General features: G+C 40.3%; 2 protein-coding genes across 2 annotated transcripts; both read left to right on the top strand.

Moving 5' to 3' along the window:
• Positions 1-16,320: 16,320 nt before the first annotated feature.
• On the top strand, positions 16,321-80,978 carry LOC148185965 (ferric reductase 1). The gene is made up of 17 exons (XM_088072333.1): positions 16,321-16,386; positions 17,621-17,681; positions 18,863-19,090; positions 19,587-19,723; positions 30,392-30,489; positions 34,851-35,028; positions 59,302-59,499; positions 62,601-62,702; positions 62,871-63,015; positions 66,178-66,285; positions 70,622-70,734; positions 72,331-72,417; positions 78,350-78,441; positions 79,427-79,485; positions 79,622-79,765; positions 80,380-80,399; positions 80,480-80,978. The coding sequence occupies exons 1-17, from the start codon at positions 16,321-16,323 to the stop codon at positions 80,567-80,569; spliced, it is 1,926 nt and encodes a 641-aa protein (XP_087928459.1). The 3' UTR covers positions 80,570-80,978.
• Positions 52,079-55,891, top strand: LOC121966430 (zinc finger BED domain-containing protein 4-like). The gene is made up of 2 exons (XM_042516523.2): positions 52,079-53,656; positions 53,973-55,891. The coding sequence occupies exons 1-2, from the start codon at positions 52,332-52,334 to the stop codon at positions 54,454-54,456; spliced, it is 1,809 nt and encodes a 602-aa protein (XP_042372457.2). The 5' UTR covers positions 52,079-52,331; the 3' UTR covers positions 54,457-55,891.
• Positions 80,979-101,501: the final 20,523 nt, after the last annotated feature.

Here is a 101,501-nt window from a genome sequence, read left to right as displayed (position 1 = left end):
ACAGAATTACTATCATCATAGTAAAGAACCTTGTCTCTTAAATGTCTCATGTAAATTAAAAGTGCCTATACAGTAATGTAAAAATACTCTTACAAGTCAGAGTCCTACATTTAAAATCCAACATATTACTTCTATACTGTTACCTATTCAAAATATGCCTAAAATATAAACAGTAAGTAGTCTTTCCACAGAAAAAAATGGGCCCTGTTTGTGATATTAAGTACTTTATAATATTATTAGATTATTAGTAATGATGCAACAATGCATACATAACAGCTGCTGCCCGATATGGATAGTAATGTGGTTCCCAACTTAAGAGTACCCTCCAAATGGCCACAAGATAAATCTGAGGGGTTGAGAGATGATTAATGGAGTAGGAAAGAAAACAAAACAACTTCCTTGCCACAACACAACACCTCAAACACCCGCATTTCCTGCAGTCTTTGAAAACTCTCTGTCCGGGTTTGGCATAAATCAGGTGACCTTTTTAAACTTGTCTTGAGCTACGTGCGGAAGCCAGAAGTAACGAACATTTAGAGTCAGTTCGATCTTCGGTGTTGAAATTGCCATCTCTAGTGACAGCTAAGCAAATAATAATTATGAACAGATAAACACAGAAGGAAAGAATACAAGGAGAAGAAAAAGCAAGCGAGGTTTAGCCCCTCTTCAAGGATAAGCAGCCTACGGGGTATGTTGACTGTAGTTTTTGTTTGTTAAAAGGTTTTCAATAGCTATGAGTTTAATATTAGAGATATATTTGCCCGTTTTATTTTGAGCAATATACCATGTAAGGTGAGTGTATATAATTTTAAACTGCAGATAAAAACGTTTTACAAGTGAGTAATCACTTGAAGGCAAGCTAAAAGTTATACTGTCTTATAGGACATGTAAACATACAATTTTATTAATTAGGGCCCGAGCACCAAACAGTGCTAAGGCCCTCTTGGAATGCAAGGAATTATTAGGGCCTGAGCACTGAATTGTGCGAGGACGTTCATGAAACTGAAGGAATTATTATTAATATTATTATTATTTGGTTATCGCCACAAAGGCCCTCTTAAAACAGAAGGAATTATTATTAATAGGGCCTGAGCACCAAACTGTGCGTGTTATGGTCACAATTTTCCGATCTTCCACCACCGCCACCCACAACATTACACAGAGCAGCCCCTAGACTGTGTTCCACCTAGAGTTATGAAAATTGGTAGGTTTATGCAGCATATCACAAGACAAACAAAAAAGTCAGTTGGAGCCATACTCAGCCCAACCCAACAGGAAGTCTGCCATTTTAAATTGAAAAGTAATTTGTTTGCAATTTTCTGATGTTTTCCAAATCCAACTAGTTGTACTGTTTTCATTGGATTGACTTCAAAATTTATAAATCCCATCTTCAGGTGGGGGCAAGTTTAGTTTGTGACCCATTTTTGATTTCATTTAACGGTGTGGAAGTTATGGGGCCACGAAATTTCCATGTGTTGTGGCCAAAGAGGAAGTAGTTTTTGTGTCAGTTGTACATGATCCAGTCTGCATGAAACTTCACGTTTGATGACAGTCCTGCCCTGACCACATCTATATTACGATTTTAAGTGATCGTGAGAGCACCACCTACTGGCGCATAAAAGAAAAAGGTTTACACTAAGAGGTCCAGCTCCTAGCAAATTGACTTGATTGATCTCGAAATTGTGTTAAAAGTCATTATGATGTTGGTGATGATGCGAAATGAATATTGTGCATTTTCATTGAATGGCGTTCTTGTGACGCCATGGCGAATTTCGATGTTGCGACATGACATCAAAAACTGTCATAACTTGACTCCAGATGGTCAGACCTGAACAAAATTTAACACATTTGATGAGAGAACATTCCTTGAAGTCACCTGCATTGCAATTTTGAATCACAATCATAGCGCTACCTAGTGGTCACAGGAAGTTACTTTATTTACACTTTAATGTTTCCCCAAGAGCAGGTTAACCCCAGCGACCTCATATTCACTCATAATACTGCAAAGACTTTCATGATACAGTAAAAAAAAAACTTTTTGTGATTTCATCACACGCTGTTGCCATGGTAACACACTACTCGCCATAAAACAGATAGCACTTTTTGAGGGGCAAGGCATGCACGAAAACGCACCGAAAGTTTTTATTTACATCCAAAATCCTAAATTGTGATATCTGATATGATTTTTTTGCATTCATGTGCCAAAATGGCTCTTGAGCACCCCCTAGAAAATTTCAACGAAGCAGCCCCTGTGGACTGTTTATCCTAGAGCTACGAAACTTAGGAAATGTGTGTACAAGACCAAGACCTACAAAAAAGCCTCTTGGAGCCATGCCCTACACCCAACAGGAAGTCAGCATTTTAATTTTAATTTTCATATTTTTTATAATTCTAGCCTCTGTAGAACCATCTCGTTCTACAGATTTTATCTGAACGACTTTACATCCGGACCATAGTATTCCCTAAAGTTGGTGATGTTACTTTGTGTGCCGTTTTTGATTTCATCAAACGCTGTTGAAGTTCTGTCGTGTTCTTCGCCATAAAACAGGAAGTTGTGTTTGAGGGTTTAAAGATGCTTAAAATCTCACGAAACGCTGCATACACATCAATTGACCTGTAATGTGTTATTTGATATGATGTGCTCTGTAGTGCCACCTATTAATTTTCAATGAAGTAGCTCCCGCAAACCCTTTAACCTCGAGCTACGAAACTTGGAAAACATGTGAAAGCCCAAGCCCACCTACAAAAAAGCCTCTTGGAGCCATGTCCTAAATTGTATTTAAAATTTTAGGCATTTTTTTGTCATTTCTGCTCGAGCCAGATTGATTGTTCAATGTACCTATATTATCACTTGATATAAGCTTTATACAGACAAAATGGAGCAAATCAGCCTCAGCTTGTATTTTTTACCATATGCGCTGACAGGAAAACCGTTCACAGACCATATAATGCAGGAACTGATGTTGGGGTCTTTTAGAAATAGTTGTATTACATTCTTTGTCCAGCAGATAGAGCTCTTACTCCATTGCTGGCCCTAATCTCAGCACTGTAAAAGGAGCAGAGTAGAGCAAATACAGTCCTTTTTCACACCTCTGGATGCTACAGGTTTGAATTTACCACACACACACACACACAGAAAGAGAGAGAGAGTCAGAGAGAGACAGAGTCAGAGTGCGGTCCTATTTCATATTTATATTACATATGTTACATGTTATATTACTCTCAGCACTCAAGGACATGTGACAGAGAGCATTGCAGAGCAGTGGACGGTGGTGCAGTCAATCAGAGGTTTTTTTACGGTAAGCAACATTGAAATACATACTGTTATGTTTAAAACCAATGGCCTCTTCTTTCTGCAATCGAACAAGATGATCTAAGGTTCCAGGGTACAGGAGAGAAGCACTACCAATCAGCTGACTTTATTGTATTTAGTAATTATCCAGACCCTCTTTGCAGCATTATATTTAAGCAGTAACGAAAGACACATTTAGGGACTTATTTAGATTATCAGGAAATAGGAGAAATATACTGTCATTTTTCCCATGTTTGTTGCTTTGAGTTAGCCCACAACAGCATTGTAAGTGGCAGATCAAAATGCGCACACACACCTGCTGAAGTGACTTAGGTCATCTCCAGCCATAGCACTACATGGAGGAAGTACTAATTCACTGCTGCGCTCAGTGTTGCACTTTCTCAGAGAGACGCGGCCAAATCAGTCAGCGTCCAGCATGTAGCCCCGACGTGCATGGAGGTGCGAGGGCCCGTTCATAGCTACTTGCAGCTTTAATTATTATTATAATTATTATTTTTCTCTCAAATGTATTGCCTTTTTAAGGGCTTTAACAAAAAAGTCATGAAACTTTGCAGACTTATCAGGTCTGGTGAAAAATTTGATATTTTAATGGTCTCGTGCATGGGTGGGAGGAAATGTATCAGTTCCGCCCCCTACTGATTTTCAATGAAGCAGCCCCCGCAGCACATTTTACCTAGAGCTGTGCAACACCCCAGTACCTACAAAAAAAGTCTCTTGGGGCCATAACGTAAAACCAACAGGAAGTCAGCCATTTTGATTTGAAGTTGTAATTTTGGTGTAATTTCACGTTTGATAGGAGTGCCACCCTGAGCACATCTATATGACAATTTTAAGTGATAATGAGAGCGCCACCTATTGGCACAAGAAAGGCAAAGTTTTACAGTAACATGTCCAGCTCCTAGCAGGTTGACTTGATTGATCTCAAAATGGTCTCAAAAAATCTTTAAGACATTGATGATGCTTGAAAATGAATTTTGAGAGTTTTCGTTTAAAAGTGTAACCGAAGTTGGGTGGACAATTTCGATGTTTCGACATGACATCAAAAACTGTTGGAACTTCGCCCCAGATAGTCAGATCTTTACAAAATTTCACAGATTTGATAAGAGTCCAGGCCTGAAGACATGTGCAGTGCAATTTTGAATCTTACTCATAGCCCCACTTATTGGTAGCAGGAAGTTACTTTTTTTACTCTTTGATTTTTCCCCTGTAGCAGGTTAACTTAATTGACCTCATATCCAATTAGAATATTGTAAAGACCTTCATGATGCACAGAAATGACACTTTTGGGTTTTCATCAAACGCTGCTGCCAAAGTTACGCATTATTCGCCATAAAACTGGAAGCACTTTTTGAGAGGCAAGGCATGCACCAAAACTCACCAAACTTAGTACACACATCAGAAGTCCTAAAATGTGATATTTGATATGATTTTTTTTTTTTGCACTGATGTGCCAAAATGGCTCTGTCGCACCCCCTACAGATTTCAACAATGCAGCCCCTGCAGTATTTTTCACCTAGAGCTATAAAACTTGTGTAACAGCCCAAGACCTACAAAAAAGCCTCTGGGAACCATACCCTTAACCCAACGGGAAGATGGCCATTTTGAATTGAATGTGCAATTTTGGTGTATTTTTGGCCATATTCAGGGCTTGCAATTTTTGGATCTCCTACAGATTTCATCCGATTGAATTTAAAAATCCTCTCAGAAGGCCATCAAAAGTTATTACATTTGTGAGTTTTCGTCACATCGTGTGGTTGTTATTGGGCCAATCATTTCCATGTCTCATCATTAACCAGGACGTAGTTTATAGCTCTGACGGACATAGCCCAATCTTCACCAAACTTCACGTTTGATGACTGTCTTGCCCTGAACACATTTACATGTCAACCAATGCCAATACTTTTAGCGCCCCCTACCAGCAATATGAAATGTCATGGAAATCACATGCTTTCTCCCTTTACGGAATGCTCCTACAGATTTTATTTGATTGACTTCAAATCTGGTGACAAAACCTGTAAGACCTTAATGATGCCTCCCTCTGAAGTATAGGTTTTCCATTAACGCTGTTGCCATGGAGAGCCAGTGGTAGCCGCCAAAAAGGAAGTTGTTGTAACTTTAGTTTACATTGACTGATTGGCCCCAGATTTCACAGATGTGGTCAGGCTGCAGCCCTTAACACATCAACATGTCCTTTAATATGACAATCACTGTGCCACCTACTGGCAACAGGAAGTACGCCTCATACCACAACTATCCTTTGGTTTTCATGAAATTCACAGGTTTTGGTCTACAAATAATGTACACCAAGATGACGTAGATTTTGTGTGTCCAAAGGAAGTAATTTACCATGTGAAATATCTCACTCAAGGGTCCAAAGCATCCCAAGACCTATAAAAAAGCCTCTTGGACTCATACGTAAGCGTGAGTTTGAATCACACGTTGCCATGGCAATGCAGTATACACTGCACTTCCAGTATACACTGGAAGTTATTGTACCATCAATTTGAATCAACTGACTGGGCCAAAATTACACAGGTGTGATCAGGGTGCAGCCCTGAAAACATTAACATGTCAAATTACATGTCATACATTAATGTCATACTCACTGCGCCACTGACTGGAAGTGAACCCTGCGAGACAATTATCTTTTGATTTACATGAAATGAAATGGTTTGGTTAAGAGTGCACCAAGATGAAGCAGAAATTTGGTGTGCATTCGTCCCACCTAGTGGTCACAGTAAAAGTAACGCCTTGTACTTCATGTACGGCCCACAAATACTGCCATTTGTTAGACAATTAGTTGAGTTCAAATAATGTTAGCTTCCATGTTAATGCCAAAAAAAAAATCAGCCGGACACAGCAGGGAATTGAACCCCATCCCAGTAAACCAGGAGTAACATTACCAGTGCCGGCTACATGGAAGGCAAAGCAAAACCTGCATTAGCAACAGTATCTGAGAGGCAGCATTTCGGACTGTTGTATCATTGTAGTATGTTGTGGATGTCATCTGTTGAAAATTGTTCGATAAGTCCACTTGTTAAGAAGTGATATGGCACATAAATGTTGGTTACATATAGTTTTTAAAAATGCTGTTGTAATGCAGGAAAAGAAACCTTTTTTGTGTATTTTTCAGTGCAACAACTATGACAAATCATAACTGTGAGAAATCATGCGATAATATATAATACATGTCATGTTTATTATTTGTTAGACTGAACATATATGACAAAACAGAACTCAAGACAAACATGCAGTTATATGAAAGAATGTATTTTTGTTTGGTTATATATTGGTTATATAAAGAAAACATATTACAGAATACAGAAGAACTGCTCAAGAACAAGACATATGCAAATGTCATCATAGAATAACACAACATCTGTAAGTGTGCAGTTGTTTGTGTATGCCAGTTTAGAACATTCTACTTGTAAAAGAATATAGCACCCCCTCATGGTCACTAAAATATGTTGGCAGCACTACTGATTCATCATAATGTGTTGTTTTAACATAAACATGATCAATTAATGTGCCTTTTTTGGTAGTGGGTTGTTTTACTGCCTAAACATACCCCATATCTATTATGTTTTGTGCTGATTTTTGATGATCTACAGATGTCATCACTGAAATCTCCTATGACAGCAATAGTGTGACTTTGTTGATGTAGCCAATCAAGTAACTTGTAAAAAATTTCTTTAAACAAAGTCAAAGGATAAAAATCACTGCTATGATTATGTTGTGCATCACAGACTCGTATACTAAACATTCTATATTGATGTCAGGTACAGAAAGAATATTGTACATCAGACTGTCCGCACTATAAATGCCATTTAACAAACCATCCATTACATCAACATTTTTACACAACATGACACAAGCATTTTGTCCCAATAATAGCTGTTCTGCCAAACAAGTGTCATAAGTTTTGTTCTGCACATCTTCACGGTATGGAAGGAACAACTGCATGATACTTTAATAAAATGGTTCTTTATTTTTTGTCTCAGAAAAATGCTCGTAACAAACAACAAAAATGTGACAAAACCATAATTATTGTTTAGCAATCCTGCTCTTGCATTTTTCATTCTTACTCAAAACACAGTATTGTGAGGCAAATGTTGCCATACACATGTCATTAAATACATTATCATTTGGCCTGTTCTTATACCCGTCAACAAAACTGGTCATCCACGTCTTCTGTTGTAAGAACATTTGATGTTGCCTTTTGCCTCAACACATTTAAAGTCAAACTCATTTTAACCATTGTCCCCTGTTGGTACAAATACAACTTTCCGCGAACACTCTTTCAGATGCATATTCGCAAACCTGAAAACAGCCTCTTGAGCACTGACATTCCTGTTATGCAAATAAACAGTACCTAGATTTTTCAGAGCCTCTTTTGCACTAGCAACTCCATGTTTTGCTGCTTCTCTTTGGGCATTGCCCAACAACAATCCCATCTCCCTTTCTGCCTTTGAAATATAAGAAATTATGTTTTTTACACATGCATATGCATCAACCACATACTGGATGTATTTGCATTCCAACATTTTAATAATGGCTTGCTATTCTGATTTACCTAAACTTCATTAACCTGCCTTTTCAACACAACATAGGTATTTTTACCAAAAGATTTATATGCAGCCTCAAATGTTGCTTGATTTATACCTAAGCTCTCAAACAAATGTTCAACACTATCGTAGCTAATTTTGTCATTGGAAAGAGCCTTTTTAATTGTTTGCATAATCTTGGTTGCTTGTGTAGAATCTTTGTGACTATGATTTGCACATACACATTGTGGTAAATTATCTGAATTATGTACCTCAGACTTGCAATTTGTTTTGGTGTCTTCATTTTTGTTGCGACATATAAATATCCTAGTGGATGCTGGCCTGGGAAAATTGAAACGACAAATAGTGTTCTTCTTTTTACAAGTTTTTGAATGTTGCTTTGAATGCTGCTGTACTGATGTGACCATTTCCAATAATGTGTCATCATCTCATGGTAGTTCACGTTACATATTTATCTATAAAATGAACTACTTCCTCATCCATGTTCCTATCATTTAGTGGAGCTTTTTCTATCCAAAAGAGACAATGAACATGAGGTGAACCACGCTGCTAGAATCCAACTTGATAGAAGTAATCTTTTATTTTACTAATTGGAGGTGATGGGGATATTAGTACTTCCCTCAAAAAATAATGCCAGCGAAAATCAAACATTCGCGTTGCAGTGACAGGGTTGCAACGCAACAATTCACACCTCTCTGCCCACTGTAAGTCTTCAAGTGTTTGTGTCTACCTTCTTGTTTTAAAATACAAGAAAGAAGGTTTTGCCGACACATATCAGCAGAAGAAAAAGAACAAAATCAGGTAGGAACACCAAACTGCTGAACACAAGCCAACAGGTACGCTGTGCTCCAAAAAAATGGGGTACCTCTAATTGATTTAGGGAAACGATACCCATCATCAAACTCCAACAACTTTTTTAAAGACTCTTCATTCTGCAACAGATCATCACTTACCTTTCGTGATGCACCACCCCCTTTTCCTTTTCGCAATGCTATTGATACATTTGACACAACCTGTTCTAGCTCTGACATGTACTGAGCAAAAAATATATATTCTACATGTCATGCAAAGCGCCCATCAGCATGTAGAACCCTATTATTGAAATAACATGACAATGCCAAGCAATACAGTCTGTTCTCATGGTATGTAAAACACTGGAAAACATTTGGTTTCATTTGCCTTATCAGAAAGCATCTTAACAGGATTATTACCCTCAGTTGGTGCCACATTCAATATATCATCAAAATATTGATCTAATGATTCCTGACCAATGTCAACAGGCATAAGGCATGTATCCTGGAACATACAATGCTGCTGTCTATCATGCAAAAGTTCATCTTCACCTACATCTGTAGATACTTTTGTGCTTTCTACATTACTTTCACTTTAATTTTATAAAAATTATTTTTCTTGTTCCCTGCAAAAGTCATTTAGCCAAGCTTCACTGAACTCTACATCTTTGTAATGCACATTTGTCCTTTTTAAATAATGCAATGCTTGCCTTATGTGTGTTGTGTCAACATACTGATATTCATAATGCCCCTTATATGTGAGCTCACGCTTAAGTTTTACAAGCAGTAAAGATCCTTCCATATTAGAATGGGGCAGCAAATTGTTAGTCTGCACAATATTAGCTGGAACACATGTCACCGGTCCATGTACTCCATTTTGCCGACCTTTAGGTAAAGCTAACATTTTCATAATTGGTATATGTAAGACAATTAAATGCTGTTCTAAGCTATTCAAACATGCCAATTTGTTGGAATAGAATCAACTGCTATATTGTTTTGAGCACTTTCAGGTGGCATTTTACCTTTATTACTTTTATAATGACACGTATAACAAATCCACAACTGACCTTTGGCTGTATTTAACCAATGATAAGGTTTTACACACTCTTTACAACACTTATCTAAATAAAATTCACCTATACATTTATCTGCAACTGAAGCTATTGCTTTACTCTTCTCATAATAATCTCTTTTAGAATTTAAAACCTGGTGTCTAAACAACATCTTTGGCAGATACAACACACAAAACCAGGTCCAATTTTTACTTTCTCCAAAAACTGTTCCATGACAACTTCAAACTGCCTAGATTTTTCTTTTTGCTGTTGCATCCTCAATTGGTTTCTTGCTTTAGCACACCATAATACTTCTTTGTACTCATAGCTTTAACATTCTGCCTGTGCAGTAGATTGTCACAGTATTTACTAATACTCAGGGCTTTGATATTCTGCCTGTGTGATTTATTGTCACGGGATTTACTAATACTCAGGGCTTTGACATTTTGCCTATGCGAGTTATTGTCACAGTATTTACTAATACTCACAGCTTTAACATTCAGTCTGTGTAATTTATTTTCATGCTATTTACTAATAATCATGACTTTTACTTTCTGCCTGTGCATAAAATTTTTTGTGGTATTTCCCTATATTCATGTTCTTACATTTCTCTCTATGCAACACATTGTCCCTATATTTTCCAACAGTGTTTTTCTTCACATTCTCCCTATATAACATATCATTCTGATACTTTCCTGGATTTATTGTTTATACTGTCTCTCAAAGCAACACATTGTCCTGATATTTTGTTTTCTTTTGACATGTCTGTTCCCTTCTCAAATATTTAGAAAAACAGTACTTACTATTTGAACTACAGCTGTTTGCAGAAGTCTGTGTTTGTACTTTGGAATGCCTTCTAGTCATGTGTTGTATCTGTGAGAAGTTATCAGCTCTGCACAAATTAAAACAAACATGCTTATTAGTTGATTTCACACAAACTACTGGTTCAACATGATTATTGTCATAATGTTTTAAGTAAATTCCCTCATTAAACAACATTGTAGTCTTACAACTGTATTTAAACCAACTATCATTATTGTATGTAAATATATCCACTCCGAAAAAGATTTGCTGTTGTTTAAAATTCTTTTTCTGTGGCACAAATATTAACAAAGGAAGAAACCTCAGGAAGAGCGGTAGAGGTTGATGAGGGATCCCTCTACCAGGACGGACAGACATGCAATAGATGTGGTAAATAACAAATGAAATACAATCATGGCAAAAAGGAAAGAGAAAGAGAGAGGGGAGGAGAGGGGGAGAGAGGCACAGCAATAATGGAAACAGACGCATGTCATATTACAATAACAATAGGTGTGAAATTATTAAATACACTCTATGATGATGTTGAGGGTGATGATAAGAGTCTCATGCGTATATTGATAGGGAGGTGTCCAAAGGCAAGATCATGGCATCGGTGCAACCAGGACCAGACCACGATCAGGGCGAGCAGGGGGTACAGTGTCAGTGCAGCCACAGTACGAGCACAACCAAAGGCAGGGTCAGCACAGCTATCACCACGATCAGGTACAGGCAAGGTTACGGCCAGGATCCAGGAAAACTAGGAAACAGGGGAGCAGGAATGCTCCGGAGAGGCAACAGGATTAGTGTAATGCAGTTCAACAAACCAAGCCACAGGTAGTGACCACATGGGTATCATAGATGTAAGGCTAAGCTAAACTACTGAGGCCAAGCTTAGCAGTAAGGGTAATGCAGTAAACAGACATGCATGATTTTCAGATGGCGGGATTAAAAGAAGGGAAAGGAGCTCAGCATATCATAGGAAGTTCCCCGGCAGGTTTAAACCTATGTCAGCCTAACTATGGGCTGTTCCAGACAACCTGAGCCAGCCCTAATTATAAGCTTTATCAAAGAGGAAGGTCTTAAGTCTACCCTTAAAAGCTGAAATGGTGTCTGCCTGGTTGGATGGTTCCATAGGAGAGGAGCATGGTAGCTGAAGGCCCTGGTTCCTATCCTACTTTTGGAAACTTTGGGAACCACAAGTAATCTTGCATTTTCAGAGCGCAGTGATCTTGAGGGTTGGTAAGGAACTATGAGCTGTGACAGATAGGATGGAGCCTGACCATTTACAGCTTTGTAAGTAAGGAGGAGGATTTTAAATTCAATCCTGGATTTCACAGGGAGCCAGTGCAAAGAAGCTAAAACAGGAGAAATATGATCCCTTTTCTTGGTTCCCATTAGAACAGGAGCAGCAGCATTCTGCACCAGTTGGAGAGACCTAAGAGGTTTGTTGGGGCAACCAAATAATAGGGAGTTACAGTAATCCAGCCTAGAGGTGACAAATGCATGTACTAATTTTTCAGCATTTCTTTGGGACAGGATATGTCTAAATTTTGCAATGTTACACAAGTGAAAGAAAGCCGTCCTTGAAGTTTGTTTTATATGGGAGGCACAAGATAAACCTTGATCAGATAAAACTCCAACATTCCTTACAGTTGTGCTAGAGGCCAAGGTAATGCCATCTAGAGAAATTACATCATTAGAAAAGGAGCCTCTGAGGGGCCAAGAAAAATAACTTCAGTTTTGTCTGAATTCAACATCAGGAAATTACGGCTCATCCAAGCCTTTAATGTCTTTAAGACATGTTTGAAGTCTAGATAGCTGGTCAGTTTCATCTGGTTTCATAGATAGATATAATTGCGTATTGTCAGCATAACAATAGAAAATTTTAGTATTTTCTAATTATGTTGCCAAGAGGAAGCATATATAAAGTAAAAAGGACTGGTCCAAGCACCGAACCTTGTGGCACTCCAAAGCAGACCTTAGTATGTGTGGAGGATTGATCATTGATGTGAACAAATTGGGAACGTTCTGATAAGTATGACTTAAACCAGGCTAGTGCTGTTCCTTTAAGGTCAATTAACTGTTCCAGTCTGTGTAGTAAGATTTGATGGTCAGTGGTGTCAAATGCTGCACTGAGATCTAATAGGATTAAAACAGAGACCAAATCTGTATCACAAGAAATCAATAAGTTGTTATTTATTTTTTTTCTAGTACCGTCTCTGTACTATGATGAACTGTGAAGCCTAACTGAAAATCCTCGAATAAACTATTATCTTGGAGAAAGTCACAGAGTTGATGAGCAACCACTCTCTCAAGGACCTTAGAAATAAAGGGGAGATTAGATGTCGGTCTATAGTTAGCTAAAATCTCTTCTTCCTTCTTTAGAAGGGGTTTAATGACAGCTACTTTCAACAACTGTGGTACATAGCCTGTTAATAAAGATGCATTGATTACATCTAATAAAGAGTTGTCTAATAAGGGCAAAACTTCCTTGAGTAGCATAGTTGGGATGGTGTCTAGCAGGCATGTTGATGGCTAAGATGCAGAAATCAAAGTGGAGAGTCGGCGAAGGTCAATGGGGGAGAAACGGTCCAAGTAAATTTCAGGCCTTGCTGCCATATCCAGGCTACCTTTTGTCCGGGGTCAGGTCAGTTAAGGGCAAGAGGTGATGGATTTTATCTCGAATAGTTCTAATTTTATCATTAAAGAAACTCATAAATTCGTCACTGCTTAGGGCCAGAGGAATACACGGTTCAACAGAGCTGTGACTCTGAGTCAGCCTGGCTACAATGTTGAAAAGAAACCTGGGATTGTTTTTGTTTTCCTCAAGTAATGATGAGTAATAATTTGCCCTGGCATGGTGGAGGGCCTTCTCCACCTTTTAAGACTATCCAGACAGAGTAAACAGGACCTCTTCCAGGTTTCTTCCAAATTTTTGCGATGTTTGTTTCAGTTTATGTATCTGGAGGTTAAACCATGGAGCTAATTTTCTTTGTTTCATTATTTTCTTTTGAAGGGTGCAACAGAGTCGAGAGCTGATCGCGGTGAGCCAGTAGCATTATCAACGAGACAGTCAGTTTGAGAATGACTTAAGTTAGTAAGAGTATTCTCAGTCACTGTGAGACATGGTAATGAGGTTAATGCAGAAGTAATCAATTTCTTAAATTTAGCCACTGCTGAATCAGATAGACATCTAGAATAGTAACTCGAGTAATAAAAAATGAAAGTCATTAAATAATGGTCTTACAGAGCGGGAATCTCAGGAAAGATTACTATATCTTCAATATTGATGCCGTATGCAAGGACAAGATCAAGGGTGTGGTTGTAGCAGTGGGTGGGTTATGTACACACTGACTGAAACCAACTGAATCCAAAAGCGTGGAGAAAGCAGAACTAAGGCTATCACTATTAATATCCATGTGAATGTTAAAATCCCCTATGATAATAATTTTGTCTGATTTAAGCACTAAACTTGATTCTAGCTCAGAGAATTCAGATAGAAATTCGGAGTATGGGCGCGGTACACTATAACAAATAGAATTGGCTGTAGACTTTTCCAGGATGGGTGAGAAAGACTAAGTAAAATGCTTTCAAATGAACTATAGTTTAACTTAGCCTGAGTGTAATTGCTAAGCTTGAATCAAAAATAGCAGCGACTCCCCCTTCTCGGCCAGTATCCCGCACAACATGCCTATTTATATGACCAGGAGGAGTGGATTCATTCAGGCTAACGTACTCATCAGGACAAAGCCAGGTCTCAGTGAGGCAGAGTAAATCAATATGGTTATCCAATATTAAATCAGTGACTAAAAGAGCCTTGGTTGATAGGGGTCTAACGTTAAAGAGTCCGCACTTAACTTTTGTTTATTTTAGCTTTAAACAAATTAAGTGGTCAGGGGACAGACACCGTTTTTGTAATGTTTACATTATGGGTGTATGGTTGTGCTAGAAGCTCAGAGAAGCATGTAAGACTGCGACTCTGCACCCTGGTCCCAACTCTGGGATGTCATTGCTTTGGGCCTCTAATAAACTCAGCCAGATTCCTGGAGAGGAGAGCGGCTCCATCCAAAGTGGGATGGATGCTGTCCCGCCGGATAAGACCAGGTTTACCCCAAGAAGATTGCCAATTATTAACAAAGCCCACATCATTTGCTGGACACCACTTCGACAACCAGCAGTTGAGTGATGACATGCAGCTAAACATGTCATCACTGGTCACATTGGGGAGGGGTCCAGAGAAGATTATAGTGTCCGACATCGTCTTTGCATATTCACACACTGACTCTATGTTAATTTTAGTGACCTCCGATTGGCGAAACCTTGTCTCATTGCCGCCAACGTGAATAACAATCTTACTGAATTTACGCTTAGCCTTAGCCAGCAGCTTCAAATTTGACTCGACATCGCCCGCTCTGGCCCCAGGGATACATTTGACTATGGCCGCTGGTGTCACTAACTGACACAGTGAGCAGGAGAGAGCAGCAGAAGAGGGAGAAGAGCAGGGAGAAGCCATCGCTAATCAGAGCTAAAGCTAAAGTAGCTAACGGGCTAACAGTGAGTGAGCGGCTGTGTGATTAAACAGAATACAGAGACCGCCGAGAGGAGAAGACAGCTGTGGGTGACTGAGTAAAACTTATGTGAGTTTTCCGTCACAGACAGATCAAAAGCAGTCAAAGTAAGGAGCAAGTTAGAAGATTAGCTGGGAATCGTTTGTGGGAGCAGCGCAGAGACATTATCAGAAGCACAGATAAAGATGCACCAGAAGTCAGGTATCATGCTGACCTGCAGTACATCAGCACGTCCACCAGTTCCAGTAAGCCTCTTAACAAAACTATACTTTGATTTACATGACATTTACATGGTTTTGTGTCAAATTATGTAGACCAAGATGACTTACATTTTCTGTGGTCTCTGGCTCCACCTAGTGGCCACAGGAAGTATTACCCCACACAAAATATCTAACTGAAGGATTGAAACTCTGTCTGCTTGGTCGGACTTTCACTGAAATGAAAGACCATGTGACTTCAAGAGCTTTTCAATTGCTGACTTTTTTCATCATACCATATGGGTGTGGCTATGTTTTCAACTTTGATGTTTCGCCATGAAACAGGAAGTGGTAGTGACTCAGTCAGATATTGTCCAATCTGCTCCAGAGTCCTGAAGCATGATGAGAGTCCCGACCTGACCTTTGACAGCAAAAGTTATTCAAATCATGAGTTTTCATCACACCGTGCGATCTGTTTTAGGCATCTTATTTGCATGTTCTGCTATTTTTAGTATGTATTTTTACGATTATGCATCCTCCATGGTTAGTTCCAGACTCTATGTCTACCTCAAATAAAAGCTACCCATATATTGTGATGTGTGCCTTAGTGCCTGCAAGTTGATCATAGATACCTGAGATGGACCAGTGCCAGCAAATGTAGTAACACAAACACATTCCTCACTTCTCAGAAGAACCTTAGTTCCTGACATGTTAGAATTTGATCCCAACCAGTTACGTCATGACAGCTGCATAAATACCAATGTCTTTTCTTTGTTCGTTGTCAAATGGCCACTTGCATGTTTCCTTCGTTCCTGTGTCGACCCGAGTGCTCGTAATAAATGTTTCCTGATTGAAGCTTCAACCGTGTCTCTATTCCTCAATTCCACCACAGAATATCATTCTATCAGCTATGAACTAGAAAGTAAAAAGGAAGTGGTATGTAACTCTGCTGTGAACGGTCCAATCTGCCCCAAATTTCACTTTTGATAGGAGTCCTGCCCTGAACACATCTATATAACAATTTTAAGCGATAATGAGAGTGCCACCTATTGGCACAGGAAAGGCAAAGTTTTACACTAGGACGTCCAGCTCCTATCAGGTTGATTCGATTGATCATAAAATGGTTTCAAAAAATCCTTCATATGTTTCTGTTTGAAAATGAATATTGTGAGTTTTCGTTGAAAGGCGTTGCCGTAGTCAGGTGGACAATTTCGATGTTTCGACATGACATCAAAAACTGTTGTAACTTCGCCCAAGATGGTCAGATCTTAACAGAATTTCACAGATTTCAAAAGAATCTACGCCTGAAGAAATCTGCAGTGCAATTTTGAATCATAGTCATAGCACCACCTATTGGTAGCAGGAAGTTACTTTTTTTACTCTTTGATTTTTCCCCTGTAGCAGGTTAACTCAATTAACCTCATATTCACTTAGAATACTGTAAAGACCTTCATGATGCAAAGAAATTAAACTTTTGAGTTTTCATCAAATGCTGTTGCCAAAGTTACGCATTAATCGCCTTAAAACTGGAAGAACTGTATGAGGGGCAAAGCATGCACCAAAATTCACCAAACATGGCACACACATCAGAAGCTGTAAAATGTGGTATCTGATATGATTTTTTTTTCCCACTGATGTGCCAAAATGGCTCTGTAGCGCCCCCTATAGATTTCAACGAAGCAGCCCTTGTGGTACATTTCACCTAGAGCTACAAAACTTGGGAGGCATGTGTAACAGCCCAAGACCTACAAAAAAGCCTCTTGGACCCATACATTAAACCCAACAGGAAGTCGGCCATTTTGAATTTGAATGTGCAATTTTGACATATTTTTAACCAGGAAGTAGTTTATAATTCTTAAACATCACACTGATCATTCAAACATTTCAGCAGCTCAAGAGTCAGAGGCAAAAGAAAAAAAAGTGACTGATTGCTAAATAAGGGTCAAATATATTTTAAAATACAAAATATATAAAATCTATACACACACATACATTATATCACACACACACACACACACACACACACACACACACACATATACTGTATATGTATAGTACTTTTATAAATTAAAATCTATAATCACATAGTATAAATATGAGTGATGTGGATATGACATATATGGTTATGCTGGCATATTTTAGACTTACCATGGTAAAGAAGCAGGTTGCTGTTTATTGCTTGTATATATAAACTTGTATCTTATTTATCTTTGTCTTTCTACTGACTTGTACTTTCTGCAATCAGTTAATTTCATTAATATCTAATAAACTCAGAAACATAAATAGCACATCAAGCATGTGGTATATATTCTTCTTTTGTGGTGTCCTCTCAGATAGTCTCCACCATGCTTTGCTATGCTGCACAGGGATTATCCAGGCGTGTAGAGAAAGGGGGTAAGCATGCACATTTTCTCCACTGACACGCAGATGAGGAAAATAATGTTGAGAAATACCAGCAGAAGTAGTCTTACAGTCAGGGCTGGCTCTTGGCATAGGCGATATAGGCGGTCACCTATGGCGCCATCTGCTGGAGGGGCACAGTCACACCGCCAGTCCCCCTTGGCCTTGAGGGAAAATAATAATAAAATAATAATTCTCTATGCCCACTGGCGCCCTCACTTCAGTGTTTTCTGTCTAGAAAAATATAAAAATATATATATTATATAAAAAATATATATATTGACATTACAAATAAATAAACAGTGACATGTTCTTAAATTATGTGTGAGCATGTGATGTGTCGTTATTGGGTGCGGATGTGTCGTTATAGGGTTAGGGCGCCTAGGGCACCAAATTGGGTAGAGCCAGCCCTGCTTACAGTCACCACAGATTACAACTACAAAAAATATGTGAGGTTATCATTTTCAAAACCTGCATTAGAACCACTGGGAAGCCTTGTATATGGTTTAATAGAAATAAGGAACAGGGAAAGGCTTGCAGAAGACAGGGAGCTGACACTCAGGATGAGGGTGCTGTCTTAGTGCAGGGAGTCTCCAGGCTCCATTGAATCCTGTGTAGCTCTTTTGCTGAAAGAGGGATGGAGAAAAGGACAGGAGAGTTAGACATACTTTTATCAGCCTGATTGGGAAACCACTTTAGGAGATGTGTGTTCGTTCCCCAACTTCAGTCATGAAACTTCATCATAGGAAATTACTCACTTGGAAATTAGCTTTTGCTGTGCTAACCTCAGCATTTGTCTGTAGTGTTGTTCTTCTGTGTTTGTTCTAGTGCACTAGCCAGGTCTAGTCATTGCCCAGCAACAGCAGTGACTGACACATATACAGCTCTCTCTCTCAGATTCACACTCTCACTCTCACTTACACAGACACACACAAATACACACACACATACTTTCAAATCTCTAACCATCAGTTTTTCTCTGTTACTAGGTGCAGTTACTCGGTTGCGATAAACAAAGAAGATGTACATCTGTGTACCTGTGGTCTCCTCCCATTAGCCTCTATGTCCCTCCTACCTTACCCCCTCCCCTCAGTCATTGTTCCTCACACAGATTTCACCTGAACTCTCAACTGAATAGTAGCATTGAATTACTCATGGTCTGTGTTTTTCACTAGCTGCATTCATGAATAGAGTGGTAACTGATCATTTCAGTGCAAAGGACCATGTTGTGTTGCTGCTGTTGTGTATTTTTCCTCTGGTTCAGTGTTATAGCTCAGGTCAAGTTATGGACAGCTGTGAAGACATGAAACCCCACCACTTTGGGCTGAACCCACAGACTGGAACAGCGCCTTTCAGTATCACAATGGACCACAGCAGCTACAGAATTGGAGAGGAGGTGAAAGGTAAGCGTCAAACTTTTCTGAACCTGATGTTAATGACGCTATTATATATTAATTTTTAATTATGTTATTTATCAGGTTGATGACATTCACAACTCAAAGCAGTTGGGGACAATTGACCATCCAACCAAACGACTAAAAAACATATTTTATCTTAAGCAGACATGATTTTTTTTATCCCTCCATACATATAGTTTTGAATGTATTTGTCCAGCTGCACTGTTGGTAAGACAAAACTACATTCTGTATGAATGGCTCTGAGAACTTGTGATGGACATTTTTTACAACATGCTTTGACATTTAATTGACAAAAAATAATCAGATATTTAAAGGGATACTGACTCAAATATTTTAGACCAATCAATCCTTATCTAAAGACATACACTGAAAATTAATGAACATGTTATTTGCTAAATGTCATTGTATGTAAATTATATCTGAATTCATTATCAGTAGCACTTTCCTGGTTGTGAACACTGAGCCTTTTTTCCCCTTCCAGTTCAGCTCCAGGCACCCGCTTCCACACCATTCATTGGTTTCCTGTTACAGGCTAGAGAGGTGGGGGGTTGGTCTCCTGTGGGCTCCTTCACCCTAACAGCAGGAGCTGCTCAGCTCCTCACATGCAGCCAGAGACATGTGAGTTTTTTTCCCTGTTCACCAGACTATTGTGAAAAAAATGTAGATCATGTAACACAATATATAAAGAGAAAACTCCCACACATTCTCTCGCCTGGAATACCCATGACATCTTGATCTGTTTGACCTTCATCAGGTAACTGATAAACATCCTAAATTGTTACATTTTTCAGCAGCTAGCAAGACTATTTGGGAGTTTTCTCACTTGTATTCAATTATTGTTTGACTTTGTAAAACACAGAACACAATACACAGGACTGCACGTTGTCAAGGTTCGATGTTCTATCTCACACAGACTCCTCCCTAAACTGGACTCTTTGAGTAATACCCTTTTTAATCATTGGCATGCTAACAAAGCATGGAAGTAGCCAGCCCATCAGTGTGTGAAATCCTTTTCCTCTTCAGCAACAGTGGGAAGCACACCACTTTAAGGGCATCATCAGTGCCTCGGCGCAGACTATACAGTGCCAGACATGCCTGTGAGGCATGCCTGGTACTGCCCAAGTTTAGACACCAGTCAGCTGGTTGGTCAGAGAGCTTGGGTTGGTGTATGCACTTTTGCGTGAGCAAAAAACAATTATGTCAATCCAGCCATAATATACCAGCAATACAATACAAAGGCCAATATGCCATAGTGCAAACAGCAGTACCAACAAATGCTAATATGGGAAAATCATAACGCAACTGGAGTGCAAACCAGTGCAAATCTGTGACCTGCTCTCACAGAATCAGTCCCCAAAACTATGTGGTAGTTTTCAAGTGTGATACGTTGTGGGTTATATTATATCACAATTATGTTTCACATGTCATTACATCCTCCCATTTATGTTCTATATATGTACACATTTGAAGAGTTATACTCATGCATAAAGAGACGCAGCTACACTTTGTGTCAACTGTAAGGTTAGGATAAACAACTCATGACAAAGTTAGGCAACTATGTGGAATAACAAGATGCACTGCCAAAATTAGGGGTCTGGTAATTTCCAGGAAAGCAGTCTAGAGGGAAGTCTAAATTGGTATAAGTTCATTATTCTGTGAGATAGGAGGGGGGTTTCCGGCAAACTAGTAGTAAGATAGGCAGAAGGCTGGATGTAGACTGTTACCCAGGATTTCCACTGCTTGCATGTGCATTGAGTTATGGCTCCGCTGTGATTTTGCTCTGTGCTTCCTCATCTGTCAATTTTCACGGGTTGCGGTTTGAGTCCGGCATGGCGCATTATATCAGTACAGAAGAAGAAATGACTCCATTCACTCCCATAGCTCCTAATAGGTTGTTCCAGGATATTTCCTTTCTATGGTTGTCCCTTTAAAAAGGAGGTGTGGTGTCATAAATAATTTTGTCGTTTTTTATCTCCATAATTATCTTGTCTTGATCTGTGTTGTTGGTAGTGACTTCTGAAAACCTCTGACCTGTTGACTCAAGGCCTGGATGCGCTCATATACATTTAGCTTACTTAAAGGGCAACTTACGCCGTAGTAGGATGAGTTGGTGTTAAAAGTGATGTGCATGTTATGTGACATTAACATAAATTTGTAATACATGTCGGTAAAATATAGTGCATGACAGAGAAAACAGTTAAGAGAATTAAGACTCCATGTAGTAAAAAATACATGTATGCATGAAGACAAGTGAAATACAGCTGTAAAAAAGAAGAGGAAAACAAGGGCCTACATATAACCAAGTGAAAAAGTAAAAAAGGAAAGCGTGAAGAAGTTGTAAATAGAATACTCTGTGTTGGTGGTTTTTTGACCTTGCCCCCTCCCCTCCCATCCCCTGTGTGTACCATAGACCATAAACCTTTGACCTTTGGCCACGCCTATTGTATGACATCCCTTCCCCCAGCACATCTGCCAAGACGACGACTTGGTAAGAGGTCTGCTCTCGAGCTCCGCTAAAATCGTTCGTAAAGCCAAATTTCAAAGACTTTACTAAAAAGATAATCAAATTGGACGTTGTCAGACCATCATGCCTAAACCTGAAAACAAGAGAAAATAACGGTCAACGCAAGCCAAAATTTGTACAACTACGCCAGCACCTCGGCTAACAATGATGCTCCCATGGAGGCCAGCAACTTTGCGCTCTCCCCACTTCCCGACACTCCACTGCAATCCCCAGCTACAAAGAAAGGAAAGCCCTCCGCATACAATGAGGACAGCCTAGTTGCCCGGTTGTCGTCCATCATCAACTCCAGAGCAGACTCACTGGAGAAAAAGGTAACTATTGAAATGGAAGGGCTGAAGAAAACCATTAACTTTATCTCAGAAGAGTTAAAGTCAAGGTTGTGGACATTTGTCAGAAAACCATCATGAATGAGAACGTCAAAGTGGCAGAGGGGATTGATGTTGTGCATAGGCTCAGGAAAAAAGATCACAACAAGAGAACGCCACGGAACATAATCATCAGGTTTTTGTCTCCAACCCATAAGAGATATGCTCTGGAAATCTGCCTAGCAGTCAACGTTCCTGAGAGAGAACAAGATGCGCTCATGGAGGATCTCACTGCTGCAGACCAGGAGAGACGACAGCTTCTCTGGCCGCAGGTGCAAGAGCCCGCGCTCAAGGTAAAACGACCTACTTCATCGCTGGACGTGCCTTTGCCAATGGTGCAGAGATTTTCCCGCTGCCAGCAACCTGAACGTCCAGTCTTCAAACAACAGGATAACAGCACTGCTACTGCCCTGATGCATATGAAGGATTCAACTTCACAGTTTAGTTGTCAGCTTTTCATTAACTGGTTAAGTCATCTTGTTCACAGTACTTGTTCTTGGCTAGACATTTAATTTCAATTTAAAGTTAGTGGAGCCAGAGCTTAAAATGCTCTTTTGCAAACAATAAGATTTAATCTAATCGATTTATAGTGTTCCTTATTGTTCTCTTTTGAGAAATTGTTCTTTTTATGTCACTTTCATTTCTCTCTTTTAATGCCGGTTTAAGAAATAAATGTGATTTTTACTTTATTCAGGAGTCACATAGCACTAAAGAAGACTTGGCCTTTTGGAAAAGTCAATGGGGTAAGGAGATATGGGGGGCACACGGTTCAGAGAAAATGGCTGGTGTTCTAATTCTAAAAGACAAATTTCCTGGTGAAATTCTCAGTCACTATACTGATCCAATGGAACATTTCATTATTATTATTCTGGCAATCTCCCAAAATGTGATAATTCTAACTAATTTATATGGCTTCAACTCTCATTCAGACAACAGTAATCTTTTTGAGTTATGGGATGAAAAGGTAACATTTTGGCTTGAGAAATATCCAGAGGCTTACCTAATTTTTGGTGGTGATTTTAATGTTGTATATGATAATATAGACAAACACCCTCCTTATAATTTAAACACTTCTAATGGTTACTTAAAAGATTTCATGGACAAATTCTGCATTATAGACATCTTCAGAGAAAAATTCCCTAACGCAAAATTATTTACTTGGAATAACAGCTCTAATAATAATAGCTCTAATGAGAATGTCTCATATTGACTACTGGCTGGTTTCAAATAAGGGTTATCATGCGAACATGAAGGTTAATACCCGAGCAGTTCCCTTCTCAGATCATAAAATTATTACGTTAAATATATCACTCTCTCCGAGTGACAGTACACTGTAAAAAGTAACCTATAGCATTTACCCAATAAATCTGAGGTAACAATTTGCATCAACTTTTTTTGGGTAGATTTAATTCCATATATTGAGTATAAAATAACTGAAATAAAAAGCTATGAAATACTTAAATAAATTGGGTTAAATTTACCTCACATTTATGTATATATTCAACAGCTACTTACTCAATAAAATTGGGCAAAATTATCTCTTAATTGCTAGTAGGTAATACCTGATAATTACTAATAAAAGTTAATTAATATTAGTTAGTAACCAGTACTTATTCAGATAAGGTAAGATTTACCCCCCAAAAAAGACTTTCAGATGGTTATCATCTCAATTTTTTTAATCCATAGACTCATCACACAAACAACATAGAGTAAAGTTCAAGTAATGAACCTGTTTCATACAGTAACTCACTAAACTAACAGCTTGATGGGGTGAGGGATGTCCAATCACATAAAGATTTTCTTGTATCCAAACTCTTATTTGTGTCTCTTCAGCTTTACACAACAGTGACTGACCAAATCTGCAGTCCAGGTGCATTTATACAACAAATAACTGAACCGCCTTGTTTACATGCAGCAATGATCCACCAAATGATCAAAAAACACAGAATAAAGTGCAATAATAACAGCTTCACACATTTCAAGGAATGAACCCGATTTTTAACTCACTAAGCTAACAGCTTAAAATGTTGTTTCTGGATAATTGACTAATGCACACACGCAAACTCTACAAGGTTGTTCCTGCCCCTTTTGTTATAATGGAGCTATACTGCCATCTAGTGGTCTTAGTTATTAGTAAGCTCGTAACCAACTTTGTAGTTATATCGTATTTTGAATTCATTGTATAATGTTAAAAGTAATCCTATATCTAAGTAATCACAAGTTTCTTAGGATCCATGGTACAATGTTATGTTATGTGTGGTCACATATTTCACAAGATTGAGCAAAGGATCTTCAGAATCATGTGTTACGTTATAAATTACTTTTGGGTCTCCTAACATGCGTTGGAAGTTACTGTGATGAGACTATAGAAGTGAGGAGATACGTGAATTTATACACCACGGGTTAGATCGCGTAATTCGTCATAAAGTTCAGAGACATAAATGTCTCCTAAATTACATTAGGTCTTTTAGAAACTTATACCAGATGCGCGATCGTTCGGTGCAAAAGTTCGCTAACTCCGCCTTCCATCCGGACCCCCAAATCGAAAGATAAAAACTGAGTGACTCTCTCTAAAGTCAGCTCAGAGCTCTCTCTCTCTCTCTCTAAGCTCACTCTTCTCAAGGCTTCTCCTTTTCTCTTTTCTGAAGTTTTTCTTCGCTCCTTTTTACCGTGGTGCGTCTCGTGCATCCGCGCTCGCAACTGTTCTTTTCTTCAATTTTATAAGCGGAGCCGCAACAGCTCACCAGAGCTTTGCTGAACTTTAACTTTTGAAGCCATTTTCTTTTAAATCTCTTTGACGCTTTTCTTTATACCAGTTTTTGGTCAGTAAAGACACTTTTGGTAATTCGTTTTTAAGTAAAATCAAATTAATAATTTAAAGTGACTCCCTCAGACCAGTGGGATTACTTTGATTATTTCTGCGAGTTTTAATTGAGAAGGACACTCCGCGATTCGCCATCAACTCTGCCACGGTTCTAGAAGCAACACCTGCTGCCCAAACTATCAGCATCCGTTGCCTGCCCTTAAGGACTTTGTTCGAAGACTTTTACCGGTTCACTGAGGCGAACACCGAGGCCAGTTAAAGACCGCCGCACACCGACTCCATCTGCCCGGCCGCCGCCGCCTTTCAGCGGGTCACCTCGTCTGGAAAACGTGCCGCAGCTCTCCCCTGGAGTGACGCGATGACCTGGACCTCCCCGGAGAAGTCTAATCAAGTCGACAAAAGTAGGCAGAATAACATTTTCTTGTGATCAGAGTTGATGTCGTATAGCGAAGCTTTAATGCCGAATTTCTAAATTCTACGTCACCGTTCAATGCGCATCCACGTTTTAGACGGTCACGTATTTCCTCCACTATCATCCATAATTAATTATTTACATCACCTGAACATACATCACGTAGGTTCCCTTTTATGTGTTCACTGTCCTTTTATATTTCATATTATTTCATCTATTTACTCTTCATTTTATTAGTAAAATAAATAAATTATCCTCATTTATCGCCAAGTCGTTGTCTGTGGATATTATTTCATGAGAGAAACAAGATCAATGTATACAGAATAAACGGTACAGACTATGAGATTGATTAAAGTAATGACATAGTCTTAACACTGTCACAATTTAAGATTTAATTTTCTCCTGAATGGAGAATGGTGCCCCTTTTACTTTAACGAGTGCAAAATCCAAATTTTAACGTAGTTATTAATAACCGCTACAGAATAAAAAAAAATATAAAGAGAAGCAGTATTACATGATGCTTGTCATTCTTTTAACAACGCAGCTTGCAGAAAAATGGAAAAGAAATTTGAGAGTTTGCTGAAAAAAATGTATTGCAATCCCTCCCATCCCGGCAGTTGGGATTTTGAGTGGAGAGTGGATCGTCTTCACAGGGCCGTGCAGGATGAAATGGGGAGTAATGTCAAAGTAGATGGAGTGAAAAAATTCTATCACAGCAAGATACATATACCTTACATAAACCTGCCAGGATACAAAAAAAGACAAAAACAGGTAGCGAAGTGATCAAGGCGTTTGCCTCAGTGTTAACAGACAGCAAAGAGCCTGAGAAGGTACAAACTGATGCAGGTAGAATTTTTCAACAAAAATTTTAAGGTGCTAATGCAGAAACATGGTATTGTTCACTTTGCCACCGGCAGTGATCTGAAAGCTTCCATGGTTGAGAGGTTTAAACTGTACGCTAAAGACTAGAATGTGGTGATACTCTACAGCTAAAAATACACATTGTTACATAGCTGTATTACAGGATCTGTTAAAAAGTTATAATGACAGCTATCATCACAGCATAAAAAATGAAACAGACAGAAGTCACTCCTGAAAACTCCCCGCAGGTATTTCAAAACTTGTATGGGACATTTCTCCTTCGTTGCAAAAACAGGTTGAAGACAAGTTGTTAGATTATCCAAACTCAGAGGGGTATTAGATAAAAAATATGAGCAAAGTTACACGGACAAGTTGTTTACAGTGTCAGAGTGTATACTACGTCAGCCCCCCGTGTACAAAATAAAAGATTATGATGGAGAGCTCATTGATGGGACCTTTTATGAAGCCGAATTACAAAAAAAAAAGGTTGGTAAAGAAAAATCTTACCAAGTGGAAAAGATTCTTGCCAAGCATAATAAACGTGGTAAAATGTATGTCCTGGTGCATTGGAAATATTGGCCAGAGAAATTCAATAGTTTGGTGGAGGTCAGTCAGCTGACTAATGTATAAAGGCAGCCCACATCTTTTGATACAAATCACAAAGAGCCATGGACGCAAAGTCTGAAGAAGGATTTTATGTGATTCTGTCTTCCAACGCCAGTCTCGGCGTGTATACAGGAAACACCATTTCCGACTTCCGAGTGGCTTTAGCCCAGCATCTTCACTTAGAGGGTCTCTGGCATGTAGCTTTAACAGAGATTTCATACGCTCACACTTTTTATAATGTTAGAGCTAAGGAGGCAATTTTTGAATGGATAGACACTTGGGAGCACAGAGTTCCAGAGTTTGATGAACACATAGCCTAAAAATGTACCTATTACGACAGCAAATTAACCATCCACAGGGAAAGATTTGACGAAGGCTATTACGATGATAAAGAAATCATTTTGAGACAAATAAATGTGTTGCTTAAAAGGATGAACTCTGAAGTCACTCTTAGGTATGTCCCCTTAAAACGTGTTTCAGTGGATGGGTAGCGGTCCCTTTCAAGTGCTTTTTTTCCCCCCAGTGGCATACATTTTAGGTTAAAACGCTGGTGAATGGTTCACGTGCAGTCCCGGCCCCAAAAACTCTCCTCATCCGTCTGATATAAAAGCCGGGAAGTACCAGTTCCTCTGTTTATGCTATCTGGTGCCGCCGCAAGTGGTTGGAGATTCATACGCTCCGCTTCTACGAATGGTTCAAATAGAGGGGAAATTTGGCAACATAGTCATTAAAACCTTTAACCCGGCTTTCTACTTACCGGTGGCACAGGCACATATTGAAAACGCTGGTGTAGAAATAAAGACGGATCAAAACCAGTCGGTAAATTTCACCTACGGAAAAATGGTTTTGACATTACATTTTAAGCCTCTTAAAACACTGAAGCTTGCCGAAAATAATTAAAGGATGGTGCAAGCAGAACCTCACCCCGATCTATATCAATTTGTAATTTATTATGAAAATCAAGTGGGGAATGGGATGCCTGGGTTCCATGGGGCTCCTATGATGTATAGCAAGGGACTGGGATCCATATTTTCAAAATTATTTCACTTTGTTACACCGATGCTTACAAAAGGTTTTGCGATTGCTAAGCCTCATCTGAAAAACGCTGCGCAAAATAATGCGTCGGCCGGAGTCAACAGAGTCATCAGGCGAGTGACTCAAAAATAGGCTCCAGTCACAGAAGATCAAGATGGTGTGGGTCTAATGCTTCTAGCTCGAAGACTCAGAAAAAGACCCCCAGGGCATCGTGTAGGGGGTCATGAAAAGCACAAGACCAAAGAGGATGAATTGAGCACCCTGCAACCCCTACCTCGCTACCTGCTTACTATATTAACAAACACTCACCCTCGACACTGGTTGGCTATCACTCTGGAAGAAGGGGGAAAGGCTACCTTCTTTGACTCTTTTGGATTTAGCCCTATTCTTTTTTTCCTGGAAAATCATCGCAGGATAAAGAACATTTTTTATCATAACCATCAACTTCGACATGAACTATCCACCGTATGTGGGCAACACTACGCAGTGTTGCCCACATACGGTGTATTACTTATGTATTACTTACGGTGTATTACTTATGTCAGAGAGCCTGTGGGTTATCCTACAGAGATGTCATATCTCGCTACTCAGACAACGTGATAAAAAATGATGTGATGGTGTCAGTTTGTTGAATCAGCGTTGTACTTCACCTCCCTGCACGAGTCTTGTGACCAACTGTCATGTTCATTACATCTGTTTAAAGATTGTCATAGACTGGAATAGACTGTCATAGGCAGTCATAGAATGCGAGATGTAGAAAAAAAAAAAGCCAAAACCATGTATCTGTTTAATCATGTTTTATTGAATTTAATAAAATCATACAGAATAAAAAAACATCACCCGACGTTACGTTACGAGTCTTTTTAATAATAATACAATGCTTCAGTCATGCAATATTATGGGGAAAACCCTAGCCATGGCACACTGGACATCTTTCTTTTCTTTTTCTTTTTTCTATGTTGTTTCTGTGAGGAGGGAAGCTCAACCTCATCCTGAGCATTAGTCCTTGGTATTTTAATTTTCTAAATTGTTCGCGAGCATGTGGGTTAGAAAAAGAGGTCTCTGGAATATTCAATTCAGATAGAGTTTCAAGAAACGGGGTCCAGTCTCTGGGTGAGGGGGTGTTGGATTTCTTATAGGAACTGGGTACTTGTACTTTTTCATCTTTTCATGAGGACTGAGACCTTGCTCCTCTAATATTTTTTTCATCTTCAAATCTAAATCGCGATTGGCAGTTTATCTGATGTTGTTGTTGCTGGTCTTTGCTGAGGCAGTTTGAGTCAGACGGTTTAACTGCTGAGGTGAAACCAAAAACATTTTCTGCGCTGTCTTGAGAGCCATCTTCTGTCGAGGTTAATCTGATTTTCTGACCACTTCTTGGGCGTGGCGTGAGCTAAAACTTTAAGAAAGGGGACATTTTTCTTCATGCGTGTGTTTGTCATGATGATTAGGATTTGAGCAGATACACAGCAGGCCACTCACCAGGTAGTATCCCTGTTCTCAGTCTGAACCAGTCTGGACATTGAGGAGACAAGTCCATCAATAAAGAAGAGTGCAGTTTCCTAATAGTGTCCTCAAAAATTTCTAAAAACCAGTTTTTATCTAGAGGGAAACATTTGTTGTGCTAGAATATTCATTAGCATTTTATTTCGCAGATATTTTGACAGCACCAGGTTGTTACAATTCAGACTAATGGTGCAACTAAACTCGCAAAGGTCGGTAAATTGCTGGATTTTGAGTTTTCTGCTATTGAAATGCCATATACATCTTAACAGTGGGTCAAGTGTGTGTTTGTCTTACTCCTTCTTTAGACAGAGCTAAAAAAAAAAAAAAAAAGCTCAAGTGATTGTGCTCGTGAAGGCCAAAAGCAGCTTGCTGCTGATTGTGGCTTTGATTTTCAGCATGGAGATGGTTCATCCTAATTGCCGAAAGTGGGCTTAAACCTGCATATTAACGCTTGCGGCTATATTTATTATTACTACTATTGATATAATAATAGTTAGTAATATTGTTGAATGATATAAATTCCATTATTGGATTAATTATTGATGCATTAATGTGCACATCACTGTAATATTGCAGCTGTACTTTATGTACTGCTGGGTTGTTAACGTCTATAATGATAATTCAGTTTGTTTACATTTTGTGTTGACAATCTGATTCTTATGACTAGTGACTTGAGTTGTCACATAATTGTAGTGAATAAAAAGTACAATATTTACCTCCTGAAATGTAGAGGAGTAGAAGTCCTGAGCAGAAGCCCTCTAAATTGGGCTTAAGTAGTACAGGTTGTGAGTACATTTATAAGTTACATTAAAGTGTTTTCTTTTTCAGCTTTGGTCAAAAAATGCTTAATGATAACAGGTCGGATGTTCTTCTCTACTCAATACCAATACTAACTAACACCTACTAATATTCTTAACATCACAATTAAATAATGCTTTTTAGGCAGGCCTACATATTTCAATTTTTTATTGATTATGACTTGTACTGCTGTACTACATGATCAGTTAAGAACCATTCCCAGGACAGGCTCCCAAATGTCCTCAAACCCTATAACACTCCTGCTGAACTCCCACTACAAGCTGCATACTTTTTTTAAACCCTCCTTTTCTGTGTCTTTGTCTCTCACTCCCTCTTACTGTGTATGTGCTTTCAGAACTCAGCTGTATCCCACAGATCGGAATCTGTTAAGACCTCCATTCAGGTTACATGGAAATTGGAAGCATCAGGAGAAACAAAACCCATTCATTTCCGGTAAGATTGAATTAAGCAATTTTGTTAATGTTTTTTTCCCATTTTTTGGCAAGGAACCTATTTTAAACAAGTACACTGCATGTGACCTGCGAACTTGACAGCATCACACAGATTAAATTCAAACAATTTACTTTTCACATGAAGTCACAATATGACTTTCATTAGTTTGAGGACACGCTTACTGTATATTGTCTAGTCCTGCTGCTGTCTTCGTGGTCACACACGGTATGCACCCTCCCATTTACCTCTGCTTTAGCTGTTTATCTTGTTAACTACAGATGGCTTCAAAACAGGCGAAGAAATTGTTAAGCTTACCTGCTAAAGACATTTTACAAGGATGGGGTTGGGCTGTTATATTCCTTAGACCTTGCTACATGCTTCTGGGATTGACTTCCTGGAACTGTAGATGGCAGATGTGCCAGTCACTGAGATTATAAATGTTTTATGTCAAATTAAGTCAATTTTAAGTCACAGTTTGCATCAGAGGGCTTTACAGCATACGACATCCCTCATGTGGACTAAATGGTAGAAACCTCAGGAAGAGCGACTGAGGAGGGATCCCTCTTCCAGGATGGATAGACGTGCAATGGATGTCGTAAATAACATTTAAATTACAGTATTGTCATAAGAGAAAGAAAAAGAGAGAGAGAGAGAGGGAGGAAGAGAGAGGTGGAGAGATGAACAGAAATAATGGTAACAATAGCCTAACATATAACAATATTGATAGACATAATATTAATAAATGCAATTTATGATAGCATGTGATGTTACATGCAAATATCCTAGGTGTTGATGACAGTCCAATGTGTATATTAATAGTGGAGGCATGACTAATAATAATGGCAGTAGAAGCTGGCGTCAAACAGGATCACGGCATTGGCACAACCAAGGCCCACGATACAGGTGCAGCAACAAACAGGATCACAGCAACAGCACAGTCATGACCACGATCCAGGTACAGCATCAGTGCAGCCACAGAACAAGCACGGCCACAGACATCACCATGATCCAGATCGCAGCCAAGATCTGGGAAAACTACGAAACAAGGGAGCACAAATGCTCCGCGGAAGAAGCCGAGTAAGTGTAATGCAGTTAAAAGACATGAGCATGTTCAGATGGAGGGAGCAGATGTGCTTTAAATGTTTAAAAATATAGTCAAGGTGCAACTAAATACAGATACGCTTCAATTTTATACCTTATTGAGAGCTGTTGCCTTTTGGGAGTGTTTGTTCAGTATTCACACAGTGTTAGTGTTTAAAATGTTCCTTACATTTATATTGAAAGTACTTCAACAAAGTTGCCAGTGGGCAAAATTTAACATCCATCCCCAGCAAAGGGATAATGTATGTTATTGACACTTATTAGTAGTCTGTGACATAGCTGTAGGCTCATGTTTTATATGCTCTGGCAGGTAGCTCTGATTGGTTGTAAGTCTATATACTTGAATCGAGAGGGATTCTGGACTGCTTGAAATAAAACATAAAAATATTTAAGGGGTGGGCGGCATGGTGGCGTTGTGGTTAGCACTGTTGCCTCACAGCAAGAGGGTCACTGATCGAAACCCGGTTGGAACGGGGCCCTTCTGTGTGGAGTTTGAATGTTCTCCCCATTTCTGCGTGGGTTCTCTCCGGTTACAGAAAATGACTGAATGAATAATTACCCTTGTCAAATTGGTCACCAGGAGGGGTTTATGCTAGACTGCTGTTTATAGACTATAGTCTAGCATTAAATACAATAGTCCCCTCCGGGAAACTCAGCGATCTCAGCTTGCACTCCTCCCTGTGCAAGTGGGTGACTGGCAGATCACAGATGCAAGTCAAGTCAAGTCAGTTTTATTTATAGAGTCCATTATCACAAATCATGGTTTGCCTCAGAAGGCTTTACAGTGTACGACATCCCTCTGCCCTTAGACCCTCACATCACCCAAGGAAAAACTCCTGAAAAAGAACCCCTGTAACGGGGGGGAAAAAAAGGAAGAAACCTCAGGAAGAGCGATAGAGGATGATGAGGGATCCCTCTTCCAGGACGGACAGACGTGCAATAGATGTCATGAATAACAAATGAAACACAATCATGGCAAAAAGGAAAAAGAAAGAGAGAGGGGAGGAGAGGAGGAGAGAGGGGGAGAGAGGCACAGCAAGAATAGAATAATAGAAACAGATGCATGTCATATTACAATAACGATAGGTGTGAAATTATTAATTGCACTCTATGATGATGTTGGGGGTGATGATAAGAGTCTCATGCATATGTTGATAGGGAGGTGTCCAAAGGCAAGATCACAGCATCGGCGCAACCAGGACCAGACCACGATCAGGGCGAGCGGGGGACACAGTATCAGTACAGCCACAGCACGAGCACAACCAAAGGCAGGGTCATAGCATCAGCACTGCTATCACCACGGTCAGGCACAGTCAAGGTTAATGCTGGGATCCGGGAAAACTAGGAGACAAGGGACCAGGAATGCTCCTGAGAGGCAACAGGATTAGCGTAGTGCAGTTCAACAGACCCGGGCTCCATAATCACGAGCCCCAGGTAATGAGAGTACCACATGATGTGGTACACAGATGTAAGGCTCCCCGGGAGGTTGAACCTATGTCAGCCTAACTATGGGCTGGTCCAGGCAACCTGAGCCAGCCCTAATTATAAGCTTTATCAAAGAGGAAGGTGTTAAGTCTACCCTTAAAAGTTGAAACGGTGTCTGCCTCCCTGACCGAAACTGGAAGATGGTTCCATAGGAGAGGAACGTGGTAACTGAAGGCTCTGGTTCCTGTCCTACTTTTGGAAACTTTGGGAACCACAAGTAACCCTGCATTTTCAGAGCGCAGTGATCTTGAGGGTTGGTGAGGAACTATGAGCTGCAACAGATAGATGGAGCCTGACCATTTAGAGCTTTGTGAGTAAGGAGGAGGATTTTAAATTCAATTCTGGATTTCAAAGGGAGCCAGTTCAAAGAAGCTAAAACAGGAGAAATATGATCCCTTTTCTTGCTTCCCGTTAGAACACAAGCAGCTGCGTTCTGCACCAGTTGGAGAGACCTAAGAGATTTGTTGGGGCAACCAAATAATAGGGAGTTACAGTAATCCAGCCTAGAGGTGACAAATGCATGTATTAATTTTTCAGCATCTGTTTGGGACAGGATATGTCTAATTTTTGCGATATTACGCAAGTGAAAGAAAGCCGTCCTTGAAGTTGTTTTATATGGGAGGCAAAAGATAAATCTTGATCAAATAAAACTCTGAGGTTCCGTACAGTAGTGCTAAAGGCCAAGGTAATATCATCTAGAGAAATTACATTGCTGGAAAAGAAGCTTCTGAGGTGTTTGGGGCCAAGAACAATAACTTCAGTTTTGTCTGAATTCAACATCAGGAAATTACGGCTCATCCAGGCTTTTACATCCTTAAGACATGTTTGAAGTCTAGATAGCTGGTCAGTTTCATCTGGTTTCATAGATAGATATAATTGCGTATCGTCAGCATAACAATGGAAATTTATAGTGTTTTCTAATTATGTTGCCTAGAGGAAGCATATATAAAGTAAAAAGGATTGGTCCAAGCACAGAACCCTGTGGCACTCCAAAGCAAACCTTAGTATGTGCGGAGGGTTGATTGTTAATGTGAACAAATGGGGAACGATCTGATAAGTATGACTTAAAATAGGCTAGTGCCATTCCTTGAAGGCCAATTAAGTTTTCCAGCCTGTGCAGTTAGATTTGATGGTCAATGGTGTCAAATGTGGCACTGAGATCTAATAAGATTAAAACAGAGACCAGAACTGTGTCAGAAGCGATAAATAAGTCGTTATTAATTTTTGCAAGTGCCGTCTCTGTACTATGATGAACTCTGAAGCCTGACTGAAAGTCCTCGAATAAACTATTATATTGGAGAAAGTCACAGAGTTGATGAGCAACCACTCTCTCAAGGATTTTAGAAATAAAGGGGAGATTAGATATCGGTCTATAGTTAGCTAAAACCTCAGGATCGAGAGTGGGCTTCTTTACAATTCTACAATTCTACAATTTCATTTAGCAGACGCTTTTATCCAAAGCGACGTACAACACAAGCAAGAATTTAGACTTAAGAATTTAGAGAGGTTTAATGACAGCTACTTTAAAGGATTGTGGTACATAGCCTGTTAATAAAGACGCATTGATTATATCTAATAAAGAGTTGTCTAACAGGGGCAAAACTTCCTTAAGTAGCTTAGTGAGTCCAAAAACATAGTGTGTTGTCAACCTTATTGCCCAGTTTTAAAGACTTTTTAGAAAAGTAATCAAAAAGTTATCACCTGTATCTGTTAACCCTCTTAACACTGATAATCCCTACCTTTAATGATGAAAACTGATTTGGGTGTCTCTGCAGTGCATCCTTCGTACAGAATTACAGGACATTCTGGGTTAATATTACAAGTCCTGTGATGACGCTCATGAATGACAGTGCTGATGGATCTACAAGTCTTCCCATTACACCAACCACAACCAGTCCCACCACTACACCAACAATGACCACGATCGCAACACATCAGTCTGCAACACCTGTTGTAAGTAATACTACTGATGAGTAACAGGGTGTGAAACTGGCCATCTAATTACCAGTTTCACTGGATCCTCTTTTCAGTCTCGGCATATCCAAACAATTTTTTGCCCATGAAATGATATACCCTCATTGGGAATTCATTCCGCTTTACTACATTCTTAGAAACCACACTTATAAACACATATAATGCTTGATGATGCACTATATCAGCAGTCATAAAACATTATAGATATGACTTACTAGAATGACTAACAATAAGTTATATAAGTGGCAAGGGTCTTATGGAGGCTCTTGACTTGTAATAAACTAGAGATTGAATGCTGGGGCTTCTAAAGTATTATAAATATCTTATTCACACATCAACTATTAATTGTAGTACAGACTCATAGTGTGATATAGCACACTATGATAATGATAACTCATGATACAGCATGGACATGCTGTATCATAAGTTATCATTGTATGTGTTAAATAAAGTGTACATATTGAAGCATTTATAATAATTTATGGTTCATTGTAATGTTTCATTGTAGGTGTTAAGAAAAGTTTTCTAAGAATACCGTAAATGCCGTATCATAACTGATTAATGCTTACCATACCCTAGAATGCTTTGAAAATGCATTTAAAAGACTGAAGTCTGACAATGTGTCAGAGAGTTTTTAGCCAAGTAGTTAGATGTCACAAAGACTGGGGATCTTGCAGTGTCAGAGGTGGACAGAAGGACAGGTGTTGCAGCCTTTGAAAACTGCTGTGAGTAGCTATGTGCGGTAGCTAGCTAGCTAGCTAGCCACTGTCTCCAACTCCAAACAGGCTATCTGCAAGCTAAGTTAGCCACTTTAATGTTTGCTATTAGCCTAACCATATGATTTAGCTGAATATTGTTTGGTTCAAAAATACATGATTGATATATGAATTTTGAAGCTAGCAATCTTAAGTTGAATCAAATGGTTAACTTTCAGGATAATAGTAAAAAAATCCAGTAGCTAAAGTTAGCTTGCAGGAGGCCTCTGCAGTGGTTAGCTTGCTAACATACAGCATACAGCATACAGCATACTCATCAGGGTTTTCAGAGCTGTATCTCTGTCCACTTCTTTCTTCTGCAGTGTTTAGTGGTACAAATGGGGGGCCTTGTCAAAAAGGCACTCTTTATCAGTGCTGAAATCCACTTTGTCCCCCCTTTCTACAAGAGAACTGGGACTTTTTTTTCCGTAATGAGGGCACATTCCATCTGCTCCTGCCCTACTGTGCTGTGATGGGCTAGTAGTCTTTAGTACTGTGCTATGATTGGGTAGTAGGCCAGTGCTACTGTGCTGTTGGCTAGTACTTGTTACCTCTGGTTTTCCTCTTTGCTAAGCTGAACACTTTAAATTTGCATATTTAGCTACATTTCTCTGGGACTGTGGAAAAAGAGAACAATGTGGAGCTAATGGCGCTTTTCCACTATATGGTACCGGCTCTACTCTTTTTTTGGTTTTCCATTAGGAAAAAGTACCTGGTACCTAGTACCTGGTACTCCCTTTTCGTACCTGCTCTCCTGGGGTTCCAAAAAACAGCCAACCGGGTACTATGAGGTGACGTGGACACACTGCAGACCACTGATTGGTCAGAGAGGAACATCAGTGCGTCATTGTATCATCAATGTGTGGCATGCATGGAATACACTCAACAGCGCAAGTCCCCTGCCTGCTATTTTAAACAGCAAAGCTATTTTAGCAGTTAAGCTTTTTTTCAACACAAAAAATGCCAACAAGGAGGATCATGCCGTGGTAGCTTGAGAAGGCACAGACGTTTCTCACCCTGCTTGCAAATGAGCATGTACCGCAGGAGCTAGATGGATCTACGTGCAATAAAAAAGTGTACCAGCAACTATCAGAGCAGATGGCAGTGCACAGCTACAACAGGACCTCCAAGCAGTGCCATGAAAAGCTTACAAAAATGAAAAGCGATTACCCGTCTGTGAAAGACCACAACGGCTGGAGTGGGTCGAACAGGAGGACATGGCGGTGGTTTGACTTGATGGACTATTTATGGCAAATAGTGGGAAGGAGAGCAGCTTGGACTCTGCTACTGCTTTGTTTCACGCCATGAGGGACGATGGTAAGTTCTCTTGTTTAATGCTCCGTGTTTTCTTTAGCTGGCTTGTGTAAAACAAAAGCCGACATAAAGCAGATAACATTAGCTAGTGCTGTTGTTGAGTTGTGTGCTATTGTTTTTGTTCAGTTTTTCTAGAGTTCTTGCTGTTTCGTATTGGGTTGCAGTAAATCGTGTAACAAGCTTGTAATGAGCCAAATCTTTTAACGTTATTGCTATTTTTATAAATAATAAATACTCTATATATTAACATCAACATCCTGTATGTTCATCTCATTCTCTTGTTAATGTTCAAAATATATTCTGTATATCCTAGGTTTTAATGTTACATTTTTCCTCTATTGTAAATTTTGTAAATACATTTTTTAATTATTACTTGGGATTTCTTAATTGTGCATGTGTTTAAATGTTTGACTGCCATGCATCCCAGAAACACCATGTAAAATACTTGGTGTTATCTGTAATTTGATAAACAACTTGGCCATAAAGCTGATTCTGATTTCTGTTCAAGGTGACGGGGGGGGGGGGTGGTTCCCCTGGCGAGGACGTCCCATAAGCAGCATCGACACCAGCACCATCTGAGGCACCTGCACCAGCATACTCCAGCCCTACGACACCGCAGCGTGTAGTCGCAGGTAGGCATGGCAAAAGAAGTACACACAACTCACAAGCATCTTCAACCAAATTGAAACCTATAACCTTAATTTACAAGCAGGCAATAATACTCATGGACCAGAAACCAATGAGATGGCATTACTGCCGTATTTTAACAAAACACAACCTTTTTACCTTCGAGAATTTTATGAATTTTAGCACTCTCAAATTGTTTTTTAAATGTCTAAATAATCATGTGGCACTACTCTCCGAATTGGCCACCAGGCGTCAGAGCTCTCATAGAGCGACCACACGAGCCTCTATAGTGGTGACTGTCTTGTCCCAAGATACAAGACTTGTTTCTATCAGTCTGCTCTCTCGGTAAAGGGAGCAACAATGTGGAACTTTTTACCCACAAACCTAAAACTAGAGACCAACAGTAATACATTCAACAAAGGACTCAAACAGTGGCTAAAATCAAAACAGTGCTCACAAGACTAGTTTTAACTGGTCGACTACCTGTTTATGTTGCCTTTGCTCTGTATTTTATGTATGTATGTATTTTGTAAACTGCCTTTCTTTCACAGTTGTAATGTTACTGTACACTGCATTTTTCCCTTTTCACTTTCTTTCTTTCTCTTCCTTTCCACCATCTCTATTATTTCAAAAGCCTCCCATGGACACATGTTGCGAATTAGCACATGTGCCAAAACGCTCACTTAATAGATCTCCAATGTAGTTGTGATATCCACATCAAATAAACAGAAATAATAATAACTTATGGTGTACTAGTACAAAGCAAAAATACAATCTCAAACTAGTGATCAGTAGATGTATCAGTAGCTATATTATTACAGCAACAGAAAAAGAGAAAAGGCTTAAATTCTTCTAGCCTGTAGTCTGTGATTCTTTTTTTTTAATATCTTTCTTTTTAATTTTTGATTTGATTTACGTTGACAGCAATACAAGCTCATCAGACAAGTAACACAAACCAAAAGCACATAAATACATGTAGAAGACAAGAAAATAAATGAATAAAATAAAATTAAAAAAAAAAAAAGACAGAATGTGTGTGTGTGTGTGTGTGTGTGGGGGGGGTCTTATCTTAATTTACACCAACACTTATTATTGATGGCCACTTGCACCCAAAAATATACTCAGGGGGGTCCATTCTTTAACAAATTCATCTAAGGTGCCTTGCACCACATGAGGTAGTCTTTCATAAGGAACAATTGATAGCAGTTTGTCATACCACATTGCTAACGTAGGTGGGAGCTCATCAAGCCAGACATGTTGAATAGACAGACGTGCAGCATACAACATAGTATTCAACAATTTACTAGTTTGACCAGGCAAGGACAGAAGATCAATACCAAGAATACACTGTTTAGGATCTATTACCATTGTAATGCCAAGGAACTTCTCTATCTCTGTTTGGACATTAGACCAGAATATTTTAATCTATGGACATGACCACATTAAATGAAAATAAGTGCCTCGTTGTTTTTTACACTTCTTGCATGCTACAGAACATGAGTCATCATATTTACTACGTATTTCAGGAGTCACATGCAGTTTGTTAATTATCTTATATTGTACTTCATGACTTCGTGATTTGTCTGATCTAGTAATTTTCTTGGCATTGTTTAACATCTTACGCCAGGTCTGATCATCTAGGTGAGCACCAAAGTCTTTTTCCCAACTGTTTTTTATTTTAATTATAGTCCCATCATTCGTAAGCAACTGATCGTATATGTAAGTAATCACTTTCTTATTAATTGTTGTTGCTTTCATGATGAGTCTGTCAAGAATATTCAGCTTACTACCACTTTTGTAATATGAAATTGAGTTTAAGTAACTCCTCATTTGTAAATAACGATAGAATTGGGTTTGAGAAAGCTTAAACTCTTCTTGCAGTTGCTGAAAAGACTTTAGTGCACCACCTATATACACATCACTAATTTTTGTAATACCAGCGGTCTTCCAGTCTCTGAATCCCACATCTACACAAGAATTTTCAAAATCAGGGTTATTCACAATAGGTGCTAAGAATGAATATTGATTTAAACAGAAATATTTACGTATGCTAGTCAAAGACTTGCATATAATTGTAGCTATAAAATTATCTTTCATCCTAATTTGCAACTTCCTAGAACATACAAAGGGAAGGTCTGCTATTGATACGTTATCTAGTCCTATACTTTCCAGATCTTTAAAGGAAACCTGACTATCTTTTACCCAGTCTGTGACAAATCTCAATTGTGAAGCCCAATTATAATAAATCAGATTGGGTAAAGCTAAGCCACCATTTTTTATGGGAGACTGAAGCTTTTGCAGCTTTAACCTAGGACGCTTATTTTTCCAAACAAATCTACGAATTGCACCATGTATTGATTTAAACAATTTTAACGGAATATAGGTAGGTAGCATCTGGATTGGATACAATAATCGTGGCAAAACATTCATTTTAATAATTGCAATTCAGCCTAGTAAGGACACTGGTAAGTTCACCCATCTTTCAAGGTCGGATTTGATTTTAGTAACTACAGGTAAAAAATTTAATTTAGTTATATCAAAGAGATTGGGCGGAAAAAAAATCCCAAGATATTTAAATCCGTTATGGGTCACCTTAAAAGGCAAATATTCTGAATCACTGCAGGTCTTCCCAAGAGGTAAGGCCAGGGACTTATAGTTTATTTTATATCCAGAAAAAGTGCTAAATTGATCTATAATCTTAATTAAAGCTGATATAGATTTAGATGATTCCTTCATAAATAAAAGTACATCATCAGCATATAATGAAATTGTATGTGTTCTGATATTAGTTTGAATACCCATCACCTGATCACTTACTCTTACAGTCTCAGCTAAAGGCTCTATAATCAGAGCAAAAAGTAAGGGAGACAGTGGACAGCCTTGTTTTGTGCCTCTCTCTAAGGAAAACATCTGGGAGGACAAACCATTAACAGATACAGCAGCTTGTGGCGATGCATAGAGCAATTTGACCCAATCAATAAAAATACTACTAAAAGAAAATTCATTGAGTGTTCTAAATAAATAATTCCATTCTACTCGATCATAAGCTTTTTCAGCATCTAGTGTAACTCTAACTGCATTGTTCATATTAAGTCTTGAATACTGCATAATGCCCAATAATCGTCTGATATTTGTATGTGAGTGACGATTTCTAACAAAACCAGTTTGGTCTGTGTCCACTAATTTGGGCAGTGCTAAGTTAAGTCTTGTTGCCAAAATATTGGCCAATATTTTAGAGTCTATATTTTGAATTGATAAAGGTCTATATGAAGAAGGGTTATCCGGGTCTTTCTGTTCTTTCGGTATTACCTTAATAGTGGCAAAATGCATTGTCTTAGGTAGTTTCCTAACCTGAAAGGAATACTGAAACATATTTGTTAAAACAGGAACAAAAATAGATTTAAAGGTCTTATATACTTCAGAAGGGAAGCCATCTGGGCCACAAGCTTTTCCATTTTTTAAATTAATAATATTTTTTTCAACCTCTTCAGATGTAATTTCAGCATCAAGCATCTTCCTATCAACATTGCTAACTTTAGGTAACTTAAGTTTTTGAAAGAAAGTATTCATCCCCTCCTCTTCTCCTGAATTTTCTGATTTATATAATGTGCAGAAAAAGTCTTTGAGCACATTTGAAATCTCAGAGGATGTATATACTAATTTACCATTTTTATCCTTCAATTTTGTAATTATATTACTAGGTTTTTTGTTATTAATTAGATTAGCTAAATAATGTCCTGGTTTATTTCCATATTCATACCTCTTATGCTTCTGTAAAAATAAGGCTCTTTCTGACTTTTGAGATTGCAATGTATTAAATGCAGATCGATAAATTAATACTTTGTCCCAGCTTTCCTTAGACAGTGTCAGCTTATGCTCCAATTCTGCATCCTGTAGCTTTATTTCTAATCTCCTCTGTTCTTCCACAACTTTCTTCTTTCTGGCAGAGCAGTATGATATCATCAGGCCCCTCAAATAGGCTTTTGTTGTCTCCCATAGATTTGATGGATCTGTTTCCCCATTATCATTCACTTCTAAAAATTCCAAAAGTTTCCTTTTTGTCATAGAGCAAAATTCAGGGTCCGACAATATTGACCTATTGCACTGCCAGGATTGTCGATATTTATGTGATTTACTTATAGAGATCTCTATTATAATTGGGGCATGATCCGATATATGAATGCTCCCAATACTGCTACTAAGTACAAGCTCTGTAGATACTTTAGATACCAAGAAGAAATCTATTCTAGTATATGTTTTATGTGGATTAGAGAAAAAAGTATAATCTTTATCAAAAGGGTGCATTAACCTCCATATATCTACAACATCTACCTCATCCAGCATTTGCTGTGAAGCTCGTCTAGGATTCCTTTTCGTTGTGTTCAAGCTTGGGTTCCTATCTAATATATTGTCCATTACACAGTTCCAATCACCACCCACAATCATAATTGGACATCTATATTTAAGCAATAAATCAGTCATAGTAGTAAAGATGGATACATTTATATCAGGAGCAGCATACACATTAAGGATAGTAATTTTTTCACCATACAAGAAACCATAAATCAACACATAGCAACCACTTAAATCAGTCTCAAAGTGATCAATAATGAGTGGTAGTTTTTTATGGATTAATATAGACACTCCTCTACTTTTACTATTGAAAGAAGAAAAATACATTTGTCCTACCCAGTCTTTCTTAAGTTTTTTTTATGTTCTTCATCAGTTAGGTGGGTCTCTTGTAATATTACAATAGAAACATTTTCTTTCCTGAAAGAGGATAATAGCCTACTTCGCTTAACTGGATTTTTACAGCCCTTGATATTAAGGGAGCAAATTTTAATTGAGGATTGAGGCATTATCATGGCAACCAGAGTGTGGAATATTCCTCAGTCCACACTGAATGAAAAAAGAACAAAAACACAAGAAGCACAAAAAACTAACAAACACACAAGAAACAAAAATTGACCATATATCAATCTCATACTGATATAAGCCATCATCTTACCCTATCTAGACTGGGTATGTCTGCCCTTCAAGTATCATCTAGGTTCCACTACATTTAGCACTCATATTTATTAACCAAACAAAATGGAGGAGAGAGAATAAAATACAAAAAAAAACCCAAAAAAAAACACAGAGAGCACAACTGAAAGAGGAAGAAAAGCAGATAGTTCTACTTTCCCCTAGCTATATTCACAAATTATGGACTCCTGGTGCCAGGAGTCTATCAGCTTTGTAGCCTAATGAAGGAGATTCTTCACTGTTCGCTTCCAGTTCATTGAGAAAATCCTGAGCCTCAGCGGGAGATTTGAAACTCTTTTTGGAGCCCCTATGCTTAACAAAAAGCGTAGCAGGATAGTGCATTTCATACCTTATGCCAGCGGCCTGCAGTCTCTGTTTCACTGGAGCGAAGAGTTTACGTTTCTTCTGAACGGCTGCGCTGAAGTCAGAATAAATAGAAACCCTTTTGCCCTTGAAAAAGAGTTCTCCTCGTTCCCGGGCACAGTGCATCACTTTTATTTTCTGTTGATAATTCCCAAACCTCACGATGATGGGTCTTATCCTCGATGGGTCCCGTGTAGAGATGCGGTGCGCCCTTTCAATTTGCAGTGGGGATTCCCCCTGTATATCCCGGCCCAGGATCTCCGGCAAAAGGCGACGAATAAACGCCACAGTGTTCTTCTCTTCTTCACCCTCCATCACGCCATAAATCAGCAGATTGGACTGTCGACTTTTATTTTCCAGATAGTCCACCTTCATTTCCAACATCTCCACTGTTTTAAGCAGCCCCATGATCTTCTTATCAGCGTCTACCACATTATCCTACGTCGCACTCACTCTGATTTGAACTTCAGCAATTTGTTCATTTAGTGCGTGCATTGAGGAGCGTATTTGAGCCATTTGTTCGTCAATATTCGTCAATCTGAGCAAGAGTTCATTTTTACTTCCATTCACTGCTTCCCATAAAGTTTGTAGAGTAATATTACCCTCAGCCATTATTCCGCGAGGCAGTCAGCAGGTGCAATCACTCAGTAAGATTGACGTAGATTTTTCAGGTCGCTGTATCAGGCTCAAAAGTAAGTTTCTAGTAATATTGTGACATCAACAGAAAGTCCACTGGCAAAGTCACATTTAAATTTGAACTTGATGCGTTCAGCATATAGTACTACCAATGTAGAAGTTAAATTGGCAGACTGACCCTGCGCTGTCTGCTCGTGCACGTCCGACCCGTCGGTCGCCATTTTGCTTGCGTCTGTGATTCTAATCTCTGCACCAGAATTAAGAAAGTGAATTGTCTCAAGCCCTGAATTGAAATTTTTAAGAATTGTTTTTTCTTCATTACTCCAGGCAAAAGGAAACGGGGGACAGGACAATATCATAGTCCTGCAGGAGATACAGGCGGCGGACGTACAACAGCAGGAACTAAACTGGGTGCAGCAAGAGCACCAATTCCAGATGGTCCTTACTGATGCCATCCAGGCGAGGGATCAGGAGGCAGCCCTCAGGAGGGAGGAAATCCAGCAACCGCCACATTCAACCAGGCGTTCCTGGGAACATTGGACCAGCATTTTCAGGTGTGCTGACATGACCCGGTTCCTCCACCCCTGGACTGACCCCAATTCCTCCACCCCTGGATTGACCCCACACTGCATGAAAAGCCAGATTTTCGGGCCCATAAATGCCCACGAATGTCTGCGAATGCGAATGGGGGGGGGGGCAACCCGCTACACAGCGGTGAGGGCTCTAATTAGCAAATGGATGACACTCGCATCTGACCTGGCTGGTCCCCCATAGACAACCACTGGATGAAACCAGTAACAGTAAACTCCTCACTTATTGGTCACCTTTGGGATATATGTATGGTGGTTTGCCCGCCCCCTTATATATTACTATAATAATAAGAATTATTATTTTTATTACTATTATTTTATTAATAGCAGTAGCGGTAGTATTAGTATATTATCGTTATTATTTATTTCTTTATTATTATTATTGTTATACAGTTACTGAAGACTACACCTGTCACAATATCAGTTGAGAAAAAAAACACATTTGCCAGGAACATATTGAAAATAGTAAAGCTTTATCTTAAAAAACAACAACAACAACAAAAACAACAAAAAGTAACACAGCAGAGCTGTTCTTATTACATGAGATTATAAAATATTAGGCTATCTTCTTCTATCTGCTGCTTCAGGGTTGTACATAGTCAGTGCCGATCTGTCTGAGGGTGGCCCAACACGCAACACCAAACACCCATTTTTCTTTGGTCAAGACAGCTCTCCTCACTTCCAGCAGCTGAAAACACAAGAAGTATAATAAGTACTGCTCGTGGGTGTGAACACAACACGGATGTTATGGCTGATAGACATTTCTGATCCTATTCAGCACAGTGCATTCAGCTTTTTTCTTTAAATCTTACCCTTGCATTGCCTGTCGTTTCCCTCAGTTTTGGAGAGGTTGCACAGTTTCCCATAAAACACAAAAAAACAACATCAAAGTCACTATGGTGAAAAAATATATCCAGGCTTGAGCAGCAGGCTTGTCAATGTGGCACATTACACATTTATATTCTTGAATTTTAACATTTAATTTACTCAGAGTCACTCACCTAATATCTCCTCACTGGTCGTTGTCCTGCCTGTCCTCCTCCCGCTGCAACGCCTCTTCAACCAGAGCTGCCAACTCACACGCAATAAGGGTGAGACACACATGTCCACCCCCTTTCACATGCTCTCATGCCACACCCCCTATTTCTCACTCCATCAAATACAAAACAAGAAAAAAACTTGTAGGAACTCGTGAAGAGGGCCGGTCAAGTCACCAGCAATATCGTTTGGACTTCTTTCAGAATTTTTCAGAATGAGAGTTCTTAAGGCAGATCTGCCTATCAAATCTACAACTAGTAGGGTTGGGATCCGAAGCTCGGTTCCAAATTAGAACCAAGTAGCCTACTTAATGCCAGGTATCGGTTCCTAAATGTGACATAAAAATTAATTAATGCAAACAAAGGCTATATATATATGCAAGGCTGTGGCTCGTTTGGCTACATTTCTGGACCGTTTCTCATCTGTCAGCAAGACCTGTTACTTCATACATCAACACCACAATGAGCTGGAGAGCCAGCGTGCATGACTAGCATGTCACAGCCGTATAGTCTATGGTCACAGCCATACTGCAAACCCTCCCAAATTCACGGGAGACTTCTGTTTCATGTCCTCCCAGCGTGACATTTCTCCTGTACTACTGCCGATTTAGAGCCCTGGGCCATACGCGTGGTCTCCATAGGGAACCAGGGGTCATGTCTGACCCAATAGGCTATAAGACAGAGGGAAATTTGACCGCTCCAAAAACTCACTTTTTGTCCTGTGTTTTACTGAACATCTGACATGCAGCAGCTGGTTAGAGAGTTAATACTAAAAAATGCACAGGAATAGTTTTGTTTTTATGAAACGTGCCTGAATACAGACTGTGCGCCGTGTGTGCGCATTTGGATACTAGAGCGACTCAGGCCGCACATTGCTGTCCGAACCAAAGTAACTGAGCCCAAGAAATTCATTTTACTATGTTCAACCACTGACAAAAACAGATGGCACTAATGAAAACAATATGCCTTACCCATTTTGCTGATTACACAGCTGATCGATAGATCGCAGCAGACTGACAGCCCAGCGCAGTAACAGAGAGACAGCAGAGTTTTTCCTCATAGCATCTGAACAGTTAGCAGGGAAAGTGACTTCTTCAGATTTCTACAGAAGACTTTGTTAAAGTGTCACTTTCAGTCAGACCTTAGATGGAATTCGTTATAAACATGACGACGCATCGCGTTTTCAAGCTGCGCTTTGTTGCTTCCGTTTTTATCAGGGGCAGATTTAGTGATTTGGCAGCCTGGTGCCCCAGTCTATCTGCCTTGCTTTGATTTTATCCGTTGTCTAACTGGAGTGGTGGTGGGCTGTAGAATACGTTATGCTGTTTTCACACACAACACACCTGGCTACCCCAGTGTAACATAAAGTAGGCCTACAGTTATTGCGTTTCGGTTAAGGCATAATTCACTTTTAGTTTAATAAGTGCAGTTTGACATTCACTAATTTCATAATGTTTTTATTGCACATCTGTGTCTTAATCATACGTTTTTATTTTTTGTTGTAACGGTAGAAAGAATAAAAACTTTTTTTTTTATCAAAACTTATTTTACACTAAATAAGCCAGGCTATGCCATGCTTTGTGTAAGGAAAAAAAAAAAAAACTGCATGACACATTCGCGCACGCAGCACAAAAAAACCCCTTCCAAATCTCATTCCAAACTTTTCTGAAAAGTTGGCAGCCCTGCTTCAACTGTTCACCTTCATTTTGCCATCTTGGTCTTACTTTATGCTGAGCTCTGTCTTGCTGCTCTGTTATTTTGGGTATGTTTCCACGTAAACAAACACACGTACTTCCTCTCGTTTTTCCTCCGCATGCGTTCAAATTGCCAAGAAAAAAACGCAAATTGCTGGATTAAATGACCAGCCACACATGGACATTAAATTTTTCATCCAATCAGGACACAAGAGGCAGGACAAAGCCTTCACAACCCTTGCCTTTTGGCTCAGACATGGATGTATTATAGTGAAATCTTGATTCAGCCATGGGGGCGGGGCCTCGTTCATTCCTATGAGAGCTGCTCAGTGGTGCATGAAGCAGAGAAAACACTTTTTCCAGGTTTAGAAAAGTGTAAAATACCTGGATCTACTGGCCCATAGAGCATGCGTAGATTAAGTTACCCGAGTTGTGTGCTCGAAGGGAACAGCGCTCGTTCGCAAGCATTCGTTCGCAAGCGCTCGTTCGCAAGCATTCCTCTTAGCTTATTAGCAACAGCAGCTAATCTGCAGTATAATGACAGTGGTGCTGTCGGTTTTAATATTTAGGTGATAATCAGATAATGGTATATTTATTTCTCTCTCTCTCTCTCTACACACACACACACACACACACACACACACAAATACATACAACTTATCAGGGAATCATATCGCAATCACGAGAAAAATTAACAGAATCAAAAAGGGTTGTGTTAACTCAAATATATTAAAAGGTGATGCCTTGTAATATTGCCCTGTGTATTAATACACAGCTCAACTTTAAGTAAATACTACGTTCAGTACCTTTTAGTAACTGTCACTTGTGCTCCGTGCTGCTCACTGATAACCGGTAGTTTGAATACAGACCGTAGGGTCTCTGATACAGACATGGTAAGGCGTCCATATTACAGGCTTTACAACCAACAGTGTATGGATGTGTTGTAAAATGGTAAAAATGATGCATTATGATTCAAAAATATCCATTACTATGGCCAGCACGGAGCCTGTGTTGTGCCAGGGACTCCAAGAGTTGCACACGTGTTTACATGGTAGAGTCCCATGGGTTCTGTCCGTGTTTATTTTATGTCTGGAGAAATACCGAATTCCAAATCTTGCTTCGGAAAATACCACATTTTATGTCTTTAGGACTTAATATTTTTAATAATGGCTTTAAAAAAATGCGTTCGTCAACATGTCTCAAAAAAAATTATCCAGTCTCCAGGAGGTCTCTTTCTCAATGTTAAGCAAATGGGGAAAAGTCTTTCTGGGCCAGTGTGCGTCACGTGATGCTGTAGTTCCACTTTTGGCCACTATGTAAATTTTTCTTTAAAAGGGTGGCACACATCCTGGGGGCTTGGGCTCAGAGGGCTGAAAAACTCTTGTTTCCCTGCCGAATCAATGTGCAGAAATTAATGATGTAACCATGCTCACTGCAGAGCCTCTGGATGTCTAAACCGGGGCATATGTGATATTCAGTGGAAAGCTTAGATTCTCCACTTTAGTGTAGGTAATTAACAGGTGCAGGAAATTTGTTATAAACACACACACACACACACACACACACACTGTTTTGGTGTATGTATTTGTACTTATATACCTAATTAGACTAAATTTACTGCTTTACTGTTTTGTGCATCTTTTTTGTATGAACACACACACACACACACACACACACATTTGAATTTGTATAGCTCACAGCATTGTCATTAACATGGGAAAACCTCACCCAGTCCTAGGGCTGGGGGGTTGACTCTCACCTTGATACTGCTGGTCCTGTCAGTCTCTGGCAGTTTCAGGCAGTTATTGGTGCTGACTGTGAATTCCTGTCAAGAGCTGCTAACTCGAACTTCCACTGCAATTTCATGCAGTGCCAATTCCTCCATCAAGTTGTATACGTATATGTATATAGTTTATTTTGCACATACATCTTGCACTGTTTGCTATGTTGCACTAATTTCTTTGTATGTTTATTTTGTTCTATTGAAGATGAAGTTGATAACTTTTGTCAACATAACTTTTCAAACTGACATATTATTCTGAGAGAACATGAGACAGATGATCTGTAAAAAAAAAAAAATCAGGTCCCTCTGGATGTTTCTGGTGCTGTTATTGCAATTTGTAGAAATCCACCACACCCAGCAGAGCTCAACCAATCAGAGCCAGGGGGAGGCTCTACACAGTGTCAATCACTGCCCTGCGAAGCAACCCTCCCTCGCGCATGCTCAGTCAAGCTCACTATCATCAGCTCGCGGTCTTGGGTGGAAAACTACAGATACAAAAACTACAGATACAAAAAACAAACAGATACAAAAAACAACCACCACCAATGAAAAAACAACCACCACCAATGAAAAAACATGCTTACTCCTCTGCTGACAGCAGCATACATGGCGAAGACACAGTCACAGAAGCAGACCAAAGACGAAAACCAAGCTTAAAGGAAAGAATTCAACCGAGCCAGAGATAAAACAAGGATGAACACTGGAGCTGCTTTTCTGGGGTGGCAACAGCTAACGGGAGCTGAAAGGACTCCAGACAGCGGTGAGTTAGCCTCATTTCTGTCTTACAGCTAAAGATGTTTTTAATGAATGCACTGTAACACTGTTGGCTGTATGTTGTGTTTCTATGATGTTGCTGTGGAGCTAACGTTGGCTTGTTTCCAATGCTAAGGCTGGTTAGCATTTATTTATTGTATTTATTGAGTGGCTGAAAATATATTTGTGAAGTTACCAAACAGTCTTGTCAGTTTGGGTTTATTACTGATATTTATGTAACCTCTCACATTATAGTATTGTCATCACCGCTGATCTACTGCATAGTTAAGTCAGTTTTAAGTCAGTTTTATTTATAGAGCCCATTATCACAAAACATGGTTTGCCTCAGAGGGCTTTACAGTGTACGACATCCCTCTGCCCTTAGACCCTCACATCACCCAAGGAAAAACTCCCCAAAAAGAACCCCTGTAACAGGGAAAAAAAAGAGGAAGAAACCTCAGGAAGAGCGGTAGAGGATAGTGAGGGATCCCTCTTCCAGGACGGACAGACGAGCAATAGATGTCGTAAATAGCAAATGAAATACAATCATGGCAAAAAAGGAAAGAGAAAGAGAGAGGGAGAGAGGTGTGTGTGTGTGTGTGGGGGCACAGCAATAATAGAAACAGATGCATGTCATATTACAATAATGGTAGGTGTGAAATTAGTAATTGCTCTCTATGATGATGTTGAGAGAGATGATAACAGTCTCATGCATATGTTGAAAGGGAGTTGTCCAAAGGCAAGATCACAGCATCGGCGCAACCTGGACCAGACCACAATCAGGGCGAGCGAGGGGCACAGTATCAGTACAGCCACAGCACGAGCACAACCAAAGGCAGGGTCGCAGCATCAGCACAGCTATCACCACTAGCAGGCACAGTTACGGCCAGGATCCAGGGAAACTAGGAAACAAGGGAGCAGGAACGCTCCCGAGAGGCAACAGGATTAGCATAGTGCAATTCAACAGACCCAGGCTCTGTAATCACAAGCCCCAGGTAGTGAGAGTACCACATGGCTATCACAGAGCTAAGCTAAGCTTGCAAATGGCAATGCAGTTAACAGACATGCATGATTTCTGATGACGGCATTGAGAGAAGGAAAAGGAGCTCAGTGTATCAGAGGAAGTCCCCCAGCAGGTTAACCTATGTCAGCCTAACTATGGGCTGGTCCAGGCAGCCTGAGCCAGCCCTAATTATAAGCTTTATCAAAGAGGAAGGTGTTAAGTCTACCCTTTAAAGTTGAAAAGGTGTCTGCCTCCCTAACCGAAAATGGAAGATGGTTCCATAGGAGAGGAGCATGGTAGCTGAAGGCTCTGGTTCCTAACCTACTTTTGGAAATTTTGGGAACCACAAGTTACCCTGCATTTACAGAGCACAGTGATCTTGAGGGTTGGTAAGGAACTATGAGCTGTGACAGATAGGATGGAGCCTGACCATTTAGAGCTTTGTAAGTAAGGAGGAGGATTTTAAATTCAATCCTGGATTTCACAGGGAGCCAGTGCAGAGAAGCTAAAACAGGAGAAATATGATCCCTTTTCTTGCTTCCCGTTAAAACACGAGCAGTAGCGTTCTGCACCAGTTGGAGAGACCTAAGAGATTTGTTGGGGCAACCAAATAATAGGGAGTTACAGTAATCCAGCCTAGAGGTGACAAATGCATGTACTAATTTTTCAGCATCTGTTTGGGACAGGATATGTCTAATTTTTGCGATATTACGCAAGTGAAAGAAAGCCGTCCTTGAAGTTTGTTTTATATGGGAGGCAAAGGATAAATCCTGGTCAAATAAAACTCAGAGGTTCCTTACAGTTGTGCTAGAGGCCAAGGTAATGCCATCTAGAGAAATTACATTGTTGGAAAAGGAGCTTCTTAGGTGTTTTGGGCCAAGAACAATAACTTCAGTTTTGTCTGAATTCAACATCAGGAAATTACGGCTCATCCAGGCTTTTACATCCTTAAGACATGTTTGAAGTCTAGATAGCTGATCAGTTTCATCTGGTTTCATAGATAGATATAATTGCGTATCATCAGCATAACAATGGAAATTTAAGGAATGTTTTCTAATTATGTTGCCTAGAGGAAGCATATTATTAGATATTAGAAATAAAGGGGAGATTAGATATCGGTCTATAGTTAGCTAAAATCTCAGGATCGAGAGTGGGCTTCTTTAGAAGAGGTTTAATGGCAGCTACTTTAAAAGACTGGGGTACATAACCTGTTAGCTCTCTGTTTACCATATTTTCTGCTATCAACACAAAGAGTGTTAAAAGCACATGCTTACGTTTTTTTTGTTTTGTCAAATAGAAACTGCTGTACATAAGTTTTCATAGCAAAACGATTTATCCTCCTGCTGATTATGTGTCTGTGAACTAAGCTTTACACAGATCATATCGGCTATATCGGATCGGCCGATATTTGGCATTTTTTGAAATGATCGGGATCGGGCGTCATGTCATAAATCACCGATCCGATCAATGACGTCATGATCGTGTTGAAATTTTTTTAATCTGTCTCATTTACTCCAAACTAGTTTCACAGCATCGACATGTTTATTTGTTTGTATCCGAGAGCTAATGATTCATGATTAAAAAAAACTTCATTTTCGTCTTCGTGCCTCTTCCTGGTTTGAGTACTGTCGCTATGTGACGGACAATAAAGTTTCTTTGAATCCTCACGACAGCAACATCCTTGTTTGTGGCACAAACAAAGATGTCGGAGGTGTGGAAGTTCTTCAAAGTGAGAGAAACAGACATAGCACAAGCTATCTGCAATATATGCAACGCTACAGTACCTCGCGGGGGAACATCGGCAAAAACTTTCAACACGACAAATTTAATCAGGCACTTGGAAAAGATACATCCGGAGGAGCATGTCGAGTTCAAGAAACACAGCGCGGAGAAAGAAAAAGAAAAGCAAACTCCGAAACGGATGCTAAAGCAAACAACTTTGGACACTGCTGCTCGTCCGTATAGTCGGGACAGTGAGAAGGCAAGGGGTGGCACAAGGAGGCTGATGGAGTTTATTGTGCTGTCTGACCTGCCATTTAATATTGTGGAGAACCCTGCATTTCAACGGCTGCTAACTTACTTTGATCCACGCTACCGCCTCCCAGGGCACACGTATTGCGGTGAGACAGGTCTGAGTGAGCTACACCGGGATGTCCATTCACGTGTAGAGAGCCTTCTGATGGAAGGCAATCCTTCTATCAGTTTCACTACAGACATTTGGTCCTCAGACGTCAGCCCAATGTCACTACTGAGTTTAACGGCCCAGTGGATTGATTCAAACTTTAAACTCCGAGCTGCGGTCCTACACGCACAGGAATTCCGCGAGTCACATTCTGCTGCAGCGTTGGTGACAAAATACGAGAACATGCTCCAGACGTGGCAGATTCCCAGAGAGAGAGTCCACGTCGTACTGCGGGATAATGCCGCAAACATGGCAAAAGCCATGCGTGAAGGAGGACTGCCGACTTTGCCATGCATGGCACACACACTTCAACTAGCGATCCACAACGGGTTATTGGCACAGCGCATGATAACGGACATCCTCGCGACGGGGAGACGCATCATCGGGCACTTTAAACGCTCTCCTCAAGCATACTGTGCATTTCATGATGTGCAACAACAGCTGGGCCAGAATATTAAAAAGTTCCAGCAAGACGTTACCACCCGGTGGAACAGCAGCTTTTATATGTTCCAAAGCCTGCTGGAGCAAAAACGCGCATTGGCTGCTTATGGAGCTGAGCATGAAGTTCCTGCTTCCTTCAATGCCAACCAGTGGGGTCTGATAGAACACATCATAACAATTCTGGAACCATTCGAGGAGCTCACAAGAGCAATAAGCTCATCCACTGCATCAGCTGCAGACGTGATTCCATCTGTGTTGGCTTTAAAACGGTTCCTGAGCAGAGATGCCCCATCAGATCGTGGTGTGGGGACTGCAAAAGCTGAGCTACTGAGAGCTGTAACCAGGAGATTCGATGGGATTGAAGATGAACCCCTCTACAGTTTGGCAACTCTATTAGACCCAAGGTGAGGAAAAAAACATTAAAAACTAAGATAATCTGCAAAATATAATTAAAATTAATATACAGTAATAAAATAATGTGATTTAGAATAGCCTTACACCCTGATTTAGAATATCAAATGTTCTGTTAATTGGATAAAATTTATTTCATCCAGCTTATATATTTGCTTTTACACAAATGCCTCAGTGTCAATTTAACTCAAGTGTACAAGTGAAATCAAACAGAGCATTTAGTTACAGTCAGTCTTATTCTAAATTGCTCTAAAAGAACAAATGCTAAGTTAAATTAATGCAATGTTTTATTATTTTGTTTTACTAAAGGTACAAGGATCGATGCTATTCTGCAGAGCTGAAGGCACACACACGGGAGCAGCTTTTAGAGCTGCTGGATGCACAGACAGTCCCTGATGAAGCACAAGGACCTGAAGCCAGCAGTGCAGATGAGCCAGCTGAGAAGATAGCACGACCCGGTTCCTTGTCATCGATGTTGGGTGAGATCATGCAAGAAAGGCCACAGCAAGCCACTACAGCAATGTCACAGCTGAATCTCTACCTGTCAGAGCCTGTCATCCTTCAGGATGCTGACCCCCTGGCTTACTGGAGAGCCAATCAGGATCGCTTTTCTGCCCTCACCACTGCTGCAAGAACTTACCTGTCTGCACCCTGCACTAGTGTGGACAGTGAGCGCCTATTCAGCACTGCATCCAACATCCTGGATGCTCAAAGAAGCAGGCTTTTAGCCAGGAAAGTTGAGATGCTCCTCTTTGTTAGAAAGAATCTGCCATTGATGTTTGAAAAGGCATAAGCATTTGGCCTAAGTAATATGGCAAGTTTACAATCACCCCATCCCATTTTGAATTTTATTTTACTTGTACTGTATAGAGCTACCTGGCTGCTATTTATTTTATTTATTGGAAATACAGGTGGCCTGGGTGCCATATTTTCTGTTGACCTGGGTGTCATTATTTATTTTTTAGTTAAAATGGTAGCCAGTAGCCAGTGTTCTGGTGCAGCATTACTGCCCTTAATTTTGTTAATCACTAAGTTGTGTATCAGTGTTCTGAGGCAGCATTACTAATACTGCCCTAGTGCCCTTTATTTGCACAAGTGTGACTGTTAATTAATGTTTTGAGGCAGCAATACTGTCTTTTATTTGCACAAGTGTGTAACTGTTAATTTCATGGATGCATATGAATGTTTTGAGGCAGCCTTCTATTTGTACTAGAGTTACAGTCTGTGACTGTTAATTTCATTGATATGCTGCTGTATGTTTGAGGCAGCATTACTGTCCTTAATTTGCAGTATTTACTTGTTACAGGAAAGTAATTAATTACAATAAAGTAATTTAATTACTATAAGTTGTGCTAATTATTTTTGTCTTGGGTTATATTTTTGATTGTCCAGACTGAACTTAACTGAACCTGTCAGCCCTTTAATGCCCTCCAGAGGTCATTGATGTTTAACCCTTGTATCTCAGTCAGACTGGGGCATGGCAAGATTGATACTCAGGAAACAGCACATAAGTATATAAGTACATAAACAAGTAATTTAAATATTGCTCCTCACGTGATCGGATCGGTGATCGGTTATCGGTTTATTTAAACTCACTGATCGGTGATCGGCGATCGGCCCAAAAATCGTGATCGTGTAAAGCCTACTGTGAACGCACAGGCTGCAGTTGTTGGACAATAATGTTGTGTCTGCCACGGCTGTGGTTGTGTTACCATCACTGTCACGTAATGAAATGGCAAAATACATCCGAAGATTAAAAAAACTGTCAGATCACACATCTAAATATTTCTGCTCTTTCCACAGAGAGACTAGACTTTGCATCAGGGATCAAATCCTCCAGCACCATTTTTAACTGATATCTTGTTTGAAAATATTATAGTTTGTTTTATATATATTTAACACACTTTGTTGCATGATTCACATATTTGTAAAAATTCTTACTTTGTATTTCATTTATTTTATTGCACATACTTTTGTTTTTGTTTTTTTTTTAATCTTTAATCTTTCATTTATTATTCTCTTTGCCCATGTATAGAATGGGAGCAAACTGTAACGTGTTAAAGAAAATTCCCCTGGGAATCAGTTAAGTATTTATGATTCTATTCCAACCAAAAGCTTGACATAAAGCCTGTATCCTACCCACTTACCTTGTATTTCAATCATCTACCAAATAAAACTAAAGAATATATGTAAAGTGTCGTTATTTATGTTTACATAAGCTTCTCAGGTACTGCCTGTAAATCTCAATGCAACAAATGCAGGTCTTCATTTTGTTTAAAACTGGTTCTCAAAGAATATAATGATAACAGAATATGGTGATGTCTTTGGCTTATGCAAGTATAAACAAGTCACTTTTTAAACAAATTTATTTTTTTTAAATAAATTATAATTGCAAGGTCTAATACATTGGCTCTGCTTCCTCTTTCTTTTGTTTCTATTACTGCTTTCTGGCCTTTATATTTAAGTCATAATTGCTGATCAGTGACCCTAGGATCTTCATTTAGTGCTTATCCTTTTCTGGAGCACAAGTTTCTTGTGTTTTAGTTGAATAAAATAATTTGGAGATATAGGAGCTGGCTGAAACAATCTATTTACAGTACAGTACCCAAAGTATTTACATTTTAGAAGTAGTAGTAGTATTGTCTGTGACGATCTGGGCATCGATAAAGAATTGACCAGATACATTAGGCTAGTATGGCCGCTTGTTAGGGGCCCACACTGCCATGTAACATGACAGGATTGTCTGCTGTCTTGTTTGATTTTGCTGTTTGTTTGATTTGGCGACAGTGGTAGGCTAGCTAGCTTGCTACAGCATATAGCATACTCACTGTGGATTTCAAGGGCTGTAACACTTTCTGTCCACCTCTGACACTGCAAGATCCCCAGTCTTTGTGAAATCTAACTCTGTGGCTAAAAGCTCTGACTCTCTGGCACATTGTCAGAATTCAGTCTTCTTAATGTATTTTCAAAGTATTCTAGTTTATGGTATGCATTAATCACTTATGATACAGAATATATTCTTATAAATGCATGGGAATCATTACACTTAACACCTACAATAATATATACCTCACTTTATGTAACACATACAATGGTAACTTATGATACGGCATGGATTGTTATATCACACCATTAGACCTCACTACAGTTTATTGTTGATGTGTGAATGAGTGATTATAGATATTTATAATGCATTATAAGCCCCAGCATTCATCATTCTAGTTGATAACAAGTCAAGAGTATCCATAAGACCCTTGCCACTTATAAATCATTGTAAGTCAAATCTATAATAGTTTATGACTATTGATATAGTGTATCAGTAAGCATTATGTGGGTTTATGAATGTATTCATAAAGCATCATAAATGTGTTATAATTCACTATGAATGCCTTCATAATGCATTGTAGATGTGGTCTTCTTAGTAAGTGTTACCACGACGGTTATTACGTTCACTTTCAGACTTTATTTTCTTTCACTCAAAACCCTGCCTTTGCACACAAACCTAGATTTGCTTTCTGCTCAAAATGTGTGGTGTGCTTTCACTTAAAAAAATAAGTTCCATAGAAATATTTAACCATCTGCTGAGATTTTATATACTTAGCAACTTTATTAGGTCCAAAGATCGATAGGGGTCTACATGTCCCTCCAACATTGTCTTACACTGTGATACTTTATTTCTTTAATGGGATGTATCGGGCAGCTAATCCAAACTCTTACAGACTGCAAATTGCATCTTTTAGTTCTTGCTTTCTTGTTTTAGAACCACTGTTTTCACTAATCATGATTTGATATTGATCTTTATCCTTGATTGTCCAACCATACTTTCTTCTTCTTGCTAGCCTTCCCTTCAGGACAGGGCGTTGTATTTTTATATTTCTTGATGTCCATAGACCAATAAATTGTATGTCTATAGTAATATCAAAAAATGTGAAGTACCCGCAATTTTCAATTTAAATCAAAACCTTTTAGACTTATTTTTTTTTTATTTTGAGTAACTGAGTTCTTTGTATATTCAGACCAAGCTGTATGTGTTTCTTTCTAAAATACATCCGCCTTTTTGTTCCCCTGATACGAAAACTTAAAAATTACTGTGAAACTTAAATCAAAATTCAAGTCCCTTTCTAATGCCGGGTTCCTTTTAATAGCAGCGTGCATTACACATTTTGACAAATAAACACCAGTCCCAATAAGACGCTGCATCTGATTGTCAGAAATTCATGTTTATAGAAATTCTTTGATATTAAAAACCTCTTCAAGTCCACTGGCTCGTTGTTTACCCTGTTAGAGCTAGTTAAGCTGTTTAGGTTGTGTATACAAATATGCTTGTAGATGTTTACCATTTTTTTGTTGTTTGCTTGGTCAGGTTCTCCCCAGTTCAATCGTTCAGTTTGTTTTATGGAAACTCTGAGCACCAAATTATAATTCCTTCAATTTATCAAGAACAAAAGACAAAAATTACTTTTTTTTGTGAGAAAAAACTCTTTTTTTGCGAGAACAAAGTGTTTTTCTTAGCGAGAAGACATTTTTCTTTGTTTTGGTGAGAATTTTTTTTTTTCACTGGGTTCCACAAATGGAGAAAACTTTCTTTTTTTTACTCGCCAAAAAAGAAATTTCACAAAAAAAAATTCTCACACAAAAAAAATTCAAGTGTGGAACCAAGTGAAAAAAAAATCTCACAAAAAAAAAACATTTTTCTTGCAAAAAATCAAATTTTTCTCACAAAAAAACCCCATTTTTCTCTCTTTCTTTTTTGAACTTAGAAAATGTATTACAGGGAAAAAAATGTCACTTGTCCCTCAGGGCTTCCGTAATCCAACTATCAGAAGAATCGAAAAATCCACGTTGTAAATATAGTTGAATGAAGTCCATTACTGACTGTCTACAAACTGCTAACATGCTAAATGCATTACCTTACTGGCTGCAAAAAGTGTTCCGTCCTTTCTCTGTTTATTTTTCACCTCTTTTTATTTTTGGTATGCCAAATGCGCTTCTCGCTGGCAGACAGGTGGATTTTAATGCTATAAAATGAGCAGATTTGTGGATGCAGGGTGTCGTAAATCCTCATTTACTGTTGCAAAAGTGACGTTAATGTTCACTGCTGTCATGGCGACAAAAGTACAACACGCACCTCAAGCTGTCTGTTCTCAAATATGCTGAACAAAACTCTGCTGAAGCAGCAGCTAGACATTTTTCCATCCATTCCATGAGAGTGAGAGAATGGGAGGAAAAAAATTGAACTTTAATGTCTGTCTGAGGAAGACAGTAACATCTGTCTCTCTGGTGTGTGAAAGGATTTAACACCTGTCCCATATGGACATCTGTTCCATATTTAAGCCCCTTAAGTTCAGTGATTTGTAGTTTTACAGTATGTGTAGTTGCAGCATTTTTTTCATCAAAAAAGAATGTTAATATTGCATGATTCAGCTAAGTCCCATATTTTTGTACATTCAGTTACATTTTTCATGTCCCACTAATTACTTATTTGTACAATACATGTGCAGGGAAAGCCTGATATGGTCATGGTTAACAATCACTGCAAGTCTTTGAAAGTCAGATGGAGTTTTCTGTGGTGCTGTGTGAATGCCTTTTGTACTGTCAGTCATTGGGTTTTTAACATGATTTTTTCTTTTTTCTCCAGAGGAGTATCTGCAGTGCAGATTGTGGAGTCACCAAAGTGTGCTTCAGTCAGCCTTCAAACTGTGACCCTGCAGCCAGTGCTGACTGTTATTTTATGTCAGCCATGATGTTTTCTCCCAGTGATGCAGTCTTCCACTATGAGATGAAAGGACCTTCTGATGGATACATCTCTTTTGGATTCTCAGATGATCAAATGATGGTAATTTATAGGCAAAATACTTAATTTTATACAGTGTTCATTGTCGTAAATAAAATAAATAACAAATGAAATACAACTGTGGCAAAAAGGAAAGAGAAAGAGAGAGGGAGGAGGGGGAGAGAGGGGGAGAGAGGCACAGCAATAATGTAAACAGACGCATGTCATAATAAAATAACAGATAGATAGATGTGAAATTATCAAATGCACTCTATGATAATATTGTGGTTCATTGTGGGTGTATGATGACAATTATAAGGGTCTCATGAATATATTGATACAGAGGTGTCCAAAGGCATAATCACAGCATCGGTGCAACCAGGACGGAGAGCACGATCAGGGCGAGCGGGGGATACAGTATCAGTGCGGCCACAGCACGAGCACAACCAAAGGCATCGTCACAGAGCCAGCACAGATATCACAACGATCAGGCACAGCCAGGGTTGCGGCCAGAAAGCTAGGAAACAAGGGAGCAGGAATGCTCCAGAGAGGCAATGGGATTAGCATAGTGCAGTTCAACAGGACCAAGGTGGTGAACAGTAAAAAGGATAAGCACTCAATGAGGATCCTAGAGTCATTGATCAACAATTATGACTTAAATATGAATGCCAGAGAGCAGTTATAGAAAAGAAAGAAAGAGAGAGGAAGCAGAGCCAGAGTGGCAGGTCTGAACGGACCAAAACCACTCCCGCCAGATAATCAATCTGGCCAAGTCCATCATATCATACAGGAGATGCAAGTTGTTGTGAATCGAACATCATGTTCAATGTGTATTATTGTCTCTAAGTGTCCCTTCAGCCAGTTTGCTAGACTCCTGGAAAAGATTTTAAAATCCACACAGAGCAGAGCCACCGGTTGCTAGTTCCTCAAGTCACCTAGATCCCCCTTCCTAGGTAGCAGAGTCAGGACTGCCCTGCAACAGGTGAGTGGTAGCTCCCCTACACGAAGGGCCTCCTGCACCACCTCATACCACTACGGGCCCAGTACTGAGCAGAATCCCTTATAAAAATCAGCCGTCAGACCACACCCCACACCTGGGGAATGTACAGGTGAATGCCTCACTTTACAAGAGCCCCCCCTCGCTCTATCCTGGAGAAGGGAGTGCAAACCCCTTTAAGTTCAGCAAGGTTTTGCCTCTGCTCTGCAGTGTTCTGCTCCATAAGTCTGTCCTCAACCTCCTTTATGCTGCCCTCCACCCTGATAATTGCTCTCTTCATCTTAGCAGTAGCAGATCCGAAATACAATTGACAAAGTCCCACCATAACCTGAGTGACTCAAACTCTTAATTCCTCTCTCTCCACACTCCCTCAAATTTCTTGAAACTAGAGCAAAACTGTGCATCTTGCAAAAGCCTCACTTTAAATTTCCAAACACAGATTGCCATACACAGGGGACACCTGCGCTTTCAACAATCTCTAGATAATTCCTGTTTCAGAGCCTTAAACAGTTCAATCCTCTCCCTGCCTGTATTTGGTGTGTACACATTCATAAACACAAAAACAAGACCCTGAACTCCCGTTACCAGCAGCCTACCTTTAACCACCTCCCTCTGTGAAATCACACCAATCCCCTGCTCTGGTGTAAATAAAACCCCTGGACTCCTATTGGTCCTATGGCTGAGGATGCAAGTTCTCCTCCACCAGTGTGTGTGTTTCTTGTAAATAAATCACATTAACATTTTTGTCCATTTTGTCCAGCAATACCATTTACACATTAAGTGAGCCAACCTTTGAAACCCACATTAGAAAAGAGGAAAGGACAAACAGAGAGAGAGAGAGAGACCCACCAGTCCAACAGGCCCCCGTGACACACCACACATTCGCTCAATGAACATTCTTCAGCCTAAACCTCTTTCTTGGAGCCAACACCAGAGGTCACCCTACTGCCACCAAGCACATGTCTCACAGATCTGAGAAACTTCTTAAAATTTGGAACATATTCAGCCAAATCAGTGTTCTTTATATTCTTGGTGCTTGTCAGGAAATACAATAATTAAAATAATTATGAAATATGAACCTGAATTCAATAAATCATAATCTCAAATTTTAAAGACTACACTCCTAAAGATAGCACTAAAGCCCCATACAAGTTGTAACCCAGTAGGAAACAGAGTTTCCTTATTTTATTAAAAATCTAATTTTAATAAGGATTAACTAGTAATTTTATTTTCCTGTTACTTTCTGGTTCACAAAACTATGTTTATCTGAAGTTATTTGGTTGATTTAGATGCCTGTCAAATTTCTTTTATTGTTATTGGTTGAATATCACAGCAATGAAATGCTATAGGGCAGAGGAAGCGAGTCCCACCCATTTTCAGGCAGCAATCACGTCAGTACACACACACCGGAGCAGCGAGAGAAGTGCATGAGAGCGAGTGAGAAATGAGAAATTAATCCCTACATAAGTTGGTTGAAACCTGTTTAAAACTGAACTGTATACTGTTCAAACATTTGCATCGGAGAAACTGAACTTAACTTAGAGTGGAAAACTGAACTTTATTGCATCTTGATATTCCTTTTGAGTTTGAATTCTTACCTGAAAATTGTTGATGTTCTGGACTGAGTTTACGCTGATATTTTTTGAGTCTTGCAGTGCACTGATGAATGTGTGCTTTTTGTAGAGATGCCAGCCGTTAAATTGTAAATTTTATTTTATTTTTTTCTACAAAGTATTCAAATACAGTGTTTAACTTAAGCTCATTCCTGGGTCTGTGTTGCTCCTTCCTGACTATTAAACAGTGCAGCATTTACCTCCATGAACCTAGACACTGGTCCACTACTCAGCTAACTAATAGAGGCTTACTTATAGTCCGCGATCATTATTGGCGGGTTAGCAGGGTTACCGTTACAAAGTCATGCCTGACAAACAGTCTTGAGTTTGCTGTGTATTATTTGCAATATTTCTGTTAATTCTGCTAACTGGGCTTAAGGCCCAAGTAGCTGCTCTTGGGAACAGAAATATTGCAAATAACACACAAAAAACTGTATTGTTATTCCAACCAGATGGGTTGCAGCCACTTATTTTTACGCAACACATCAACAGGTTTGAGTTAATTGTTTGAACTTAAAGTATTCATTTTTATTGTTACCTCTGTGTCTTTACAGGGAAATGATGATATTTATATTTGTGGCATAGGAAGTGATGGCCTTGTGGAGTTGCAGCATGCCTTTTCAACAGGACGGGAAGCTCCAAAATCTCTTCCTCTGGTACTGAAGTTCTTCTCAAACCACTAATTTATTACTGGATAAGGTGTTAGGCAAGGTGTTAGGTTTTTTTATATCAGACCATGAAATATTTAATGCTCTGTCACTGCTGTTAACTACACATATAACTGTAAATTTAAAGTGATGTTGAAATGACATTCTGTCCACCAGGGGAATGTTTCTAATGTAAGAGTGTCAGTGCAGGATGGGGTGATCAGCTGTTCCTTCACCTCCATGAACATTTTTCCTCTTCAGAGGACCACTGGCTTCAACAAAACCTACCATCTTATGTTTGCCCATGGACCCAGCTACAATGGTAATGACATGAGAATATTTAATCCACACAGTATTAAATAACACTTCGAATGGGAACAATGATGCTGGGCCTTGAACTTAAGACCTGCTGTCAGGTCATTCTTTTAGTGGAGTCACAGTTACCAAGGTGAATGTCCGTCATTCTGGACCTCAGCTCCGGTGTTGAGCGCTAATGTAGAGGAGGTTAGTTAATTGTCACTAATTTCATTGCATTATGGGTATTTTATTGGACAGAGTAATAACTAAGATCCTCCGGGGTCATTTTCAACCCTGTGCCCACAAAAGTAGCATTGGGTGGGGCAAAGGGGGCACGCTATAGTGCCTTCCAACACACAAACACAAAAAACAGACACACACAGACACATATGAACACACGTGCACACAAACTACAAAACCTGAAACATGATTTCATCACAGGTTTTCTCTATGTGATGACCAGAGCTTCCACATAACACTTGCAGCACACACACACACACACACACACATACACACATCACTGGGCCAACCACGCATTCAAAAATGACTAGAATAATTTTATCTAAATGAGGTCTGTTGACCACAAAATCCAAAAAGAAGTGATACTTGTGAAAATGAATTGAAATGAAGTTGGCAGGCGATTCAAAATGTCACAGGCTACAGAGGCAGGAGCACCACTAGCATATGTGAACCCAGCTGCCAGACAAGCTGAACACATTTTTTGCTTGCTTTGACCTCCACAATAAGGACTCAGCTATGAGGTCTACTCCGCCTCCAGAGGACCGGCCACTCTCAGTGACTACAGCAGATGTGAGAAAACTCCTGCCGAGTGAACCAAAAGACAAGTGCGCCCTGACAACATTCCTGGATGTGCACTCAAAAACTGTGCTGATCAGCTAGTTAATGTTATAACTGACATTTTTAACATCTCACTCTCACAAGACTGTTCCCTCCTACCTCAAGACAGCCTTCATTGTTCCTGTACCTAAAAAGTCTAAGAGCTAATTATTGATTTTAGAAAGAAGGAGGCAAACACACACACCTGTCTACATCAGTGTAGCCAAGGTGGAGCAGGTGAACAGCTATAGGTTCCTTGGAATTACTGTCACTGAAAACCTCTCTTGGTCATCACACATCACCACCTAGGTTAAAAAAGCACAGAAAAGGCTTTACTTCGTAGGGAGACTTGGGAAGGCTAAATTCCAGAGCAAGTTCCTATATAAGTTCCACTGAGGACCAATAAAAAGCATACTGACTGGAAACATCAGGAACTGGCATGGTTCATGTACGGTCCAGGACAGGAAGGCTCTACAGTGGGTGATTAAAACTGCCCAGAACATCACTGGTTCCCATCTACAGAGCATCAGTGACCTTGGTGAAGTGAGGTGTCTGCATAGAGCCCATAGGATACTGAAAGACAGCAGCCACCCCAGCCACAGTCCGTTCACCCTGCTGCCATCTGGAAAAAGATACAGAAGTATCCGCTGCCGCACCACCAGACTACGGAGCAACTCCCCCCCGAGCTGTGAGACTCTTCAACTCCTCCTTCAATGCCAAAAAGATGTATCAGGATTTAGGGTCAACTTTAATTTCATTTTTTTCTTAAACCACATTTAAGAAATATGACAAATAAATCTACCTTGCACCTTGGGTGAGAAGGTGTGATACAGAATCATGGAATTACAGATTAAAGAATTGCTTTATAAAGAATGAAACCGCACAATCACAGCAGCCACACCTTTTTATAGTCAAATTGCACCACCTTGTATTATGACTATGAGAGAGAGAGAGAAACAGAGAGAGAGAGAGAGAAAGAGAGAGAGAGAGAGAGAGAGAGAGTCTCCTTAGCCAGCCCTCACACAATCTGGCCCAACCAAAGTATAGCTTAAGAAAAAGAACATCACCTAAATATTGGACATCCATCACAAATACTCGATGCAAAATTCAGTGCTATTTGGCTCTAAACAGACAATACATGGTTGCCGACTATCTGAGCAGTGTGACTGATCAGAAACTGAGAAAGACATTGACTATGTGCAGACTCAGTGGTCACAGCTTGGCTATAGAGAGCAGCAGACACAGGAAGACCTGGCTGCCAAGTTAAGATAGGCTGTGTTGGCTCTGTCCACAGAGACAGGTGGAGACAGAGACACATTTCCTGCTACACTGCACATGATACTAGAGCAAAGTTCTTCACACAAATTAAATGTAAATGCCAAGATTTTGATGTTCTAACTAACTCTAATACAGTATCTACTGGGGGAAGACAGTGGCTGTGTCACATAAGCAGCGAGGTATGTTGGTGCATGTCACAGCCTATGGGACAACCTGAACAACCTGAAATGACCTCCTTCTCCTTCACCTTGTCCTGCACATCTCACTTTTTGTTTTAATTTTTTTTGTTACATCTTTATACTGTTGACATACCACATACACACACACGCAAAACAAAATGTTCTTGCTCATTTTTATTTGTGCATCTATTTTTTTATCCAATGGATTGCTGTTGATTTGAATATCATTATTGGATTTTTTTTCTTGTATTTATTTATATCATCATTTAATTATATCTGAGGCTTATACCCATATTCATGTATACATAGGATATTACTACAGACATTCCCGTTATCCTCAGGCACAGTGTGCGATGAGTGAATGCAGCATGTAAGTGGTTGAATGATTAAAAAGTTGCTATACCAATGGAAGTCTATTTAGCATAACTTTCCAATATGTAATAGTTATATTAGTTATGCTCACTTTCAGTTTGACCTCCAAATAAAGAGATTCAAACAATACATAAATAAACCACAAACTGCTTGTGCTTCTAGTCTGAAAGAATAACACAAGCATCTGACTCTTTCTGTCTTATTTCTTTTTCATAATGTTGCACTGTTCCCACACCTCAGTAAGTACAATATTATCCTACCTGATACACAATTATCACACTCAATTAGCTGGAGCATTTCCTAAGTTTTGCAATATTAATTGATTGTTAATTGAAACTTCACCATCCTTGCTTTGACGTGTATCATTTCAATCGCTGACTGCTGCTGCAATGGTAACACTGTGCAGAAATGAGTTTGTTGCAGCACAAGATGCGTAGCAGTAACAACTAGAATTATTTCACAGTTCTATAAAGAACATAAAATTTAATCAGCTCTTTCTGCTTTATGCATCTCTCCTATAGGACGTATCCAGTTCCATACAGATACCTTCGTCAGCACTGACAGGGTAGACATCTCCAGACCTCGGCTGGTCAGAAAAGCTGGTTGGCCTTATATCATCAAAGCACATGGTAAGATCTTGGCCAGAGGGTTGGCTACAGTAGCAAGAACTGAAACCATACACTCTTTTTTGTCCTGCTACAGCAATATGTAAGCATAGTCATATTTGTTACTTTGTGTTTCCATCAACTTGACGGCTACTGGAGTGATATGTAGGTTGTTGTTAATAGTCCGGATTCTTATGACTCTGGTGACTTTCCCTTTGTACCTCTATCCATGGGGACATTGTAAAGAAATTTACTAAAGGCATTTTCAGTATTTCAATTTGTGTTGGACAGACCTGAGGAAAGAGACAAAACAGGCACAGTGTGCTCAGGGTGTGGGTTGATAGATTGGTTTGTCAGGAATGTTGTGTATGTTATCACTTGTACATAAACGATGGGTGAATTATTGTGTTTTGCTTTAAGGTGTCATTTATTATGGATATGTGTCAGTGAGACAAAAGGCACCTTATCTTGTTTTTCTTCTCAACTTTACAAACCAATATTTTTTTTTATCAAGCATAAACACCCATGCTGTATGATACTGGACTCTGCTCTAGTGTAGATGTAATAACTCTTTTAGTCATGCTCTTGGTGTGTCTCTAATTATGGCAATGCTGGTCAGTCAGTCAGTCATCTGGTTCATCACTTTGGTCTAGACTGTAATATTTGAACAACTTCTGGATGGATTGCCATGCACTTTGTTAAAGAAATTCATGTTCCCAACAGGACTGGGAATTCTAATAAATTTAGGGATCTCCTGACATATCATCTTAGTGCCATCAATATGTCAAAATGTAAAACTGTTCAACACCTTTTCCATTAGCCTTTGTGTTCAACTTGTGTTCACATGTAATTTGCATGGTTACATTTCCTGATAAACATCAGCATGTTAAAAGTGGAGTCTGTGATTCCAATCCGGTACACTTTCTGTCAATCTTAGCAAATACATTCTCTTTACCTTGGCTAGCTGTATTCTGTGTGCATACTGAAAACAACACTATTATAGTCATAGCAACAGGAATTGTTAGTGGTCATGCAGAGAACTGGGGGAAAGGCTGTGAAAAAAGAGAAAGGCACTTGGAGCAAGAAAAATGATAAATCCAACACGATCTCATCTCAACTCATTACATGTTGCTACTTTGCAGTAGACGTCCACATATTATGTTTTAAGTATCCTACTGCATCTGCTCTTTACATTGCAGGATGCTGCTACCACAATGTCAAAAAATGGTCAGAAGCATGGCTGCTGTAGAGCACTGCAGGAAGTGCATGCCTAGCTGGTTGATTAAATAAATAATCTGGGCATTAGTGTCATCAGCATTACATTATTGTCCAGTTGTTTGTTCCAACACAACAGAAGTAGCAAAGAACAATGCAGCTCACATTTTTCTTGGCAGCCCATACAGAACAAGAGTAGGTTTAATGAATAATCGTTAAGTGTGAACAGTAGACCTATGTATTTCTGTGAACAAATACTGTTGCATGGTGCAAGCATTGCATACCTTATCTGTAGTTTCTAGCAGTAAAGTGCAGACCCTTATACCTTTCACAGGAGTCCTCTGTAGTTGTTATAACAGCTTTCTATATTTATAGTACAAGTTAGATTTATTAGTCTTTTTGGTAACATTTTCATAAAAACCACATAAACAATGCATTATGATGGCATTCATTGTGAATTATAATGCATTCATAATGCTTTATGAATACACTCATAAACACACAACATGTTTACTGATGCACTAAATGAATAGTCACAAAATAGATTTACTTATAGGGATTTATAAGTGGCAAGGGTCTTATGGATACTCTTGATTTGTTATAAACTAGAGGTGCTGGGGCTTCTAATGCATTATACATATCTATACTCACTTATTCACACATCAACAATTAACTGTAGTAAGGACTCAAAGTGTGCTAACAGTCCATGCTGTATCATAAGTTACCATTGTATGTGTCAAGTAAAGTGAGGTGCATATTGATGCATTTATAATCATTTATGCTTCATCATAATGTTTCATTGTAGGTGTAAAGTAAAGTGTAATCACTTTGTGGTAAAGAGATAAACTCTCTACTCAGCGACAGGTGTGATTGCCATTGCATCCCAAGGTTCACTGTTGAGATGCTTGCTCTTGATGTTTCACACGCAAACCAGCCTTGCCTTTCAGAGCCACACAGCCCTAAAAAAGGGTAGAAACCAAGAGAGCAAAATCTCTCCTCCATGAGGTAAGGATGGCTAACAAGAAAGCCATGCACTACCTACAAGACCTGCATTCAGCAGAGTTTGGATCTCTGCACACACAAGGAAGAACTGTTAAGGTTTAACTTAGAACATCTTGCCCGACCACAGTCTCCTAGCACATGTGATTCCAGGTTTTCTGGCTCACACATCTCTCAGGATGAAAGGTTAAAACCCTCTCCAGTCAGAGTATGTAAACTATTCCAACCTGATCCAATGTCCTTGGGAATTGAATCAGCTCATCAACCTTTGCAGAAGGTTGAGGAGGTAAACAGAGGTAACAGTAAACTGAAAACCTGTCTCTTGAACAGAGACCTTGATGAAATATGTAGGTTATCTTCAAGATACTCTGTCCCATCTTCATCACAGCCACTGATATTTGACACCTTTATCTGCTCTCCTTCATTTAGAAGGGGGAGTGAAAGCTGTTCAGCCTCTGCACCCTAACCACAGAGACCTGTAGCACATAATTCAAAAGTCTTTAAAAATGCTAATGTAGTCTTGCCTCCAGTAGAGAGAACACATGAATGCCCATGCCTGGAAGAGCTTCAGGTTTTCGCAAAGGACATCCAACAGTTTGATTTTGCAACTGTGATCAACACGTTCACAGTTACCTTAGAGAATTAGACCAGATGCTGGTTGATTCCTTAATGCAACCAAAAGGGAGAAAGTTAAATTTCTGTGGAAGAACAGCTCTAAAGCTGTTCACAAGTTTATGCAGTCTCAGTGTCACGGTGTCATTGATGACAGCTTTTACCCCAAACAGTCAGTCCTGTACAGTAGCTTAAAGACTCTTGCACATGGTTGTCTCAATAAGATGCATGTTTGGAGTGATTTTAACTATAATATGTGCTAAGGTGTGTGTGTAGTATGTGCTGTATTCTAATATTTAACATAGTGATAAAATGAGAGGTTACAGCATGAGAAAATGTCTTTGTCCCCCAGCAAAAATTCTTGTGGCCCCCAGGAAAATTTATTGCCCATCCCTGCTTTAGAAAGTCCCTGGCTGATATTGCACTCCAATTACTTTCCTAAATATAGTTACCAGTTAATCTGTTGATAATATCTACTTTCTAAGAGGGACAACAGCTTTCTTACTAGACAGCCAAAATACATTCCTGGTATTCCTTTGTCCTTAACTGAACCCAGCCTCTGCTTGACTATTAATCCATGATTACTCAGAACAGATAGGACCTAAACAGAGTATGAGATATATAGTTTGCAGATATAGCTTGCAGATATGATGAGAGGTATAATATAGGTATAATGTGTGAAATGTCACAATAACATGAACTATAATGTGATGTACAATACCATAAACAAAGTTGCAGCAAGCACACAGCTCTCACCCAACTTATAACATAATATAATATAATATGTATATCCAAGATAAAACATAAAACCCACCACACTGCTGACCATTCTTAGAATGTTAAGAACATTTACTTTAGTATTGTACTCAAGTACAATTCTGATTTTCTTTTTTTTTTTTTTTTTAACTTTGGTTGAGTATTTCAATCACACACCACCTTTCACTTCTACTCTACTACACTTTAGAGGAGAATATTGTACTCCGCTACAATACAACAGGTCAAATCTGCTCTTGACCTGGTGTGCTCAGTACTGAATGCCTATTGATCAAAAGTCAGCAGCATTGGTGGATGAAGTATTCAGATCCTAAAAGAATAACTAAAAGAAAAACTATGAATCTATTAAATGTTATTTGCATGAACGATGACTTAAACAATTATAAAAAATAGTTGTTGATTCTTTTTCTCACTAATTAGCACACCAGGTCAAGAGCAGATTTGGATGTTTAGAATGGTTGGTGCATCTGAAGTTGACTTATATTTTCTTTTACCAGAAAATTAAGAGAAAATATCTGAGAAATTTTAAATCCTGTTGTCTCATCATGTGTCCATGAGGACCACTTTACCAGACTGTCTGACTGACTGACTGCAACAATTTAAAATAGGGATGCAATTATTGGTCTCAAATAATATCTGCTATCCATAGTTAGCTAAAAGAAAGTTTTGTTTTTGGACAATAAGAAATGGATGTTGAGTCAACACCATTTGGTGTGTGTTAAGATCTGGGCAGTATTCTAACATTAAATTATGTTCTCAGGTGCATTGATGCTGATAGCCTGGATGACTCTTGGATCACTGGGGATGTTGGTGGCCCGATATCTGAAAGGAGTGACCAAAAGACTAAGATGCGGCAAAAATGTCTGGTTTCTGGTGAGACTATAGATACACCAATGTACAATGGAAATACTTGTTTTTAATATGTGTCCCACATTTGATGGGGTTTTCTATTTCAGAGAGATGTAATTAAAAAAACAACAACAACCAACCAAAATTTAAGATTATAAGATTTAAGATTTGTGCATCATACTTAGCTATCACCATGGCTGCACGATACCAACAAAATAAATAAATAAATACAAGATAGAGTCACATTTAAATGAAATTCACACATCTGCCATCAAAAGTCAAATGAGAAGATATCAGAAAGGGTTGGTGTGCATCAAGTCTAGAAGACTTTTTACCTCTAAGAATGCTGCACCGTTGTTAAAGGGGTTACTGTAGTAACACTCCTCAGGTACCCCTTTTCCATCATCTGAACCTGGTGCTGGGCTGGTGCTAGCACTGGTTCCACACAGGAACATCTTAAGAACAAGTATGACTTTCTACCAGCACCAGAGCCACGTCATTACATCACTATACATGCTTCCGAATACGCCTCTGGTTTCCAAATTACACTAGCATTGGATACACAACATTCACAGTGGCCAACCTTGTGTATTTCAAAGTGTTGCTCCTGGGTTTACAAACCTTATAACTCCAGAGACAACACCTCCAAAGCATTTGTAACGCTCATCGGACTCCCATGGGCCTCGACGTTTGAGAAGAGAGGTAATATTCTGATTGTTATTAACAAAGAATGTAATACTATACTTTGCGGTTACATTACTAATCACAGTTCGGTTAAGCACACAGCGTTTCTCTCTAACCCTTGTCAGGTGATATCTGATGTTACATGTATCATTTATTACCATGTTGGACTAAGTTAACGTTATTGTCTCTTGCTCACACGCTCACTCTAGTATCCAATATTGTTGCTGGTCCATGAATGCACCGCAGTCGGCAGAGTTTTTTTTTTAATCTCCTTCGCAGCTGAATTTCACTCGTGGGGTGGATAATCGATCTGTTGATATGTTCACAGCTGATCAGATCGATGGATGAGGGGAGATATTTTCACATTTTTGTAGGTGAAAGAGTTTCAGAGAACGGTTTAGTTTCACTTTTAATGTGCCTGATATTTTCTGATGCTACTGCACTATATATAAAACACCAATGGTGTATATATTTGAATAAAGCTTGCCAAAGGCAGGTAAAATTAGACTATGTGGCCCACCATAGTCTTAGATATTGATGGGAGACACTGTATAGTGCGCTGAAAGTTGAGAAACTGTGTCTGTCGGTGTGTGGGTTTTCAAAAATGGCGACCACCGTGTTTTGGTTGGTCGCAATAACTCCACCCCCAGCCCCTGAAGTAAGCTGTTCTTTCTTCTGGTCCAGCAAAGTGTCGGCACCAGTCTGGAACCGGTACTTCTGGCGTGGGGCCAGTTCTTTGGCTGTCAAAACACATAGTACCGTTTCTAGATTAGTAACTGGCCCAGAACTGGCCCATAACCAGACCTGGTGAAAAAGGGGCAAGAGAGCTTGTTCCAAGCCTGCACTATCTCAGGTGCAGTTAATCGTACATGTCTCTTGAGCTCTGTGTGTTCAGTTTATGCATTATCATGTCATGATCTGTTTGTGCTCCTTCAGGTCCACATTACAGTGATGAGTGTGACGGTAGCCTCCACCATTATCGCCTGCATCCTCTCCTTCTCATACATTAAAGCCTGGTCTGGGGTCAGTACACCAGCACTGCTGTCATATTTTTGACACCCATTTCTTTTTAATCAGTTAACTTTTCACAGAAGGGCATTGTCATCACAATACATGAGAAATTGGCATTAAAATGAACTGCATTATAGCAATTCAAGTAGTTTGTTTATTGCCATATACACAACAATAACAGGGAAGCAGTTGTTGGCAGTGAATCTCAGACTCCCTCCAAACATGCTTATTAAATACGTATTAAAGGAAATCATTCAAGTAAAAAATGGGAATTCAAGACATAAAATAGTCAACAGTATTTACAAAATACATAAACAGCAACTGATGTAAAAAGAATAACTTCTTAATTTATAATAACTATTAATTAATTAATTGTATGTCTGTCCATAGTTAACTTGCGATTAATCAAATGTAAAGAGTGCACTCTGAAAGAAACATCTCTCAAACATAATCAAAAAGAGGTGTGATTTTTTTTACATTTTAATCACAGGTAGAGCAATATTTGCAAACTTTGTCAGATTTAGTTTTTCCTGAAAAAATATGTTCAAGATAATGTCACTGTTAAATAAAATTTATTTTAAATTTAATCAAAATGTTAAATGTTATCTCTAAATGTTACATATGAAATCTAAATGTTATATGTGAAATCTAAAAGCTAAATATTAAATCTAAATGTTATATGTTAAACCTAAATGTTAAATGTTAAATCTAAATCTTAAATTTTTATGTCATGATCCTAAATATTTAGCTTGTATGCAAATTCACACTGCCAATTGGCGGAAGTACCAAAATACGAGCTTGATGTATTTATGTTCTGTGTACATGGCAACTTATGGATTTTCGTTTTGATTTGAGAAATTCAAAGTCAGGTAACAAGTTTTTACACCAATCGGCTTGTACCACTGACAGATAACAGAAGTGGCTGATATGGAGAAATCCTACCAATTGCTGGAAAAGGCTAGTCTGAAGGACAGCACAGAGGCAGTACAATCACTATGGCAGTACAAGAACAGGCACTTAGCACAAGAGCAACAGAGGTCAGGGTTTACCACACCAGGCGGTACCCCAGGTACAGGCCCTAAGACAGCAGTCACGGAGCGCCATAACCAAGTGGCTGGCATCATGTACAGGAACATCTGTGCTGAGTCTGGGTTACCAGTCCCAATCTCCAAAAGGAAGACACCTCCAAAGGTGGTGAAGAATGACAAGGTTAAGATCCTGTTGGACATCCCGATCAAGACCTACAAACTGGCGATGGCTTACCAACCAGACATCGTAGTTGTCAGTAAATAGCAATAGTGATATGATAGATGTGGTAATCCTGAGTGATAGCAACCTCAGAAAGAAGGAACAAGGGCTCTATATATATACATACATACATTAAAAAAAAATGTGTATATATATATATATATATATATATGTGTGTGTGTGTATATATATATATATATATATTTCTTAAATGTGGTTTAAGAAAAAATGAAATTTAAGTTGACCCTAAATCCTGCTACATCTTTTTGGCGTCGAAGGAGGAGTTGAAGAGTCTCACAGCCTAGGGAAAAAAGCTGCTCCATAGTCTGGTGATGCGGCAGCGGATACTTCTGTATCTTTTTCCAGATGGCAGCAGTGTGAACAGACTGTGGCTGGGGTGGCTGCTGTCTTTCAGTATCCAATGGGCTCTATGCAGACACCTCACTTCACCGAGGTCACCGATGCTCTGTGGGAACCAGTGATGTTTGGCAGTTTTAATCACCCACTGCAGAGCCTTCCTGTCCTGGACCGTGCATGAACCATGCCAGTTCCTGATGTTCCCAGTCAGTATGCTTTCTTTTGGTCCTCTGTGGAACTTAAACAGGATCTTGCTCTGGAATTTAGCCTTCCTAAGCTTCCATAGGCAGTAAAGCCTTTTCTGTGTTTTTTTCTTAACCAGGGTGGTCATGTGTGATGACCAAGAGAGGTTCTTACGGTGGCCGACAAGTGCAAACGCGCTGCATATACAGACAGGCGCTGCAAATACAGAAACGCGCTACATATAAGAAAACAGATGCAAAAGGAAAACGCTGCAAATACAGAAACGTGCTGCAATTAGAGAAACGCGCTGCATATCGGAAAACAGATGCAAAACGAAAACGCTACAAATACAGAAACGCGCTGCAAATAAGAAAACAAATGCAAAAAGAAAACGCCACATATTCAGTCATACAACGGAAGTGCTCCAGGCCTCTAGGGGCAGTGCTGAGCTTCCACCCAAGAGACAGACAGACAGACGCATCAACCTGTGGAGCAGATAGGTACATGAGCGGCAGAGATATTGGTGAGAGGAAAACTGGAGTCGGGAGAGGCAAATGAAAAAGTATGTATTCTTTTTCTTTTTCTTTCTTTCTGTCTTTTTTCCATATGTGGCCCTCATCTTTTACTGTATTATGAAAGTGCAGCTGATTTACATGATGTTAGCATGCTAGAGACTTTGAGTTCTACAAGAGTAGTGTATCTGTAGTGGTAATGTTAGCTAACGTTACTGTAACTAACGTTACTTTCCGGGAGACCCCAGGGATTTGATTGCATTTAAGGTTAGATTATTTTCGACCTCGTCTCCACATATGATTGGATACTTTATTGATCAGTGACGGGATTTTGAATAAGAGGAAGGTGGGGAGGTGATGAAGAGGGAGAGAACAGAGTAAAACAAGACTAGCATAAATTAAACACACACACACACACACACACATGTCGTATTCCTCTAATGTAACATTTCTCTTTATTTAGTGATAATTGCTATTTATGTGATTTTTTGATTGAGTTTACTAAAGGGATTTACCATTTCAATGTCTATTTCCAGGCTGCCATGTTTTGCCCTTTCTGTGGCCAACATCTACTTTTCCGAACATTTTTTAATGTATAATACAGAGATCATTATTATATTGTAGACTTACTCATTGCAGACTTTTAACAGCTCGTATTATAAATCATTTGATATTAGTTCTTGGTTCATAGAATTAAACAATAAATCAGAAACAGATATTGAGAGAGCTGGGGGCAGGGAGAGTGTTTGTGAGTCCCCACTGTTTTTATGGTGTGAGGTTTTGGTCTTGATAGTCCAAAACCTTTTAACAGAGGGAAGGGGTTCTGACAGGTGGTGGCCAAGATGGGAGGGGTCTGTCTTCCTGCACTCTTTTGGTCCTCAATGATAAAAAATTAAGGTGAAATAATGAACAGCTGATGATGATGAAAGCAAGGACTTTCACCCAATGATGACAATTATATGCTAATAATAAATAACAACAATGATAATAATTAATAATCTAACATAATACATTTATAAAAATGCAACAAAAGTGCCAAACATAGGAAACAGACATGACATGACATTTATGTTTGGAAAAGTAGATCTCCGTACTGAAAACTATTGTATCTAGCCAGTAATAAGTATTCCAAACTGGGTATGTTGAACCCTTTATTGTACAATCTACAAACACATACAACTTTTAGTCTACTTACTGTTGTCTCCCACTTCTGCCAGAAACTGTACATTTTTGCCACATGAGCCACAGAACACTTGAACGGTGTGTAGATGTTGGCCACAGAAAGGGCAAAACACGGCAGCCTGGAAATACAGACATTGATATGGTAAATCCCTTTAGTAAACTCAATCAAAAAATCACATAAATCAGCAATTATCACTAAATAAAGAGAAATGTTACATTAGAGGAATACGACATGTGTGTGTGTGTGTGTGTGTTTAATTTATGCTACTCTTGTTTTACTCTGTTCTCTCCCTCTTCATCACCTCCCCACCTTCCTCTTATTCAAAATCCCGTCACTGATCAATAAAGTATCCAATCATATGTGGAGACGAGGTCGAAAATAATCTAACCTTAAATGCAATCAAATCCCTGGGGTCTCCCGGAAAGTAACGTTAGTTACAGTAACGTTAGCTAACATTACCACTACAGATACACTACTCTTGTAGAACTCAAAGTCTCTAGCATGCTAACATCATGTAAATCAGCTGCACTTTCATAATACAGTAAAAGATGAGGGCCACATATGGAAAAAAGACAGAAAGAAAGAAAAAGAAAAAGAATACATACTTTTTCATTTGCCTCTCCCGACTCCAGTTTTCCTCTCACCAATATCTCTGCCGCTCATGTACCTATCTGCTCCACAGGTTGATGCGTCTGTCTGTCTGTCTCTCGTGTGGAAGCTCAGCACTGCCCCTAGAGGCCTGGAGCACTTCCGTTGTATGACTGAATATGCAGCGTTTTCTTTTTGCATTTGTTTTCTTATTTGCAGCGCGTTTCTGTATTTGTAGCGTTTTCGTTTTGCATCTGTTTTCCGATATGCAGCGCGTTTCTCTAATTGCAGCGCGTTTCTGTATTTGCAGCGCCTGTCTGTATATGCAGCGCGTTTGCACTTGTCGGCCACCGTAGGGTTCTCAGTGATAAAACACTCACAAAAAAACAGTTACATATGGGTCCATTTGGTCAAACTCAAGCAGACATTTCTGCTTTAACCACATCAGATGTTATTTGGTTATTTGCTACTGTTTAGTCAGTCAAGTTACTTTTTCATAATGATTGTGTTATTGCTGTTCAGTGACATGATGTAAAATGTATTGTTTCCCAAATCAACACAGACTATTATTTTAATATGGATGGCATGACAGCTCCCCAAAAGTGAAGCCAAAAGATCTGGATCTGCAGTACAGTAAACCCAACAGAAACCATCTGTGAAAACGTAACATGCAGGGGGCATGTTACTTTTTCACAGATGGTTTGTGAAAAAGTGTCATATGAGGTAGTTCTAAGCATGTTGCTGTTTCCTAAAGTGTTTGTTTCCTGATAAGTTTGGGTTTAAATTTGATGGTATTATTAGAACAGGGTTTAATGTTGTGACAGCTTTGTGCAATCAATCACAACTTAGAACGCTACTTGTGACTGGTCAGATGGATGCTAGGGCCGGAATTCCATATTATGGGAATCGCTACTGCACAGGCACCAAATGACGTCACCAAAACGAGATGGCAGCTACTGTTGGCCGTATTTTTGTACGCTGGGAAGAAATAGAGATGTGACATCCATCTTTATAGACATGTTATGGTTTCATTATGTACTTAAGTACATTAGAACATTTAGTACTATTTTGCTATGATGACGGCTGCACATGCCAGCCAGTAGCTCCTCAAATCCCTGCTACTTTTTTACTATATTTTTTCACAATAGGGAGGCATTTGTCAACATTTGGAAAAGTTGTGTGGGATTTGGACTGAATAAAGGACACCGTGAGAAGGTCCCCACCAACAGCATACCCAGAGTGGCCAGTCAGACCAGAGGGGAAAAACAAAACCGAAAGCGCTGGACAAAGAGAGGGAGGAGAGCAGGAGGCATCAGGGTGAGGCTGACCCAACTTGGACTGAGAGCAGTTCCTCTACCAATAATATAGTGGATGAGATGCAATTGAGGCTCACTCAGCAACGGGATATTAGAGACTGCTCTGCGCACATCTTCACAGAGCCATGGTTAACCCCTAACATCCCGGATCAGGCTATTACACTGGATGGGTGGACCTTGTTAGCCGCCATAAGGACACAAGACTGTTGCAAATTCAAAAAATGCACTGCAGGAATTGAATGATATCACTAGCAGAAACATGCCCAAGCAACCGGATGGAATCCTCATAGTAGCTGGTGATTTTAATCAACTCATCCTTCAACTCCAAAGATGTAGCAGGATCAAGGACAGATGTAATTTCGTTTTTCAAACTTTGTTTTAAAAATGACTCATAAAGCTACCTTCTGCCTTCTAGTGTTACCCTTATTTTGCACTAATATTCTTCAAATTCTATCTGCAGATATGTCTTTTAGCCATTTTAAGTAAAAATGTAAATAGTTCTCAGTGTGAAAGGATTATACCAGTGAATGTCAGTGTTGCTGTGTGCTGATTTTCAGGGAGCCCATCCTGTGTTAGGCTGCCTGGTAATGATCCTTTCATTCCTCCAGCCCATACTGGCTATGCTGCGCTGTGGACCACAACATCCATGGTAGGTTTCCTGCTCTGTAAGTGTGTATATGTGAAGTTAAAGTAGTCAAATCTAAGTAGCACTTTGTGGGTAGGGGTGTGTTTTGCTGTAGAAACATTAAATCAAGGATTCTTCTGGACATGCCAATCATACGCTCCCAAGATCCTCCCATATGGGAGGCATGCGGCAGGTTGAATTTCTTACTGCACATTTTGTCCATTCCGAGCTCCGTACACGCTCTGACAACACTGGTGCCACAATCAGATCAGAGCTGTTTAAGCCTCGCATTGTCCTCGGGGTCATTCTGACCCCAAATGAAATCTTTTGCTATCAAAATATGCTTTTTTATACTTATGTAAACAAGTTCTATTGGCCCTGAATTCCAAAACAAGGGGGGAAATGTGTGGTAATGGGTGCGACTGAAGTAAGACCAAAGGTGTAAGAACTGATTTACAATTTATACAATATTGTAGCAACTGTGTTAAGATAAAATGATGCAAAGACTGCAAAGACTGATACCTACTGTATTAATATCTGATAATGTATGTGATATAAAACACAGCAACAAGTGGTATCGGGCTAGTAACCAGAAGTCTAGAATTCTGGTGGATATTAGGCAAGACAGATTTGAGGTCTGTTTGTTTAAAATCATCAGCTACTATGAAGATTGCATCTGGTTGCTTCGTAATGTTGCTGCTAATGGCATCATAGAATTCCTTTTTTTGAATTTGCATCAGTTTTGTGTCCTATCGGCTCTGAACGAGCTCTGCCCATCCAGTGCAATAGCTTGATCCAGAATGTTAGGGGTGAGGTCTCTGTAAAGATGTGCATAGAGCAGTCTCTTATTTCCCAAGTCTGAGCAAGCCCCAATCACACCCCATCTTCCTGTGACTGGACACCAGCTAGAAGAAGTCCCAGCAGCAATTTTAAGCAACAAACAACCAGTGTTCTTCTTCTTCTTGTGAAGACAGAGTTCATGAATTTTTTCCCCTCTTTTCTTTGACAGGAGGTTTTTGTTCAACTGGTCACATGCTTTCAATGGAGTTGTTATAAAAGCTTTAGCTGGTAAGCTGTTGTCTCACATTCTGTACTGATAAAAGCTGCTTTAGTACACTTGATTTAAAAACTGAGACTACTACAGCATGTACACTGTAACCCCTTGTCTAAGTGTTGAAAAGGCTGTTTTTATTACATCACACAGTGGCTGCCATATTTACAGGCCTGAAGTTGATTGACAGCACTCTGGACCAATGGCTGATGAAAGTGATGGGTGGTATGGTTGGCTGGGAAGCTTTGCTCTACATTCTTTTGGATGTCCATTTCAAATGGAGGGTTAACAGTAAAGGTAAGCAGACTGTTTTATTCTGTCTTTTTTATTGTCATTGTAAAAGGACTTTTAAACTGTTCAAATCTTATTGGGTGATTACGGCTCTTAAACTTATGACTAAAAACTGGCTTGAGAAAAGATTAAGACAAAAGATAATTAAAATAAAGGGAGTCTTTGCTAATATTCTCCCAGCTGTGTATAGCTGTGTGTCATCACAGTGTGTGTAGATGAACAGGGTGTGTAGCAGATTTACTTTGAAATGGTGAAGGGCAGCTTGCCAGTCTTCTCACACATATTGAGACAAATCTACCTCTATATAAATAAAACGTGTTTCAATGTATTGCCATGGTCAGGGGTGCGTAGATTTAGCCCATTTTACAGGTAATCTATTTATTTCTATCAAGTTAGCAAGAAGCTGTTTTTCATGGAACTGATGTTTTTATTGATGGGTCCTTGCCTATTTTGTGTACAATATTTAAGGGTCCTTTTTGTCTGGACTACACATACACGTGCGTGCACACATACACACACACACACACACACAGACACAGAGATATTTACTGCGGAAATAAATGCTTAATTGTTTAATGTTCTGCTGCAGCTTTAACTTCTGTATTTTCTTTGGATTACAGATACGGTGGAATCAAAAATGGTAAGACAAAAACACAAAAAGTCCATAAATAAACAATAGCATACTGTTGATTTCTAAAGTATGTTTCACTGTATTGACAGAAAACAGTTGATGTCCTGCTGATGGCTCTGTTCTTCCTGGGAAACTTAACCTTTTTGGTGACACTGTTGGTTGGAATAGGGATGTCGTAAGAGAAAAACTAAAGCAAGAACAACCTAGTGATGGATTTCTATTATTATATACCAGGAATATGCCAAATTGATAGATGTAGGGCTGTACCCAACTCAGATTTCTAGAATGCAAACAAAAGCCAGACACACAGTAAGTTGCTATGGTTTTGAAATTCTCCACTTTTAAGCAGAAGACAGAAGATGATGTAATTTGGAAACTTGGCCAGGCAAAGTATCTCCTCTTCTCGTATCCAGACAGGTGATAAGCAAAATGGCTTAAATCATCTTCACTGATAGACTGTGCTGTCATTAACGTTTAGTTATTATTCCCACCACTCATTGTTAAGTAGTGCTGCATTTTTTGAGGGTTAGGGATAAAATCTCTTCTGTATCAGGATTTTATGGGATCAAATGTCACTGATTGACTGAAGGTGACCACAGAGTCATGTGTAATGATTGTGTTTCTGCTTTTGCTTTTATACTGCGAAGAACAGAATAGAGGGGAATAATATTAGATATGTGGTGCTCACAGCATTGAAAAATGACAAATTTCAGTGCTGAAGAGAGACTGTAATGAACATGCTGATTCTGATTAAAATCAATAGTTAAAGCTTGTCCCTGTGATGCTGGTTCTGATCAATTTGATTTAGTCACTATTGACCGAACCTTCTTTCCCCAAGCTGCAAGTTCCAGAGAGAGCACATCCAAGTGCCCCAAATGATGCTCCAGCTTTAGCGAACAGGACAGGCACTGCCCCAGCAGTTCCTGCTGGCATTTATTATTATTATGATGGCAGAGGGGTGGGAAAAAAGGGAATCAATAGGTAAACAACTGAAAATAATAAGCTAAAATGTATCAGTCAAAATAAGAAAATACATAATAATAATAATAATAATAATAATATAATGATAATGAGATTTATAGAGAAAAAAAATTATGACAGGGGTGGTGGATGATAAAATATTCTTTGATAGATAGGTTTGTTGAAATGACAATTTGAGGTTGTTGGTGTAATGATAATAATACAATAGTATTTATAGTTACAATAATAGCATCAATAATATTTATGAACATGGTGTTATTGGTTACAACAATATAAAGATACAGTAGATGGATCCCATGGAGTAAAAGGACAAATAAACACTAGCTGGTGTGCGTGCGTGTGTGTGTGTGTGTGTGTGTGTGTGTGTGTGTGTGTGTGTGTGTGTGTGTGTGTAAGCATATATGGATAACACCATGTGTTTGTGTGTGTATAAGTATGTAAGTATGAATGTATATTTGTATCTATGTTATATATGTATGTATGTATCCATGCATGAATGTTTCCCAATTTTTTTGGCTTGAATCTTTAAATCAATCTCAGTCTCAATCAAAACTATCAAATGATTTAACATTGTTGGGATCTGAACCCTTTAAATGCCAGTTTGAATACATGATGTCATTGCTGTTTTTGACAGAAAAAAAACGAAGAATGAGTTATTTTCAATATGATAAATGAGGGGAGGCTGGGTTTTTTTTTTTATCACAGTCTTGGATATGTCAAGGACCAACATTGATTTTGATGCATTTATAGTTTTTGTGCAGGGTCAGATTTATAATTTAGGACCCATTAAAGCCACCAATGACAAAAATGCTAACTTCCAAAAACTGCTGCATAAATATTACAGATTAATATTTATTACACTTTTTTTGGGTTAAATCTTTCAATCAACTTCAGTCGTGATCAAACATTTATTTATTTTCAGGATTTTAACCCTTTAAATGCCAGTCTGATTACATGATGTCACTGCTTTTCATGAAAAATACACTCAAAAAATTAATTATTTTCAATATAATAAATAAGGGGAGGCTGGGAGACTTTTTAAATCACGGTCTTGGATGTGTCAAAGATTAGCAACAACATTGTGTAGTGGACTGCCTTGGCGTGGTCTTACATTTTCCCTCTGGGGAATTCCAGAGCTCAACTTTCCCTGTACAAGTGGAGGACATGTCAAGAGAAACTGTTTTATGAACCCAGAGGAGTTAACAGAGGGTTCTAAATTAACTTTGTTGAGACTCCTCAGTTGACATCTGCAAACAGGTTCTGCTTTTAAGTCACAAAAAGTGTCAGCCTTTGACACTTCCAGCTCAAGATGCCATGAGAGATAAAAGTTTTTTGGGTCTCTTCTAGTTCAAACCAGGGTTTTAAGACATCCAAATGAACTCCTGAGGTCATTCGGACCTACAAGAATATTCATTTGTCACCTTTCTTTGACACAAGGACTGAAGTTTGGTGTAGAGGACTGGAGACACATTCCTACCAAGAATTTGAGAAGGGCCCAAAAGATCAAATGATGATCCTCATTCTGAAATTTAATCCTCTGTCTACCCCTCTCTCTCTCTTTCTCTCACTAAGTTGTCCCAGTCCACACATACACCAACAAACAAACTTCTCTCCTCTCATGCCCCCCCATGTTGTAAACTTATTCTACATTCTTTTGTTAAGACCAGCATTTAACATGACCACTTGGACCAAAATTGTGAATTAAGGTAAACCTAGTTCCCTAATCTTTCTCCTAGTAGGTCAAAGTTTATCTCTGTGTTTTAATGAGTAAGTAGAACCAACTCCCAGGTCTTAATTATTTAATTTGAAGGAGTAAGGTAAAATCATATTTTATTCCTTTTCTGTGATGGAGCCATACTGCCATCTAGTGGCCTTAGTGATTCATAATTCCGTAATCAACTTTATAGTTCTATCTAAGTAATTATCAAGGTCTTTATAGTCCATTGGATAACTTTATGTTACATGTGATTACTAAATAAGGTCAAGCCAAGGATCTTCAAAGCTGTGTGTTACATTCATATTTGCCTTTAGGTCTCCTAGCATGTGTTTGTAATTACTGCAATGGGACCATAGTGGTGATGAGATATGTGACTTTATATGTAACGGGTCAAATTGAGTAATTCATCTCAAAGTAGCTACAAGAAATAAATGTCTCCTAAATCATGTAAGGTCCTCTAAAATTAAACGCCAGATGCATGGTGGCTCTGCGCGAAGGTTTGCTACCCTGCCTTCCATTTGCACCCCAGAATTCATAGAATAAAACTTAGTGAGCTCTCAGCTCAGTGCCTTCTTTCTACTTTCCCTTTCACCACGGCGCTTCTCGTGTATCCTCGCTTGCACCCCTTTTTCTTTTTCTTTAATTTTACAAGAGGAGACACAACTGCTCACCAGAGTTTTGCTGAACTTCAACTTTTGAAGCCATTTTCTTTTTAAATCTCTTTGACGCTTTTCTTTATACCAGTTTTTGGTCAGTAAAGACATTCTTGCATTTTGTTTTAATTAAACTCAAAATAATAATTTAACGTGACTTTGTCAGACCAACACGACTACTTTTGATTAATTCTGCGAGTTTTAATTGATAAGGACACTCGAACCGCTGTCAACTCTGCCAGGGATCTAAAAGCAACACCTGCTGCGCAAACTATCAGCATCCATTGCCTGCCCTTTAAGACTTTGTTTAAAGACTTTTACTGGTTCGCCGAGGCTGACACAAAAATTATTTTTCTCCTAAATGGAGAATGGTGCCCCTTTTACTTTAACGAGTTAACGAATTCTAATGTAGTTATTGATAACTGCTACAATTGATTTTGATGCATTTATAGTTTTTTGTGAAGAGTCAGATTTATGATTTAGGACCCGTTAAAGTCACTAAGGACAAAAATGTCCACTTTCAAAAACTGCTATAAAAATATTAGAGATTAATACTTTCGCCCACTTTTTGGGGTTAAATCTTTCAATCAACTTCTGTCCTGATCAAAACTACCAAACATTTATTTATTTTCAGGATTTTAACCCTTTAAATGCCAGTCTGATTACATGATGTCACTGCTTTTCATTAAAAAAAATACACACAAAAAAAAATGAGGGGAGGCTGGGGGACTTCTTTTTGATCACAGTCCTGGATATGTCAAAGATGAGCAACCACATTGATTTTGATGATTTTATAGTTTTTTGTGCAGTCAGATTTACAATTTAGGATGCATTAAAGCCATTAAGGACAAAAATGTTCAACTTCAAAAAACTGCTATAAAAATATTACAGATTAATATTTTTTTCTCCCAATTTTGGGGTTAAATCTTTCAATAATCTTCAGTCCTGATCAAAATTACCAAATTACCATTTATTTTCAGAATTTTAACCTTTTAAATGCCAGTTTGAATAGATGATGTCACTTTTTTTCATTACCATCACATATTTTATCTCACAGCCATTCCAGAATATTATAACGCATTTTGTATTTTTAGGAAAGTAGTAAAATCTGTCATTTTTACTGTATACTAGCAGATGGCAACATTTTCCCATCATAACCCTATGCATGAAATGCTTGTAATTTGGTAGTTTCTATGCCTGTTGAATTTTGGAGCCCTGCCAACCACTGAAATAAATGCACTCAACTAATATGGTGTAGGTGTGTTGATACAGATGTCAAAGTATAAGAGCACTGCTCTTTCAGTGCCTAAGGCATACAAATGTGATGCCAAAGGCCACCTTCTGCATCCACATGTAATGCATCTGGAAGGTGCAGATAAGAATGTGGTTATCCACTGGGGAACAGCTGGAAAGCGCATCCACATGCAATGCACGCAGACGGTGTCACTTGACAACATGGCTGGACAGAACTGACGGCATTGTTATCATATGCTGGTATGTCCACATTCAACACACGCAGGTGGTGTCAGTTTATAATGTAACCAGATGGAGCCGGTCTTGTTCAGATATACTGAAGACATACTTAAGGACAGCATCAGTTAATAATGCTGCCAGTAACCACATAATATAAGGAGCACTGGCCTCTTTTGCCTAAACCTAACCACCCCATCCCAAACATTATGACAGAATCATGCTGCTTTCTGCATGCTGTGATATCACAGTGACAGGCTGCATCATCCCACCATGTGCATTTGTTGACCATGTCTCAGAGTGCTTTACAGCATACAACATCCCTCTGCTCTTAGACCCTCACATCACCTAAGGAAAAGCTTTGGTGATGCTCCAGGTCTGCTCCATTCCAAACCTGTCTCATCAACAGCTTTTCACACTCGCCCGTTGCTAATTTTAACCCTCACAGTTTGCTGTAGACCGAACAAAACAACAACTATGGCGGCTCGCAACAAACGCTCAAATGTTCATGGGCGTAAATGCCAACAAAATGAGTGGACAAGGAGTAGTTTGGTCTGATGAGTATACTGGTGCACTTCTCTAGATATTGTGCAAAGAAAACATCAAACGGCAACTGTCTACAATGCAAAAAAATGCCAAAGTTTTCCTCCAATTTGCGAATGAAATGAAAGCAAGGGGCTTCATTAGGACCCCGTTAAAGAACGGGGCACTGTAAATCTATACGTTAATGAACTGCATTAAAGTAGAGCCTTCTTTGTTTTTATAACCTGCTTCAAAATAGTTCCTCCAGCACCCAGTGCTCCTATTGTAAGATACCAATATACAATAACAGGATTACATATATAACAACATAATAAAAAAAATAATATAATACAGCAGTGTAACAATTTCAGTATTAAGAATAATTCCCCATTAAGCCTAGTATGTTTCATTTTTCGAAATGATTTACCCTGTGATCTTATTCAGGTCATTCAGCCTACCTCCCTTTGCCATCAATGGAAAATCAGCTAAGCTGAAACAGGATAAAGACAAATGCAGTCAACAGAAACACAAAGCTAAAAACACTCACCCTTAAATTACGTTTCTTCTTACAGTAATGTTTTAACATTATTTTAGTCTCAAATATGCAGTCTTAATCCATATCAATACTAATATATCACAAAATAGCACTCTGCTATCAAGCACCATGTTATCTTTAACAAAGCTGAGCTGTAAAATAAATCACACAAGCCTTTTCTCCCCTTTAACTCCCCAATCTTAGATGAAACTACTAAAAAGCAGGACATTTTAAATTAAACGACTGTTAGCAGCTAACGAAATGTGTTCAGTATATACAGTACAGTGTACTGTTAGCTTACTCTGTTAGCATGTCTGTTATTGCTTCGTAAGTCATATATATAATAGTCATATATAAACATGCTTACATATGTACATACATACAAACATACAAACATAAGTGATAAAAGACTATTTGAAACAAATACAATTAACGTGAAATGTGTCTTCTAGCAGAGCTCTGAATGTTTCTATGGGAACTAGTTGGTGCAGTTTAAACGAGTCCTGGAGCCTGTTCCATTTATTATGGGCATGAAAGCAGAAAGCAGTTTTTCCTAACTCTGAGTGCATGCGTGGAACAGACAATCTGATGTGAGCCTTTGAATATGTTGGATAATTTCTATTGCTCAAATTTAACAGTGAGGATTAATACTGCCACAGAGTGCTTTATAGACATATATATATATTTATGTGGAGAGAAGTACTGCATTAGCTGCCATCTTGTTTCAAGTGGAAATTACCCATAATTCAAAGCAGTACAGGTCTGAGATCCACAGGAATTATATGGTGTGAACAGAAAGAGGACTGAGGACCCATCTGAGCAAAAGTGGACCAGAAAGAGAACTGAGGCTTCCTTTAAATGAACTGACAATGTGAACACAAAAGAACTCGGTCCCTTTTCTGTTAGTTTACTGTTTGGTCCACTTGAAAAGGACTGAGCTTGGTTAATTTAAACGTATATATATATGTGAAAACAGCCTTACTGAGGTACCTGAGTTGGATATAAGTTTATAAAGTTTTGAGATGACTTTTGAAAATAAATAATTAATCTGTGGTAGGGTTTTCATTTTAACAGTTGCAATTTGTCTAAAGAGAGTGAGTGGGAAGTTGAGCCAGTGTTTGAGGTTGTCTTCTATTTTTTTTAATAAAAGAAAGAAATTGAGGTTGAAAAGCTTTGACAGCCTGGAGGAGATTTTAATGCCTAAATATTGTATTTTGCCAGTGTGGAGTGCAAGGGTGAGGTGAGCTGCAGGACCCATGCATTTTCAGGCAGTGGTAGTGCAGTGGATTTTTTTCCAGTTTCCAGTATTGTGTAGTGAGATATTGTGGAGAAACGGCTGATTGTATTAAATGTTTCCTTAAGTGACTCAGAGGGGTTCTGTGGATATAGTAGTAATCTGCATTTTATATTGTGCATTGGTATCGTGGATTTTTGAGTTCATCGGGAGTGAGGGACACATCTAAGATATTTCTTTGCTGTGTGGATAGTGCTGGTAGATCCAGTTTGTTTAAAAAGGTCTCTATTTCAAATTCACTGCGTTGTTGTTCTGAGGAGTATAGGTAAAATTGTTGAAAGGCATAGTATCCTGTGGATTGCTGGTAATGGTACCTGTAGAGTTAAGTTTGGATGGGATCGTTGCTTTTTGGATTAGATTAGATCTTTATTTGTCCAAATCTGGAAAATTGTCTTTGGCTTCACAAAAACACAATGATATGAATACAAACAAAACAATATTTAAAGACAAAGAGATTAAGAGAGCGCTTGTATGGAGCCAGATCAGGCTCAGAAGTATTGATCGTTTACCAAAAGTAGTGTAAGTGAAAAAATAAAAAGTGAAGTGGAAAAATAAGATTTGAACCTGTAAAAAAAAAAAAAATGGTACCTGAAAGTCTTGAATTTCGAAAGTGAACTTTGAAAAATCCCAGAATGCATGAAAAAAATCTGTTCAAACGTAACTTTGATTCTGTTTTTTAATACTTTTGAATAAATTACTTATTTTTATTTTTCACTTCAATGTATATTTTGATCTTGGAGTACTTTTTTTTTCAATTGAATTTTATTTATTTATTTCAGATTCAGATCTTATTTTTACGTATTCAAATAGTTTTTTTTTTCGGTTTCAGATTATTATTTTTCAGATTCAGATCTTTTTTTTACGGATTCAACTTGAAAAGTTTCAGGTTCACTTTTGGCCCTGGAGGAGCGGATCCAAGATGGCGCTGTGAGCAGACTCTCTCAATCGAGCTCTGTTACCAAAAGCCAATTCAACGGTGAATAACTTATTTATAGTAAGTCTGCCTCTGACTAAGAACTGTTAGGAAAGTGTTCCGTTCCAATTCGCCCAGAACAAACGTGAAATGCCAAATTCGGGAATGGACAAGAGGAAAGCACGTGACAAAAAGACGAGAGAAGCTAGCAACGAAGCGAAGTCGGCTAACAAAGCTAACGTTAGCCGTAATATTCTGATAGACAACTACCACGGCTACGCGGCGAAAGAAGGGATGAAAATCAGCGTGATGGATGAAGATGACTTTCCTGACTTGCCAATTACCCCAGCTAAACCACCTCCCAGCAAGAAAGGTAAACATGATACTGTTGGCAACGTTATGGAAGCTAACTTAGCTGACGCTCCAGAGTTTAATTAACACTCGATCCGACAAGCTTGAATCACTGATTCAGGAAAATAAAACGGTGATCACGGACCTGAAGAAACAAATCCACTCCATTTGCGAAGATGTCAGCGCAGTAAAAGGTAAGGTTGCTCAAGCAACTTTACCATGAAGAAAAAAAACGCACCGGTGTGCTAGAGGCGCGAATCACAGACCTAGAAAGATATTCTCGTCGCTGGAACCTGCAGCTCAACGGCATCCCGGAGACAGGTGCGATTAGAAGTGATCAAAATCTGTCAGGCCATCTTACCAGAGGATAAAAAACGACTACCAGAAGTGATTGACACTGTACATCGCCTTGGTACAAAGAATGCAAAGGGGCCCAGAAGCATCATCATACAGTTTTCGTCCCCAGTGCACAGGGCAGCTGTCTGGGTGGCCGCCAAAAATTCCCGGTACCTGCGCGACCATGGTCTGCGTTTTGCTGAGGACCTCTGCCAGATCGACAGAGAGAATAGGAAGAAGCTGTGGCCAGCCGTGGAGGCCGCCCGAAAGGAGGGAAAGGTGGCTTACTTTGTTGGAGGTCGCTGTTTTATTGAAAACAAGGAAATTTTCCCTTCAACATGAAAATGCAGATCTGATGAGACTGTTATGAAGGTATTAGGCACATAAACCCAAAACTAGCCCTTCCTTTTCATCTAGCTAAGACCAGGACATTTTTTTTTCTTTGTTCTGAAACCTAGAATGCACTTTTGTTGATCTGTTGATCTGTGTTTTGTTGTCAGACTGGTGCATTCTGGCCTTTTTGGTTGTCTTAAATGTGAGAGATGACTGCCCGTTGTCCTGGTGAACACGGAGGACCTTGGTGCTGCGTTATGTTTATGTTCATTTTTCTCTGTTTCAAAAAGAAAGCAGAACTTTAAAGTGACCTAAATCTCTTCTACACCGAATGCACTTCAGTTGGATCTACAAATTTGGTTTATATTATCAAGCCAATGTATCTGGACTGTCTTTTTGGACGTTTTTTTTTTGTTTTTTGTTTTTTTTCCCTCTCTCTGCCTAAACTACAACATCCAGTTTAACACACAACCTTTAAATCCTTTAATTTCTGTTCCTGTTTTTTGACCACAAGTGCCTAAAGAAGGGCCTGAACGTGTTATGAACATTGCATTCATCCCTAATTGAATCAAAGCCCAGTTGTTAACTTTCTCTATCCTTATTCATCTTTATGTTCACCTACTTTAAAGAGGCTTAATGGCTACTTTACTTGAGCTTTAAAATTCACACAATTGTGACTGTTTATGGTACAGTTCTCGATCGTACTATAAGAGTTTCTGGTAAGTTACTTGCAACTTAATTGTCTATTGTTTGTTAGTTTTCTTTTAATATTTCAATTTGTCTTTATCTTTTGTCTCATTAAACGCCAGGGGTCTAAGGGATAGTGGGAAACGAAAAGCTTTGTTTTTATATGCTAAACGATTTAAGGCAGATTTTCTCTTTCTTCAAGAGACTCATTCCACAGCTAATGAGGTTAATTTCTGGAGGTCACAGTGGGGAAATGATATATGGCTGTCACATGGATCAGAACATTCAGCAGGTGTGGGCACTCTGAAATGCAACTTTACAGGTAACATACTGCACTCAGATATTGATTTTAATGGTCACTTTGTATGCCAAGTAATTGAATTCAACAAGGTTATTTTGATTGTCACTAATGTTTATGGATATAATAGTAAAGTAGAAAATGAGGTTTTGTTTGACACCATAGAACAAAAACTATTAATATGGTTAGACAAGTTCCCTAATGCCTTACTTGAAACGGGGTGTGTATGAACCCAGAAGCAGTACGCCAACACTCAAAGTCAGTTGGTAATAAGCTTTATTATCGCCAACACAAATAAAGATCAGCTCACAAATGTTCAGTCCGTTCTTCGGGTGAATTACCCAATTAATGTCTCTGGTAATCCAACGAGGTGAAGACACGAAGCTGGAACTCACTGTGGCTGGAGAGTAGGAAACCCCGTAGCTCGAAGAACCGACAACACGTGTGGAAACGTCGTCGGGGAAAACGCTGGGTCGTGGTCGGGGACAGGCAGGAGATCCGTAGCCGAGGAAACAGTCCGAGGATGCAACGGTACCGTCGAGGAGCAGGCTGAAGGATCGTCGTGGTCGAGCGGGGAGGTCTTTGCCAGTGAAGCCGTCAGAGATGCGGAACGCCGAAGCGAAGCACGTGGTCAGGGACAGAAGGCAGGTAGGTACACCGGGTGGCAGGCACGGAGGGTTGGTCGGGAACAGGCTGAGTCGGCAACAGGAAATCTGGCAAAGGAACGCTGGAAAGTCATGCATGGCAGAGGAACAATCTGGCAGTGAGTGAACGTGTAGGAGTGTCTTAAATACAGGACTGATTGGTGATGAGCTGCAGCTGTGGGAGAGAGCAGGCTGCAGCAGTGGGCGTGGCTGGCGGGTAGAGCAGGTCAGAGTGAGGTGAATGGAAAAATACTGGCAGTGAAGGGGAGGAGGAGAATGCAGGAACCATGACAGAACCCCCCCCCCAAGGGACGGCCCATGACGTCCCAAACCCAAAGCCACAGAAGCCGGGAGGGCGGAGGGGCCCCGGAAGGAGGGTCAGAACTCCTCGGACCCGGCAGAAACCATCTCGTCGACGTCGTCGTAGTCGTCGTCGTCGCCGTCATCAGAAGGAGGATCCCCCAACGGCGGCGGCACGGAACCCCTGGAGCAGGACCCCAACCCAGAAGGTCCAGGGGCAGGAGACGGAGAACGGGCAGGAACGGAAGATCCACGGCCAGGAACTGCGCGGGACGGCTGGTCCGGATGGAGCCGATGGAAATCCTCGATGAGCAGGCGGTCCAGAACCTGCCGAGCCGGGACCCAGGACCGCTCCTCCGGACCGTACCCTTCCCAATCGACAAGGTACTGGAGGCCCCTGCCGCGGCGCCTGGACCGAAGGAGCCGACGGACCGTATAAGCCGGGGACCCGTCGATGATCCGAGGTGGAGGAGGCGGCTGAGAGGCTGGCTGCAAGGGGCTCTCCCGGACCGGCTTGATCTTGGAGACGTGGAATGTGGGATGGATTCTCATGGCACGAGGCAGCTTCAAACGGACTGCCACGGGGTTGACGACCTTCTCAACAGGGAATGGACCGATGAACTTGGGAGCCAGCTTCCGGGAGTCCACCCTCAGCGGAAGATCCCTGGTAGCCAGCCAAACCTGTTGACCCACCCGGTAGGGAGGGGCCTGGGAACGGCGCCGATTAGCCGCCGAGGTGTAGCGACCCGCGGCCCGCAACAGCGTGGTTCTGGCCCGGGTCCAGGTCTGGCGGCAGCGACGGACGAAGTCCTCCACTGAGGGGTAGGCCGTCTCCCTCTCTTGGGCAGGAAACAGAGGAGGCTGGTAACCATATGCACACTGGAAGGGGGAGAGCCCAGTGGCGGAACTCTGAAGGGTGTTGTGGGCGAACTCCACCCACAAGAGCTGTGATGACCAGGAGGCAGGATTAGTCGAAACCATACAGCGGAGTGCCGTCTCCATCTCCTGATTCATCCTTTCAGTCTGTCCATTGGATTGGGGGTGATATCCGGAGGACAGGCTGGTGGACGCCCCCAGAAGACGGCAGAACTCTCTCCAGAACGCCGAGGTGAACTGGGGCCCCCGATCGGAGACCACATCAGAAGGGATGCCGTGTAGTCGGATGACATGCTGCAGCAGCAATCCCGCTGTCTCTTTGGCTGAAGGGAGCTTGGGTAAAGGCACAAAATGTGCCATCTTACTGAACCGATCTACCACTGTCAGGATCGTGGTGTTGCATCCTGACAGTGGCAGACCGGTGACAAAGTCCAGAGCGATGTGGGACCAGGGGCGATGAGGAACAGGAAGAGGGTGCAAATGACCAGCAGGAGCTCGGCGAGGGGTCTTACATTGGTTGCAGACCGGACAGGAGTTCACAAAGTCTTTAGTGTCGTTAACCAGATTGGGCCACCAGAACCGTCGTTGTAGGACCTCCCTGGTACGAGCGATTCCAGGATGGCAGGTGAGACGGGAAGAGTGGGCCCACTGCAACACCTCAGACCTGAACCTCTCGGGAACAAACAGGCGGTTCTGAGGACAGGCGCTGGGACCCGGTTGCTGTTCCAACGCCGACAGGATGCGGTCCTCGATCTCCCAGGTGAGAGATGCCAGGAGTCGAGAGGCAGGAAGAATATTGTCAGGAAGGGGAGAGTCCCCCTCGTCCTCCAGGAACTGGCGGGAAAGGGCGTCCGGTTTGACGTTCCGGGACCCTGGCCGGTACGAGAGAGTGAAGGAGAAGCGAGCAAAGAACAGGGCCCAACGGGCCTGGCGGGAATTGAGTCTTTTAGCTGTCCTGATATACTCTAGATTCTTGTGGTCAGTCCACACGAGGAAAGGGATTCTGGTACCCTCTAGCCAGTGTCGCCACTCCTCCAACGCCAACTTAACCGCCAGAAGCTCGCGGTTGCCAATGTCATAATTGCGTTCTGCTGGCGACAGTCGTCGGGAGAAGAAGGCGCAGGGATGCATCTTGCCATCTTCAGCCGAGCGTTGGGAGAGGACTGCTCCCACCCCCACATCCGAAGCGTCGACCTCCACCACGAACTGCCCATCAGGATCAGGGATGAGGAGAATGGGAGCAGAGCTGAAGCGCCCCTTGAGGTGTTCGAAGGCGTCATCGGCTGCAGAAGACCAGTGGAACCGCACCTTGGAAGAGGTAAGCGCCGTGAGAGGGGCTGCCACCGTGCTGTACCCCCGGATGAATCTTCTATAGAAATTGGCGAACCCGAGGAATCGTTGCAGCTGCTTACGGGAATCAGGTACAGGCCATGAGGTAACGGCGGAGACCTTAGCAGGATCCATTTTCATGCTATTGTGACCAATGATGTAGCCCAGGAAAGACACAGAGGAAGCATGAAAGTCACATTTCTCCGCCTTAACAAACAGGGAGTTCTGGAGGAGCAGCTGCAACACAGTCTGTACATGGTGAATGTGTTCTTGTCTGGTCCGGGAGAAAATCAGAATATCATCCAAATACACGAACACAAACTTGTTAAGGTGGTCTCTGAGCACGTCGTTGATCAGGGATTGAAAAACGGCTGGAGCATTGGTGAGCCCGAACGGCATCACCAAATACTCATAGTGTCCTGTGGGTGTGTTGAAGGCCGTCTTCCATTCGTCCCCCTCACGGATGCGGACCAGGTGGTAAGCGTTTCGAAGATCGAGCTTGGTGAAGATCGTCGCCCCTTGTAAGAGTTCAAAAGCCGTAGCTATGAGAGGGAGGGGGTAGCGATTCCTCACCGTGATCTCATTCAACCCCCTATAGTCTATGCAGGGCCTTAGAGAACCGTCCTTCTTCCCCACAAAGAAGAAACCGGCTCCGGCAGGAGATGAGGACGGCCTGATGATTCCGCTAGCCAGAGAGTCTCTGATGTAGGTGTCCATCACCTCTCTCTCTGGTGCGGAGAGTGAGTAGAGCCGACCCTTAGGAGGAGCCGCTCCGGGAAGCAGATCGATGGCACAGTCATAAGAGCGGTGGGGCGGTAGAGAGGTGGCCCTGGCCTTGTTAAACACCTCCCCGTAATCGTGGTACTCTGTGGGCACCCCTGAGAGATCCGGAGTGGGGCAGGAGCGGGTGATCCCCCTTGAAGGTTATTGCCACTGAAGACAGGTCCGTTGACAGGAAGAACTCCAGGCCACAATCGAGCCGGTGGACCAGTCTATGTGGGGATTGTGCCGACGGAGCCAGGGGTATCCGAGGATCAGAGGCAATTCTGGGGATCTCAGGACGTGGAATTGGATGGTCTCTCGGTGTTCACCAGACAGTAGCATGGAGACAGGTGTAGTCTGATGGGTCACGGTTCCCAGGAGGTGACCATCCAGAGCGTTGGCTGGAACAGGACGTGGTAGGGAGACCAGGGTTAATCCCAGCTGACGAGCCAGCTCCTCGTCAATCAGATTCACGTCGGCACCAGAGTCAATGAACGTGGCGAGGGTGTGAGACTTCTCACCAACCAGGAGTTGCACATGGAACAAGGGGCGGAGACTGGGGCAGAGTTCTGGGAACGGCTCAGCAGTATGCCCCTCTCTACTGCTGAGCCTGACCTTTTACTGGGCAACTGGAGACGAAATGTCCAGCCTGTCCACAGTACAGGCAGAGTCTCCCCCGACGCCGTCTCTCGCGCTCCTCAACAGATAATCTGGTTCGGCTCACCTGCATAGGCTCCGTCCCACCCAGACTCGGGTCCGCTGGGAGCGTTACAGGTGGTGGGGGAACCCGCTGGTGACCAGGAAACCGGTGGGTACCTCCCTCCAGGCGCTGCTCCTCTCTCCTTGCCTGAATCCGCCTGTCCAGTCTCGTGGTCACTTCGATGAGACCATCGAGAGAATGAGGGAGTTCCAAGGAGACCAGTTCATCCTTGATGTACGGTGCTAGCCCATTGAGGAAGGAGTCGCACTGGGCGGCCGAATTCCAGTTGCTCTGTCGAGCCTGAGTTCTGAAATCAATAGCGAAGTCGGCGACCGTCCGACTTCCCTGACGCTGGTTCAGTAAGCCCCCAGAGGCGTCAGGACCCAAAGACACGGGACCAAAAACCTTCCGTAGTTCATCCGCGAAGGCTTGAAACGAAACACAGGCGGGTGTACCTCTGTCCCATTCTGCTGTTCCCCATAGTCGTGCTCGGTCAGTGAGATGATTAATGGCGAAGGCCACCTTGGCGCCCTCCGTGGCGAATGTGTGTGGCTGCAGAGCAAACAGGATGGAGCAGTTTGTCAAAAACGGGTTGCAGCCCTCTGGATCTCCAGCGTAGCGTTCGGGTGTCCCAACCCGTGGTTCGGGTGCGGAGCTGGGAGGTGGCGCCGGGTTGGGAGCCGTCTGAACAGGAACCGAACCAGGAATGGCGTGCTGGGTCAACGTGGTGGCCATCTGTTGAACCTGGTTCGCCAGCAGGGTTAAGGCTCGCTCCAACGCCGAGGCAGAATGACGAGCCTCAGCCGCGTTGGAGGAAAGCTGAGCCTCGTGTTGCTGGAGCATTCCCTCAACACGGGCTAGACGGGACTGCAGAGTGTTTGAGTCTGCTGGGTCCATTGTTGGCCAGATTGTACTGAAACGGGGTGTGTATGAACCCAGAAGCAGTACGCCAACACTCAAAGTCAGTTGGTAATAAGCTTTATTATCGCCAACACAAATAAAGATCAGCTCACAAATGTTCAGTCCGTTCTTCGGGTGAATTACCCAATTAATGTCTCTGGTAATCCAACGAGGTGAAGACACGAAGCTGGAACTCACTGTGGCTGGAGAGTAGGAAACCCCGTAGCTCGAAGAACCGACAACACGTGTGGAAACGTCGTCGGGGAAAACGCTGGGTCGTGGTCGGGGACAGGCAGGAGATCCGTAGCCGAGGAAACAGTCCGAGGATGCAACGGTACCGTCGAGGAGCAGGCTGAAGGATCGTCGTGGTCGAGCGGGGAGGTCTTTGCCAGTGAAGCCGTCAGAGATGCGGAACGCCGAAGCGAAGCACGTGGTCAGGGACAGAAGGCAGGTAGGTACACCGGGTGGCAGGCACGGAGGGTTGGTCGGGAACAGGCTGAGTCGGCAACAGGAAATCTGGCAAAGGAACGCTGGAAAGTCATGCATGGCAGAGCAACAATCTGGCAGTGAGTGAACGTGTAGGAGTGTCTTAAATACAGGACTGATTGGTGATGAGCTGCAGCTGTGGGAGAGAGCAGGCTGCAGCAGTGGGCGTGGCTGGCGGGTAGAGCAGGTCAGAGTGAGGTGAATGGAAAAATACTGGCAGTGAAGGGGAGGAGGAGAATGCAGGAACCATGACAGTGTGTGTGTGTGTGTGTGTTCCAGCATGTGAGGGTTTTATGGTGCAGCAAATGCATTTCTTAATGATGTATGTGTGGCGTAGTGTCGTGGGGTGTTTCTTTTCAGAGACCTGTTTTATTGAAGGATATCAAAACTCACAGTCTCCTTCTGTTTCTCTCTCCGTAGCCCACTACATCACATTGAACCAATCAGCTTCACCAAATATGCCAGATATGTCCAACTTAAAAGACTAAGAAAATCCCTTTACTTCTCCTTGCCTCCTTAGACTCTCATTTATTCCCCTCCATTTCATCCTCGTTCCTCCTTTTACTCTCTCCACGCAGTTAATTTCTTTATTTCTCCCTTTCGTGTCACCTCTTCACTGTGGTACACATCTCACACTGTCTTTGTCTCATCCTTCCCTGCATGACTTTTATTCCTCCTATCTCATTCCCTCTCATCCTCTCTCCCTGACTATTTTACTTCCCTCTCCAAGCATTTCTCCTTTTTACTGCATTAAACATCTCTTCCTCTTTCTATCTGACCTCTCCATTCAATCTCTCTCCTCCCTTCCTGTCTCTTTCCTTCCTTCGTTGGATTAAAGACACCCCCAGAAAATATGCAAAAAACATCTCTCTCCATGGTCGAGATCCAAAGTGAGATATGAGGACTAGCATTGCTGCTGACACTCACCGTCTGTCCCCAAGACATAGGGACTTACAGAAGGGGGGGGGGGGCTTACATTTCGCACTGAAGAAAGACACCTTATTCCTTCATAGATATAGGAACATTACTGACAACTACCAATTCATGCAAGTGAAGCTCTAATTATTACAAGTTTTTCCTACCTTCCAGTGGCTCATTGGTTCTTTTTTTATACAGTGGCAGAAATAAGGATTCAACGTGTCAACAACTTTTTCAGTTAACATATTTCCAATGCAGCTATTTACATGAAATTTACACAAGACATTGACCTTAAGTCAATCAAACTATACCCATAAAGAAATCATAACATTACAATACATTAAAACATGTTATGTGCAATAAAGTGGACTAACACAGTGTGGCGAGGGGCTTGTAGAGTTATACCTAAACAAATTGGAAAAAGAGTAATAAAGGTTACCGACAACGCCACCTGGGGGAATTTCACCCCCAGGACATTAAGAGTTCACTCTGTTACTCATAGCAAGGACACACAGGTTCGCAACACACCTGAATAGAGACGTGGTTTACAGAGTTAAAATTGATATTTATTTTGATAATTAAAAAGACAATATATTTAAAATATACTCACAAAAATCCCCCCCCAAGCAGAGCCAAAACATGCAAACTAATCAGCAAATAAATGAAGTCATGCGAAACAAATGAAACAAATAAACAATTCAAAAAGCAAACAAACTTCTGCCAAACACATGCAAAATAAAGAAAACAAACTCAATGAAAAGCATGTCAAAGCAAGGCAAACATCAGTGCAAACCAAAAACCAAATAAGGCAGGGCTAAATCAAACAAAAACACAGAAAACATAAAACAAACTAAGCAATGCAAAGCAGGCAAAATTAAATGCATGCAGCACAGCAAGATCAAATGCATGCAGAATAACAAAATTAAAGGCATGCAGCACAGCAACTAGAAATGCATGCAATGAAATAATCCCAGAAAGCTGCTGTTAGTCAATGCGAGGCAAAGCGGGGCGAAGTGGAGCAGCACAGAGCCAGTCCGAGCAGCAAAGCCAGCCAGAGCAGCAAAGTCAGTCAGAGCAAGGCAGCAGAGCGAAGCCAGCAAAGCAGCAGAGGTTCCACTACAGAGCCACACTCCAGTACAGCCTCTGTTAAGTAAACTTCTATCAATACGCGAAGGATAAAAGATGGCTAAGACTACAGATCGCGTATGGCTTACCTTTCATTCAGTTGTCACGGGAGGGAGAGGTGAAGAGCACATGCTAGCATAGCAGCGGCAGCAAAGAATGCTATGTCACGCCAGCCGCGGCCGATCACACTGACACGGGTCCACAAACACACGCGGCTACAACAGAAGAACACGGAACAATGACTGATAACGTCAGCGAAGTAAATGCCGACACCAAAGCAGCTAAGGCTATGTTACCTGTACCGGCACGGAGCCAAAGAGCATGAGACGCCAAGATGAACACCGCACCTTTATAAAGAGCGCGCTCAGGCGGCCATAGGCTTACGAGCACAGCTGATGGCAATACGACATGCTCATTAGGCGCAGGGATGAGACGTCATCCTGCCACAATTGGAAAAAAGTTTAGACACACTTACTGTATTTAGTTGAATACTTGGTCTCTTGTCTGCAGTTCCAACAGAACTAGTCTGATGAAGCTGAATGAATCATCAAACAGCAGTGCAGTGAGAAAGACAAACAGAGTGGAGCTTCTCTTCATAGCACCAAAGTGTCTGAAACAGCCACATTTTCAGACATGGAAAGTGATTTCTTTAGACTTCTACAGACTACTTTGCGTTAGTTTCAGGTTTAATCAGATTTTGGATGGAATTATTAAGAAACATCAGGGCACATCGCTCCATGTCTCATCCAGCCACTTGCGTTGAGCTCTCGTCATTATTACCAGAGGCAGGTGTAATATTTTGAGGGCCTGGGGCCACATGCACAATACCTTATTTTCACCCTTTGCTGGGAGGAAATTTTAGCAACGGGACCCCTTTGAATTTTAGTTCAATACCCCTGTTTTAAAGGGAAAATACAAACTATGTAATTTGTTGTTTCATTTAGCGGACCTGTTGATAAAGGCACAGGCAAGATATAGAGCAACATGCTGTGAATAATCACAGCACCCAGATGAAAAGAGTACACAGATGAAAGAGTATCCCACAGAGATAACATACTTTTTACGAGAAATCCTCATTTTGTCACGATCTGTCTTGATCATCTCGTCTTGTTTCATATCTTACTTCCTGTCAAGGCTTCCTTCTTTGTGATTACTTGCCCCACCCAAATGTGTCTCATCTGTGTCTGAATGTGTCTCACCTGTGTCCCATTGTCTCCCTTGTATTTGAGTATTTAAGTCATTGTCTTCCCCTCCTTTGTTGCCAGATTGCGTTTACCTGTGAGTGAGAGTTCTAGCATTTTCCGAGTGTTTCCTGAGTTTACGTTAAATTGTTTTTGCCTTTTGTCCAGCCTTTTTACCTGTCAATTTTGATATTGCCTGTGTGCCTTTTATCCATATCTGAGTCTGCTTTGTGATGCTTGACACATTTGGGAGCTGTGTTCAATCTCTTTCTCTTGTGATCAAAACTGTCATGCTGCTCAATCCTAAGATTGTTCTGTAAACATAGTTTCCTCATAAATAAAAATAAAATAAAAATAGTAGATTCTTATCAAACCATATCAATACAAGGGTTAAAATAATAATTTTTAGTTCAGTCCCACCCATTTCCCGTTTACACCACACCCATTTCTGGTCTAAACACTCCAAGCACAAATACAGATAATGGTGTACTAAGTCATCCTTGGTGAGCCCTCACGGTGGCATTTGCCAAAGGTAATATGCAGCTGCCCAGGACGCCATCCTGAAGGGAGCGCCAAAATTGGGCCATGAAAAAAGTGAGTCCTAAACCACCAAGTGAACCACCATACAACCAGGAGAGGCTCACCTAGGGCACCAAATGTGCTAGAAAGGCCATTGCTTTCTTGATTTTCTTGAAGTCTTGATTATTTTATTTTAGTCTTTATGACTTTTCATCTAATGTCTCAAAACAAAATTTTCTAAAATATTTCCATTTTTACACCCTCTGACAAATTGCACTAAATGCAAAAAGCACACATTCCCTAGAGCAACGGTCGGCAACGTCCGGCCCGCAAGCCAACATTGACCCTCCAGCAATAATATCTTTTAATTTTATTTTTTACAATATCGGACTGACAGTCCCACAAATAGGCTGTCCAAATAGAGAATCTACCCCTGTCTGAAGAATGTTAATTATACTTTTATCCATGTTGAGAGTGAGAGTGAATGACAGAGACAGACATGGTGGGCTGCAACTGTAGTGGACAGCACCTGGTGCTGAAATAGCGACGTGTGCTGTTTGGTATGGAAAAAACATTCCAACATACTTTCAGAATTCAGTCTTCTAAATGTGTTTTCAAAGTATTCTAGTGAATGGTATGCATTAATCACCTACAATGCACCATATATTCTTAGAAATGCATGAAAATGATTACACTTAAATAAATTATTATAAATGCATTAATATCTACTTCACTTTATGTAACAGATACAATGATAACTTATGATACAGCATGGATTGTTATATCACACTATGAGTCCACTTAATTGTTAATGTGTGAATGAGTGAGTATGAATATTCATAATGCACTATAAGCCCCAGCATTCAACAACAAGTCCAGAGCATCCATAAGACCCTTGCCACTTATAAATAATTCAAAGTCAAATCTATTATGGTCTATTGTGGTGCATCAGTAAATATTATGTGTGTTTATGAGTGTATTCAAAAAGCATTATAACTGAATTATAATTCACTATGAATGCCATCATAATGCCCTATAGATGTGGTCTTCATAGAAAGTGTTGCCACTGTCAGTCGTAAATATCAGTTGCATTTTTTAATTTTTTTTTAAAAATCAATTTCTTAAATTAGCCTTTGATTATGTTCTGGCCCACCATCTTTAGAATCTTTAGAGAAAAAAAAAAGATGACCCCTGCCCTAGAGAATGCATCATTTCGTTTTAGATGCTCAGCTATGCCCAAATAATATTTCATAATCAATCAGTCAATCAGTCAATCAATCA

This window comes from Plectropomus leopardus, chromosome 21 (genome assembly GCF_026936395.1).
Source record: "Plectropomus leopardus strain MGB_pleo_1.0 chromosome 21, ASM2693639v1, whole genome shotgun sequence".
NCBI classification, from domain to species: Eukaryota; Metazoa; Chordata; class Actinopteri; order Perciformes; family Serranidae; genus Plectropomus; species Plectropomus leopardus.
This window is presented reverse-complemented; position numbering and strand designations above follow the sequence as displayed.

What these genes read in the sequence shown, in the direction of transcription:
- LOC121966430 (XM_042516523.2), top strand. Translation starts at nt 52,332, where the DNA reads ATGTCGGAGGTGTGGAAGTTCTTCAAAGTGAGAGAAACAGACATAGCA. An exon ending in GCAACTCTATTAGACCCAAG is followed by an intron (nt 53,657 to 53,972) that starts GTGAGGAAAAAA and finishes GTTTTACTAAAG; the next exon opens with GTACAAGGATCGATGCTATT.
- LOC148185965 (XM_088072333.1), top strand. Translation starts at nt 16,321, where the DNA reads ATGAGAGTGCCACCTATTGGCACAGGAAAGGCAAAGTTTTACACTAGG. An exon ending in TTATATCATCAAAGCACATG is followed by an intron (nt 66,286 to 70,621) that starts GTAAGATCTTGG and finishes TTATGTTCTCAG; the next exon opens with GTGCATTGATGCTGATAGCC. An exon ending in TGTTATAAAAGCTTTAGCTG is followed by an intron (nt 79,486 to 79,621) that starts GTAAGCTGTTGT and finishes TACATCACACAG; the next exon opens with TGGCTGCCATATTTACAGGC.